This window comes from Haliotis cracherodii, unplaced genomic scaffold, assembly GCF_022045235.1.
Source record: "Haliotis cracherodii isolate W230 unplaced genomic scaffold, xgHalCrac1.p SCAF_13, whole genome shotgun sequence".
In the NCBI taxonomy this organism is placed as follows: domain Eukaryota; kingdom Metazoa; phylum Mollusca; class Gastropoda; order Lepetellida; family Haliotidae; genus Haliotis; species Haliotis cracherodii.
The window spans coordinates 8,590,595-8,734,773 of NW_027266268.1; the positions used below are offsets into that span (position 1 = coordinate 8,590,595).

Here is a 144,179-nt window from a genome sequence, read left to right on the forward strand (position 1 = left end):
TTTGTAAACTGTCGGGTGTGTACTCCGAAACCAAATGTTGCCACTTTGGTAGCATAATTTTCAAGTATTTTTTTCTTGTTATTTCAATATCTTTTTCGAAATTCGCGTTTTTCCCTCGTAACTCCGATTATTTTTTGTCATTTCAATTATTTTCTCGTAATTACTATTTATTTTACAATTCGAAATTTCGATTTTTAAAAATAAATTTAAAATAAGAAAAAACTTGAAATTTCGAGGAAATAATTAAAATCACAAGAAAACATCAAAATAGCGAGGAAAAAACACACGAAATTTCGAACTGTAATGCAGGTCACAGACGTTTACCACTTTGTTTACTACATTTACCCACGGGCACGGGTATGACGCTGACAAACCTAGAAACATAATCCGGGGGAACCGAGATTCGAACTCACAATCATAGATTTATGGCGTGCCCAAGGGACGAATTGTGGCGCCTCAGGCGGCTGGGCCACCCAACTTATAGTAGCAGACAGGTACCAATGTTAAACAAACCTTTTTAAGGTTGGTGTTGATGTGAGTTACATGTATAACACATCACAAATATGTGTCAGCAAACATTTCTATATTTTCATGTAATAGGACATACTTACCGTCTTCGCAAACACGTAGTGTCATCAGTGATTCTCAGTTATCAATTCAGATAATATTTCACCATTATTGTGACATTTACTCGCAATGGAATGTGTTTCGGCGGATAATGAAGATTGATTATTCGTTGGCGTTAACGTTTTATTTTCAGTGGTTTGAATAGGATCATGTCAATAAGACTAAATCTGGGAAATGCCAATTATGTTCAGCGGTTTTCATGTGCACTGGGTGTTTTCAGAGTGATACATCTATACTGACAGTTCATCAGCTCAAGCTTCAGCTTGAAGTTGTAATACGTAAGTGAGAGGGGCTAGCTTCTCGCCACTTTACACAGTATTTCAGTTGTATCATGTCAGCTTACTGTTGGGGGAATGCCAAACGTGATGGCGGTTGTTGATGTATCTCTTTGGTACCGACGAGATTAACTAGCTTGGAGAACCTGGGATCCCAGCGTATTCTTGATCGGCTACGTGTCAGAAAACAGTGCAGCATAAAACATAACTTACTTCGATACCAATGCCTTGAAAATGTCTCCTTATTACAATCACCCAAAACGTGTTCCTGTTTATTTTCTTAGCGATTGTTATATATGTATAGATTGTTTAACGTACCATTTGACGTAAGACTGAAACGGTGGTGGTGACGTTACAGAGGAGAAGAACATTGATGCTGGGCTGGAGCACTTTCTCCACATCTCCCATGATTGTCAGCAAGTCTTCCTCTGTAGAGGAGCTAATGTCATAATCCAAATAGGAAATGCCTGCTGCCTCCAACGAACAACTAAAGTTGGCATCTGAAATGGGTTGAATACATATGCAATAATATACCATGTCTAATATTTATGGAATATTTTATGTAAAATAATAAAACATTTGTGATTTTTTAACAAAGGACCAAACTATCAACCGATGACAAAAGTTGAAGGAACTTGTAGGAAGTATCGTAAAGCAACGTTAAAGTAAAGTACAAACGGTCGTCGTATTTTGAGTTTGTCATTGCTGTTCTTGACAATCAAAAATCGTCATATACAAATATTTTACCCATCCCCCTTAACCTGATATTTACAACCTTGTTGAGACTTCACTTTGGGTTTAACCAAGGTTGTAAAATATTCTGGAAGAAATGCGAAAAAAATAAAACTTACCCAGACCATGTTCATATTCACGGAACACAAGAACGGACTTCCAGGCAAGCGATAGCAGAAGTTGCGCTGTCATCGCGTTATGCTGGTATTGACGGCTGTGTCTTATATACATGTCCATTACACAATTCACAGGGTGGATATGAAATGTGTTTGTCATGCTGTTTTGATCGCAAAAAGCAAACAGGCAGCTAATGGTGATAATTGCATGTACCAAAGGACATAGGCAATGAACACCCGAGCCAAAGAGTGCATAGGCAGTAGATGTATGACCGCTTTACATTTAAGCCAGAGCGAACAAATGTAGGAGGGACATAGCCATTCAATTCTTGAAACTAAGTGGACACAGGGATGGGGTGGGGTGGTGTGGGGTGCCGGGTTGGGTGGGGTGGGGGGTATGGCGGTGTGTGTGTGTGTGTGTGTGTGTGTGTGTGTGTGTGTGTGTGTGTGTGTATGACTACTTAACACGTAAGCCTGAGAGAACGTACGTTGGAGGGTCATAATCACTTAATACGTAAGCCTGAGAGAACGTACGTGGGAGGGACATAATCACTTAAATCGTAAGCCTGAGAGAACGTACGTTGGAGGGGCAAAATCACTAAATACGTAAGCCTGAGAGAACGTACGTGGGAGGGGCATAATCACTTAAAACGTAAGCCTGAGAGAACGTACGTTGGAGGGTCATAATCACTTAATACGTAAGCCTGAGAGAACGTAGGTGGGAGGGGCATAATCACTTAAATCGTAAGCCTGAGAGAACGTACGTTGGGGGGGCATAATCACTGCAAACGTAAGCCTGAGAGAACGTACGTGGGAGGGTCATAATCACTTAATACGTAAGCCTGAGAGAACGTACGTGGGAGGGGCATAATCACTGCAAACGTAAGCCTGAGAGAACGTACGTTGGAGGGTCATAATCACTTAATACGTAAGCCTGAGAGAACGTACGTGGGAGGGACATAATCACTTAAATCGTAAGCCTGAGAGAACGTACGTTGGAGGGGCATAATCACTAAATACGTAAGCCTGAGAGAACGTACGTGGGAGGGGCATAATCACTTAAAACGTAAGCCTGAGAGAACGTACGTTGGAGGGTCATAATCACTTAATACGTAAGCCTGAGAGAACGTACGTTGGAGGGTCATAATCACTTAATACGTAAGCCTGAGAGAACGTAGGTGGGAGGGGCATAATCACTTAAATCGTAAGCCTGAGAGAACGTACGTTGGGGGGGCATAATCACTGCAAACGTAAGCCTGAGAGAACGTACGTTGGAGGGTCATAATCACTTAATACGTAAGCCTGAGAGAGCGTACGTGGGAGGGGCATAATCACTTAATACGTAAGCCTGAGAGAACGTAGGTGGGAGGGGCATAATCACTTAAATCGTAAGCCTGAGAGAACGTACGTTGGGGGGGCATAATCACTGCAAACGTAAGCCTGAGAGAACGTACGTGGGAGGGTCATAATCACTTAATACGTAAGCCTGAGAGAACGTACGTGGGCGGGTCATAATCACTTAAAACGTAAGCCTGAGAGAACGTACGTGGGAGGGTCATAATCACTTAATACGTAAGCCTGAGAGAGCGTACGTGGGCGGGTCATAATCACTTAAAACGTAAGCCTGAGAGAACGTACGTGGGAGGGTCATTATCACTTAATACGTAAGCCTGAGAGAACGTACGTTGGAGGGTCATAATCACTTAAAACGTAAGCCTGAGAGAACATACGTGGACGGGTCATAATTACTTAAAACGTAAGCCTGAGAGAACGTACGTTGGAGGGTCATAATCACTAAATACGTAAGCCTGAGAGAGCGTACGTGGGAGGGTCATAATCACTTAATACGTAAGCCTGAGAGAACGTACGTGGGAGGGGCATAACCATTGGATTCAGTATTACCTGATCTGTTTGATTCAGTATCACCTGGGCCATCTGATTCAGTATTACCTGGGCCGTTTGATTCAGTATTACCTGGGCCATCTTATTCAGTATTACCTGGGCCGTTTGATTCAGTATTACCTGGGCCATCTTATTCAGTATTACCTGGGCCGTTTGATTCAGTATTACCTGGGCCATCTTATTCAGTATTACCTGGGCCGTTTGATTAAGTATTACCTGGGCCATCTTATTCAGTATTACCTGGGCCGTTTGATTCAGTATTACCTGTGCCGTCTGATTCATAATTATCTAGGCCGTCTGATTAAGTATTACCTGGGACATCTGATTAAGTATTACCTTGTTCATAATGACGGTAAAATAAAAACATTGCTCAGTTATAAATAACAGAAGATTTCAAGTCACTTTGTCATCTATTTTCCCCTTCTCTTCTGATTCGTTACTACATGTGTAATCTGATTCGGTATTACCTGGGACATCGGATTCAGTTTTACCTGAGACATCGGATTCAATATTACCTGGGACATCGGATTCAATATTACCTGGGACATCTGATTCAGTATTACCTGGGACATCTGATTCAATATTACCTGGGACATCTGATTCAGTATTACCTGGGGCATCTGATTCAATATTACCTGGGACATCTGATTCAGTATTACCTGGGCCTTCTGATTCATTATTACCTGGGCCGTTTGATTCAGTTTTACCTGCGACATCTGATTGAGTATGACCTGGTCTGTTTGATTCAGTATTACCTCGGGCGTCTTACCTCGGGCGTCTGAATCAGTATCATTATTTCACCATGCTCTCGAAGTCTCACAAAATGCAAATCTGACTATTTCCATGGCATGTTTCATGTTCAAATATCTGAATCAAATTTGGTTGATACCTTTCATATGTCTAGTATGTTCACTATTTCTGTCCTCGCTTTGTTATATTATTCAACATTATGGCCATTATCGCAGTTTACACGCAGTTGCTTGGTGCCCACAAAACACAAAGAGTGTGTTAAACATATCTGTTGTTTAGAATAAATGTAGATTTTAATTGGTAATGTTTGAGAGTGTTTACATTTATATCATACAGACTGTTAAAATGGAATCCTGCTGACCGACTGCTAAAACTTTTTAATCATTCGGAATGAGTCAACATTTTGTTTTGACGATGAGAACATATATATTTAAACAAATATATAAATAATATATGTTTTAATCCTATTCTATGTGTTCATTTCTGCTGACTGACCATACTAAACATGACAGGGCGGTTAGCCACGATGACCTGGCTGATTGCGTGTCATCATGACCTAGTGGATTGATCGTTGCTCGCTGGTTTGTTTGGCCAACACTCGAGTACTTACAGGCCACAGTGGCACAGATGAAATGTATCTGACATCAAATGTTAAATAACATTCACTCACACACTCATTCGTGAAGATAGCGTTCAAGTTGATGGTCCTACAAACGTAGCTCCTTTGGTTTAGGTATTTTGACTGAAATGTTAATTCCATGTAATTGTACTTGTAAATAAACGACAAAACCCATTCCATATCCAACAGAAATCTCTGATCAAGCAGAGTCGATTGTACGTTTCCGCCTATATCACTAGCATGTGTTTATTTGTATTTGTATTTCCCATAAGATATATTTGTTGTGTTTGCTTTCACAATTTGTCGCATCTATCGTCTATCGCAAAATAATGATCTTCATTTCAAGTTATTGATGTGTGTTTGTGAGTTGGGTTAAACGCCGCTTTTAACATTATTCCAGTTATATCACGGCGTGTCAGCTTAATATGTGAGGAAAGCCCGAAGTGATGCAGGTCTAAGACGTTTACCACTTCGGCGAAACCCACGAGCACGGGTATGGTGCTGACAAACCTAGAAACATAATTGGGGCGAACTGGGATTCGAACCCACAATCATAGGTTTCTGGCGTGCCCAAGCGACGCAACTCTGCACAGCGAATCGCGGCGCCTAAGACGACTGGGCCACTCGTGCCCCCTCAAGTTATTGATATTTTGTAACCAGGGCACCCGTTTCTCTATGTAATGCTGTGCTACTGGAGAGCAGGACATGCTTTTCTCAAGTTTGGTAACCGAGTCAAACCTGTCTTATGTCATGGTTGGCCATGACTCATCCTACTACTAGAAACCTGTTGGGTCATATAATCTCAGGTTTTAGAGATAATTCAGTTTCATTGTCTTTTTATTCACATAACCCCTTTCATCCTTTCGTCATGTCAAAGTGTTTTGATATCATTATTTATGTGTTTATATTTTTTTCTGTTTGGTTAAAATTGGCGCCATTGTTATATTTCTTTATGTACATATTAGTGACTAAAGACGTGACGAGATGTTACGCTGAAAGGTGACAATGTATGTCTTAGAATGACAAGCCAAATGGTTACATCGCTGTCCTGGTTTAATGAGTTGGTTGGAGCTTTATGTATTTGGTGTATTAGTTAAGGGCGGTTTTGTTTTATGTTTGTGCTTTTTATAGCCTGTAGCCTACTTAAGGAGTCAGTTAAAATTAGGGTTATTTTTGTTTTTTAACTTGGGGGTTGCGTAAGGCTGGAGAGTAGCCATGCCCATTAGTTCGGCCGTGAAGATTGATTAGTTGCTTGGGCGCCTGCAGGACTATTATTTTGGTAGGATGTGTTGGAATTGGGTGTTTGACTGGTTGAGGTCCAAATTAATAGTTAATTGTTCAGGGCGTAAATCCAGGAGGATTTCGCCTGTTAGGGCCTGAAGTGCCGTAAGTGGTGTAACATGTTGTGTGCGTGTGATTATTTTCAAGGCTTGCTATTGGATTGTATTTAGCTTATCATGGGTGTTTTGTTTAAAGTATTGTATATTGCGCATCCGTAGTCCATTTGATCTAATGAGAGATGTATATAATTTGAAATAGAGAATAGCGTGGTGCCAGGTCCACCTGTTAATTGCATCCATTATGAACCCTTCTTCTGGGTGGACTGTCACTCAGTGACACGGCTGCTGACCTCCCTTCTGCTTGTTTCACTCTCACCCAGTGACACGGCTGCTGTCCTCCCTTCTGCTGGGTTCACTCTCATTCAGTGACACGGCTGCTGTCCTCCCTTCTGTTGGGTACACACTCAGACAGTGACACGGCTGCTGACCTCCCTTCTGCTGGGTTCACTCTCACTCAGTGACACGGCTGATGACCTCCCTTCTGCTGGATGGACTCTCACTCAGTGACACGGCTGCCGACCTCCCTTCTGCTGGGAGGACTCTCACTCAGTGACACGGCTGCTGACCTCCCTTCTGCTGGGAAGACTGTCCCTCAGTGACACGGCTGCCGACCTCCCTTCTGCTGGATGGACTCTCACCCAGTGACACGGCTGCCGACCTCCCTTCTGCTGGATGGACTCTCAGTGACACGGCTGCTGACCTCCCTTCTGCTGGGTGTACTCTCACTCAGTGACACGGCTGCTGACCTCCCTTCTACTGGGTTCACTCTCACTCAGTGACACGGCTGCTGTCCTCCCTTCTGCTGGGTACACACTCACACAGTTTCCTTCCTCAAGTGATCACATCACACCTAACCTCATCTTCCTTATCTTATAACAATAATATACAGGCGACAAAGCCCTTTGCCTTAATCACAAGAAATCTCTTCTAGAAGAAAGATACATTGTACGCTTCCGTCTATATGATGAGCATGTGTTTCTGAATTATTTTCAAATGGTGATGATGCCAGGACCCACATGCGGCGCTTGTCATAAACACACGCAAAGGGAAGTCAATTATTCACCTGACCAAACACAGGCATATATGATGGTACAAGTCAAGACAATTAAGGAGTCTGCAGTACCCCGCAGGTGTTACAAATGATGAACGTCGCTTCAAACTTTGCAAAGAAGTTTAATTAAAGATGGAAATAAGCTAATTCTAAGAAAATAAAACATTTAAGAAACATGTATGGTTCTAGCAAATTAAAATGGGAATGACAATCAATGACAACAATCAGAAATCTTCAAACGAAACATAACATTACAAAGCTTCATGAAAATAAATACATGTGAACTATTAAGACATCAGATCTTAAACCAAATCATCTCTCAAAAGCATCAAGGTGATTTAATGTTTTTTAAGGGGTGGTCTTTAAATTTAGAAATAACCTCTCGCAAATTAAAGAGATACCAATATATAATATTATAAGGATAACGCTCTTTTTCAGGGCATTATCATTTGCAGAAGCCCGAGGTTTTCCATTAGTTGAAAAGACCGAGGGCTTCTGCAAATGATAATGCCCTGAAAAATAGCGTTACTGTTATTATAGCTGAAATGGATGGAATTTGTTATCAAATAAAAAGAAACAACAACATCGCTTTTGAAACATTTACTGCAATCAACACGAATGTCACTGACCACATTTTACAAATATGGAAACGTCATAGAACAAACAAAATGACGTCACTCTAATACGTGACGTCATTTTCTCACCCTATGACGTCACCGAACAACGGGCTTGATAATGGCCCGTCGTCAAGCAATATGAGGGCCTTATCATGTTACAGTGGCCCGCTTATTTCTGATAACGATAATTCTATCCATTTTAGCTATAAATAAAGATATGCACATATGAATAAATGACAAAACTATAAATATAACAAGAGTTAATCATTAGAATGTATTTTAAATGTTGAATCGTGTCAGTAATCAATAAACAATGAAATCATAAGAAACATGGTCAAATACAATAAAAGGTTGCTACACAAAAAGAGTCAAGAATTAAACCTCTTCAACCGTCAGTTAAAGCTATCCTCCCACATCACCGTATGTGATATAATTGAATCACTGTCAAACAAATCTCAATGAGTAACTCAATAAACAAATTTAAGAAAACTGAAAAATAAAAACTAGCTTGAGGCTGCTATAGTGTTACTCTGTCCTGCTTATATCAATATAGTCACACAGCTTGGGTATAGAACTCTGCAAACTCTGGAATTAAACCTAACTTTATAATAACATCAATGTTACCCCAATGCGGTGCTTTTCCTTGAAATGGATGTCAGGGATACTCACCACAACAAACTGAAATGTGTTTTTAAAGAGAGACGCTTTATGCATGCCCCTTAACAACAGCCTTATCTTGAACGATCCGCGCAACAATGCAATATCTACAAACAAAAAAACAAATGCAGATTGGACCAGTTCACAAAGACTTCCTCGAGTGCCGCCATATGTAACTGTGTTGTAATCAAGTCGGTTTGAGCACGCTGAAAAGTCTTATGTTGCGCATTTTACATAACCTCTTAATATATGTTTACAAATACCAGGGGCGGTCGGGTAGCCTAGTGGTTAAAGCGTTGGCTCGTCACGCCGAAGACCCGGGTTCGATTCCCGACATGGGTACAATGTGTGAAGCCCATTTCTGGTGTCCCACACCGTGATATTGCTGGAATATTGCTAAAAGCGGCGTAAAACCATACTCACTCACTCACTTACAAATACTAGCTGAAAATGTATTAACGTAAAAAACATATGTAATAAATATAAATATTAAGTCATTGTATAGCAGTGAATATATGCTCAGCACATTAAACATTCATTTGAAACAACTTGGATGAATGCTTACACTTGCGAACGAACCTTAAACCAAACCATCCGTGAAAAGCATCCAGTTTACTACTTCCACAATGACGAAACAATTAACAGTGTGTTCTTAAACTGCATCTACATGTATGTTATCAAGAAAATGTACAAAAATGTACCTCCCTCTCCCCCGGAAAAAATCCCCACAACACAACAACAATAAAATGATTAAAAAAACAACACAACCAATATAATACAAAGTTGCTACACCCAAAATAAAAAGTATTAAAATCTCTACTGCTGTCAAATCGATACCCTGATTCACAATTGTAGCCCAGTGAGTGAAATGGTACACTAAAAATTAAAATGAGGCTTCACAATGTTGTTTCCAGAATTCATTCTTCCTTTTCTAATGAGTAGAGGAATAGAAACGAAGAAACCATTTCCACAATCAACATGTAGCGGTACTGTGAATGATTCTACTTTACATGATAATATAAATAAAACCAATTTGGTTCTGGAACCTGTTCAATAAATACTCCCTCATCTGACAGTTCTAAAAACATATTAGTTAAATGGCACGGTCAGAGATTGTTTCTGAAAACAAAGAACACATTGAAATGTTTCATTTTGTGTTTTATAAATTTCAGTTGTTGGGGGCAGCTATGTCCGTGAATCATGTCCTGGTTGATGCCTTGTACTTTACTCAAACTGTAGCAGATGTAATTTCATGACCTTAATACGACAGTACTTACCTTTTGAAATTAAATGTAATACAATCAAAGCTCTTTGTGCCTTCTGATACATGTCCTAATTGTTAAATAAACTCTGAAAAGTCACATGAATACGACTTAAGATATATTCTTATGAAAATTAAACATATGTACACAAATCATTAAATGTTTATAACATGAATGTTTACTCAGTGTGTTTGAGAGAATGTATTTACAGTAAAGTACGTCTATAACGAACACGCTTATAACGAACTGACGGATGGAACGAAATTATTTTTTGGTCCTGACTATTTGCTATAGTGATGCTGTATATATGCTTATGACGAACTACAGTTATAACAAACTAAAGTTAGTGGTTCCTTCGAGTTCGTTATAACCGTAGTTTACTGTATTTACAATAAGACAGCTAAATGTCTCGGAATCGGTTTCTATAACAGTTCTAATTCATGTTTGCATTGTTTCGGGTTATTTTCCACCTTCGAAATTGACATATATGGCAGAACTGTCAGTTTGTTGTTATCTCCGTGTAGGTGGCCTCATCTGCTGCACCTTCAGCGACACTGTCAGGCACTGTGTAGATGTTGGAGGTCGAGGGAGCATCGGCGCCTTGTTCTTCAACTCTCTTAAGTGGCATCGTGTTTTTGCGGCTTAAAAAGAGAAACAGTCACAAAAATTACTGTAGTTTTTATTTTTTTATATTTTTTTAATTTTTTTATTATTCCATTCCATATATATTGTTACAAGTGTAGGTATTAACATGTACATATAAGACAGAATTAACACAAGCTATAGTTTTCATAGGTGAGGACAGGCAGGTTGTGTTGGATGTATCGTTTTCTCAAACTGAGAGGGAGTTTATAAATATTTGTTTACAAGAAATAAATGATTACTAATTAACAGGAAGTATGATTCAACTGCTTCGTTAGATTATGAATTGTAAGTTTTGCCATTTCTGAGCATACTGGTTAAATTGATTATTTTTTTTAGCGATAAAACTTTCCAAACAAATTGTGTCTTTTAGTAGTGAAAGAAATTGCTCGAAAGATAAATCTTGTTGTTTTATGTTTGATATGTAGATGAATCTTTTTGCTAATATAATAATATGATTTGTTACATGGTTTTGAGTGGAAACACCAAAAAAGATATTAACTTTCGAAAGGATAAAATTTGTTTGCAGGTTGTTATTTAGGAAGTTTTCAACTTTAAGCCAAAATTGTTGAACAGATTGGCAATCAAAATATACATGAGACATATCTTCAGAAGCAGTTTTACAGAAAGTACAAATATCTTCATCGACAAGTTTCATCTTGAATAATTCTTTCTTAGTGTAAATTATTCTGTTTATAAATCGATATTGAAAATCTAAAAGTTTACAGTCGCGCGTGCATTTTCTATAACATAGAAGTATATTTTTCCAATCCAAACCTTGAGGAAAAACCATATTCCAGTATTCTAATGATTTCGGTATGGTATCCTTCCTAATCAGTTCATCATAAAAAGTCCTTGATTTTTTAACGTTATTAAAGAAGTGTTTACATACATTGTTCAGCTGAACTACATTAACATCAAGGGTTTTGTCTCTGATTTGAAATCTCGAACTCTTTGGAATATTGTTCAGTAATTTTTGAAAGTCTAGAAAAGTTCCCTGGATCTTATATTTTTGTTTGAAATTTTCAAAACTAAGAAAACTGTTGTTGTCGAAAAGGTCTCTAACACTCTGAACACCTCGATTAAACCAGTTTTTTTATAATATAAGATGAATTAAAAAAATGGTTCAGCCAGAGTGGTTGATTCAGAATGTGGTCTAAATCATATTCATACAAACTCATTTTTGGGTAAAATATCTTCCAAGCAGACAATACATCTCTCCAAAAAGGGTTGTCATGTTTAGATAAACATTCTACAGCATTAGACCCAAGTTTGAAAAGATGTTTTAGAGGGAAGATTGTTATAGAATCTTCATACTTTTTATATACTTTTGTAATGAAGATAGTTTGAGAGAATTGATAAAACATTCAATATCTATCATCCTTAGACCTCCATCTTCATAATTTCTGCTAATAGTTGATCTCTTAATTTTGTCGTTTTTGTTATTCCAAAGGAATCTAAAAATTAATGTGTTTATGTCGGTAATAAAAGCTTTGGGTGGATTGGGTAGAGCAGAGAAGATGTGTACCAGAGTTGATATAGCAAGAGTTTTGATAACCGTAATTTTTCCAATAAGAGTTAAGGTTCTTCTGCGCCAATTAGCTAGTAGTCTATTAATATGTTCTATTCTTTTTCTAGTATTGTTTACCCAAAGGTCGTTCAATGAAGCATTTAAAGTTATCCCTAAAATTTCAAAATCTCCCTTATATCAATCAAGTTTAAAGTCATGTGCTAAAACTAGATTACTTTCAGACAATGATCCTATCCAAATTGCTTTTGTTTTTTCTACATTTATTTTAAGTCCTGACATTTGATAGAATTTGTTGAGGGTATCCATTGAAGTATTAAGGGTCTTTTCAGATCCATCTAGAAATAATTGAGCATCGTCCGCATACTGGCCTAGTTTACTTTCCTTATCGTTAATTGTTATACCTTTTATATCTGGATTTGTTCTTATCATAATACCTAGAATTTCTACAGCGATAATAAATAAATAGGGTGAAATTGGATCTCCTTGTCTACATCCCCTCTCAAGCCCAAAGAATGATGATAGATGTCCATTTTGAATAACAGATGCAGTGGTATTAGAAGTCAAAATACCTACCCATTTAATGATGTTCGGTCCAAAACCAAATTTTGTCATTACTTGTATTATAAAAGATTTAGAAATTGTATCAAAAGCCTTTTCAAAATCTATTAGTAGGAGTAGGCCAGGTTTGTTAAGTCTTTTGGTTTCAAAGATGATATAATGATATAATAGAGCTTCCTAGTGTTTTCGCTTATACATCTACCTGGAATAAATCCTGTTTGATTATGGTGTATGATTGTATTTAAGTTTTTTTTAATTCTATTAGCAATACATGAGCTGATAATTTTATATAAAGCGTTTAGTAGTGAGATTGGACGCCAGTTTTTTAACAATTTTCTGTCTTTGTTTGGTTTAGGAAGACAGGTGATGACTCCCCTGTTCATTGTACATGATAATGAGTTGTCATCATAGGTTTCCTGTATGAATCTAAATATCCATTCTCCTAAATCATTCCAGAAAAATTTGAAAAACTCTATAGGGTAACCGTCTATTCCTGGACTTTTATTATTTTTCATAGGTCTTGATATTCTTTTGCACTAATTATAGGTGTGCTGATTTCTTCTAACAGGTTATTATTAACATTATTATTATTGTAGGTCTGTTTATATAGTTTAGAATAAAAGTCCTTTAATTCATCTAAGATTGTTTTACCATCTGTAATAATTTCACCCTTTTCTGTTTTAATGCTATTAATTAGTTTAGTGGTATAATGTCTATTTTCAAGGTGGCAGAAATAGCTTGTAGGTTTCTCTCCTTCTTCGTACCAGGTTATTCTTTTCCTAATTAGGGATCCTTTTACCTCCTCTTCATGGTATTTTTCTAACTGTTTTTTCATTGTTGATAGATCGGAAAATATTTTTTTCATCTGTATTTTGGAAATCATTTCTTATTTTATCTTCCAGAACCCTAATATTTTCTTCCAAGTCTTTTAGTTTCTTGTTCTTATCTTTCTTTATAAAGGAAGAGAAAGAGATAGTTTTACCTCTGAGCTTCATTAAGAAAGTTTCCAGAAAAAGACAATTAGAAATTTTTAGTTGCAATGTTGAATTTTTAATATGAGAATCGATTTCCTCTTCAGTATATTTGCTATCAGCATACTCATGTAATGTTTCTTTTAGAGTCTCCTTGACTATCTTACTATACTCTTCTTTTTGCAATAGTGAGGTGTTAAATTTCCAATATCCCCTCCCCCTCTCTTTACTTAAAGCGTTCGAAAATGAAAATGTTATTGGGGAGTGGTCAGATTTATACCCTGTCATGATAGCCGTATCGCATGAGAGGATATACAAATCCTGTGAAATAAGAAAATAATCTAATCTAGCCTGTTGTTTTGGGTTCTTTTTCCACCATGTAAATTTTCTGCTGTCAGGGTTTTGTTCTCGCCAAATATCTACTAAATCAAGTTGCTCTATTTTCTCTGTAATAATCTTTCTTGCACTAGGGTTATTGATATGTTTATAATTTTCTAGATCTACAGATGGACTTAATACCAGGTTCCAATCACCACATAAAATCGTTGATTCGTTTCCCAATTCTTCAATTAAATCAAATATTTTGATATAAAATGAAGGATCATCTTTATTTGGGCCATAAAGGTTAGTCAATGTCATTTTAATCCCATCAATAGTTAGATCTGATATAATATAGTTCCCCTTATTGTCAGTATAACTTTTATGTATTTTAATTTCAGTGTTGTTATTAAATAAAATAGCTACTCCTCTAGAGTTGGTTGTAAAAGGAGCTATAATGCAATTAAGTCCCCATTCGTTTCTAAATATGTCTCTATCTTTATCAGAAATGTGAATATCTTGGAGACATATTACAGAATACTTCTTTTTGCGCCAAATTTTCATAATTTCAAGTCTTTTACTTTTTTCTGCAAGCCCTCTACAATTAGCTGAGACTATTTTAATCTTACTATCCATCTGTGAAGTTTGATGAAAAATGTGTTATACCTACACATGAATTAATAAAGACAGATGATGGAATGGAAAAAAAAATTTTTTTTGTAAAAAAAACAAACTCCATAAGTGTAAAACTAAGATATGCCCTGCTATCTGCCTTTGTTTACAATAAATAAGTAAACTAATGTCAACAACAGAAATGTACAAACATAATTCAACACTGCCGGTTTTCTTTTACTAAATCTTAACATGGTATATGCAGACTGGTCATGTCTAGAGAATCGGATCCATACAAACAAAAAAAACTATATTGTTTTCGAATTTATCCTCCAATTCTGGGTTAGAAACTAACTGCTTTTGTCCACCGGTCCCTACGATGTTTACACACAGCAAAACCCCTAAAATGGGCCACTCTCCACTAGCCCCTAGGATACCTTGACCATTGGGCAGCATGGCATGGACCACAGGACCGGTGCCAAATTTCTAGCGCTGCAATGTAACCCCTTTCCTTACAGAAAAAACAACAACATTCCTCAGCACTTGTATGGCAAACATAATAACGAATGTTCGGTCTCTGGCTTCGAACCTAGTGCAGTAGCATGAAATACATAATAAGTGAAACTGTAAGAAGACAAGACAATGTCATAACTTGTAGTAAGCAGGTTAAAGACCCAAAGTGGGTTTAGAAAATACCTTTTTCATGCCTTCATTTGTTGTAACACAACACAACATCGCTTCGCGTTTTCATTAAAAAATCTACACTTCCGGAAAGTATTCGTCACGTGGTAGTCATGTGGGTTTTGTTGTAAATATTGGCACCCGATTGAATAGACTGATTGTTACAAGCTATTAGGATCATATATAAATAACTTACTGTTTGATATTCTCGATCTTAACGACCATTTGAACCTCCTTCCAAACATTTCGTGCCTTCAATACTCACCACAACGCAAAGTCACTACACGTTTTCACAAAGCAATCGATACTTCCGTGACGTATTCGTTACGTGATGGACATGTGGGTTTGTTTGTAAACATTGGCACGCGTTTGGATTGGTGGATTGTTACAAGCATTCCCGGGAGCATATACGTAACTTACAGTTGACACTTCAATCCCTTTTTCGAGGATCCGAGTTTGTGCGTGTAGTTTCTGGCGAAGTTCATATCCCCGGGCTGCCAAGTGAGATCGTCGTTTCTTGAGCGACACCGGGAGATCCGTCCTGATTGAAATCTTCTTTTCCTTGAGAACTTTCCATTCTTTGAAGGATGCTTGGTGCACGTCGTTCCTGTCTTGCATATGCACGAATTTCACGACGATTGGATTAGGGGCGTCCTTCGTCCTTTCCCAGTTTCCTAGGCGGGGGAGTCGATGAATGTTCGCGAATGGCATCTCTTTACAACGATGTAAACCGAGATTGTTGAACAATTCACCTATTGCTTTTTCAGGTTCCAAATTGTTTGGAATTCCGTAGATGAGGAGGTTAGACTTCCTCTGGTAAAGCTCCTGTTGAAGGATGCGTTTTTCAGCCTCATCTTTGTACTCGATAGATTCTTTCCGAAGGATAGTAATGGCGTCCTTGTTTACCTCAATTTCGCTGGCGTTGAATTCCACAGCTTTTGTGGTTTCTTCAAATGAACGTCGCATTTCATTTATTTCGTTACTCAACATGTCTATCTTTGATGAAATGTCCTCAGTAAATGTTTTCATACACTTTTCCATGTTTTAAACTCTTTTTTCCACTTTTAAAAATTACTGTAGTTAATCCAACGTAAGATACATCCAAACAGCGAGTATTAAAGTATTAAATCATTTTCTTCAGATTCACAATGATAAACAGAATAAGATACGCTTGTATCCTTCAAAGAATATATGTGTAGTGACCCCAGAACTTCTGAGGTGTCCAGTGTACAGATTAGCTGAGTACCTTATCTGACCCAAGAAAGACAAAGGGGCTTGAAAGAGGAAGGGATTGGACTACAGTGTTAGGCAGTGGAAAGGGTGTATTAGAGAGAGAAATAATCTATCATAAAACTCATCACGCAGAAGCTTGCTCAGTTAAATGGTTGTTTGTTATGGTTTATGTATGAGGGGGATTGAACAAATAATAAAATAAGGTAGCTGTAACTGTAACTGAGAAAGGATTTCTATATTTACATGACTTATGGTAGCTAAGACACTCATATCAAGAAAACTGAAATAATCATATGCTTGTGATACCAGAAATATTTAAAATCTGTTACTGCCAGATATATGATATTTAAAAGGGCATGAAATAGTTTCTATATCCATTTCCTTGTTCACGAAAATATTATTGGGTTTCATCACGCACATACCCTACGACTGATACTGCTATAGTATCACACATATCTCATCCTGTCTGTGTGTACTCCACAATTAACTATATATGTTACCGGTGGGACAGGACAAAACCGCTTATATCGCGAGCTGTTTCTATACATGTGATCTTGAATTTGCGGTTCATCCTTGTGTTAATTCAGGCACAGAATACGTCCAAATGACACCCTGTTTGTCATTACAGCCGACATAAATTCGGTTCAGATGGTCACAATGCGTGATGTGGCTGATTCCTCATGCTCTCAGCCGCTAGTTCTCATTTATGTAGTTGCAGCAGTCATATATGCTGCTACTGGCAAACATCTTATGCAAGTGTGACAATCGTCCTCTTTCAGGGCGTTCCAGGAGGTCAACGACAAGAGTACATGATCGACTGATCCGAAACCAGGCTCTACAAAATCGAGCTCAAACGGCGAATCAAGCTGCTGCAAACTTCAGGCAACTGGAGTACGGGTCAAACGATTAGAAATCGCCTACAAGCAGTTCATCATCTATGCTCAACAGCCACGTGTTGTGCCGCCACTTACAAATCGTCATCTAGCAAACAGAGGTCAATGGGGGTAGACAACGTCAAAACTGGGGTAATCGTCGCTGGTCACGTGTCAGGTTTTCAGATGAGTCCCGATTCACCTTGCACGTCCTTGATAGGTGTGATCGTGTCTGGCGACGTCGAAATGAACGTTAAGCCAACATCATGACAGACTTGGCGGTGGATCGGTTTTTGTGGGGGGTGGCATCACTATGACTGAACGAACTCCACTCCATGTTGTGCAAGGAAGGGTCACTGGAGAGCACAATCAGGACAACATACTGAGCCAAGACCTTACCCCCACTGAACACGTCTGAGACGTGATAGGGAGACGTGTGCGTCAACGTCATAGGCCGCCGACCATTTTTGCAGAACTTGGCCAGGCGCTGCAAGAGGAGTGACACACACTCCCTCAAATCGCCAGTGGGAGTCTCATACGCGGTATGCCTCGTCGATTGAATGAATGTTTGACAAACGTGGCGGTAGTACACACTACTGATCCAAAAGCATCAACTCTCATACTACACTGCCGGTTGTAATGAGTTCCCAATTCGTTATTATTATCATGCAATTATTACTCGAAACTTATATCTCATACAAGTTTGGAAATTCTAAGTTATTTACAAGTGTATCCCGTACTTTTTAAGAGGGTATTGCTAAGTAACATCTTTAAGAGATAACGTCTTTAAGTGGCTTTTCGAAGTTTGCATAATGAACAAGGGATATATTTCTAAGGATATACAACTTCTTTATTACAATAAAAACGACGTTCCGGTGTAAGTAGCAACACCAAAACGCCGCTTTCTTTATTGTAATAAAGAAGTTGTATATCCATGGCACTATATCCCTTGTTCAAGAGATTGTAATACGTTTCGACGATTTGAATGTTGTGGTTATCAACTTATTTAAGAGTTAAGAACGATCACGTTTGAGAAACAAATCTCAGTTAACTACAATTTTTAAACATATAAACGCTTATAAATATATAAACACTTACATGTAGAATACATATGATATAAAGGCGACCAGGAGAGCCACAATAACAGTCCCACAGATTATTCCCACGATCAGTGCTGCGTTGTTCGGATTGTCAGCTGAAATGAATATAATTTTTAGAATAATTAAATGTTTTTACAAATCAAAAGGACTGTAATATTTCATAAAAGGCCACATGTCCAGATATACAGACTTGGCGTTTTGCACTCATCACGTGACTGAATGATGATGTCGTTGGCATGGCAACTATCGTTTTCTTCACTGACATTAACGTTGTTGTTTTTGACACAGAAATAATGTCGTTCATGACATGATAACAAATCAACAGTATAAATGCCGCTGAACATGGGGGAAGAAGATAGAGAAAGGACATCACTTACAACTTTGTTATTATGACCTGTCTGCTTAATAAAAGTCTGGTAGTCAAGCGTGTCTATGACAGCTACAATCAATCCTTGGATTGTTTTACAAAACAATCGCAAATCTGTGTTTAAGTGGTACGATATAATTGTGGTGACTTTTATTATCAGCTCGGAAGCAGGTCCGCGTAACGAATACATCAATATATGTTGATGAATATAAGTTTTGAAGGCAAAGTAGAATGTAGATAAACATGGCAGATGATGGACGACGGACGAGAAAAAGAATCATATTAAACATTCACCTTGTAAGGAACCTCCTGTATTTAACTTGTTTCCAATTCCCTCAGGCGTAGAGGTCGCTGGAATGAATCAGTGAAGGTATTCAACGTATGTATTGTCTAGATAACTGACACAAGCATGGAAGCAAACCAGGCAGTGCACAGGTTCAAACATACAGAAGAATGAGCTTGTTTGGTTTGAGGCCACTTTGAACATTACTTAAGCATTCAGTACATATAAACAGTAGACACAATGACTGTTGCGCAGGAGACCTACTTTTTTTTTCTTAACGCCTTTGACACACTTCTGCAGTAACACCGTATTGAGAGAGTAAGATATGTTTAACGCTGCAATAAGCTGTGCCACGATATATCTATCTATCTACATATATATATATATATATATATATATATATATATATATATATATATATATATATATATATATTGGCAAAGAAGAATGTTGATAAACATGCCAGACGATGGACGACGGACGGGAAAAGGAATAACATTACACATTTATCTTGAAAAGAATCACTTGTATTTAACGTGTTTTCATCAATTCCTTCTGGCGTGGAGGTTTCTGGAACGAATCAGCGAAGCAATTCAATGTATGAGGTGTCTGGACAGCTGACACAAGCATGGCAGTATACCGAGCAGTATATATAACAGAGGGGTGAGTTGGCTTCATTTATACGAAGAATAGGCACAGTGATTGTTACATGTTATTGACAACGTTGCGTTTGTGGGACCTACATCTATTTTTTATCTAAACTCAGTTCCGCAGTTACACGGTAATAAGAGAGTGAGTATAAGTTGATTAACGCTGCAATAAGCAATATGTTAGCCTGTAAATAATCATGCGTAAAACAGGCAAACCAGTGACTGAAGAAACGAGCAACGATTTCCGTAGTCGTGACACAATAACAATCAGCTAAGTCACAGATCTCGCCTCCCGACCCCAGTTTAGTCCGCATATACTGTGTTTATTGTTCAACGCACACAACAATATTCCAGGTGTATACGGTAGCCTAGACATAATCTAGTCTGAACCAAACAAGCCAGTGATTAATATTATGACCATCCTCACATAAAGTACTTGAAAGCCATTCCGGTTCGAAATCAGCACATGGCATTGGACCTATAATGACAGGCTTTGTTCTCAAAAGGCCTTGCGAATTCTGTTGATTCTTGCTTCAAAGAATTGCCCTTATATGTTTATAGTACATGGACATGTGTCTTGAGGAGAAGGTTGACTCCAAGTGGAGAACTGAAGGACCTACCTAAAATCAAATTAATGCATCACAGGAATGTAGGCTTTTAATTCTTACATATAATTGTACATGAAAAGACCAACCTGCATCAAGATGTGTCCTAAAATTGTATCCTCCGTTGTATATGGCCAATAAACCGTATCCAAGGACAGCAAAGGAAGAATTAGAACGAATTGATGTTATGTGTTCACCACTTTGTAATGTTCCCACTTTGTATCTTGTACCTGGAATGTTCTTCCACTTTATCGGGGGAGTGAAAACTGTAGAGAGAGTGTTTGGGGTTTCTTGAATGTGTACATTGTTGTTGTCTTTATCTGTCATTATTTTCCTGATGCCTTGGACTTGTAGGGTTGTTTGTTTAGAGTAGAGGGATACTGGTGGTACTACAATTAACCCATCAGGGGCAAAATTATAATACGTCCCAACAGTACACAAAGTGACCATGGTTGGCCTTGTGGTGTTGAAGTAAAATGTTTCAAAACTTCCACATTGTTCACGGTACAGTCCATCTTTACCCACAAAGACGGAAGAACCGTTATTAAACATGATGCTTGTGTCAATGTGGTCAGTAACAACTTGAAGTTGGTATGGTAGGGTACCCATGAAAGTTCGATAGTAAGAAGAATCTTGGATAGCAATAATATACTCACTGCCATAATGTTTCACAGGCAGTAATTGCTCGTAGGTAGAGAAGGCATTGCGGATCATCTCGTATGTTCCACTATAGACGGCTATTGTTTCCGAGGCATTAACAATGGTTCTGGTCATATCAGATGAACTGTTTATGGAGAAAGTCTTATATTTATCTAATCTGACACTGAGGGTGTCCCCGTCGCTGTACGTCCTGCCGTCATAGGTGACGTTGCCCTCCAATCTGAAGATAATGTCAACATCCGCCTTCTTGCTGTGTGTGGCTATCGCTAAGACTACTCTGTATCTTGTGTATCTGTACATGTTGTCAGTGGGAAGACAGGATGTAATGATGTACTTGGTGCCTAGTGCGGACACAGGAAGGGGAGAGAATTGTGAGTAAGAGGTCATTCCGCCGATGATCTGAATAGCAGCATCTCTCACATGCACAAGCACTACCTTGGTTGTTGTGGTATTAGGATAAAAGCAGTCTGTGTTGTAAGGATTGAAGCGTCGAGACCAGATCCGCCCAGAGAGTGGATCCTGTACCTGCCACTGGCCTCCTGTCTCCCCAGCAGTGGCGAGTATCCGCGGGCGAAGTTGGTAGGAGGGATTGTTTCCCGCTACTGCCACCAAGTAACTTTCACCTGTAGGCATATTAATGTTTATTTATTTGATAACCTTATGATTAGTGAATTAAAGACGAAGAAATACCAGTATCGACTCTGGCAAAGGTATATATATTAGAATAAACGATTTAATTTGATTATTACAACGTTAAGTTGTTAAAGATTATCAAAAGGCAACAGTCAAAGAGATCCCATCATTTGACAAGTTTCCTACATGCATAGGTCAAAAAAGAATTTTTGTCACAAGTTCAGAATTGTGTTTGGCTTGCGACCATTAGTAATGAAATGAGTCTTTAAAGGGGCACTAATCTAAAGCGATTCCCCAGGACTGGTTGTTGCCTTTGTTATTGTTTTTTCCCCATGAGTGCCCGGATGATACGCAACGCAACTGAGCGTGATAAGAAACTGGGCTACCGTCTGCAAACTTGGAGGCAATATTTGTTTTACGCATTTTTGAACACTGATTGATCTATAAAGATTTCGACAAAGGGCGCATATTAATTTATTCCTTCAGTCTAAACAAACGGACAAAAAGAACGGCGGAGCTCATCTGATGTCGTCATTTGGAAATACCCCAGATGGTTATTGTTTAATAATAAAAAAAAGTATCCATGCAGCGAAAGTATTTTCGGATTTGGGATTGCGTCGATAATACGATTACTACTCCCCTGTTGTGATCCACGTTTTCTGGTATAACCCTGCACTTGTGTATTTGTCGTCATTCACTTGATGCTCAGTTAATGCATTTATTACAGGTATAATTAGTGGTAGCACCACTCAGATTACCCGACAAAGGTTCCCATTTGGCATTTATTGTGTCTGGGGTAATTATTCAATCTAAATCCAGGTTTGAAGTGAGGTGAAATGTGTATAATATAATATGCATGTGGCAGCCCAGCAAGGATACATTCCTTGAACAAGGAAGCTGCCTAAAATTATACACATAAATTTGGTAGGTTGTAATTATGAAATTTGCATTTTCCTTTCCTTCATTTGCTGTAGCATTGTACAGATTCATTCTTGTTCCCCTACGTCTTGGTTGGGAAATTCTTCGATGAGCGATAGACGTTATTTTCACAAGTCTTTTCCTTTGTAAGCGTGAATATATTACAGTCAATTTGTAAAATGTGACTCTTTCAGGGAATTTATAAAATGTGAAAATATTTCAGTAATTTTGACTGAAAAATCTGTCCATTTCTTTAACAGATTGACTAAAATTGATTAAGACGATCACAAGGGCCTAAAACATCACAATAAACTATTGTGTAGGATTAGAAGCCAAACAATATAGAAATGTACTTTTCATCGTAACATTTTCAGTCTCTTTGTGATGATATTAAACATAAAAATGCTTGGAATTCGTTCAACTTGTCAAAATAATACAGATGGACTTATTTTTAAGTCAATTTGTAAAATAACTGAATATTTAGGCGTTTAATAAATTTCCTAAGTGAAAATTTTGCACATTTTGTCTGTAAAATTATAAACACGATAGAATAAGCAATGCTCAGGAGAAATATTCATTTGTGTTGCAAGTCAAAATAGTGTAAACGAGAATCGGACAATTACCAAGCAAGTGACTTATCAAAACGTCGTCACCATTACCGATGCTACCCACAAAGATACCTACATTTCCTTATTATTTCCAAACCAATATTTCATTTTGTTGATCATTGTGACTATACGCCCTTTTACTATCAATAAAAGTGACAAATGCGCTTACGACTTGCGCAGCACAGGTCGCGAACTAGTCTTGATGTCTGCTACATCACCCGGGTACTCACGGGAAAAAACAACAACAAAGGCAACAACCAGTCCGGGGAATTTCTTTAGATCAGTGCCCCTTTACTTCGCTTTTAAAAATAGTTTAGTAATATAATGGCATGTGAGCTAAATGACACGGCGCCGTAGACAACTGGATACCCCATGAAAACATTACACACATGTCCTAACTACACAGGCCATAAACCATTATCAATGTATTCAAAACGTTGTTCGTTGATAACTATAATGCCATTATCATAACGGAAACTGTGACACATACCTGTATACTGCACTGCTTCCTCTGCAGACAAATTGTAGCCGATGTTATGGACCGATCCATTATAAAAGGACAGAACTGTGAAGGGGAGGTCGCTGGAAATGAACGTATAAGATGTAGACCGTCTGGTTGACTTCACTGTGCCAACTTTGTACCTGCTGCCCGGTACATCCATCCATGTCAGAAGATCGTTGAGTTGTTTCTTTTTAATCAACACATTCGCTGTCCTCTCAGTTAATATCTTGAATGTTGTATTGTCACCTCGAAGCCAGACACCGCTCTGTGTGACGTAAGAGTGGACAGGTGGTACAGTTGTGAAGACACTGTTGTAACCATCTGCTCTACTGAGTGTCACCAGTACCGGGCGTGTGGTGGTGAAGTGAAGACTCTCTCCTAGTTCAAGTGAGCGGTTATAGAGACGACGCTCACCAGTGGAGACTGTGACCCTGGTACTGAACGTGATGTGCACGTGGCTGTGTTCACTGATGATCTGCAGCTCCAGCTTGGTGTCATCTACAGCAACAACAAACTCCTGTCCGTGGTGCTTGACAGGCAGTAGTTGGTCATACACAGTGTACTTCGAGGCATAGTCTATACCACTGTAGACGGCCACATTGTGTTCACTGTTAATTACTGTTCCATTCAGATCATGTGGGGTGTTTATCATCAACGTTTGATATGGATCAAGTTTGATGGACAGAGTATCGCTGTCACCATATTCGTAGTTGACAAAGTAAACACTTCCTTTTTTCATTTGAAAATATATATCAACATTAGTGCTCATGTTGTGTGTAGTTATCAGCAGCAAGGATTGATAATTACTGTTAGGTGCAAGACTGGAAGGTACAATGTACTTGGTCCCAAGGACAGATATGGGAAGAGGAGAGAATAAACCATCAGCTTCTACCAGCATATTTACATCTTCGTCACTTCCGCTTACAACGACAGCTGTATTTTCTACAACACTAGTGATTTTCATCTTATCGGTTACACTGCGTGAACCACCACTGAAAGGATGCACTTCACTGGATGTTCTATAAGCGAAGTGTGGATACTGTATCTCCATCAGGCCCCCGGTTTCTCCAGCTGTGTACCTGATGTACGAGTATTTGCCTCTATATGCCAGTGCCACCACGTAGTCTTCACCTGTAAAGTCAATTCAACACGATATTACATTCATATATAATGTACTGAATTCTGGTATTGTTGGCGGCGAGATCAAAAGATGACAGATGTGCTGTACCCTTGAACCACACCCTTCGGCAGGACAATGTGCAGAACTCAAATAACTGTGTCCTGGCTATGACATGGTCAATATCGCAACAGTTTGAGGAATGTCCTTCATAGGCCAAAGAAATCCTCCAAGTGTAATAACATTCTACAAGGACAGTGCCAATGAAATAGTCCCATTATGTGAGTCGCTCTGTTCAACAACGGCCGTCGATCTGCCGGATACGGTGGAACCGTCGGTCACAACGACAGACCAACTCAATGTACCTGATAATTTTAGAGGGGTGCTCTGCTCACATTATGGTGCTGCATGTACTACAAAAAGCTACTCATGAAGCCACAAACACCTTCACTTCAATCTCTATATTGTCAGCAGTAAGCGAGAGGAACTGTTAGAGTTACTGTGAAAATGCTTCAAAATTCATCAGGGCCATGGCCACGCAGTGACAAGATCTGAAAATCACCACTTAATACTTTTGCATTTTGGCGTGTATCCTGGCCCCTTTACGCTTCCGTCATGTCAACAATACTTTCTTAGAAATATTTCATGGATTTATGTGTTAAGTTAAATAATAAAATGACCCTTTTATTAAAAAAATCCTGTATTACCGTCAGTAAGTTAACTAAATGTAAGAGCCAATAGTTGTTATATTCGTGGATGTGTAATAGTAAGGCCCCGCAGTCACAATGAAAAAGTCACCAATCAGGGATCAATCAGTATTTAAAACTTACTATATTATCATGATCATCAATAGTATTTGTTATTTTTTTGTCGGGATTCCGGTTAAGAATGTGTAGGTTCCCAGCAACCTATGATGGTCGTAAGAGGAGACTGTATGGGTTGGGTAGACAGGTACAGTGACTTGGTTAATTGCATGTCGTCGTGTCCCAATTACGTTATATAACAAACAAACAAACACGAATTCTGCAGCTAAATTAGCTATATCAATAATCGAATCTGGATCAGGCAAGCAACTATTGAAAGCATGATCGATGTCCCAAGGCGTCGGGGCAAGTCACACACCCTGACCACTGTTCCTTGCTTTACATGCATGTAGACCAATGCATGTGGTACTGTGAACCTATTCGTACCCGTATTGACCATAGGGAACATGAATAGAACACGTCCCATTTTAATTCTGGAAACCCAAAAGTCCAGAAACTCATGGGTAGGCCCATTGGCAGGCCCATGGGCGAGAATATGTTCCTTTACTTAAAACTCATGTTTTATGTTTCGCAAATACATAAGTGTATTTCTTTCAAGTATCACGACATAAAATTTAACCCATTTTAACTTAATTCAACGATTGTATAGCGATATTGAAATATTTCGCCCATGGGCGAGAAAAAGGTTTGGCCCATGGGCGAGAATATGTTCCTTCACTTAAAACTCATGTTTTTGTTTCGCAAATACATAAGTGTATTTCTTTCAAGTATCATGACACAAAATTTAACTCATATTAACTTTTTATTGCTCCTATTTCATGTTACATTTTTTTGCATAAACGGCCGAGTAATTAAAAATAGATACGAACATTCATGTATCATAACTGATTGGAACACATGATGTTAAAGCCTTATTTTTCCAGTGGTTTCTGAGTCAAATTTTAACGTATCAGACAACACGGAGCATATGTTGAGTCCCACTACCAAGGAAATACATTGTGAAACAGTGTCGACCAAACATTACACAAGTTGCGTAAATCATAATCTTGCGTCAGTTTTGATACCTAAAACCTGTAATACCGACAGTAAGTTAACTAAAAGTAATTGCTAACAGTTGTAACATTCCTTATATCAGAGAGGTGGCTCTCTGGGTGATGTGTAATTGTCATATCATGTAAAATGTAAAAAAATCAATTATAGGACAAGACAATAATAGAATCGAAAAACATATGTCTCAGCATCTCCCTCGTAATCTTACTGTAATAGTTCCTGGCCTAAGAAGAACATTGTCTAATAGACAACAAATAATGCCCAGACATATTATATTTCTTGGATCGCCAAGGCGAATCTGGGATCATAAACGATCATATGCGTCTTGTTCGCCTGAGGGACTCAACTGTGACAACGAATGGACGATTTTACAATCAACCAGATAAACCCCAGAGGACGATCTGGGCAAGGCCGCCACTGTGCTACACCCGCACACCCACCTGAAAGGAATGACCTGATTGTTCTACAGATTGGTATATCTTTTGTGAACACAATTATTGTTGTGGTTTGCACCAGGTTTTACCATGTGGTCTTCCCGTGAAAATCAGCCACTTTATCGTAACAACTTTACTATATTATCATATATAGTATTTTAACATTTTCTTTGAGATTCCGGTATAGAATATATAGGTCCCCTGCAACCTATGGTGGTCGTAAGAGGCGACTGGTCAAGGTCAAGGTCATCAAGGTGTGTTGTGTTTACTTCAGGCTGACAAGAAATTAGTAACGTTCTAAGTATTCACAAAAGGTAAGCTGACAGTTTTATGTATCAACACCGTCTGAAAGCTTCGGGAACGTAAGTGTGCCAATAAGACGCCATGATCGACATAGAAACATAGAGAAAACGTATTGGAAGTCACCCCACCCCACCTGGGACAAGACAGATTGGCAAGATGGCTACCCGCTACGACGATCGCTCACAATGGTCATTTTGCATAGATCTGAACTTCAGAATGGTAAGCTTAGTAATTGTAGCCTGCATTCTCGGTGCTATAACATAGTGTTTTCGGATTCTGTTTGTACATTCACCGATGGCCTTTGTGGACGATATAACATAGTCACAGCAAGTTCCATGTTCCAATATAGGTCATGCACGGACTGCAGTAGCAACGCGTCCAGTGATTTCCTCGTGTCGGGTGAACAGTTTCAACTACCTGTGTCAGTAAATTTACTGTTACTGTGTTCCGGCGATGTTGAACTAAACCCTAGACCAATCAGTCAACAAGATCTTGATAAAACTAAGGCTGACATCATTGAGGAACTTAAAAACATGAAAACACTCATAAAACAGGACATCACTCAATTGAAAGATGAACTTAAACACGTGCAAGGAGACATAAAGAAACTAACTGACAGTATTGTTGAACTAAAAAAGTGATATTTCACAAATGAAAGAACAACATATTACGCAACTGGATGTGGATGTGTACACGAGCAACTACAACAACAGGATTTAACACATAGAGAAGACATTAGTGCCATCGAGAACAGGTTGAGAGACTAGAAATTTTTAGTCGGCGCGATGTCATCTTGCATAGTGTGCCTGAGGATTGCGATGAATCGTTCGGATAATACAGAAAAAAGTATTAATAGTGCTGAACTCTGTATGTGAGGAAGGAAAAAGTGCAATTCAACCTAACGATATTCGCCGATCGCATAGACTTTGAGGAGCTACAGCAAAGAAATCGAGACCTATCATATGTGCGTTCTGGGAAACTGAGGTAAAGATTTGGGCCTTAAAGAAGAGAGCACAATTAAAAGCTAAACAAATGGGAATATCAAACGACCCTAACTGCATCACAGCGAAATAAACTGAAATCTCTAGCTGAAAATGGGAAGAGGGGTTTCTACAAAAATGGGAAACTTGTAGTTGTGGATATGCCCCCTAAATAAGACTCTCCGTTTGCCAATAACGGAACACAACTCTTCAGAACAACACGACAGAGATCTGCTCATCCATATGGATACGGCCGGGCCCGACTTATGTCACCATCGATGGACATTAAACCTGTCAACAATGTGTCGACTTTGGCATTGAATATTTCAGGTCTGCACAATAAAATGAAATATGAGGAGTTTATTAACTTCATCAACGATTTCAACATCATCCACTTATCAGAAACTTGGTCACACAAAAAAGATAATACTGATTTTTCCCTTCCAGGATATAAATGCTTTCATTTACCCGGTATTAAGCTGTCACAGTTTGGACGCGCCTCGGGGTATAATAGTGTTTATAATAGATTTGATACATTTCAAAATATACCAAATGTGTCAGGTACTTTGAAAATGCTATTTTTACGCTGTTTGACAATAATTTGATTTCATGCGAAAAACATGCATTGTGTATCTATGCATATGTTCAGCCAGAAGGATCAAGATGGTATGACAATAAGCCTTCGAAAAATGGAATTGACCTCCTCTCAGACTCTTATATTGATTTTACAGCTAACTTGTCACCTGTTGAAACTATACTTTGTGGCGACTTAAATGCTAGAACTGGACGACTTGATGAGTATACTGATGATGATTTCAGACATTTAACAATGATGATTTCAGATGATTTAATAACGGAACTAGTATCATATGTTTCTTTCAGACCTAGGTTCTCCTCTGACCTGCAAACTAACAATTTCGAAAATCTGTGATTGATGTGTGTCAATTATTGAATTTGCACATTCTAAATGGTCGATGTGATACTGACAAAGAAAAAGGTGATTATACATTTGTTGGACATAATGGATGCAGTGTAACTGATTATGTCATTGGATCATGCTGGTTATTTGAGAAAGTTCTGTCTTTAAAATTATTTCAGGAAGTGAATCAGAACATCTCCCTATAGCATTTAATCTATCTACGAATATTGATTTATCACAGACAACAACAAAGGTACGTTCAGATGACCAAATGATCAGTGGTACTACGTATTCATGGAATGAGGATAAGAGGTATATATTCATTGAAATGTTAGCATCTCTCAATGAAGAATTGGAGGATGCGGTACACATAGCCTTAACAGACATTGATTACGGGATGAAATTATTCACAGATATCTTATTGCGATCAGCTGATTGTATGAGACGTTGTGTACGACCATTTTCAGGTTTTGAAGATTGGTATGCTGCTAAATGTGAATGTTTTAAAAAACAGAGATGTCATATAAAGACAAAGTGTCTCTTCAGCACTTGGTCAGATGCAATAGGAAACATTTATGAAGAACAGGTAGGATTTAGAGCTGGATATTTCACAATGGACAATGTTTTCATTTTACAAGCTTTAATTACAAAATATCTCTCAAAAAGGGCAGGTAAATTATATGCATGTTTTGTTGATTTCACTAAGACATTTGATTCCGTTCAAAGAAAAACACTCTGGCACTTATTTGGTAAACATAGGTGGGCATCAAAGATGGAAGAATCATTAAAAGCCATTTACGAATCAGTTAAAGCTTGTGTACGAACCAATGGCAATAACCTTACAAGTATGTTTGATTGCCCTTTGGGAGTGCGTCAGGGTTGTGTATTAAGCCCAATCTGTTTCTCTTTCTGTATAATGAACTTGTTCTTGAAATTAACTCAAAATCTAAAAATGGCATTCAGTTATATCCAGATCTAATAGAAATATTCCTTTTACTTTTTGCTGACCATGTTGTTGTTTTTTTTATTCGGTAATTGGTATTCAACGTCAAATCAATATTTTGGAAAATTATTGTGATTAGTGGTCACTGTCCGTAAACCTAAATAAAACTAAAGTTCTTGTTTTTAAAAGCGGTGGGAAACTATCAAAATTAGAGAAATGGATATACAAAGACGCACATATAGAGGTAGTCTCATCTTATACTTACCTTGGAATATTGTTTACTAGGACTTTGAGTTGGAATAAATATCTAGAATCTATATCTGTTAAAGCGAAGAAAGTGTTGATGTCAATCCTATAAAGTTTGTTAAAATATGATAATCTGCCTTGTAATTTATTCTTTCAAATTTTTGTTAAAAGATAATGCCAATTTTACTTTATGGATCAGACATATGGCGTTATAGAAAATATAAGTGTGTAGAAAAAGTTCATTTTTATGCGTGTAAACGTGTAATTGGGGTTCGATCCTCCACCCCAAATGGTATTGTACTTCGGGAATGTGCCAGATATCCATTGTATATATTTTCGCTCAAGCGATGTATATATTGCTGGTTAAAACTAACATGCTGTTCTATCTGGATCATAATGCCAGTCACTCACGCAATAAACATTATTTAAAAAATCTAACAATATCTGTACATCTTGTAACCTTAATGTGTAGAAAATGAGTATCATTTTATGCTTGGGTGTAAACTCTATCATCAATTCAGAAACAAGTATATTCCAAAGACGTTTATAACTTACCCAAATATTAATTTGTTTTGCATACTCATGTCAACCTCAAATATTACATTATTACAAAATATTGCACTGCGCATACAACATGCATTGTTAGTTAGAAGAAACACCCATACCTTGTAAATACGTTGAACTATGGGCCTATTGCCTTTCAGTTTGCAGTGAATAAGACCATTTGAAGAGGCGACAGGTTCGGCGACTTGGTTAATTGTATGTCGTCGAGTACCAATTGCGTTTCACTCAAACAAACAAATAAACAAACAATAATTTTTCAGCTATGTCACGTCAACCTGTCAATAATCGAATCTGACTAAGGAAAGCTGGTTGACGCCAAAATCAACGTACCAAGTCTTCGGGAATACGACGATTCTGAGCAAATTACCAGTCAGATACTGACCACACGGTCCCCGCTTTACAAGCAAGTGGTACTGTGGGCCTATTCCAACCCTAATCCCCATAGGGAACATTATTAAATTATTGTTAGTTACCTTTTGTCTAATACCCAAATATATTAGCAATTGTGGCTGGAGAAGCAAAAGATATGAAGTCACTTCAGCAGACTGCCAATAATTTCGAATAATATCCAAAAAATATCAACAAGTCTTTACTTAACTGAAGGTCCCATTTTTTCACTTATATTTGTAATTCAAACCGTCAACGCCAGAGAAAATGTAAAAAGCAAAGCAGCAAAGAAAAATATATGAATGGATCCCTGAAAAACAGTGATAGCGCGTCTGTTTAATATGATGTTCAGACGATCCATTATTTTTCACGAATGGGTCGCCCAACAATTATCTGGTTCTACATTATCTCAATTAATGTAAACATAGAGTTAACAGAAGTATTTTGTTTATATTTTGACAGGCAAATAAATGATTTAAAAAAAGTTGGAAAAAATGTGTCGTAAGGAGGACCTGTGCCCACACAATATGACTTTGATAGTAGACTTCGATCACGGCGACACATATCAGAACGCTGTGAACTGATAAATATTTTCAAAAGTGTGATTTCATCGACGCACTGCATTGAATTGCTGTCAGCTTTTTAAGTTACCAATGGCTTTAAGGAGTATAATGAAAAGAATGTGAATATGACGTGAAACTATAAACATTCTTAAGCATGTGGGTTAACTCCCTCACACGTTTATATGCATGCTGGTTATGTGTTGAAGCTTTATATAATCTCATGACTATACTCTTGTGTTATGAACAGATATGTTTGTTTTAGGGAAATAATTCACATAATTACGTTTCCATAAACATATAAATAATCCTCGCCCCGACAAACGCTACCCTCAGAATATTTAAAAGTCAATTCCTGAGTAAATTCGAGGTTATGAATTTTCATTTTCGGTGGACAAATAGTTAAACCAAGGTTCCATCCGTCCGTCTGTCCGAAACTTTGTCCGCTCAATTTCTCTTAACTATTCAGTGGATTCATCTGAAACTTAGTACATATAATCTGTGTCATATGGAGGGGTGCACTCAAAAGAAAAAAATGTTTCTTATAAATTTTCCATTTTTTTAATGAATTTTTCAAACCCTAACTTCTGTCCGAAAACTTTGTCCGCGCGATATCTCTTAAACTATTCAGTGGATTCATCTGAAACTTAGTACATATAATCCAAGTCATATGGAGGGAAGCAGTCAAAAGAAAAAAAAATGTTTTGATAAATTTTGCATTGTTTTAATGAATTTTTCAAACCCTAACGTCCGTCCGAAAAGTTTGTTCGCGCGATTTCTCTTAAACTATTCAGTGGATTCATCTGAAACTTAGTACATTTAATCTGTGTCATATGTAGGGGTGCAGTCAAAAGAAAAAAATGTTTTAATAATTTTCCATTTTTTAAATGAATTTTTCAATACCTAACCCTATCCTAGCTATTTAATTTCAAACTACTGACACACTAGGCGGATCGGGGGTATTAGTGAGCCACGCTCACGTTTTTCTTGTTAGTTTTAGATCTAGTCTGTGTTTACAAAGGAAATTCATAGTCTTTCACTATCTGCTGTAATTGCCGCCGTGAAAAATTCAATAATATGCTAGCTTTTTAAAGGATTGTAGATATTCAGAATAAATTCAGTTGAATATTCTATTACTTTTCTGGAGTTTGTACAGCTTACAGGGAGGGTGTGTGTGTGTGTGTGTGGGGGGGGGGATGTCATCTTTCTGATGACTCCTGTTTCCAACATTTGAAATATTGGGTTGACATTTCTTTGTTCTCACATATGTTGATACCTTGGCCACCAAGGCTCATATGACCCCATCCCCCGTCCTTTGTAGTGAATTCAATATGAAATTGGCGATAAACTCAAGATGTCAAAGTCTTTCATATTTTATTTCTTGAAAGATGAGGATAAATTTTCCTGCTTTTTATTTAATAGAAGTTAGATCAACAGTTGAAGTCAAGTTTTTGAAGATAGCAAATGGTAGTTGTCGATCGAACTGCCACAAAAACTATATCATAGAACTCAATAAGTCGACAGTCTTGGTGTTTTCGTTTGCCGGTTAGCTTTTACAGATCAAAAGCAAAGTTAATCGCATTACTTTCGTGACGCATTTTAGGCCTGCCATACAGTTCCTGAAACAAATATATCCAATACAGCCGATGCAAGTCAATCATATTTGGCAAGACTAGATTACTGCAGTTATATATTTTATTAATATAATTAAACAATTGTTTTTATTTTTGTAAAATATGTTCATTTCAGAAACTAAATGTTAGTCTAGCCAGCGGTCTACACTCGCATTAATTTGGTTACACGTTTCATGATTTACAGTATTAGTGAAGATTATTCAACAATTAGCCACAATTAGAGCCTTTGGTAGGAGTAGAGGGAATGATAAGCATAGATTTGATAAGTATTTTAAGATATTCATGCTAGCTCAAAAGAAACTTTGGTTTATGTTTGTAGTACACCCCCAAAATAGGGATTACACAAGTGATATATTAAGATGACATACAACTTATACTTACGTGTATAAACTACTATCAAACAGTGAGGATAACAGGTGTTTGCAAAAAGGTGAGCGTATCCTGTACAACCGGTGGAACAAACACATGCAAAGGCAAGTTAGTTGTTAAACACGAAAAACACGGAAACGTATGGCACAAGTCAAAACAGAATTTCATCGGACATAACTCCATTTGCTACGTGTTGCTGATTAAGCGCAAAGATATAAACTCTCTGACTGCTCAGCAACATTCATGTATATGTGTGACGTATATATATATATATATAAGCAACCGATGTATTATGATCAGGGTCCATTGGTATCCCTTCAGCAAGTGCGAATCAGGTCCTAACACATCTGTTTTGTCATGTATCACACGCTGTTCAGTCGAACATCGCTTATCCGGACAATTGCTTTTTCTAAAATGTTGTCCGGATAAACGAGTTTCTGGATATCTGAATACCTTGTTAACTGACCAGAAGTCTACCGCGGCATATGTGAAATGAATGGCTTTGTGCTGTACAGACCTACACAGCATGCTTGTGACAGCAAAGTGCATTATTGAAACGACTGAAGAAATGCATATGTAGCCTAGTTTAGACTATGCACTTGTTTTGTGTACAGATGTGGCGGCGAGGTTAGGGCAACCTGACACACATGAGCATTAATAGCCATGTTTAGCTGTACCAGTAGACTGCTAAGGTTGAACTCATTCATGTGTGAAAAATGTTGTCGAGGCATCCGTACATCTTCTTTGTCGACTTGCATTATTAAAGTACATCAAGATGAGACATCATGTACATTCATATATATTTGTTGAGCACGACACCATGAAGTGTAGCCAGGACATTTCCTCGAAACTATGGGCGGCCATGTAGCTTCAATATCTTAACAAGTTATATCATTGAACATTGGTCAAGGTGTATTCAGTAAACAAAGATCTGAGGGGCTGTATTTCCTCCATCGAACACACGCTGCGTTCATCACAGTTTGTGACTTTCTAATCTAATTGGGAATCATGCAGTTGTTAGGCTTACGGATACTAACGAACTAGCACCTGTTTCGCAGGTAGGTTTTGTTAAGATTTGTTATCTTGTTGTCTCTCTACCCTCTACTTCCTTAACCACAATTTAAATCCAAAATAGACTTTCGGGCTATTGGATTACTAATGAGATGGTGATAAGGCTCAGGTTATGAAACAATCTGAACTCACAGTCTTTGAATTACTACACAATACACTGCCTGGGACCCCAGCTTCAATGGCTACATGTACAGAGTGCAAAGATTGTTTGTGAATGAGATAAGCTATATTGTTAGATTTAGTTCTCAGGATATTAGTTCTTGAAATGCATGACGTAGCAGTCCCCTCATGTACCCAACATATGCTTTTTCAGTATCCAAGTATCTTCAGGCGACATTTCCCAGACACTGGGAAATATTCATCCTTATTCCAACACAATATTTACAAGCAAATGAGGGAAAGAGAAAATACGATTTCTGAGATGAGTGAAGCACTGCATGTGTGTGTGTGCGTGCGTGCGTGCGTGCGTGCGTGTGTGTGTGCGTGCGTGTCTATGTATGTATGTATGTATGTATGTATGTATGTATGTATGTATGTATGTATGTATGTATGTTGTGAACTATGTTTCCACAATGACTTCAAGTGTTCATTTCCGATGCGAGATATTGTGTTTAATTGTATATAGCGTGGAAGTGGCAATAAGTATGGTACTTGTGCCCAATCCCTTTGTTTTCATGAACAATAAAATATATTTGGAACAAATAAGAAAACCCCACATACATCATACCATATTACATTTCTCTTATTCCTGTGTGTAGTATATTAGATACACTGTAAAAAAACAGAACAAGTAATTATGACATGGTTTATATTTGTATTGTTTAGGATGTTACAAAATTAAACATATCTCTTTCTTTTGAGTGATTGTTGTTTAACGCCGCATCAACAATCGTCTAGCTATTCGCGTCTATTGTTTCCAAGAATTGTGGCTCACATTTAACCGTCCCGTTATTTTGCAGATTGTTCTCTTCATTGGTGAAATGGCACACACCTAAATCCTATTCGCTTCCCCCAACATTGTTAAATATGTATGCAAACTGATCAACTACCATAGCGCTTTACTAAGACGCGTGTGCAAGCATGTGCACGTGCATGTATATTTGTATATGCGAAGTGCTCGTGTGATATATTCTACTTTAATCCGTTGGGGTATGGGAGGGGACGGGGGAAGGAGGGGGGGGGGGGGGTATGTACAAGACAAGCGAGTGGGGCCAAAAACAGGCGAGCGAGGCATCACGTTTGCTGTTTCATTCCTTCTCGGCCTTTGGTTTCAAAGGTTAGTTTGGATAATGAATATGCATGAATGTCGCTAAATGCCCTGTGCATGACGATACACGTAAGCAGAAAGGGAATTCCCTCGACGGTAACATTGGGATTCCCCGACATTCCGCAGTAATAAAAGTAGTGCGCCTCGTTGGGCGTGGCTTAAGTTTTTACATTCATTGGGAAAGGAATGCAATAACAAGTGACCAATTTAGCTAATCAGAATGTAGGAATTTCAATGAACACAGCAAAAATGTAATAATTATCCTATAGACGGGACGAGAGTAATAATACACTGAATACCGCAACAAACTATCAATACCCAATGTGAATTATAACATGTGAGTGAACGCCCAATGGCTCAGTCATTTATCTGAAGCCCTGATCTCCCACTCTCCCACTCAATTGTCAAAAGAACTGGCAACCTGGTGAAGGGAAGCGATTATATTGATAAACTAATGGGAACGTCTCAGCTTGCATAATAGTGTTTTATTTAACCAGAACCTTAACAAAAAAGGTTAATGGGGGCATATGAACCTTGTTGGCAAACGTTTCGTGAAATTATAGTTAACCCAATATTTAAAATGTTGGAAACGTATCATCATCTTATTTTAGTGCAGATAATATTAACATAAACTATTCAAATACATACCCTCGATATCCGGAATGATACATAACTTTCTAAGGCTTGAAAACATTTGAAAATTATATATTTACAAATGTTTTCCCACCTAAGGAAACGTTCATATTTCAAACCCTAGTACACTTAGAAAGGACTAGGAAAGCTCAGTACCTATTACAATTAAAAGGTATGCATTCGAATACTTTATGATCAAGTATTTACTGGGGTATTATTTCGTGCCTTGGAAATGTCAGAAAATCCGGTCAGAGCATTCAGGACAATGGTGATTGTGCATACAACAATACACAGTGATAATATGTCTCAAAGTTGAAGCTCCATATCAAATAAATAAACTCACAAAGTTAATTCATATCGGAAAACACCACATAAAACCGGTCACAGCATACATTTCCTATTGTATTTGCGTTTGTTTCAATGGTGTATAATCCGGCTTTTAGAAACTTGTAATGTGTTACAAGATAGAGAGCAATCTTGTTACGATTCAAGATATGTATATTAAATACTAATCACAAATTATCAGTCATTGTGATCCTCACGACTTATGCAGATTCACGTATCATTCAGTTATGTGTTAGAAATACTACATTGACAATTATCTGGTCATCTCCATTTTATTGAATAACAGTAACTCCAACGTATGTTTCGTGACATCCCCTGAGGCGGTCGGGTAGCCTGGTGGTTAAAGCGCTCGCTCGCTCGTCACGCCGAAGACCCGGGTTCGATTCCTGATATGGGTATAATGTATGGAGCCCATTCCTGGTGTCCCCCGTCGTGATATTGCTGGAATATTGCTAAAAGCAGCGTAAAACCATACTTACTCACTTGACATCCCCTACTATGTGAAATTCGATGCAGAGTGAAAAGCTGATTTAAAGGGCATGTCATTCTTTGTAATAATACAGTTAATGTATAAATTCCAAAAAGATATTTACTCTGGTAAAGGATCCGTAACAAATGGATGATACATTTTTCTTATTGCAGATATTGGGGTAATAAAAGCACAACAGAGATACTTACCCATGCCACTCTGCAGTACCGTCAAAAGAATCACCAAACCGAAGCGCTTGTAAATCATCCTCTCCATAGTCTGTTCCTGGTTCCTATCACAACAAAGGATGAAGATCCTTAATGTCTACAGAGATGGCTGGTGAAAAAAAAATATTCCGCATCTGAGGGAGAGAACATCCCGTCACTGATAAGGCCTACATATACATGTACACCAAGATCCTTGTTTTACAGGATCCTTGTTTTGTTAGTGAGAATATATCAGAAAGAATGTTTCAAAGTCCATGTTTGTGTCAGATGGCTACAAAGAGGGTTCTATTTCATCCCTGCGAGTGAGTGTTTTGACGCAGTCAACAACGTTCAAGCCAGATCAGGAATCGAATCGTAGAAGTGTGACAGAAATATTCCTGTTCTCTTGCACTCCTGCATTTTGTTCAACATGTTGTAAGAATATAGTCACTGAGAGGTCCTCGCCATATCGCTCCGAGAAATCCACACAATACCTCGCGACAAAGCGATTATACGAAACACAATGACAAAACAATAGAATTAGACAATGCAGCGATAGAATGACAGGAAGTTGATAGCGTGACAGGACATAGGGATAGAACGACATGTTTTGGTGATAACATGACAAGTTATCACGATGAAGCCAAAAAAGCCATAAAGCGATATGGTCACGCGATACGATGATAAGGCAAAAGAACAACATGGTAATAGAGTAATATTTTGATATGACAATATGATGGTATGACAACAGACCGATATTATGTAATTGCGTTGTGACAATGTGCGGACATGACAACACTTTTAACTGAAACTGAGGCTGATTGGCCAATTGCAAATGCAAGGAGCATAATATGATGGAAATGACCCAAAGTAGTGGCAGAGCGACGTCATTACCCGAACCATAAAAACATACATGATATATTTCATACCTTGTTGTCTTCATATATATACTTAATGATTAAATTGTCACTGTTTGAATCGTTCAAAGGGCAGCAACGACTACATGCATATTTCAAAAGTAAGAATGGTAACTCCACAAGTGCATTCAGATGTATACACAGCGCCAAAACGAAACAAGGGAACAATTCATACATATTTTGCCTAAATCCAACTGTTTTTATATGTGGAAAAGGTTACAAGCCGCCGAGGTCTACAAGCATTAATATGGCTACTGATCTCGCTGGGCTAGGCCTATAGTGCCCTCGCAAAATTGTTTCGAAATTTATATCTCCAAAGTTGCCAAAACTTATTAAATGCCTTAGTTACGTCGCAGTACGACACTGATGTTCAGTATATTAGACTGTTCTTTTGATAATTGTAGCAGTTATCCCTGTAGTTTATCCAAATTCACGATAGTAATTCTGACTCGATGTGCGACGCCATGTTTGTTTATAAACACTGAAAGTAGTCCCTACTTGACCTTTGATATTTGCATTTCCTCCAGCATATGACCCCAGCAGATATCGTTTTAATCCGTTGGCTTTATCCTGCCGAAAAACCTACCCATTATATGATAAATCAAGTTCTCCTTCAGCAAGACAATGCTAGACTGCAACCAGCAGCATGTGTAACTGTTAATCAAACTTTGAAATCAAAAGGCAGGAGAAGTATTCTCATCTCAATCTAATATACACGTACACTCGCTGCACATGATTTGGTGATTATAAGTTAGACCGATACCTTACATAACAAATAAGGTAACTTTAACTGTAGCCCTATCAAGTTAGTGAGCACTTGTTGGTGGCCCAAAAATCACATACACGACAACAATCACATTGTAGAGTAGTAGAAGTTAGTGAGCTAAAGTTTCATTTCATTCCTTTTATATTAATGTGTATTCATAGCAAATAGATAGGCACTAATTCATGTACAATTCAAACTTACGATTAATTAATAAACCATCTAAGAACAAAAGAAATGTTTTCTTCTTAAATCCATTAAAATATAAATGGGGTGTGTCAATGACGTTGTCTTATTTACCATTACTTAAAATGAGACCGTGATATGACAAGACCTATCTGCTTAATGGGATAGTTATAAGTTACAGTCTCTGGTGCAACGAACCATGGCCTTTAGTTCTTTGTTCTTACATGTATGTTATGAAAGAACACTATTTATCAACAATACTTTTTTTGGTGCTAGATATGGATCTATGCCACCATTTTAATTATTCAAATACTTTTTGTTTCTTTATTTCGGTAAACAAATACATAGTTTATGTCATTTTATAATCAGGTAAAAATGAAATATCATTTGATTCAATAATGAATCGGCTGGTTCGTTGAATAAGCCAAACATGACTTCTGTTGTAGTTGCCCCATTGGGTTGACTTTATATCACCATACGATAAGTGCACATTGTCTGTCAGGATAATTAAGATACGACAACTATATGTTGCTTATGATACTAAGTTATGGAAGACATGAGGGCACATCAACAAATGTTAAGTACATATAATTGTATAAAGGCTATATCATAAACGTTCTTTTATCTGAATCACTTTGAACTCTAACGAAAATATTCAATGCGTGAATGTGAATGTGTCAAAACGTAGATTCTTACTTGTAGCTGTACACCTTGAGAGAGATTAAGGGCGGTGCTGATTACGCAAGCAGAAGCGGCATGCCAAACAAACGACACACGAGGGACTTGGCTTTCCAAGCGGAAATACCTACTTTACTTTGTAACTGATACTCCTGCTTTGCCAACTTTGTAAGATCGTATTACAGCCCAGTGATGACACAACAATGTCTTGAGTCAAGGTTATTTATTCAGTTAAATATTCGATAACATACATTTAGGTGTGCACACAACAGCACTCTCAACCAGACTAGCGTTTAACCGCCCCTCACCCCCACGCCACGCTACCCCACCCAACACAGCAACTTACCTACCCTACATCATATAACGTATCACTTTGAACATTACTTACCACTTACAAGTTATTCTGGCGACATCTAACGCGATCACTCGCTGGGCGCCGCTCTCTTGAATAGAGTATCGATCTCGCGAGATCTCGTGATAGTTTTATAAACTAACGTTTAACATTTAAGATTACTCCCCCTTTCAAACATTGCTCATACCCGCGTGTTATATCAAAATAGTGTTTATGTACAACGGCTCTAGTGACAAGGATTAGTTTGTCTTGAGTAACCAACATGAAGATAGTACAAAATGAGCTTACAAAAGAATAACTATGTGTATAAACATACACACGGTAGGTGCTTTGCTTGTCTAACATACAAATAGTGAACAAGATTAATGTAACAATAAAGAATTCATGTTCACTAATATCACATTACATATAACATTTAATAAAAGATGCAAAGAAATAATCACAAAAGCTACAAGACACAAATATCGTAGTATCATAGTGGTTCACTGTTGATTGGACATGGTCCTTCAGCCACAGTATGGACAATGCGGGATACATGTGATGTATGCATGTTACAGACATAACATATTTACAGTTCATAGTTCATGGTTCACTGTTCACTGAACATAGTCCTTCAGTCAAGGCGGGCTACGTCTCATTCTTACCCCTTCCTCTAAAATAACACTGCTGTGTATTACAGGCCAATAGAAGTCAACTTCTTTCTAGGGACGTTACTCATTTCATCGTTGAGAAACATTTACCCGGTACTGTTTTTCACTTGAATGAACAATGCCAGTCTTTAATTTGTTGGGGATTGTCTGAGGCACAGGGTTGACATTCAATAAAGATGTGGATGAGGTCTTATTACGAATATTATAACACAATTTGAGTCTATTCCTATGGACTACCATCTTCTTATGGTGAAGATACAATTTAGGGCAGTTTGTCCTTTTGGTACAGTAGAACAAAATGGTTTAGCATCAGCTTTGCCATCATAATACTTATGATACTGGGATGATCTTCCTTGAATATTTCATCAGCCTTGATAATCCGTGACTCCATTTCGTCCCCAAATTTCCCCTTTTCTTCAATATTTCCCCTGTTGGTCCATACATGATATCTATTGATAGATTGATTACTCTACCATTAACAAGGTAGTTTGGAGTATACTTGATCAGAATACAGACTTTTTGGAACTCCTTATCTACTAACAAACCCGTACACAAGATGCGTCCTGACGGTGTGTGCTCGCTGATCTGGCAATAGGATAGCATTCCACATGCTTTATAAAATAGTCCATAACCACCAAAGTAAAACAGTTGGCTCTTTCTGTATCTGGAAGCGGGCCTGTAATGTCTACTGCAATCCTTTCTGGTGGATGTACAACTGGACCGGTTGTTTTCATTAACGCTGCTTTTTGAGATTTGAAAGCTTTTCTTTTCACACACTTCACGCAACTACCACGCCATTCTTTCATGGTCATCCAACAGAATCTGGTTATTTTTCTCTCAAGTGTGCGTTTATGACCTAAATACCTTGATGTTGGGTTGTCGCTACTAAGTATCATCATTTCTTTCGTCACTGTGTTTCAGGCTGTGTTAAATTCAAAAATATAATTCTGCTAAAGATTCTCTCCATCTTAAACTTGACCCTCCTGATGCCTGTAATGTTTTAACCATTATAAATAGCCATGATCTGTTCTTATCAGACATCGACGTCCAATCAAATAATGTTTAAAATAAGTAAGGATAAGATTTTATGGACGAACAACGTCTTCATTACAATTCAGAGCGACGTTTCGGTGTAGTTTCTAACGCCGTTATCAAGCAACTGGTACACATAGTATAGTTGACAAGTATATATACAGGTAGGAGGCGATGTTTATACAGTAGAGTAGATATCAGATGTAGTTATACTGGTTTACAGAAGCCTGTCATATACGCAAAAGGGTAGGAAAGGCATGCCCGGTGAAGTCAGTTACATAAACAAAAGAATGAACCTAGGGATATACACAACAGGCTGCTGACCTCCCTTCTGCTGGGTGTACTCTCACTCAGTGACACGGCTGCTGACCTCCCTTCTTCTGGATGGACTCACACTCAGTGACACGGCTGCTGACCTCCCTTCTTCTGGATGGACTCACACTCAGTGACACGGCTGCTGACCTCCCTTCTGCGGTGTGTACTCTCACTCAGTGACACGGCTGCTGACCTCCCTTCTGCTGTGTGTACTCTCACTCAGTGACACGGCTGCTGACCTCCCTTCTGCTGGGTGTACTCTCACTCAGTGACACGGCTGCTGACCTCCCTTCTGCTGGGTGCACTCTCACTCAGTGACACGGCTGCTGACCTCCCTTCTGCGGTGTGTACTCTCGCTCAGTGACACGGCTGCTGACCTCCCATCTGTTTGGTGTACTCTCACTCAGTGACACGGCTGCTGACCTCCCATCTGTTTGGTGCACTCTCACCCAGTGACACGGCTGCTGACCTCCCTTCTGCGGTGTGTACTTTCGCTCAGTGACACGGCTGCTGACCTCCCATCTGTTTGGTGTACTCTCACTCAGTGACACGGCTGCTGACCTCCCTTCTCCTGGGTGTACTCTCAATTAGTGACACGGCTGCTGACCTCCTATCTGTTTGGTGTACTCTCACTCAGTGACACGGCTGCTGACCTCCCTTCTCCTGGGTGTACTCTCAATCAGTGACACGGCTGCTGACCTCCCATCTGTTTGGTGCACTCTCACCCAGTGACACGGCTGCTGACCTCCCTTCTGCGGTGTGTACTTTCGCTCAGTGACACGGCTGCTGACCTCCCATCTGTTTGGTGTACTCTCACTCAGTGACACGGCTGCTGACCTCCCTTCTCCTGGGTGTACTCTCAATTAGTGACACGGCTGCTGACCTCCTATCTGTTTGGTGTACTCTCACTCAGTGACACGGCTGCTGACCTCCCTTCTCCTGGGTGTACTCTCAATCAGTGACACGGCTGCTGACCTCCCTTCTACTGTGTACATTCTCACTCAGTGACGCGGCTGCCGACCTCCCTTCTGCTGGATGGACTCTCACTCAGTGACACGGCTGCTGACCTCCTTTCTTCTGGGTGTACTCTCAATCAGTGACACGGCTCCTGACCTCCCTTCTTCTGGGTGTACTCTCACTCAGTGACACGGCTGCTGTCCTCCCTTCTTCTGGGTGTACTCTCAGCAAGTGACACGGCTGCCGACCACTCTTCTTCTGGGTGTACTCTTCACTCAGTGACACGGCTGCTGACCTCCCTTCTGCGATATGTACTCCCACTCAGTGACACGGCTGCTGTCCTCCCTTCTTCTGGGTGTACTCTCAGCAAGTGACACGGCTGCTGACCACTCTTCTTCTGGGTGTACTCTTCACTCAGTGACACGGCTGCTGACCTCCCTTCTGCTGGGTGTACTCTCACTCAGTGACACGGCTGCTGAACTCCCTTCTGCTGGGTGTACTCTCACTCAGTGACACGGCTGCTGACCTCCCTTCTGCTGGGTGTACTCTCACTCAGTGACACGGCTGCTGAACTCCCTTCTGCTGGGTGCACTCTCATTCAGTGACACGGCTGCTGACCTCCCTTCTGCTGGGTGCACTCTCACTCAGTGACACGGCTGCTGACCTCCTTCTGTTGGGTGTACTCTCACTCAGTGACACGGCTGCTGAACTCCCTTCTGCTGGGTGCACTCTCATTCAGTGACACGGCTGCTGACCTCCCTTCTGCTGGGTGCACTCTCACTCAGTGACACGGCTGCTGACCTCCCTTCTGTTGGGTGTACTCTCACTCAGTGACACGGCTGCTGACCTCCCTTCTGCTGGGTGTACTCTCACTCAGTGACACGGCTGCTGACCTCCCTTCTGCTGGGTGTTCTGTCACCCAGTGACACGGCTGCTGAACTCCTTCTGCTGGGTGTACTCTCACTCAGTGACACGGCTGCTGACCTCCCTTCTGCTGGGTGTTCTGTCACCCAGTGACACGGCTGCTGAACTCCTTCTGCTGGGTGTACTCTTCACTCAGTGACACGGCTGCTGACCTCCCTTCTGCGATATGTACTCCCACTCAGTGACACGGCTGCTGTCCTCCCTTCTTCTGGGTGTACTCTCAGCAAGTGACACGGCTGCTGACCACTCTTCTTCTGGGTGTACTCTTCACTCAGTGACACGGCTGCTGACCTCCCTTCTGCTGGGTGTACTCTCACTCAGTGACACGGCTGCTGAACTCCCTTCTGCTGGGTGTACTCTCACTCAGTGACACGGCTGCTGACCTCCCTTCTGCTGGGTGTACTCTCACTCAGTGACACGGCTGCTGAACTCCCTTCTGCTGGGTGCACTCTCATTCAGTGACACGGCTGCTGACCTCCCTTCTGCTGGGTGCACTCTCACTCAGTGACACGGCTGCTGACCTCCTTCTGTTGGGTGTACTCTCACTCAGTGACACGGCTGCTGAACTCCCTTCTGCTGGGTGCACTCTCATTCAGTGACACGGCTGCTGACCTCCCTTCTGCTGGGTGCACTCTCACTCAGTGACACGGCTGCTGACCTCCCTTCTGTTGGGTGTACTCTCACTCAGTGACACGGCTGCTGACCTCCCTTCTGCTGGGTGTACTCTCACTCAGTGACACGGCTGCTGACCTCCCTTCTGCTGGGTGTTCTGTCACCCAGTGACACGGCTGCTGAACTCCTTCTGCTGGGTGTACTCTCACTCAGTGTCACGGTTGCTGACCTCCCTTCTGCTGGGTGTTCTGTCACTCAGTGACACGCCTGCTGACCTCCCTTCTGCTGGGTGTACTCTCACTCAGTGACACGGCTGCTGACCTCCCTTCTGCTGGGTGTTCTGTCACTCAGTGACACGGCTGCTGAACTCCTTCTGCTGGGTGCACTCTCACTCAGTGACACGGCTGCTGACCTCCCTTCTGCTGGGTGTACTCTCACTCAGTGACACGGCTGCTGACCTCCCTTCTGCTGGGTGTTCTGTCACTCAGTGACACGCCTGCTGACCTCTTTTCTGCTGGGTGCACTCTCACTCAGTGACACGGCTGCTGACCTCTTTTCTGCTGGATGGACTCTCACTCAGTGACACGGCTGCTGACCTCCCTTCTGCTGGGTGCACTCTCACTCAGTGACACGGCTGCTGACCTCCCTTCTGCTGGGTGCACTCTCACTCAGTGACACTGCTACTGAACTCCTTTCTTCTGGGTGTACTCTCAATCAGTGACACGGCTCCTGACCTCCCTTCTTCTGGGTGTACTCTCACTCAGTGACACGGCTGCTGTCCTCCCTTCTTCTGGGTGTACTCTCAGCAAGTGACACGGCTGCCGACCACTCTTCTTCTGGGTGTACTCTTCACTCAGTGACACGGCTGCTGTCCTCCCTTCTGCGATATGTACTCCCACTCAGTGACACGGCTGCTGTCCTCCCTTCTTCTGGGTGTACTCTCAGCAAGTGACACGGCTGCTGACCACTCTTCTTCTGGGTGTACTCTTCACTCAGTGACACGGCTGCTGACCTCCCTTCTGCTGGGTGTACTCTCACTCAGTGACACGGCTGCTGAACTCCCTTCTGCTGGGTGTACTCTCACTCAGTGACACGGCTGCTGACCTCCCTTCTGCTGGGTGTACTCTCACTCAGTGACACGGCTGCTGACCTCCCTTCTGCTGGGTGCACTCTCATTCAGTGACACGGCTGCTGACCTCCCTTCTGCTGGGTGCACTCTCACTCAGTGACACGGCTGCTGACCTCCCTTCTGTTGGGTGTACTCTCACTCAGTGACACGGCTGCTGAACTCCCTTCTGCTGGGTGCACTCTCATTCAGTGACACGGCTGCTGACCTCCCTTCTGCTGGGTGCACTCTCACTCAGTGACACGGCTGCTGACCTCCCTTCTGTTGGGTGTACTCTCACTCAGTGACACGGCTGCTGACCTCCCTTCTGCTGGGTGCACTCTCATTCAGTGACACGGCTGCTGGCCTCCCTTCTGCTGGGTTCACTCTCACTCAGTGACACGGCTGCTGACCTCCCTTCTGCTGGGTGTACTCTCACTCAGTGACACGGCTGCTGACCTCCCTTCTGCTGGGTGTTCTGTCACTCAGTGACACGGCTGCTGAACTCCTTCTGCTGGGTGTACTCTCACTCAGTGACACGGCTGCTGACCTCCCTTCTGCTGGGTGCACTCTCACTCAGTGACACGGCTGCTGACCTCCCTTCTGCTGGGTGTACTCTCACTCAGTGACACGGCTGCTGACCTCCCTTCTGCTGGGTGTTCTGTCACTCAGTGACACGGCTGCTGAACTCCTTCTGCTGGGTGTACTCTCACTCAGTGTCACGGTTGCTGACCTCCCTTCTGCTGGGTGTTCTGTCACTCAGTGACACGCCTGCTGACCTCCCTTCTGCTGGGTGTACTCTCACTCAGTGACACGGCTGCTGACCTCCCTTCTGCTGGGTGTTCTGTCACTCAGTGACACGGCTGCTGAACTCCTTCTGCTGGGTGCACTCTCACTCAGTGACACGGCTGCTGACCTCCCTTCTGCTGGGTGTACTCTCACTCAGTGACACGGCTGCTGACCTCCCTTCTGCTGGGTGTTCTGTCACTCAGTGACACGCCTGCTGACCTCCCTTCTGCTGGGTGCACTCTCACTCAGTGACACGGCTGCTGACCTCTTTTCTGCTGGATGGACTCTCACTCAGTGACACGGCTGCTGACCTCCCTTCTGCTGGGTGCACTCTCACTCAGTGACACGGCTGCTGACCTCCCTTCTGCTGGGTGCACTCTCACTCAGTGACACTGCTACTGAACTCCCTTCTGCTAGGGGTACTCTCACTCATAGACACGGCTGCTGACCTCCTTCTGCTGGGTGTACTCTCACTCAGTGACACGCCTGCTGACCTCCCTTCTGCTGTGTGCACTCTCACTTAGTGACATGGCTGCTGACCTCCCTTCTGCTGGGTGCACTCACACTCAGTGACACGGCTGCTGACCACACTTCTGCTGGGTATACTCTCAATCAGTGACACGGCTGCTGACCTCCCTTCTGCTGGGTGTACTCTCACTTAGTGACACGGCTGCTGTCCTCCCTTCTGCTGGGTTCACTCTCACTCAGTGACACGACTGCTGTCCTCCCTTCTGCTGTGTGCACTCTCACTTAGTGACACGGCTTCTGACCTCTCTTCTGCTGGGTGCACTCTCATTCAGTGACACGGCTGCTGGCCACACTTCTGCTGGGTTCACTCTCACTCAGTGACACTAATCCCGTCAGCCACACTATCAAACAAGCTTTTATATGTATTCCAATATCTTTCCCGAGTGGAATAACCTTTACGTTTTACCTGTCCTGAATGTTCCCTTGTTAAGTTCGGGGGAACAATTGATCATGACCAGCCTTTGAATGTGACTTTTCGCTGGCACCTGATTATGACTATGGAAATAGTTGTGTTCCTTTTATCTGTAACGTGTATGGTTCGGTTTTGGTCCTGTTATTGCATGCATTGATCCACTTTGATTTCAACCAGATTAAGTTTCCTTCCTCAAGTAATCACAACACACCTAACCTCATCTTCCTCATCTTATAACAATAATATACAGGCGACAAAGCCCTTTGCCTTAATCACAAGAAACTTCTGCTGAAAGAAAGATACATTGTACGCTTTCGTCTTTATGATGAGCATGTGTTTCTGAATCATTATCAAATAGTGATGATGCATGGCCCCATCTGCGGCACTTGTCACAAACACACGCAGAGGAAGTCAATTATTCACCTCAACAAACACAGGCATATATGATGGTACAAGTCAAGACAAGTAAGGAGTCTGCAGTACCCCGCAGCTGTTACAAATGATGAACGCCGCTTCATGATTTGCAAAGAAGTTTATTGAAAGATGTAAATAAGCTAATTCTAAGAAAATAAGCATTTAAGAAACATTTATGGTTCTAGCATATTAAAATGGGAATGACAATCAATGACAACTATGTGAAGACATCAGATCTTAAACCAAATCATCTCTCAAAAGCATCAAGGTGATTTAATGCTTTTAAGGGGTGGTCTTTAAATTTAGAAATAACCTCTCGCAATTAAAGAGATACCAATATATCATATATAAAGATATGCATATATGAATAAATGACAAAACTATAAATATAACAAGAGTTAATCATTAGAATGTATTTTAAATGTTGAATCGTGTCAGTAAAAAATAAACAATATAATCATAAGAAACATGGTCAAATACAATGAAAGGTTGCTAGACGTGTTAGTCAATGAGAGTACACCCAGCAGAAGGGGAGACATCAGCCGTATTAGTCAGTGAGAGTACACTCAGCAGAAGGGGAGACATCAGCCGTGTTAGTCAGTGAGAGTACACCCAGCAGAAGGGGAGACATCAGCCGTGTTAGTCAGTGAGAGTACACCCAGCAGAAGGGGAGACATCAGCCGTGTTAGTCAGTGAGAGTACACCCAGCAGAAGGGGAGACATCAGCCGTGTTAGTCAGTGAGAGTACACTCAGCAGAAGGGGAGACATCAGCCGTGTTAGTCAGTGAGAGTACATCCAGCAGAAGGGGAGACATCAACCGTGTTAGTCAGTGAGAGTACACCCAGCAGAAGGGGAGACATCAGCCGTGTTAGTCAGTGAGAGTACACCCAGCAGAAGGGGAGACATCAGCCGTGTTAGTCAGTGAGAGTACACTCAGCAGAAGGGGAGACATCAGCCGTGTTAGTCAGTGAGAGTACACCCAGCAGAAGGGGAGACATCAGCCGTGTTAGTCAGTGAGAGTACACCCAGCAGAAGGGGAGACATCAGCCGTGTTAGTCAGTGAGAGTACACTCAGCAGAAGGGGAGACATCAGCCGTGTTAGTCAGTGAGAGTACACCCAGCAGAAGGGGAGACATCAGCCGTGTTAGTCAGTGAGAGTACACTCAGCAGAAGGGGAGACATCAGCCGTGTTAGTCAGTGAGAGTACACTCAGCAGAAGGGGAGACATCAGCCGCGTTAGTCAGTGAGAGTACACTAAGCGGAAGGGGAGACATCAGCCGCGTTAGTCAGTGAGAGTACACTCAGCGGAAGGGGAGACATCAGCCGTGTTAGTCAGTGAGAGTACACTCAGCAGAAGGGGAGACATCAGCCGTGTTAGTCAGTAAGAGTACACTCAGCAGAAGGGGAGACATCAGCCGTGTTAGTCAGTGAGAGTACACCCAGCAGAAGGGGAGACATCAGCCGTGTTAGTCAGTGAGAGTACACCCAGCAGAAGGGGAGACATCAGCCGTGTTAGTCAGTGAGAGTACACTCAGCAGAAGGGGAGACATCAGCCGTGTTAGTCAGTGAGAGTACACTAAGCAGAAGGGGAGACATCAGCCGTGTTAGTCAGTGAGAGTACACTCAGCAGAAGGGGAGACATCAGCCGTGTTAGTCAGTGAGAGTACACCCAGCAGAAGGGGAGACATCAGCCGTGTTAGTCAGTGAGAGTACACTAAGCAGAAGGGGAGACATCAGCCGTGTTAGTCAGTGAGAGTACACTCAGCAGAAGGGGAGACATCAGCCGTGTTAGTCAGTGAGAGTACACCCAGCAGAAGGGGAGACATCAGCCGTGTTAGTCAGTGAGAGTACACCCAGCAGAAGGGGAGACATCAGCCGTTTGTGACATAATGTAATCACTGTCAAACTGTCACTGGTAACTCAAGTAACCAATTGAAGAAAACTGAAAAATAATATCTAGCTTGAGACTGCTATAGTGTTGCCGTGTCCTGCTTATATCAATATAGTCACACAGCTTGAGTATAGAACTCTGCAAACTCTGGAATTAAACATAACTAAATAATAACATCGATTTAACCCCAGTGCGGTGCTTTTCCTTGAAATGGATGTCAGGAATACTCACTACAACAACTTGAAATGTGTTTTTAAAGAGAGATGCTTTATGCACGCCCCTTAACACCAAATAGCCTTATCGTGAACGATCCGCGCAACAATGCAATATCTACAAAAACAACCAATGCAGATGGGACCAGTTCATAAAGACTTCCTCGAGTACCGCCATATGCAACTGTTTTGTAATCAAGTCGGTTTGAGCATGCTGAAAAGTCTTATGTTGAGCATTTTACATAACCTCTTAATATATGTTTACAAATACTAGCTGAAAATGTATTATCTTAAGAAAACATATGTAATAAATATAATATTACGTCATTGTATAGCAGTGAAAATATGCTCAGCACATTAAACATTCATTTGAAACTTATTTGGATGAATGCTTACACTTGTTAACAAACCCTAAACCAAACCATCTGTGAAAAGCATCCAGTTTACTACTTCCACAATGATGAAACAATTAACAGTGTGTTCTTAAACTGCATCTACATGTATGTTATCAAGAAAATGTACAAAAATGTACCCCCTCTCCCCCGGAAAGAAATCCCCCCAAAACAAACCCAAAACAACAACAATAAAAAGTATAAAAAAACAACACAACGAATATAATACAAAGTTGCTACACCAAAATTAAAAAGTATTAAAATCGCTACTGCTGTCAAATCGATACCCTAATTTCACAATTGTAGCCCAGTGCGTGAAATGGTACACTAAAACCTAAAATGAGGCTTCACAATGTTGTTTCCAAAATTCATTCTTCCTTTTCCAATGAGTAGAGGTCGGGGGTACACAAAACAATTTTAGTTAATTATGGTGAGTGAAAGCAGCCTTTCATAGATTCCGATTTAATCAACTCGTAAATAGAAACGAAGAAACCATTTCCATCTTGAACATGTTGTAGCGGTTTTGTGAATAGTCCTACTTTACATGATGATATAAATAAAACCACATTGGGTCTGGAACCCGTTCAATAAATACTCCCTCGTCTGACAGTTCTCAAAACATATTAGTTAAATGGGATTGTTTTTGAAGACAAAGAACACATTGAAATGTTTCATTCTGTGTTTTATAAATTTCAGTTATTTGGGGCAGCTATGTACGTGAATCTTGTCCTGGTTGATGCTATGTACTTTACACAAACTGTAGCAGATGCAATTTCACCACCTAAATACAACAGTAATTACCTTTTGAAATTTAATGTAATGCAATCAAAGCTCTTTGCGTCTTCTGATACATGTCCTAATTGTTAAATAAACTCTGAATATCCACATGAATAAGACTTAAGATATATTCTTATGAAAATAAAACATATGTACACAGATCATTAAATGTTTATGACATGAATGTTTAGTCAGTGTGTTTGAAAGAACGTATATTTTACAAGAAGACAGCTAAATGTCTCAGAATGTGTTTCGATAACAGTAAATCAGACTGTTCTAATTCATGTTTGCATTGTTTCGAGTTATTTTCCACCTTCGAAATTGACATATGTGGCAGAACTGTCAGCGATGCTGACGTCGACAGGTGTGCAGTTAGTTGTCAGCTCCGTGTAGGTGGCCTCATCTGCTGCACCTTCAGCGACACTGTCAGGCACCGTGTAGATGTTGGAGGTCGAGGGAGCATCGGCGCCTTGTGCTTCAACACTCTTAATTGTGTTCTTGCGGCTTAAAAAGAGAAACAGTCACAAAAATTACTGTAGTTAATCCAACTTAAGACATATGAAGAATATATCTGTAGTGACCCCAACACTTCTTAGGTGTCCAGTGTAGAGATTAGCCGAGTACCTTATCTGGCCAGAAAGACAAAGGGACGTGAAGGGGGGAGGGGTTGGGCTAAAGTGTCAGGCAGTGCAGCGTGTGTGAGTATTACAAAGAAGTTTGCTCAGTTAAATGGCTGTTTGTAATGGTTTATGTTTGAGGTGGGTTGAACAAAATGATCGAATCAGGTAGCTGAAACTGTAACTGAGAAGCGATTTGTTTATTTACATGACTTACAGTAACTAAGACACTTATATCAATAAAACATAAATAAGCATATTCTTATGATGCCAGAAATATTTAAAATCTGTTACTGACAGATATATGATACTTAAACGGGCTTGAAATAGTTTCTATATCCTATCCATTTCCGTGTTCAAGAAAATAGTTAATGGGTTTCATCACGCATATATCCTACGACTGATACTGCTACAGCATTACACATATCTCGTTCTGTGTACTCCACTATTAAATATGAATGTTACCGGATGGACAGGATAACGTAGCTGTTTCTGAGATACTGAATTTACGGTTCATCCTCGAGTTGATTCAGGCACAGTCCCTGCTTGCAGCAATCATATATGCTGCTACTGGCTGCATGTACAGCAACACTAACTTGATTTTATTTACTTTTTCAATCGCTGAATAGTAATTATGGGCGATCACTTTCATAAATTATACTCTTAAGAAAAGTAAGGGATCATTGATATAAATGTTAATACCAGTATTAGAGCACATCTTGACGACAAACATCCTTTGTTGAAGCGTTTATGTCTGATACACAATAGCGTCGCACACGTACACGGGGTATCGTTTCCGATTCTGTCACTTTCATGGAAGGTCGATTAATCTCTATGGATCATTATTTCTGTCAATCTATGTCTGTCTATTCATTGACTCTGCTTATCAAACAGTTGCGATGTACTTGATTTCATTCATTGTTTGTGTATGCACTAGCGGTACGGTGTCTGCAAGGTGCGGAGTGTCTACGGGCTGTTAGCATGATGGAAACCTTCAGAAGTCAGCACACAGTGACCAACGTTCGACGTTTCTCAGTCTATGATCAGCAGACTATAGAACAGGTACCAACATATCCCAAAATGTGACAATCGTCCCCATTCAGGGGGAGATACCAGGATCTAGGAAATCGAGCTCAAACGGCGAATCAAATTTCTGCAAACTTCGGGCTACTGGAGTACGAGTTACGTGTCAGACCATTAGAAATCGCCTTCATTCAGCTCATCTCTATGCTCAATGACCACGTGTTGTTCTGTCCCTTAAAAATCGCCATATACCCAAAAGAGGTCAATGGTTTACATAAAGTCGAAATTGGGGTGATCGTCGCTGGTAACGTTTTGATATGCTCAGTGCTAGCCTCGAGCAGCACAACATCCGCAGAACGTCACTTCCAGCAATAAGCCCAGACCTTACTCCCGTTGAACACACCTGGGACATGGTCAGGGAAACGCGTGAGGACGTCATAGGCCGCCGACCACGTTGGCTGAACTTGGCTAGGCACTGCAAGAGGAGTGGGACAGACTTCCTCAAATCACCAGTGGGAGACTGGGTATTCCTCGTCGAGTGAATGATTGAGTGGAGGCAGTACGCACTACAGATCCCAAAAACATTAACCTTGAAATTTCCCATCTCACCCTTATCGTCCTTCAAGATCGTTGGCGGTCAAATCATTGACTGTCATACTTCACTATCTGTTGTACTGTGTTCCCAATTCGTTCATTATTATCGTGCAGTTATTACTCGAAACTAATATTTCTTACAAGGAAATTTTAAGCCATTTCCGAGTATCTCCTACTTTTTTAAATGGTATATAACCAAGTTACCTGTTCGAAGTTCCTGTGATGAACAAGGGATATGGTTCTATGGATAGTATCTACACCGAAGCGTCGCGTTCATTGAAATAAAGAAGTTGTATATCAATAGAACTTTTTCCCTTGTTAAAAGATGGTAATAAATGTACGTTGTTATAGATCTAAGAACAAATACGCTTGAGAAACAAATCTCAGTCAACTACAATCATTTAAACACTTACATGTAGAATACATATGACATAAAGGCGACCAGGAGAGCCACAATAACGATCCCTAAGATTATCCCCACGATCAGTGCTGCGTTGTTCGAACCATCTGCTGAAATGAATATATTTTTCTCTTAAAATTGTGAAATCTTGAAAAAAAGAAAGGACTCTTATATTTCTGAAGATGCCACATATCAAGACATACAGAGTGAATAAGTTGGGTTTAACGCCGCTTTTAACAGTATTCCAGTTTTATCACGGCGTGTCAGCTTTATGTGGGTGGAAAGCCCGAAGTGATGCAGGTTTCAGACGTTTACCACTTCGATGAAACCAACGTGCACGGGTATGGTGCTGATGGTGTGGCCAAGGGACGCAACTCTGCACAGCGAATCGCGGCGCCTTAGACAACTGGGCCACCCGTACCCCATATAACATACGGAAGAAAGAGATAGTTAGGTTTCAGACAAAATTGAAATGTAGTATTCAGTATTTCACTACTATTTTGACCTTAACTCTATCTATCTATACTTACACATTCCTGGGTGGAACCCCCGTGAATTCCCTAGTACGAATACATACATACATAGATACATACAGAAGTGTTGTTTCTGATAACTTGATTCTTCAATTTTGAACTCAGCATTTTTTCAAACATTGAGAAACGTCAGAGAGTTTGGCTGCACGATCGTGCACGAATATCCTCACCAGTAACCCATCCTATTTAACAAAACGAAGAAACGTACATCAACACTAGGCCTATCGTAGTATCGACTCTATCCGTGTCTGGAGTGACGGTGACGGTCCACAGCAATCTATGCATTTACATGCGTATCTATTTGACACATCCTCATAATCACCAACGTGATAGGTCAAACATACAGTTTGGCCCTCACTCTATGAGGGTTCATACTCCAAAGAAAAAGAATAATATTAAACATTCACCTTGAAAAGCAACACTTGTATTTAAATTGTTTCCACTTCCATCTGGTGTAGAGGTCTCTGTAACGAATAAGTGAAGCTGTTCAATGTATCAATATATGTTTGGGAAATCTCATGGCAAAGTAGAATGTGGATAAACATGGTCGGTGGTGGACGACCGACGAGAAAAGGAATAACATTTAACATTCACCTTGGAAGGAACCTCCTGTATTTAACGTGTTTCCAATTCCATCAGGCGTAGAGGTCGCTGGAATGAATCAGGGAAGGTATTCAACGTATGTATTGTCTAGATAACTGACACAAGCATGGAAGTATATGGATCAGTACATATGTTAAACCATACAGAATGAGCTGATTTGAATCCAATTAGCCAATTATTCCACGACTTGAGGTACATATAACCAATCCGTACAATGATTGTTACACATTAATGACAAAGTTGTTTGTTGGGGACCTACAACTATTATAATCTCAATTCCCTTAACACACTTAAAATGTAATATGGTAGTAAGAGAGTGAGAATACGTTGCTTAACGCTGCAATAAGCGAAATGCTTGCTATACCACGGCAGTCTATAAATAAACAGCCAAGTCACACATCTCGACTACCCTACACCACTGTAGTCGGCACATACTTTGTTTGTTGTTTAACGACGCACACAGCAATATTCCAGCTATACTACGGCGTCATGGACATACTCTAGTCTGAACCAAACAAGCCAGTCATTGATACTACGAGCAACAGTACATAAGGTACATCTGAAACCATTCAGACCCGGAATCCCAACATCGCACTGAACACATCCCGACAGGCTTTATTCTCAAATCGCACTGAGAATTCTGTTGATTCTTGATTCAAAGAATATCCCTTAAGTCTTACATATAAATATACATTAAAAGACTTACCTGCATCAAGATATGTCTTAAAATTGTACCCTCCGTTGTATATAACGAAGTGATCATATCCAAGGACAGCAAAAGAATAATTAGAACGGATACTTGTTGTGTATGAACCACCTAATAATGTTCCCACTTTGAATCTTGTGCCTGCCACTTTCTTCCATGTTATTGGAGGACTGGAAACTGTAGAGTGAACATTGTGGGTTTCTTGAAAATTATTGTTTTCTTGATATGTCAATATTTGCATGACGCCTGGGACTTGTTGTGTTGTTTGTTTAGAGTAGAGGGTTACTGGTGGTACTACAATTAACCCATCAGTATAGTAATGCGTTCCAGCAGCACACAATGTGGCCATAGTTGGTCTTGTGGTGTTGAAGTAGAAAGTTTCAAAACTTCCACATTGTTTACGGTACAGTCCGTCTTCACCCATAGAGACAGCAGAACCGTTATTAAACATGATGCTTGCGTCACTGTTGTCTGTAACAACTTGAAGTTGGTATGACAACCCTTGTCGCTTGTCGTCAGAATCATTGATCGCAAGAACATACTCACTGCCATAATATTTCACAGGCAATAATTGCGCGTAGGTTTCAAAGACTCTTCGGCGCATAACGTATGTTCCACTATAGACGGCTATTGTTTCCGAGGCATTAACAATGGTTCTGGTCATATCAGATGAACTGTTTATGGAGAAAGTCTGATACTTATCTAATCTGACTTTGAGAGTGCCCCCGTCCCTGTACGTCCTGCCGTTGTAGGTGACGTTGCCCTTCAGTCTTAAGATGATGTCAACATCCGCCTTCCTGCTGTGTGTGGCTATCACTAAAACAGATAGGTAGGTGTACTCGAATGCGTTGCCAGTAGGAGGAAGACAGGAAGACATGATGTACTTGGTGCCTAGTGCGGACACAGGAAGGGCAGAGAATGGTGTGTAAAAGTTCATTCCCCCTCTGATATGAATTTCACCATCTCTCACAAGCACAAGGAAAAGCTTTACACTGAAATCTCTATTAAATATTGGGTAAAAGTAGTCTGTGTTATAAGGTTTGAAGCTTCGAGACCAGACACGCCCGGATAGTGTATCCTGTACCTGCCACTGGCCTCCTGTCTCCCCAGCACTGGCGAGTATCCGGGGTACATGGTGGGTGTCGCGACTGTATCCTGGAAGTGCCATCAAGTAACTTCGATCTGTAAGGAATACTTGTAGTACTGTTTCTGAATTTGATAACCTAATGATTAGTGACTTAAACAATAATTCTAGTGTCTTCTCTAGCACCGATGTCTACATTGGTGATCAATACAACTTTAAGTAGAGCATTTCAATGGACAATAGCCAATGAGAGAAAGTATCAAAAACATGTTCCTCACATGCAAAGATCAATGACGTAATTTATCTTAAGTAAAAATATAGTGGTTGGCTTATAACCATTTGCAATAATGAGTGCTTTACTCCGTTTTGAATAATAGTTCAGTACTATCAGAAATTCCGAAGGTTTCTTGTGTCTACATTTTACAACTTTTGGGGTAAAATCTAGCATGCGCTTTCTACAAAGAATTTTAAAGACTTCATTCGACTCTTGCTCAAAAGTTGTTTGATCAAGGTCACAACATTCAAGGATTAAGTAAAGCTTTCAAAAGGTTTTATTGCAGACATGTGGAGGACATTTCAAAATCTGACGCATCAGACCGATGCAGTTCCTTACTTTGATTTGCACAACATGTCCCCGTGTGGTTTTTTTAGGTAAACAGATGACTTGCCTTTGCATGTGTTTGTGACGGATGCCACTGGTTGGGCGGGATGCGCTCACCTTTTGTGAACACATGGTATCATCACTATTTGAATTGTACAATCGACTCTGCTTTTAACAGAGATTTCTTGTTGGTATAGAAAGGAATTTTATTTAGGAGTATACAAGTTGTATGAAATCTATAAGCAGTGATATGGTACTGAAGAGATTTATCCTAAGCAGGCACAGCGGTGCCCCAGACAACTGGACAGACCATGAAAACATTACACACATGTACTAACTACACAGGCCATACGGTATAAACCTACGTCAGTGTATTCAAAACATTGTAAGTTGATAACCATGATGAAACGGTGCCACATACCTGTATCACGTACAGCAGACACACGGTAGCCGATATTATAGACCGATCCGTTATAGAAGGACAGAGCTGTGAAGGGGAGGTCGCTAGAAATGATCGTAGGACGAAATGTATATCGTTCTGGCTGCACCAGTGTGCCAACTTTGTATCTGCTGCCGGGAATATCCACCCATGTCAGACGATTGTACGGTCGTTCGTTTTTAAACAGCACAGTCGCGGATCTCTCAGTTATTATCTTTAATGTTGTATTTAGATTGTTTTCTTGAGACCAGTAACCCCTCAGTGAAGCGTAAGAGTGAGGCCAGTAACCCCTCTGTGTGACGTAAGAGGGTACAGGTGGTACAGTTGTGAAGACACTGTTGTAACCATCTGCTCTACTGAGTGTCACCAGTACCGGGTGTGTGGTGGTGAAGTGAAGACTCTCTCCCTGTTCAATTAAGCGGGTGTAAAGACGACGCTCACCAGTAGAGACTGTCGCCCAGGTACTGAACGTGATCTGCACGTGGTTGTGTTCACTAATGATCTGCAGGTCCAGCTTGGTGTCATCTACAGTAACAACATACTCCTGTCCGTGGTGCTTGACAGGCAGTAGTTGGTCATACACAGCGTACTTCGAGGCATAGTCTATACCACTATAGACGGCAACACTGTGTTCACTGTTAATGACCGTTCCATTCAGATCATGTGGGGAGTACATCATCAACGTTTGATATGGGTCAAGTTTATGAGACAGAGTATCGCCGTCACTGTATTCGTAGTTGACAAAGTAAACACTTCCTTTTTTTATTTGAAAATATATATCAACATTAGTGCTCATGTTGTGTGCAGCTATCAGCAGCAAGGATTGATAACTACTGTTTGGTGCAAGACTGGAAGGTACAATGTACTTGGTCCCAAGGTCAGATATAGGAAGAGGAGAGAATACACGGTCAGCTTCTACCACAATGTTTACATCTTCGTCACTTGCGCTAACAACGACAGCTTTATTTTCTAGAGCTCTCGTTATTTGCATCCTCCCGCTAACACTGTCTGAATCTCCTTCGAAGGGACCCAATACACGGGATGTTCTGTAGGCGAAGTGTGGATTCTGTATCTCCACCAGGCCCCCTGTTTCTCCGGCTATGTACGTGATATAAGAGTATTCACCTTTATATGCCACAGCCACCAAGTAGTCTTCACCTGTAAAGTCAATTCAACACGATATTAGATTTTTGCATTATGTGCTGAATATTTAATGTCATGGATGGAGGCGAGATCAAAATATCACAGATGTGTCCTACCCGTTTACCACTAGCCCTCAGTGAGACCATGCCCTCAACTCAAATAGGTCCTTCCTGACTTTTGCGGGGGTCAATCTAGATACAGTTTGAATAATGTCCGTCTCTGGCCAACGGTAACCTCCAAGTGTCGTAACATTCAACAAGGTCAGTGCCATTCAAATAACCCTGTCATGTACGTCTTCTCTACAACGGTCGTCGATCTGCCGGCTGCATTCGAACCGCCCGTCGCAGATGCAGACAAACTCAATGTTCCTGGTAATTTCCAAGGGGGACTACGTTCACACTTCGGGTCAGCATGTATTACATTAAGTTACCCAGGACGTCACAAACACTTTAATTTTAATCTCTATATTTTCAGCAGTAATCGAGGGGAAGTCTCGAAATTTGTCAGTGACTAGGTGTAACTGATCACTTATAAATTTTGCATTTTGGCATGTATCTTGTTTACGTTTACGTTTTGTTCATGTGAAAAATATTAGTTGATAAATCTTTGACGGATTAGGGTGTTGCGTAAATTATTATCTTGCATCGGTTTTGATAAATAAAATATGTAATAGTAAGTCAACTTAACGTAATAGCTAACAGTTGTTACATTCATTATTTTCAGCTAGACGACCTTGTCTGTGGATGTATAATGTTAAAAACATGTAAAGTTTAATATAATCAATTATAAGACAAGACAATTATAACATCGAAAAACGTATGTTTGAGCATCGCCCTCTTAATCTTACTATTTTAATTCGTGGCCTTAAACAACAGACAACAGATAATGCCTGGACATAATATATTTCTTAGACAGCTTGGGTGACTCTGGGATCATTAACAATCATAAGCATCTGGCGCGCCCAATGGACGCAACTCTGCACAACGAAATATGGAGCTTCAGACGACTGGACCATCATACATCCGTGTAATGTCAGTTCCGGGTACCCGTTGTTTGAAATAAACATGCTCCAGACAAACCCCAAAGAAAAAAATGTCTAGGTCAGGCCGACACTGTGTCACACCAGCAGACGCATACGTACACTTTTGAAGGGAATAATGACATTGCCCTGTATATAGGTATATCTTTTGTGAACACAATTATTGTTGTGGTTTGCACCATATTTTACCACGTGGGCTTCCCGTGAATTCAGCCATTGTATGGTAACAACTATACCATATTATCATCTATAGTATTTTAAAATTTTTGGGATACCGATCAAGAGTATGTAGGTCCAATGCAACCTATGGACTGTATCGATCGGGTGGTCAGGTTCGGTGACTTGGTTAAGTGCATGTCGTCGTGACCCAATAGGGTAGCGAGTAGCCGTTCTTTGAATTAATCATGCCCAACACAAACCCCAGAGGAATATCTAGGCCAGTCTTTATGTCACACCACAGACGCACAAGTACACTTTTGAAAGGAGTGAGTGAGTGAGTATGGTTTTACGCCGCTTTTAGCAATATTCCAGGAATATTACGGATGGGGGACACCAGAAATGGGCCTCACATTGTTCCCATGTCGGGAATCGAACCCGGGTCTTCGGCGTGACGAGCGAACGCTTTAACAACTAGGCTGCCCGACCGCCCCTCCTTTGAAAGGAATAATGATGATATTGCACTAAAGATAGGTATATCTTTTGTGAACACAGTTATTGTTGTGGTTTGCGTCATGTTTTACCACGTGGGTGTCCCGTGGAAATCAGTCACTTCATGGTGAGAACTATATTATATTACCATCTATAGTATTTTAAAATTTCCTTTGGGATACCGGTCAAGAGTATGTAGGTCCATTGCAACCTATGGAGGCGACTGTATGGATCGGGTGGTCAGGTTCGGTGACTTGGTTTAGTGCATGTTGTCGTGACCAAATTGGGTTTCACAACAAACAAACAACATTTCTGCAGCTATATTAGCTATATAGATAATTGAATCGGGGTCAGGCAAGCAATTGTTGATAGCTTTGTCAGCGTCTCAAGTCGTCGGGGCAAAGTCACCGAGACTGACCACACGGTCCCAACTTTACTAGCATGTGGTACTGTGGACCAGTGCCGAACCCAAATGTCCATAGGGAACATGTTAACTGAGCGGTTGTAAGTTAAGCCTTGTCCAACTCCTAAATATAATGAGCAGTTATGAGTCGAGTAACAAAATATATGAAGTCACTTTACCAATGTTTTCGAAAAACACCAACAACTGTCAACAAGTCTTTTCATGACTATATGTCCTCGCCCATGATTTGCCATACATTATATAATGTAAAACGTCAATGCCAGAGAATAATCAGTCTCACATATTGTACCCATTTCGGGAATCGAACCCGGGTCTTCGACGTGACGAACGAACGAACGCTTAAACCACTAGGCTACCCGACCGCCCCGAATAGATCATTGAAAATCAGTAAAGACATATATGGGATGACACATCTGTGACGTCAATGTAATGTTTAGGAAATCTCAACAATCATTCGGTTCTATACTATCTCCATTACTGTAAACCTAGGTTTAAGTGGATTCTTGGCTGGTATAATATTTACAATTTGACACTCAATTCAATGATTTCAATATTTGTAGGAAAACATGTGTCGCCAGTAGGACTCAAACCAGGATAGTATGATTTGAGGACCTTTTGATAGTAGACTTCGCTTACGGCGACACGTGTCACGTGCGCTCTGAAGTGATATTTTTATTTTAAAGTTTGTATAGAACATGAACGTTTTGAAAATAAAATATTCATTTTATGTTTTTAGAAACTGGTGATGTGTGTTTTTAGATAGAGAACATGCTCGTTACTCGTATGTTTTCCTTAACGTTATATTTGTTTTTCGATTTTTACCACAAAATGTTTTTGTCTCCTAAATAAAATTCCGAAACATATGCAAAAAAGTCCAAAAGTGCATAGATCTTAAACATATCTAGTCTGTGCTAAATACCTGATCACCTTTTGTACCGCGTAAGATATATTATTTATGGCTGTTTGAAAGTTGTTTTGTTTTCACGAACATAAATGGATGTACTGCAGGTTTGCGTGTTTCATTTCACCTATGGTTCATGCAGTCTTGACCTCATACGAGGTCATACAATATCTAATCTTAACAAGACTTGGTTCATGTTATCAGATATAAATCACAAATAATGAGGTAAATGTGATCCCAACAAATTATACGGATTCAATTATGTGTTCGAAATTCTGCATGGACAATTCTCCATTCTATTGAAAAACAATCCCCAACATATGTTTTTTGACATCCCCGACCGTGTGACATTTATAGTTTTCCTTTCTCTTGAAATTCGATCTTGATTGAAAAGCCGATTAAACCATACATCTTTATTCTTTGTAATAATACCAGTTAATAGATCATTTCCAAACAGAGATATACTTTGGTGACAACAGTTTTTAATCGCATATACTGAGGCAATAAAATCACAACAGAGTTACTTACCCCTGCCACTCTGCAGCACCGTCAAAAGAACCACCAAACTGAAACACTTGTAAATCATCCTCTCACTCGGCTGTTTCTGATTCCCATGAAACTAAGGGATGAAGATCCCAGATGTCTCCCGAGATGGCTGGATAGAAAATCAAATCCACATGTGACAGGTCGATCCAAGTGGGTGTGAGTATCAACACCAGTGACACGGTCTATATATACAACAATATTTTACATCCTTGTTTTATATACGTCTCGTTTGTGTTGTCAGAATAGACTAGATAAGAATATTTACAAATCCACGAATGCGTAGATAACTACGAGGAAGTGCTATTGAATCGCTGTGAGTGAGTGAATGTTTTGATGACGCAGTCAGCCATGTTCGAGTTAGATCATGTTGGTGTATAATCAACCCCAGACTTTGAAAGGCAGGTTTGGTGCACATAAAACATATGTTGTCAATGGTACGATGTGTCACAGGGGTATTCCTGTTGTAGTTCTCTGCATTTTATACAGGTTATAAAAAAATACAATGTTTTCTGAGGGAGACCATCGCCATATCGCCCCGACATATAAACACGACATAGAGCAACAAAGCGATAGTCGAACTGATACGTTGTTCCGATACGATACAGTGACATTGCGATACAGACACAAACGACACAGAGTAAACACACAATGAAAAAGCGCTAGAATGAGACGATGCGGTGAATGAACGACACGACATAATGACAAGACGACACGATATGGCGACAGTACAACTCGTCATAACGATAGAACGACAAGCCATGACGATAACGTGTCGCAAAAGGTGTAATGCGATATGGTCACACAATACGACGATATAACAATATATTGCGAAAATGCGATATCACGGTATGGCAATCTGCAGATGCCTTGAGAATAATACAATGAAAATGATTCACAGTTGTGACAAAGTGACACTACTACCTGCACCATAAACATGTCTGAGTCGTTCAAAGCGCAACAGCAGTTACATGCATATGAGACAAGTAACACCACATGACAACGTGATCAGTGCACATGCAGGGTTATGCAGTGGGGTGGTTATGGGTTATCTGAACTGAACTGAACTTTATTTACACTCAGGCCGCTATCAGCGGAATCAGAGGTACAAAAGTATTTCAACAACATAATACATATACATATGAATATAGAATAGACACAAAAACATCTTTGCCGAGCATACATGTATATTTAACCAGATGTATTATGGTAGCAATATATGTTCAATTCAGAAAGAGGGAGAGTTACATGATAGATTTAAACAATGACATGATGATTTTACAGAATTTGGACAGTTTTCTCAATGTTCCTAGTCGTGAGTTATTGAAAAGTAAATTCATTTTATGCATATTGGGTTTAATGTAGAATTTGTGTAAAAAATGTTTTATTTCGTGTTCTAACGATGTCAAAATGTTGACTGTAAGCGTCGGTTTAACTATGACGTCATTAGATCATGTTGGTGTATAATCAACACTAACCTATGAAAGGCAGGGTTGGTGCACATAAAACATATGTTGTCGATGGTAAGATGTGTCACAGAGGTATTCCTGTTGTAGTTCTCTGCGCTTTCTACAACAGGTTATAAAAAGATACAATGTTTTCTGAGGGAGACCATCGCCATATCGCCCCGACATATCAACACGAGCGATAGTAACAAACTGATGCGATGTTCCGATACAGTGATATTGAGTTACAGACACAATATTGACTAAAAGTTGACTGTTAGCATCCGTTTAACTATGACGTCATTTCACGTCTGACTGAAGCACAGCGGAACAACCTCGTCCGACGATTGGAAGCAGGAGGATTGCAGTCAATTGTAGAAAGGATATTGAAAAGTGACGTTTGGTTAATCGATTTATGAGGTACTGAGAATGTTGGAAAGCAATGGGTGTACCGGCCGACAGATCTACAGAATATGCTTTTGCAGCGTAATGATACGGGCGGATTTCTTTCACACCGGAAGAACAAACCCAGTGCCAGGCCACTGAACAGGACAACGCTATTGTGATGAAATTGTGTAGCCGCACGTTTTCATCGCGTTAATTATGTTTCAGCGTGACAATGCTGGACTGCATACAACATGTGCAACAGCAATATTCGTATGAAATAACAATGTACAGATCCTTCTCTTTTGTGATTGTATATCTAAAATTGTTTTTAAATATAATTAATTACTCGTTGATCTTGTGTGGTCATTATTTATTTCACAATTTAGTTCTGTGTGAATAGATTTCTTGTTTAACCTCGTAACAACAATACAGGGTGGGTGAGCTATCAATCTCCAACGTGTACTTCGTACTCCGTGGACAGGCGGTGCGGCTTGCCCTCATCTGGCCTACACCTTATATCGCCTACACCTCATATTGGCCTTCACTAAATACAAATGGTTACTTCCACACCCCTGTTGTGTAGATTGGTACTGTCCATTAACCCATTAATGATTTCATTCATTAATATCAATGAGACTACACCGACAACCCAGCAGTGCAGACCCACATCAGAAGAACTGCAGCGTTGCCGCTTCTACCCCTAGCTGAAGTCCATGATGCCTGGATTGAAGTGATGGAGCAAGGACCATATGGGCAGCAGATGGGTTCAACGACTACGTCACCAGCACATACGTGGACTTCAATGCCACGTTCCCTCGAGACCTTTGGAATCAACACGAGAACACCGGTCCACGCTCCAACAACCATCTTGAAGGTTTCCAAAACCGCCTGAAGAAGAGAATGCCGAGAACCCATCCCAACATCTTCCAGTTTGTCAAAGAACTCAAGAAGATCGAGACAGCAGATAGACGGTCAAGAAGGCAGATTGGACTGGTTTGTGCCATGAGACCTCGTGCTCGTGTTCACAGAGACCGAGATGCAAGGATCGAGAGACTGAAGCAGCAGCTTGCTGCTGACAGAAGTTCAGTGTTTCCAGTTTCTGGATGCAATTGGACATTTCATTAAATTACAGTAATTTTGCTAGTAATGATGTAGTGCTAATGTAATAAAACATGAAGATGATGGATATAAATGTACAGTGCTATGATAATACATGTGTATTTATGATATTTGATGTTGTGAAAACATTTGAGTTGTGTATCAAAAGTCATTTACATTCTTTGTTATCTTTTTGCAAGAGTTCATTTTACTTAAGGGATAAGGGTACAAGTGTGATGTGCACTCATCCATGAATTTGTTTTGATAGTAGTGTAGGCGATATGAGGTGTAGGCCAGATGAGGACAGGCCGGCGGTGCCAGGCTGCTAATGGTAGAGACATGAGACATTGAGTTCTCATTAACTTGACATTTTGCGTGTCATGTCTTCATATTGGACACGTGTTCACTTTTGTCTTGTTTTATGGCATTTTATTGCTATTATGAGGACTGTAAAAAAGAATGCTTATCGAGAACATTGGGTTTGAATTTAATGTTATCATTATCTATTATCGTCTTTATTTACTTTTTTACAAATATATAAGGGTATATAATGGTATACAAAACAGAAACATCAGTATAAACTGGCGATGATTTTGCAATTAGAATGCAATTATTTTGTTGTAGACTTACACTTGTGCCTCTACTAGCAAAATGGTGCTTTCGGGCTTGCTAATTCAATATATAAGTTTATTACTCGACCGTTGAATATGCAACTGTTTAATAACAAAAAGCGCGTGATTATGTTCTGTCAAATTTATCAGAACTATTCACACGTTTCATAAGATTGGTATTACACGGGAACTCGTTGAGTATTCTATATTTATGCTTGCGTTCATCACACTTAAGTGCTGCTATTATAAGTCGTGTCATCACAAAATCGCTATATCGTTTCGCAATAACGCCATACCGCGATATCGTATTGTATGATGGCACAGATAAATGTGATGGAATTTTGGAATTAAACATACAAGAAAATCTTAGTTACTCAAACTATAAGAAGGAGAAATATGAAATAAAATAATTTCACATTATAGGTTTTAGACCAAATACATCAGTAGTAATCTTGCTGCTGAACATTGGTGTCAGCGAATTATGCATTTCCACTCATTCCACCATACATGTAGTTATCTATTCCAATTTCCTCATATGCATTCATTGATCAGTATTCGATGACGGATAACTGACGAGATTTATAAATAAATGGGAACATATTTTACCTGTAACATATATAGTTCTCAAACAAATAGAAATGTATAGAAACTGGATCTGGATAGCACTGACGCATTATTGACTACGACAACAAGTTTCCTTGTTTCAGTGATAGTAATATCTTATACAACATAATATTCCTCGTTCCTTATGTGGTTTTCCTCGTCTATAACAGTTATTATCAACATGTTGCGTGTGTCGACGTATGGTCTGATACCAGTTAGCTTTGTCGTGGGGTTTCCAGTGCAGAATAGGTACCAGTTCGCTTGCCCCTGCAGTCAATTAGGATCGAGTGTATTTTGTTCTGTTAAATACAATTTTCAACACTTTAGACGTCTTGTACAATCCTTGAATATTCTCATGCATGTGTCAATGAGCTGACTGTGCGTGGTAACTGGTAACCAAGCATGTGCGTGTAACTGATAGATAATTGGCAAACACTAATTCGTTAAGGCCTGGATCGCAGCATTTGTGTTATGGGCAATCAGTGATAATCCGAGCGATATGTCATGCTCCTGCTCAAATTCAGTGAACGTGGCTGCAACTGTGAAACAAGGGGATCCAACAGCCGTCGATACGATCTGTTCCCTCTTAGCACTGGCCAATGTGTGAAGCCCATTTCTGGTGTCCCCCAACGTGATATTGCTGGAATATTGCTAGAAGTGGCGTAAAACCATACTCACTCACTCACTTAACACTGGCAGCCCGACCCACTGTCAATTTGCAGTAGCCTAGTTAAGAAATGCAGTCAGCCAGGCCGTGACGGGTTCGCCGTGATCCGACTGATCATGACTATCTGTCACCTACAAAGTCACACATAGACACTAACGAATCTCAAGACTTTGTGTATGACAACATTCCAAGATTGTACAATACAATCCTGATTTCGTTTAGATGAAGGTTCTTGTATATATCTACTTGTACTTTTGTGATAAAAAATGCACTAACTTCAAACTCCCGTTTCATCTTGTCACTTCAGACAAAGAATCGTAAAATAACTCCTGTACGTCAACGAATAAGCAAATTATTTATAACAACGCACGCATTTAACTTTTATGCTTCAGAATTAAGCTTGAATAGAATTCCATAGAGCACCCAAACCTGGAACGTTTCTTTACAAATGAATTGTAGATTCGTAATTGTAATTTTTCGATGTAAAAATGTTCAGCCGGTGCTCTGTTCCGGTTGTGTGCATGTATGTCCCGTGGCTGTCGTTACCTAAGAACACGATTAGCCTTCAGTGTACTGCATGCTTTGCTATACACGAGAGCTTCTAACTTAGCTTAACATAGCATAAGTGGTCTGCCATAGTGTCAGACAGTTCAAGACTTACGAAACAATTGTATCTTTCTAGGCATCTTAGTGATTGAAATAAATATTCATTTGTGCTATTTTGTCAGATTAAAATTCAAAATGTTATTTCGTACTCAGAACAACTCTACAATTCTAAGAAGCAATAACAGCCCTTTTCAACTTCCGTGGTCTAGTGGATAGAGCGCCTGTCTGGAGAGCCGAAGGTCGGTGACCAGGTCCACGGCCGTGTCATACCAAAGGACCCTAAAATATGGTATTCATTGTAAACCTGCCTGGTCTTCGGCATCAGGGTATACAGCAAGTAGTTCCACGGCACTGTTTAAAGATGAACAAAGACAGACACACAACAAAAGCTGTCAGTTTTGATATTCAAATATTTTCTTCATTAATAATAATCAAATGAAGAAACATACATGCGAAAGTCCAACTCCCTCCTTCTGTCAGGGGATGGAGTTAACAGAACCAAATATGAATTTTGAAAAAATTAAAAAGTCTTGTAAAATCAAAGTTAAGATATGTACAAAAATGAACAAATAAACTAGAAAATATCTATTGCTCCCATTTCATATTACATTTTCTGCATAAACGACCGAGTAATCTAAAACAGGTACGAATGTTCGTGTATAATAATTGATTGGAACGCGTGATGTTTAAGCCTTATTATTCCTGTGGTTTCTGAGTGAACGTTCAACGTATCGGACAACAAGGAGCTTATGTTGACTCCAACTACTATGAACATAAGTTTCGAAACAGTGTCTGAGGCGCACGTAAACTCTCATACTTCGACCACACATTACAGTCTCACTCATGGACACGGCTGATGTCTCCCCTTCTGCTGGATGGACTTTCACTCAGTGACACGGCTGCTGACCTCCCTTCTGCTTGGTGCACTCTCACTGACTAACACGGCTGCTGACCTCCCTTCTGCTGGGTGCACTTTCACTCAGTGACATGGCTGCTGACCTCCCTTCTGCTTGGTGCACTTTCACTCAGTGACACGGCTCCTGACCTCCCTTCTGCTTGGTTCACTTTCACTCAGTGACATGGCTGCTGACCTCCCTTCTGCTGGATGGACTCTCACTGACTAACACGGCTGCTGACCTCCCTTCTGCTTGGTGCACTCTCACTGACTAACACGGCTGCTGACCCCCCTTCTGCTTGGTGCACTCTCACTGACTAACACGGCTGCGGACCCCCCTTCTGCTTGGTGCACTCTCACTGACTAACGCGGCTGCTGAACTCCCTTCTGCTTGGTGTACTCTCACTCAGTGACACGGCTGCTGACCTCCCTTCTGCTTGGTGTACTCTCACTCAGTGACACGGCTGCTGACCTCCCTTCTGCTGGGTGTACTCTCACAGACTAACACGGCTGCTGACCTCCCTTCTGCTTGGTGTACTCTCACTCAATGACATGGTTGTTGACCTCCCTTCTGCTGGGTGTACTCTCACTCAATGACACGGCTGCTGACCTCCCTTCTGCTGGATGGACTCTCACTGACTAACACGGCTGCTGACCTCCCTTCTGCTTGGTGTACTCTCATTGACTAACACGGCTGCTGACCTCCCTTCTGCTGGGTGTACTCTCACTGACTAACACGGCTGCTGACCTCCCTTCTGCTTGGTGCACTCTCACTGACTAACACGGCTGCTGACCTCCCTTCTGCTTGGTGCACTCTCACTGACTAACACGGCTGCTGACCTCCCTTCTGCTGGATGGAATCTCACTCAGTGACACGGCTGCTGACCTCCCTTTTGCTGGGTGCAATCTCACTCAGCTGACCTCCCTTCTGCTTGGTGTACTGTCACTCAGTGACATGGCTGCTGACCTCCCTTCTGCTGGGTGTACTGTCACTCAGTGACGTGGCTGCTGACCTCCCTTCTGCTGGGTACACACTCACTCAGTGACACGGCTGCTGACCTCCCTTCTGCTGGAGGGGCGGTCGGGTAGCCTAGTGGTTAAAGCGTTAGCTCGTCACGCCGAAGACCCGGGTTCGATTCCCGCCATGGGTACAATGTGTGAAGCCCATTTCTGGTGTCCCCCGCCGTGATATTGCTGGAATATTGCTAAAAGCGGCGTAAAACCTCACTCACTCACTCACTCCCTTCTGCTGGGTACACACTCACTCAGTGACATGGCTGCTGACCCCCCCTTCTGCTGGGTGTTCTGTCACTCAGTGACACGGCTGCTGACCTCCCTTCTGCTGGGTGTTCTGTCACTCAGTGACATGGCTGCTGACCTCCCTTCTGCTGGGTGTTCTGTCACTCAGTGACATGGCTGCTGACCTCCCTTCTGCTGGGTGTTCTGTCACTCAGTGACACGGCTGCTGACCTCCCTTCTGCTGGGTGTTCTGTCACTCAGTGACATGGCTGCTGACCTCCCTTCTGCTGGGTGTACTGTCACTCAGTGACACGGCTGCTGACCTCCCTTCTGCTGGGTGTGCTGTCACTCAGTGACGTGGCTGCTGACCTCCCTTCTGCTGGGTGTACTGTCACTCAGTGACACGGCTGCTGACCTCCCTTCTGCTGGGTTCACTCTCACTCAGTGACACGGCTGCTGACCCCCCTTCTGCTGGGTGTAGTCTCACTGACTGACACGGCTGCTGACCTCCCTTCTGCTGGGTTCACTCTCACTCAGTGACACGGCTGCCGATCTCTCTTCTGCTGGGTGTACTGTCATTTAGTGACATGGCTGCTGACCTCCCTTCTGCTTGGTTCACTCTCACTCAGTGACACTAAGCCCGTCAGCCACACCATCAAACAAGCTTTTATATGTATTCCAATATCTGTCCCGAGTGGAATAACCTTTTACGTTTTACCTGTCCTGAATGTTCCCTTGTTAAGTTCGGGGGAACAATTGATCATGACCAGCCTTTGCATATGACTTTTCGCTGGCACATGATTATGACTATGGAAATGGTTGTGTTGCTTTTATCTGTAACGTGTATGGTTCGGTTTTGGTCCTGTTATTGCATGCATTGATCCAATTTGATTTCAACCAGATTAAGTTTCCTTCCTCAAGTAATAACATCACACCTAACCTCATCTTCCTTATCTTATAACAATAATATACAGGCGACAAAGCCCTTTGCCTTAATCACAAGAAATCTCTTCTGAAAGAAAGATACATTGTACGCTTCCGTCTATATGATGAGCATGTGTTTCTGAATTATTTTCAAATGGTGATGATGCCAGGACCCACCTGCGGCGCTTGTCATAAACACACGCAAAGGGAAGTCAATTATTCACCTGACCAAACACAGGCATATATGATGGTACAAGTCAAGACAATTAAGGAGTCTGCAGTACCCCGCAGGTGTTACAAATGATGAACGTCGCTTCAAACTTTGCAAAGAAGTTTAATTAAAGATGGAAATAAGCTAATTCTAAGAAAATAAAACATTTAAGAAACACGTATGGTTCTAGCAAATCAAAATGGGAATGACAATCAATGACAACAATCAGAAATCTTCAAACGAAACATAACATTACAAAGCTTCATGAAAATAAATACATGTGAACTATTAAGACATCAGATCTTAAACCAAATCATCTCTCAAAAGCATCAAGGTGATTTAATGTTTTTTAAGGGGTGGTCTTTAAATTTAGAAATAACCTCTCGCAAATTAAAGAGATACCAATATATAATATTATAAGGATAACGCTCTTTTTCAGGGCATTATCATTTGCAGAAGCCCGATTCCCGACATGGGTACAATGTGTGAAGCTCATTTCTGGTGTCCCACACCGTGATATTGCTGGAATATTGCTAAAAGCGGCGCAAAACCATACTCACTCACTCACTTACAAATACTAGCTGAAAATGTATTAACGTAAAAAAAATATGTAATAAATATAAATATTAAGTCATTGTATAGCAGTGAATATATGCTCAGCACATTAAACATTCATTTGAAACTAACTTGGATGAATGCTTACACTTGCGAACGAACCTTAAACCAAACCGTCTGTGAAAAGCATCCAGTTTACTACTTCCAACAATGACGAAACAATTAACAGTGTGTTCTTAAACTGCATCTACATGTATGTTATCAAGAAAATGTACAAAAATGTACCTCCATCTCCCCCGGAAAAAATCCCCCCAAAACAACAACAATAAAATGATTAAAAAAACAACACAACCAATATAATACAAAGTTGCTACACCCAAAATAAAAAGTATTAAAATCTCTACTGCTGTCAAATCGATACCCTGATTCACAATTGTAGCCCAGTGAGTGAAATGGTACACTAAAAACTAAAATGAGGCTTCACAATGTTGTTTCCAAAATTCATTCTTCCTTTTCCAATGAGTAGAGGAATAGAAACGAAGAAACCATTTCCACAATCAACATGTAGCGGTACTGTGAATGATTCTACTTTACATGATAATATAAATAAAACCAAGTTGGTTCTGGAACCTGTTCAATAAATACTCCCTCATCTGACAGTTCTAAAAACATATTAGTTAAATGGCACGGTCAGAGATTGTTTCTGAAAACAAAGAACACATTGAAATGTTTCATTCTGTGTTTTATAAATTTCAGTTGTTGGGGGCAGCTATGTCCGTGAATCATGTCCTGGTTGATGCCTTGTACATTACTCAAACTGTAGCAGATGCAATTTCATGACCTTAATACGACAGTACTTACCTTTTAAAATTAAATGTAATACAGTCAAAGATCTTTGTGCCTTCTGATACAAGTCCTAATTGTTAAATAAACTCTGAAAAGTCACATGAATACGACTTAAGATATATTCTTATGAAAATAAAACATATGTACACAAATCATTAAATGTTTATAACATGAATGTTTACTCAGTGTGTTTGGGAGAATGTATTTACAGTAAAGTACGTCTATAACGAACACGCTTATAACGAACTGACGGATGGAACGAAATGATTTTTTGGTCCTGACTATTTGCTATAGTAATGCTGTATATATGCTTATGACGAACTACAGTTATAACAAACTAAAGTTAGTGGTTCCTTCGAGTTCGTTATAACCGTAGTTTACGGTATTTACAATAAGACAGCTAAATGTCTCGGAATCGGTTTCTATAACAGTTCTAATTCATGTTTGCATTGTTTCGGGTTATTTTCCACCTTCGAAATTGACATATATGGCAGAACTGTCAGCGAAGCTAACGTCGACAGGTGTGCAGTTAGTTGTCAGCTCCGTGTAGGTAGCCTCATCTGCTGCACCTTCAGCGACACTGTCAGGCACCGTGTAGATGTTGGAAGTCGAGGGAGCATCGGCGCCTTGTTCTTCAACTCTCTTAAGTGGCATCGTGTTCTTGCGGCTTAAAAAGAGAAACAGTCACAAAAATTACTGTAGTTAATCCAACGTAAGATACATCCAAACAGCGAGTATTAAAGTATTAAATCATTTTCTTTAGATTCACAAGGATAAACAGAATAAGATACGCTTGTATCCTTCAAAGAATATATGTGTAGTGACCCCAGAACTTCTGAGGTGTCCAGTGTACAGATTAGCTGTGTACCTTATCTGACCCAAGAAAGACAAAGAGACTTGAAAGAGGAAGGGATTGGACTACAGTGTTAGGCAGTGGAAAGGGTGTATTAGAGAGAGAAATAATCCATCATAAAACTCATCACGCAGAAGCTTGCTCAGTTAAATGGCTGTTTGTTATGGTTTATGTATGAGGGGGGTTGAACAATTAATAAAATAAGGTAGCTGGAACTGTAACTGAGAAAGGATTTCTATATTTACATGACTTATGGTAGCGAAGGCACTCATATCAAGAAAACTGAAATAATCATATGCTTGTGATACCAGAAATATTTAAAATCTGTTACTGCCAGATATATGATATTTAAAAGGGCATGAAATAGTTTCTATATCCATTTCCTTGTTCACGAAAATATTATTGGGTTTCATCACGCACATACCCTACGACTGATACTGCTATAGTATCTCACATATCTCATCCTGTCTGTGTGTACTCCACAATTAACTATATATGTTACCGGTGGGACAGGACAAAACCGCTTTTATCGCGAGCTGTTTCTATACATGTGATCTTGAATTTGCGGTTCATCCTTGAGTTAATTCAGGCACAGAATACGTCCAAATGACACCCTGTTTATCATTACAGCCGACATAAATTCGGTTCAAATGGTTACAATGCGTGATGCGGCTGATTCCTCATGCTCTCAGCCGCTAGTTCTCATTTACTTACTTGCAGAAGTCATATATGCTGCTACTGGCTGCATGTATAGCAACACTAACTTGATTTGGTTTGGAGTCTTAGTCTTCCAATTGCTGAATGTACAATTATACTCTTAAAAAATGGAGGGGATCATGACATATAAATGTTAATACCAGTAAAAGAACAAGTATGTAAAGCGTGACACCAAGACATACCCTGCAGTTAGTACGTGACCCACGCAGTAGCGCCACCCAAAATGTGACAATCGCCCCATTTCAGGGCGTTCCAGGAGGTCAACGACAAGAGTACAGGATCGACTGATCCGAAACCAGGCTCTACAAAATCGAGCTCAAACGGCGAATCAAGCTGCTGCAAACTTCAGGCAACTGGAGTACGGGTCAAACGATTAGAAATCGCCTACAAGCAGCTCATCATCTATGCTTAACAGCCACGTGTTGTGCCGCCACTTACAAATCGTCATCTAGCCAACATAGGTCAATGGTGTAGACAACGTCAACAATGGGGTAATCGTCGCTGGTCACGTGTCATGTTTTCAGATTAGTCCCGATTCACGTCCTTGATAGGTGTGATCGTGTCTGGCGACGTCGAAATGAACGTTAAGCCAATGTCAACCTGAGACATCATGACAGACTTGGCGGTGGATCGGTTTTTGTGAGGGGTGGCATCACTATGACTGAACGAACTCCACTCCATGTTGTGCAAGGAAGGGTCACTGGAGAGCACAATCAGGACAACATACTGAGCCAAGACCTTACCCCCACTGAACACGTCTGAGACGTGATATGAAGACGTGTGCGTCAACGTCATAGGCCGCCGACCATTTTTGCAGAACTTGGCCAGGCGCTGCAAGAGGAGTCTCATACGCGGTATGCCTCGTCGATTGAATGAATGTTTGACAAACGTGGCGGTAGTACGCACTACTGATCCAAAAACATCAACTCTCATACTTCACTGTTCCAAATTCGTTATTATTTTCATGCAATTATTACTCGAAACTTATATCTCATACAAGTTTGGAAATTCTAAGTTATTTCCAAGTATCCCGTACTTTTTAAGAGGGTATTGCTAAGTAACATCTTTAAGAGATAACGTCTTTAAGTGGCTTTTCGAAGTTTGCATAATGAACAAGGGATACAGTTCTATGGATATACAACTTCTTTATTACAATGAAAGCGACGTTCCGGTGTAAGTAGCAACACCAAAACGCCGCTTTCATTGTAATAAAGAAGTTGTATATCCATGGAACTATATCCTTTGTTCAAGAGATTGTAATACGTTTCGACGATTTGAATGTTGTGGTTATCGACTTATTTAAGAATTAAGAACGATCACGTTTGAGAAACAAATCTCAGTTAACTACAATTTTTAAACATATAAACACTTATAAATATAAACACTTACATGTAGAATACATATGATATAAAGGCGACCAGGAGAGCCACAATAACAGTCCCACAGATTATTCCCACGATCAGTGCTGCGTTGTTCGGATTGTCTGCTGAAATGAATATATTTTTAGAATAGTTAAATGTTTTCACAAATCAAAAGGACTGTAATATTTCATAAAAGGCCACGTGTCAAGATATACAGACATGGCGTTTTGCACTCATCACGTGACTGAATGATGATGTCGTTGGCATGGCAACTTTCGTTTTCTTCACTGACATTAACGTTGTTGTTTTTGACACAGAAATAATGTCGTTCATGTTTCAGACATGATAACAAATCAACAGTATAAATACCGCTGAGCATGGGGGAAGAAGATAGAGAAAGGACATCACTTACAACTTTGTTATTATGACCCTTCCGCTTAATAAAAGTCTGGTAGTCAAGCGTATCTGTGACAGCTACAATCAATCCTTGGCTTTGTTTTACAAAACAATCGCAAATCTGTGTTTAAGTGGTACGATATAATGGTGGTGACTTTTATGATCAGCTCGGAAACAGGTCCGCGTAATGAATACATCAATATATGTTGATAAATATAAGTTTCAAGGCAAAGTAGAATGTAGATACACATGGCAGATGATGGACGACGGACGAGAAAAAGAATCATATTAAACATTCACCTTGTAAGGAACCTTCTGTATTTAACTTGTTTCCAATTCCATCTGGCGTAGAGGTCGCTGGAATAAATCAGTGAAGGTATTCAACGTATGTATTGTCTAGATAACTGACACAAGAATGGAAGCAAACCAGGCAGTGCACAGGTTCAAACATACAGAAGAATGAGCGTGTTTGGTTTTAGGCCACTTTGAACATTACTTAAGCATTCAGTACATATAAATAGTAGACCGAATGACTGTTGCGCAGGAGACCTACTATTTTTTTCTTAACTCCTTTGACACACTTCCGCACTAACACCGTATTGAGAGAGTAAGATATGTTTAACGTTGCAATAAGCTGGCAAAGAAGAATGTTGATAAACATGGGAGACGATGGACGACGGACGGGAAAAGGAATAACATTACACATTTACCTTGAAAAGAATCACTTGTATTTAACGTGTTTTCATCAATTCCATCTGGCGTGGAGGTTTCTGGAACGAATCAGCAAAGCAATTCAATGTATGAAGTGTCTGGACAGCTGACACAAGCATGGCAGTATACCGAGCAGTATATATAACAGAGGGGTGAGTTGGCTTCGTTTATACGCATAATAGGCACAGTGATTGTTACATGTTATTGACAACGTTGCGTTTGTGGGACCAACTACTATTTTCATCTAAACTCCTTTAACACAATTCCGCAGTCACACGGCAATAAGAGAGTGAGTATAAGTAGGTTTAACGCTGCAATAAGCAATATGTGAGCCTGTAAATAATTATGCTTAGAATAGGCAAACCAGTGACTGAAAGAACGACCAACGATCTCCGTATACAGGATACAATAACAATCAGCAAAGTCACAGATATCGACTACCCGACCCCAGTTTAGTCGGCACATACTGTGTTTATTGTTCAATGCACACAACAATATTCCCGGTGTATTACGGTAGCCTAGACATAATCTAGTCTGAATCAAACAAGCCAGTGATTAATATTATGAGCATCGGCATATTAAGTACTTGAAAAACATTCCGATTCGAAATCACCACATGGCATTGGACCTACAACGTCAGGCTTTGTTCTCAAATGGCCATGCGAATTGTGTTGATTCTTGCTTCAATAATTGCCCTTATACATCTGTAGGTACATGGACATGTGTCTTGAGGAGAAGGTAGACTCCAAGTGAAGAACTGAAGGACCTACCTACATAAAAAAAATAATGCATCGAAGGAATGTAGGCTTTTAAGTTTTACGTATAAATGTACATCAAAAGACCTACCTGCATCAAGATGTGTCCTAAGATTGTATCCTCCGTTGTATATATTATCATAATCGTATCCAAGGACAGCAAAGGAAGAATTTGAACGAATTGTTGTTATGTGTTGACCACTTGGTAATGTTCCCACTTTGTATCTTGTACCTGGAACTTTCGTCCACTTTATTGGAGGACTGAAAACTGTAGAGAGAGCGCTTGAGGTTTCGTGAACGTGAACATTGTTGTTGTCTTTATCTGTCAATATTGTCCTGGTACCTTGGGCTATTAGGGTTGCTTGTTTAGAGTAGAGGGATACTGGTGGTACTACAATTAACCCATCAGGAAGAAAATGATAATACGTCCCAATAGTACACAATGTGACCATGGTTGGCTTTGTGGTGTTGAAGTAAAATGTTTCAAAACTTCCACATTGTTCACGGTACAGTCCATCTTTACCCACAGAGACCAAAGAGCCGTTATTAAACATGATGCTCGTGTCACTATGGTCAGTGACAACTTGAAGTTGGTATGGCAGGGTAATCATAGACATTCGATAGTAAGAAGATTCTTGAATGGCGATAATATACTCACTTCCATAATGTTTCACAGGCAGTAACTGCTCGTAGGTAGAGAAGGTATTGTAGGTCATATCGTATGTTCCACTGTAGACAGCTATTGTTTCCGTGGCATTAACGATGGTTCTGGTTATATCAGAAGAACTGTTTATGGAGAAAGTGTGATACTTATCTAATCTGACACTGAGAGTGTCCCCGTTGCTGTACGTCCTGCCGTCATAGGTGACGTTGCCCTCCAATCTGAAGAAAATGTCAACATCCGTCTTCTTGCTGTGTGTGGCTATCACTAAGACTGCTTTGTACTCTGTGCTTCTATACATGTTGTCAGTAGGAAGACAGGAAGAAAAGATGTACTTGGTGCCTAGCGCAGACACAGGAAGAGGAGAGAATGGTGAGTAAAAGCTCATTCCGCCGATGATCTGAATAGCATCATCTCTCACATGCACAAGCACTACCTTGGTTGTTGTGGCATTAGGATAAAAGTAGTCTGTGTTGTAAGGATTGAAGCGTCGAGACCAGATCCGCCCAGAGAGTGGATCCTGAACCTGCCACCCGCCTTCTGTCTCCCCAGCAGTGGCGAGTATCCGCGGGCGAAATTGGTAGGAGGGATTGTTTCCCGCTACTGCCATCAAGTAACTTTCACCTGTAAGGCATATTAATGTTTATTTATTTGATAACCTTATGATTAGTGAATTAAAGACGAAGAAATACCAGTATCGTCTCTGGCACAGATGTATATATTAGAATAAACGATTTAATTTGATTATTACAACGTTAAGTTGTTAAAGATTATCAAAAGGCAACAGTCAAAGAGATCCCATCCTTTGACAGGTTTCCTACATGCATAGGTCAAAAAAGAAACTTGTCACAAGTTCAGAATTGTGTTTGGCTTGCGACCATTTGTAATGAAATGAGTCTTTAAAGGGGCACTAATCTAAAGCGATTCCACGGGACTGGTTGTTGACTTTGTTATTGTTTTTCCGCCATGAGTGCCCGGATGATACGCAACGCAACTGAGCGTGATAGAAAACTGGGCTACCGTCTGCAAACAATATTTGTTTTACGCATTTTTGAACACTGATTGATCTATAAAGATTTCGACAAAGGGCGCATATTAATTTATTCCTTCAGTCTAAACAAACGGACAAAAAGAACGGCGGAGCTCATCTGATGTAGTCATTTGGAAATGAGATGGTTATTGTTTAATAATAAAAACGTATCCATGCAGCGAAAGTATTTTCGGATTTGGGATTGCGTCGATAATACGATTACTACTCCCCTGTTGTGATCCACGTTTTCTGGTATAACCCTGCACTTGTGTATTTGTCGTCATTCACTTGATGCTCAGTTAATGCCTTTATTATTATATGCAGGTATAATTAGTGGTAGCACCACTCAGATTACCTGACAAAGGTTCCCATTTGGCATTTATTGTGTCTTGGGTAATTATTCAATCTAAATCCAGGTTTGAAGTGAGGTGAAATGTGTATAATATAATATGCACGTGGCAGCCGAGCAAGGATACATTCCTTGAACAAGGAAGCTGCCTAAAATTATACACATAAATTTGGTAGGTTGTAATTATGATATTTGCATTTTCCTTTCCTTCATTTGCTGTAGCATTGTACAGATTCATTCTTGTTCCCCTACGTCTTGGTTGGGAAATTCTTCGATGCGCGATAGACGTTATTTTCACAAGTCTTTTCCTTTGTAAGCGTGAATATATTACAGTCAATTTGTAAAATGTGATTCTTTCAGGGAATTTATAAAATGTGAAAATATTTCAGTAATTTTGACTGAAAAATCTGTCCATTTCTTTAACAGATTGACTAAAATTGATAAAGACGATCACAAGGGCCTAAAACATCACAATAAATTATTGTGTAGGACTAGAAGCCAAACAATATAGAAATGTACTTTTCATCGTAACATTTTCAGTCTCTTTGTGATGATATTAAACATAAAAATGTTTGGAATTCGTTCAACTTGTCAAAATAATACAGCTGGACTTATTTTTCAGTCAGTCTGTAAAATAACTGAATATTTAGGCGTTTAATAAATTACCTAAGTGAAAATTTTGCACATTTTGTCTGTAAAATTATAAACACGATAGAATAAGCAATGCTCAGGAGAAATATTCATTTGTGTTGCAAGTCAAAATAGTGTAAACGAGAATCGCACAATTACCAAGCAAGTGATTTATCAAAACGTCGTCACCATTACCGATGCTACCCACAAAGATAACTACATTTCCTTATTATTTCCAAACCAATATTTCATTTTGTTGATTTTTGTGACTATACGCCCTTATACTATCAATAAAAGTGACAAATGCGCTTACGACTTGCGCAGCACAGGTCGCGAACTAGTCTTGATTTCTGCTACATCACCCGGGTACTCACGGGAAAAAACAATAACAAAGGCAACAACCAGTCCGGGGAATTGCTTTAGATCAGTGCCCCTTTACTTCGCTTTTAAAAATAGTTTAGTAATACACGGCGCCGTAGACAACTGGATACACCATGAAAACATTACACACATGTCCTAACTACACAGGCCATAAACCTTTATCAATGTATTCAAAACGTTGTTCGTTGATAACTATAATGCCATTATCATAACGGAAACTGTGACACATACCTGTATACTGCACTGCTTCCTCTGCAGACAAATTGTAGCCGATGTTATGGACCGATCCATTATAAAAGGACAGAACTGTGAAGGGGAGGTCGCTGGAAATGAACGTATAAGATGTAGACCGTCTGGTTGACTTCACTGTGCCGACTTTGTACCTGCTGCCCGGTACATCCATCCATGTCAGAAGATCGTTGAGTTGTTTCTTTTTAATCAACACATTCGCTGTCCTCTCAGTTAATATCTTGAGTGTTGTATTGGCACCTCGAAGCCAGACACCCCTCTGTGTGACGTAAGAGTGTACAGGTGGTACAGTTGTGAAGACACTGCTGTAACCATCTGCTCTACTGAGTGTCACCAGAACCGGGCGTGTGGTGGTGAAGTGAAGACTCTCTCCCTGTTCAAGTGAGCGGTTATACAGACGACGCTCACCAGTGGAGACTGTGGCCCCGGTACTGAACGTGATCTGCACGTGGTTGTTTTCACTGATGATCTGCAGCTCCAGCTTGGTGTCATCTACAGTAACAACATACTCCTGTCCGTGGTGCTTGACAGGCAGTAGTTGGTCATACACAGTGTACTTAGAGGCATAGTCTATACCACTGTAGACAGCCACACTGTCTTCACTGTTAATTACTGTTCCATTCAGATCATGTGGGGTGTTTATCATCAACGTTTGATATGGGTCAAGTTTGATGGACAGAGTATCGCCGTCACCGTATTTGTAGTTGACAAAGTAAACACTTCCTTTTCCCATTTGAAAGAATATTTTAACATCAGTGCTCATGTTGTGTGTAGCTATCAGCAGCAAGGATTTATAACTACTGTTAGGTGCAAGACTGGAAGGTACAAAGTACTTGGTCCCAAGGACAGATATAGGAAGAGGAGAGAATAAACCATCAGCTTCTAACAGAATATTTACATCTTCGTCACTTCCGCTTACAACGACAGCTTTATTTTCTACAACACTAGTGATTTTCATCTTATCGGTTACACTGCGTGAACTACCACTGAAGGGACGCACTTCACTGGATGTTCTTTTGGCGAAGTGTGGATACTGTATCTCCATCAGGCCCCCGGTTTCTCCAGCTGTGTACCTGATGTACGAGTCTTTGCTACTATATGCCAGAGCCACCAAGTAGTCTTCACCTGTAAATTCAATTCAACACGATATTACATCCATATATTATGTAGGCGGCGAGTTCAAAGGACGACAGATGTGCTGTATCCGTGAACCACACCCTTCGCAGAACCACGTGCAGAACTCGAATACATGTTACTGTGTCCTGGCTATTGTAGAGTCAAAATTGATACAGTGTGAATAATGTCCGTCTCTGGCCAAGGGTAACCTCCAAGTGTCGTAACATTCAACAAGGTCAGTGACATTCAAATAACCCTGTCATGTACGTAACTCTTCTCTACAACGGTCGTCGATCTGCCGGCTGCAGACAGATCATCCGTCGCAACTGCAGACAAACTCAATGTTCCTGGTAATTTCCAAGGGGTACTACGTTCACACTTCGGGGCTGTATGTATTACATTAAGTTACCCAGGACGTCACAAACACTTTAATTTTAATCTCTATATTTTCAGCAGTAATCGAGAGGAAATTTGTCAGTGACTTGGTGTAATTGATCACTTATAAATTTTGCGTTTTGGCGTGTATCTTGGTCCCTTTACGTTTTTTTCATGTGAAAAATATTTGTTGATAAATCTTTGACGTATTGAAGTGTTGCGTAAATTATAATCTTGCATCGGTTTTGATCAAATATGTAATAGTAAGTTAACTAAACGTAATAGCTAACAGTTGTTACATTCATTATTATCAGCTAGACGACCCCGTCTAAGGATGTATAATGTTAAAAACGTGTAAGGTTTAACATAATCAATTATAGGACAAGACAATAATAAAAACGAAAAACATATGTTTGAGCATTGCCCTTTTAATCTTACTATTTTAATTCGTGGCCTTAAAAGCATCGTCTTATAGACAACAGATAATGCCTCGACATTTGATATTTCTTAGATAGCTTGGGTGACTCTGGGATCATTAACAATCATAAGCATCTGGCGCGCCTAAGGGGCACAACGAAATATGGAGCTTCAGACGACTGGACCATCATACATCCGTGTAATGTCAGTTCCGGGTACCCATTGTTTGAAACAAACATGCTCCAGACAAACCCCAGAGGAATATCTAGGTCAGGCCTACACTGTGTCACACCAGCAGTCGCACACATACACTATTGAAAGGAATAATGATATTGCCCTGTAGATAGGTATATCTTTTGTGAACACAATTATTGTTGTGGTTCACACCATGTTTTACCTCGTGGGTTTCCCTTGAATTCAGCCATTGTGTGGTAACAACTATACTATATTATCATCAATAGTATCTTAAAATTTCCTTGGGGATACTGGTTAAGAGTATGTAGTCCACTGCAACCTATGGAGGCGACTGTATGGATCGGGTGGTCAGGTTCGGTGACTTGGTTAAGTGCATGTCGTCGTGACCCAATAGGGTAGCGAGTAGCCGTTCTTTGAATTAAGAATGCCCAACACAAACCCCAGAGGAATATCTAGGCCAGACCGTCATTATGTCCCACCATAGACGCACACGCACACTTTTGAAAGGAGTAAGTGAGTGAGTGTGGTTTTACGCCGCTTTTAGCAATATTCCAGGAATATTACGGATGGGGAACACCAGAAATGGCTTCACACATTGTACCCATGTCGGGAATCGAACCCGGGTCTTCGGCGTGGCGAGCGAACGCTTTAACAACTAGGCTACATGACCGCCCCTTCTTTGAAAGGAATAATGATGATATTGCACTATAGATAGGTATATATTTTGTGAACACAGTTATTGTTGTGGTTTGCGTCATGTTTTACCACGTGGGTGTCCCGTGGAAATCAGTCACTTCATGGTGAGAACTATATTATATTACCATCTATAGTATTTTAAAATTTCTTTTGGGATTCCGGTCAAGAGTATGTAGGTCCATTGCAACCTATGAAGGCGACTGTATGGATCGGGTGGTCAGGTTCGGTGACTTGGTTTAGTGCATGTCGACGTGACCAAATTGGGTTTCACAAAAACAAACAAAAATAAACAACATTTCTTCAGCTATATTAGCTATATAGATAATCGAATCGGGATCAGGCAAGCAATTGTTGATAGCTTTGTCAGCGTCTCAAGCCGTCGGGGCAAAGTCACCGAGACTGACCACACGGTCCCAACTTTACTAGCATGTGGTACTGTGGACCAGTTCCGAACCCAAATGTCCATAGGGAGCGTGTAAAGTGAGTTGTTGTAAGTTAAGTGTTGTCCAATTCCCAAATATAATGAGCAATTATGAGTCGAGTAACAAAATATATGAAGTCACTTTACCAATGTTTTCGAAAAACACCAACAACTATTAACAAGTCTTTTTATGACTATATGTCCTCGCCCATGATTTGCCATACATTATATAATGTAAAACGTCAATGCCAGAGATTAATCAGTCTCCATAATCTGCCGAAACAGATTCCATTGGACGTTAAAGGAAAACTCGTGACTGAAATCATATGAAAGGATCATTGAAAATCAGTGATGACACATATGGGGTGACACATCTGTGCCGTCAATGTAATGTTTAGGAGATCCATTATCTTCCATGAATGGATAGACCAACAATCATTGGGTTCTATACTATCTCCATTAATGTAAACATAGATTTAAGTGAGTTCTTTGCTGGTTTTCAATTTGACACTCAATTCAATGATTTCAATATTTGTAGGAAAACATGTGGTGTCAGTAGGACTCGAACCAGGAAAGTATGATTTGAGGACCTTTTGATAGTAGACTTATCTTACGGCGACACGTGTCACATGCGCTCTGAAGTGATATTTTTATTTAAAAGTTTGTATAGCGCATGAACGTATTCATTTTATGTTTTAGAAACTGGTGATGTGTGTTTTTAGACAGAGAACATGCTCGTTACTCGTATGTTTTCCTTAACGTTATATTTGTTTTTCGATTTTTAACACCTAATGTTTTTGTCCCCTAAATAAAATTCCGAAACATGCAAAAAAGTTCAAAAGTGCATAGATCTTAAACATATCTAGTCTGTGCTAAATACCTGATCAGCTTTTGTACCGCGTACGATATAATTATTTATGGCTGTTTGAAAGTTGTTTTGTTTTCACGAACATAAATGGATGTACAGCAGGTTTGCGTGTTTCATTTCACCTATGGTAGTCTTGACCTCATACGAGGTAATACAATATCTAATCTAACAAGACTTGGATCATGTTATCAGATATAAATCACAAATAATTAAGTAATTGTGATCCCAACAAATTATGCGGATTCAATTATGTGTTCGAAATTCTGCATGGACAATTATCTCCATTCTATTGAAAAACAATCCCCAAAATATGTTTTTTGACATCCCCGACACTGTGACATTTATGGATTTCCTTATGCGTGAAATTCTATCTTGATTGAAAAGCCGATTAAACCATACGTCTTTATTCCTTGTAATAATAACATTTAATAGATAATTTCCAAACAGATATTCACTTTGGTGACAACAGTGTTTTGTAGAAGATACTTGGGAAATAAAACCACAACAGAGTTACTTACCCATGCCACTCTGCAGCACTGTCAAAAGAACCACCAAACTGAAGTACTTGTAAATCATCCTCTCCTTCGGCTGTTTCTGGTTCCTATCAAAATAAGGGATGATGATCCCAGATGTCTCCCGAGATAGCCATCAAAACCACATGTGACAGGGCGACCAAAGCGGGTGTGAGTATGACATCAGTTACACGGCCTCTTATATACAACATTATTTTACATCCTTGTTTTACATACGTCTCGTTTGTGTTGTCAGAATAGACTAGATAAAAATATTTACAAATCCACGAATGCGTAGATAACTACGAGGAAGTGCTATTGAATCACTATGAGTGGGTGAATGTTTTGATGAATGTTCGAGCTAGATCATGTTGGTGTATAATCAACACTAGCCTTTGAAAGGCAGGGTTGGTGCACATGAAACATATTTTGTCGATGGTAAGATGTGTCACAGAGATATTCCTGTTGTAGTTCTCCCCATTTTCTACAACAGGTTATAATAAGATACAATGTTTTCTGAGGGAAACCGGGGCGGTCGGGTAGCTTAGTGGTTTAAGCGTTCGCTCGTCACGCCGAAGATCCGGGTTCGATTCCCGACATGGGTACAATGTGTAAAGCCCATTTCTTGTATTCCCCGCTGGATATTGCTGGAATATTGCTAAAAGCGGCGTAAAACCATACTCTTTCATTCAGTCACTGAGGGACATATCAACATGACATCGCGCAACAAAGCAATACTCGAACTGATACGATGTTCCGATACGATACAGTGATATTGCGATACAGACAGAAACGACACAGAGTTAACACACACTGAAAAAGCGCTAGAATGAGACGATGCTGTGAATGAACGACACGACATAATGACAAGACGACACGATATGGCGACAGGACAACACGTCATAACGATAGAACGACAAGCCATGACGATAACGCAACATGACATGGCGATGAAGCAAAAAAGGTGTAATGCGATATGGTCACGCAATACGACGATATAACAATATATTGCGAAAATGCGATATCACGGTATGGCAATGGAGCGATATTGCATAATTGCGTTGTGACGATACTTTCAAATCTCCAACTCAAACCAGGGCTGAATTGCCATCTGCAGATGCCTTGAGAATAATACAATGAAAATGATCCAAAGTTGTGACAAAGTGACACTACTACCTGCACCATAAACATGTCTGAGTCGTTCAAAGCGCAACAGCAGTTACATGCATATGAGACAAGTAACACCACATGACAACGTGATCAGTGCACGTGCAGGGTTATGCAGTGGGGTGGTTATGAGTTATCTGAACTGAACTGAACTTTATTTACACTCAGGCTGCTATCAGCGGAATCAGAGGTACAAATGTAATACATAATACATATACATATAAATATAGAATACATACAAACACATCTTTGCCGAGCATACATGTATATTTAACCAGATTTACTATGGTAGCAATATATGTTCAATTAAGAAAGAGGGAGCGTTACTTGATAGATTTAAACAATGACATGGTGATTTTACAGAATTTGGACAGTTTTCTCAATGTTCCTAGTCGTGAGTTATTGAAAAGTAAATTCATTTCATGCATATTGGGTTAAATGTAGAATTTGTGTAAAAAATGTTTTATTTCGTGTTCTAACGATGTCAAAATGTTGACTTTTAGCGTCGGTTTAACTATGACGTCTTTAGATCATGTTGGTGTATAATCAACACTAGCCTATGAAAGGCAGGGTTGGTGCACATAAAACATATGTTGTCGATGGTAAGATGTGTCACAGAGGTATTCCTGTTGTAGTTCTCTGCATTTTCTACAACAGGTGATAAAAAGATACGTTTTCTGGGGTAGGTCATCGCCATATCGCTCCGACATATCAACACGATATCGCGCAACAGAACGATAGTAACAAACTGATGCGATGTTCCGATACAGTGATATTGAGTTACACGATATCGCGCAACAGAACGAGAGTAACAAACTGATGCGATGTTGATGTTCCGATACAGTGATACTGAGTTACACGATATCGCGCAACAGAACAAGAGTAACAAACTGATGCGATGTTGATGTTCCGATACAGTGATATTGAGTTACACGATATCGCGCAACAGAACAAGAGTAACAAACTGATGCGATGTTGATGTTCCGATACAGTGATATTGAGTTACAGACACAAAATTGACTAAAAGTTGACTGTTAGCATCCGTTTCACTTTGACCTCATTTCACGTCTGACTGAAGAGCAGCGGAACAACCTCGTCCGACGATTGGAAGCAGGAGGATTGCAGTAACGATATTGAAAAGTGACGTTTGGTTTATCTATTTATGAGGAACTGAGAATGTTTGAAAGCAAAGGGGTGTACCGGCCGACGAAGGCTGATCAACAGAATATGCTTTTGTGGCGTAATGATACGGGCGGATTTCTTTCACACCGGAAGAACAAACCCAGCGCCAGGCAACTGAACGGCACAACGCTATTGTGATGAAATTGTGTAGCTGCACGTTTTCATCACGTTAATTATGTTTCAGCGTGACAATGCTGGACTGCATACAACATGTGTAACAGAAATATTCGTATGAATTAACAATGTACAATGTCCTTCTATGGCTCTTTTGTGATTGTATATCTAAAGCTGTTTTTAAATATAATTATTACTCGTTGATCTTGTGTGGTCATTTATTTATTTCACAACTTAGTTCTGTATGAATAGATTTCTTGTTGAACCTCTGCGTTTAAATTTGGAAATCATCTCGTAACAACAACCTCGTGAGTGCGTTATCAGGCGGTGCCAGGCCACTAATGGTAGACACATGATAAATTGAGATCTCATTACCTTGACATTTTCTGTGTCATGTGTTCATATTGGACACGTGTTCACTTATGTCGTTTGCAATATGTTGTCACACATCAAGCTTTTTGATGTGCAATAAATATGTGTTACTTCCCACATGTGTTACACGTTTCATATTTTGAGGAGTATGTATAGATTTTACCATTCGTGACTATTATGAGGACTGTAAAATAGAATGCTTATCGAGAACATTGGGTTTGAATTGAATTCATTATCTATTATCGTCTTTATTTTACGTTTTTTTCAAATATATAATAGTATATAATGGTATACATGAAAACTGAAACATAAGTATAAATTGGCGATGGTTTTGCAATTGGAAAACATGTTGTATTATGTTGCTGTAGCCTTACACTTGGGCCTCTTCTAGCAAAATGTGGGGACACGGGTGGCCCAGTCGTCTAAGGCGCCGCGATTCGCTGTGAAGAGTTGCGTCCCTTGGGCACACCAGAAACCTATGATTGTGGGTTCGAATCCCGGTTCGCCCCGATTATGTTTCTAGGTTTGTCAGCACCATACCCGTGCTCGTTGGTTTCACCGAAGAGTTAACCTCTTAGACCTGCATCACTTCGGGCTTTCCTCCCACATTAAGCTGACACGCCGCGATATAACTGGAATATTGTTAAAAGCGGCGTTAAATCCAACTCACTGACTCACTCACTCTAGCAAAATGGTGCTTTCGGGCTTCCTAATTCAATATATAAGTTTATTACTCGACCGTTAAATATGCCATTGTTTAATAACAAAAAGCGCGTGATTATGTACTGCCAATTTTATCAGAACTATTCACTCGTTTGATAAGCTTGGTATTACACGGGAACTCGTTGAGTATTCTATATTTATGCTAGCGTTTATCAAACTTATGCACTGCTAAATCCTGAACATGAAAAGATGCGGAAATCTTATTATAACATGTTCAGTTATGTCACAGACCTGTCGTGTCGTGTCATCACAATATCGCTCTATCGTTTAGCAATATCGCCACACCGCAATATCGTATTGTACTATGGTACAGGTAAATATTATTGTAGATGCAAGTTTTCCTAATGTTTCAAAGTATGAACTGTTAGTGAAATGACATGAAATCAAATTAAGATATTACAATTGATTTAACTTATTATCCATGGTGGTCCGATGGTATTACACTAATGTTCTAAAGTTCAATTTCCACGTAATATTTATCAATTCTAAGAAACGTGTTGACCATGTTTTCATGTTCTCAGTTACTTTCCACTACCCCGTGACCTTAACCTTCACGTGCAATGTCAAAGCTCACATGTCACGTCACGACCTCTTCAAAGCTCATGCATTTCGAAGCACATGCTCACCAGTGTGTATTGGACCTCCATGCTGCCAGGTTCTCACCTTACTGCCTGCTATATTTTAACTATGTAAAGACACATGTGAGTACCTTTCCCTTTCATTGTCAGTTTTTTATGTTTATTTCTGAACACCCTGAAATTGTACATATACCAAAATATTAAATTAGTGCAAAATTGTTTAGATATTTCACACAACCTTTACATCATATTTGCAAATGTGTGCTTGTTAATTATGCCTAATTTCAATGTAGTCAATATATTTATTGCTTCATTTGGATGTAATTTTGAATGTGTTTAATACTAGGAAAATTGGTAAATATTTTCGGAATTTACAGAAAGCTATTGTTTATTGTAGTTTTCTGAACCTCATCAACTGTTCAACTCGTTACCGACTCGTCACCATTCGTTCTAAAGCCATGACTCCAAGTATAAACTGTAAACTGTCAAACGTCACGCAATAAACCCTGTTGATGTGAGTATTAGTTTGGTGTTCTTGCATCCACAATTATGGAATTTTGGATTTGTTCATAAAAGAAAATCTTAGTTCCTTAAACTATCAGAACTAGAAAGGTCAAATAAAATATTTCACATTATGAGGTTTAGACCAAATACATTAATTTAGTTATCTTGCTGCTGAACATTGGTGTCAGCGTATTATGCATTTCCTCTGCTTCCTCCATATATGTAGTTATGAGTTAAATTTCCTCATACGCATTCATTGATCAGTATTTGATAACGGATAACTGACGAGATTTATAAACAAAATGGGAACATATTTTACCTGTAACATATAGAGTTCTCAAACAAATAGAAGTGTATAGAAACTGGATCTGGATAGCACTGACGCATATAGTTCTCAAGCAAATAGAAGTATATAGAAACTGGATCTTGAGAGCACTGACGCATTATTGACTACGACAACAAGTTTCCTTGTTACAGTTGGTAGTTATATCCTATACAACATAATATTCCTCGTTCCTTATGTGGTTTTCCTCGTCTGTGACAATTATTATGAACATGTTGGGTGTGTCGACGTATGGTCTAAAACCAGTTAGCTTTTTCCTGGGGCTTCCAGTGCAGACTAGGTACCAGTTTGCTTGCCTCTGTAGTCAATTAGGATCGAGTGTATTTTGTTCTGTTAAATACAATTTTAAACACTTGACACTTCTTAAGACTATTCCTGTATAATACTTGAATATTCCCATGTATGTGTCAATTAGCTGACTAGTAAACATGCATGTGCGTGGCATGTCCTGTATATCAACGAATATGCAAATTATTTATAACAACGCACGCGTTGTAATATGAAGACGAAATCAATATTTAAAGCTCGTATCACCTGATCTTTTATATCTTTTTTGATCTTATCGATTATAACTAAGCAATAATGTTTTTAATAACATGTACATTTAACTTTGATGTTCAAAATTAAGCTTGAATAGAATTCCATAGACCACCCAAAACTGGAACGTTTCTTTACAAATGAGTTGTAAACTCGTAATCGTAATTTTTCGATGTAAAAATGTTAACCCGGTGCTCTGTTTCGGTTGTGTGCATGTATGTCCCGTGGCTGTCGTTACCTAAGAAACATGTCTAGCCTTCAGTGTACTGCATGCTTTGCTATACACGAGAGCTCCTAACTTAGCTTAACACAACGTGGGGCGGTCGGGTAACCCAGTGGTTAAATCGTTCGCTCGTCACGCCGAGGACCCGGGTTCGATTCCCGACATGGGTACAATGTGTGAAGCCAATTTCTGGTGTCCCCCGCCGTGATATTGCTGGAATATTGCTAAAAGCGTCGTAAAACCATATTCACTCACTCACTTAACACAACGCAAGTGGTCTGTCAAAGTGTCAAATAGTTAAAGACTCACGAAACAATTGTATCTGTCTAGGCATCTTCGCGATTGAAATAAATATTCATTTGTGCCATTTTGTTAGATTAAAATTCAAAATGTTATTTCATACTCAGAACAACTCTAAGAAGCAGAAACACCCTTTTTTAATTTCCGTGGTCTAGTGGATACAGCGCCTGTCTGGAGAGCTGAAGGTCGGTGACCAGGTCCACGGCCGTGTCATACCAATCGACCTTCAAAGAAGGTATTTGTTGTAAACCTGCCTGGTCCTCGGCATCAGGGTATACAGCAAGTAGTGCCACGGCACTGTTTAAGCATAAACAAAGACAGACACACAACAAAAGCTTTGATATTCAAATATTTTCTACATTATTAATAATCAAATGGAGAAACATACATGCGAAAGTCCAAGTCTGCTGCTGACCTCCCTTCTGCTGGGTGTACTCTCACTCAGTGACACGGCTGCTAACCTCCCCTTTGCTTGGTGCACTCTCACACAGTGACACGGCTGCTCACCTCCCTTCTGCTGGGTTCACTCTCACTCAGTGACACGGCTGCTGTCCTCCCTTCTTCTGGGCGGACTGTCACTCAGTGACACGGCTGCTGACCTCCCTTCTGCTGGGGGTACTCTCACTCAGTGACACGGCCGCTGACCTCCCTTCTGCTGGGTGTACTCTCTCTGTCACACGGCTGCTGACCTCCCTTCTGCTCGGTTCACTCTCACTCAGTGACACGGCTGCTGACCTCCCTTCTGCTGGGTGTACTCTCACTCAGTGACACGGCTGCTGACCTCCCTTCTGCTGGGTGTACTCTCACTTAGTGACACGGCTGCTGACCTTCCTTCTGCTGGGTGTACTCTCTCTGTGACCCGGCTGCTGACCTTCCTTCTGCTTGGTGTACTCTCACTCAGTGACATGGCTGCTGACTTTCCTTCTGCTTGGTGTACTCTCACTCTGTCCTTCGGCTGCTGACCTACATTCTGCTGGGTGTACTCTCACTTAGTGACACAATATGTATGAACGTTCATGTATCATAATTGATTGGAACACGTGATGTTTAAGCCTTATTCTTCCAGTGGTTTCTGAGTCAAATTTTAACGTATCGGACAACAAGGAGCATACATTGAGTCCCACCACCAAGAAAATACATTGTGAAACAGTGCCTGAGGCGCACGTAAACTCTCTAACTTCGACCACACATTACACAAGTAAGCCTCTAAACAAATGCTGACCACCATTCTGTTGGGTACAACTCATTCAGTGACACGGCTGCTGACCTCCCTTCTGCTGGGTGCACTCTCATTCAGTGACACGGCTGCTGACCTCCCTTCTGCTGGGAGGACTCTCACTCAGTGACACGGCTGCTCACCTCCCTTCTGCTGGGTGTACTCTCACTCAGTGACACGGCTGCTCACCTCCCTTCTGCTGGGTTCACTCTCACTCAGTGACACGGCTGCTGACCTCCCCTTTGCTTGGTGCACTCTCACTCAGTGACACGGCTGCTGACCTCCCTTCTGCTGGGTGTACTCTCACTCAGTGACACGGCTGCTGACCCCCCTTCTGCTGGGTGTACTCTCACTCAGTGACACGGCTGCTGACCCCCCTTCTGCTGGGTGTACTCTCACTCAGTGACACGGCTGCTCACCTCCCTTCTGCTGGGTTCACTCTCACTCAGTGACACGGCTGCTGTCCTCCCTTCTGCTGGGAGGACTCTCACTCAGTGACACGGCTGCTCACCTCCCTTCTGCTGGGTGTACTCTCACTCAGTGACACGGCTGCTCACCTCCCTTCTGCTGGGTTCACTCTCACTCAGTGACACGGCTGCTGACCTCCCCTTTGCTTGGTGCACTCTCACTCAGTGACACGGCTGCTGACCTCCCTTCTGCTGGGTGTACTCTCACTCAGTGACACGGCTGCTGACCCCCCTTCTGCTGGGTGTACTCTCACTCAGTGACACGGCTGCTGACCTCCCTTCTGCTGGGTGTACTCTCACTCAGTGACACGGCTGCTGACCTCCCTTCTGCTGGGTGTACTCTCACTCAGTGACACGGCTGCTGTCCTCCCTTCTGCTGGGAGGACTCTCACTCAGTGACACGGCTGCTCACCTCCCTTCTGCTGGGTGTACTCTCACTCAGTGACACGGCTGCTCACCTCCCTTCTGCTGGGTTCACTCTCACTCAGTGACACGGCTGCTGACCTCCCCTTTGCTTGGTGCACTCTCACTCAGTGACACGGCTGCTGACCTCCCTTCTGCTGGGTGTACTCTCACTCAGTGACACGGCTGCTGACCTCCCTTCTGCTCGGTGTACTCTCATTCAATGACACGGCTGCTGCCCACACTTCTGCTGGGTGTACTCTCACTAAGTGACACTAAACCCGTCAGCAACACTATCAAACAAGCTTTTGTATGTATTCCTATATCTGTCCCGAGTGGAATAACCTTTTACGTTTTACCTGTCCTGACTGTTCCCTTGTTAAGTTCGGGGGAACAATTAGAAGATAAATACTATGTGTGGGTCTATTTCCGGGATTTTATCGAGTATTTGCATCTTGGAAATTCATCTCGAGACCAGAAAGCGTTAGCTTATTGGGCTCGAATGAAAATTTCCAAGATGCAAATACTCGATAATATCCCGGAAATAGACCCACACATAGTATTTATCGATATTGTAAACCTATTGTTTTATTTAGAAAAAAAACATGCGCAATCTTTAACACCTCGTAATTACTCGGTTGTGAGGCGTCAACATCGAACGTTCTGTTGTTGCTATGGTGATTGTGATTTTGGTAATGATGACGGACTACTTTCCTGAGTGTAAATCATTCATTAGTTGCTGGTGCTTCAGTCGAACGTTCACCTTATAATTAATAATAAAAATAAACAAACTCGAAATCGTCTTCGAGTTTGCTTGTTATTATTATCAGTTACATTATATGTTGTTATGTCAACATAATCGTTTTTTCAGAGTTTAAACCCTGGATGCCACAGCGACACATATATCCCTCCTCTTCAACTCTCACTTCGAAATCGAATAAAATTCATCACACAGATTAATACACTTCACAGTTTTGAATTCCCCTTTCTGTTGATCATTTACTGTCATTTTAGGCAATTCAAGATTACTGAAAGTGACTTCTGAAAATTAGGTTAATTGTAAATCTCGCCAAATCACAATTCATGGCGTTATATAAAGTTTTACCGTGTGTTTAGAAATCTACATAGATTTATCGGATATTTACTCCAATAATCAAAGTAGAAAAAAAGCATATTAGCGATCACGGGTATCAAATATCACTACTGATAATTCTGAAACGTCGCCGAGAAGCCTAGAATCGTTTAGAATGTTTTGGAAAATACGCATATACGAACGCCGAAGTGTACGTTCCGCCATATTGGATTGTGTTTACAAAATGCCGGTTATGAGGCGCCTATTCGATCAGGTATATTTCAATATTTAATGCTATATATACATTCATGAATTCCTCATACATTTTCGAAACAATGGATAAATGGTCTTTGTCGCCAATGCAAATTATCTAGATGAAATCATGCGAAAAAAGTTACGTATGGAAACGAAAACTGCTCGGAAAACTGTATTTGCTGAAATGTAAACAAAGCAAAATTCAGATTAACACTGTGTAGATCTAGCATTTTTAGAGGTACTTTCGTCTAATTGTTGCATACATTGGCTCGATCACGCGTTTGAGAATATTCATGGAAAGAGTATAGTTGCACTAATTATGGAAATACACATATATACATTACAATGATGTGGTAAATTCAACAGAAGCCGTTTACAAAAGTTTCCGTCCTGTGTGGTGCCATGACTGCCGCTAAATCACGCACAACGATGACGGTAGTTATCTGCATTTCTGACTAATTCTCTTTTTGTTACATTGGAAAACATGGTAAACAAATAACAGTACGCAGATTGTCAGAATGCTTCTGATTACTTACGTGACCCATTTATGTGTATACGACCCCTCAATCAACGGAATCCTTCTCTGGAAATCCCATGTACTGTTGTCAGTGAACACGCCATTTTGTATAAGTCGGTCACCGGTAGTGATGTCATACGGAAGTAAACATTGTTGTACATATTTGGTAATTTCTTTGTATTGCAAACTTTCAACTTAGCACCCAGCGTGTTCTTTGTTTTTGTCTAGTTGGCATTTTCATCATCGCCTTGATAATCCAGATATGATGGAAACCTTTTTGTGTCGGGTCACATTATTTATGAGTAGTAAGCAGCACATAGGATGACGTCACTTATGACAGAGGTGTCATGTATAATGCGCTACTGCAATCATGACAAATTCATCGGTTCGATGCTAAAAGGTGCTATTTTGGGTTGTGATCTTACAACTCGTTGTTACAAAGCGTATCTAACTCGCTTCGCTCGTTAGATACGTTTTGAAACAACTCATAAGATCAATGGTATCTGACAGACACTCGTGTAGTAATCTCTATTTCCTACACAGTGATTCGGTCGCTTGCTTCAGGGAATTCAAATAATATTTTCACCCTTTGACATTTGGTCATGTGACCCAAATTAGCCAATCACAACACAGAACACACTTTCTATAGGTTTACAATTGATGATGACCAGGTTTTGCATTTTACTTTTCGATGACACCTGGTTATTACTATGAAAATGGTTGTGTTGCTTTTATCTGTAACGTGTACGCTTCGGTTTTTGGTCCTGTTATTGCATGCATTGATCCACTTTGATTTCAACCAGATTAAGTTTCTTTCCTCAAGTAATCACATCACACCTAACCTCTTCTTCCTCTTCTTATAACAATAATATACAGGCGACAAAACCCTTTGCTTTTATCACAATAAATCTCTGCTGAAAACAATCCATTGTACTATTCTGACTTTATCATAAACATATGATTATAAATCATTATCAAATAGTGATGATGCCAGGCCCCACCTGCGGCGCTTGTCATAAACACACGCAAAGGGAAGTCAATTATTCACCTGAACAAACACAGGAATATGTGATGGTACAAGTCAAGACAAGTAAGGAGTCTGCAGTACCCCGCAGCTGTTATAAATGATGAACATCGCTTCATACTTTGCGAAGAAGTTTATTGAAAGATAGAAATAAGCTAATTCTAAGAAAATAAGACATTTCAGAAACACTTATGGTTCACGCAGGTTCAAATAGTAATCACAATTTAATATTCAGATATCTCCAAACGAATCATTACCTTTTAAAAGGTTCATGAAAAACATGAAATTTGATTAAAGTGAAGACATCAGATCTTTAACCAAATAATTTTTACAAAAGCATCAAGGTTATTTCAACAATGTTCAAAGTGCAGTCTAAAACTTCGCGCAAATGAAAGATACCAATATGTCAGATAAAAAGATATGTATATATGAATAAATGGCAAAGGTATAAACATAACAAGAGTTAATGATTAGAAAGTATTTTAAATGTTATATCATGTCAGTAAACAACAAACAATAAAATCATAAGAAACAATGACAAATACAAGAAAAGGTTGCTACAAAAATAGTCAAGAACTAAACCTCTTCTACCATCAGTTGAAGCTATCCTCCCACATTACCGCATGAACAAACTTGAGGCTGCTGTAGTGTTGCTCTGTCATGTTTACGTCAATATAGTTACACGGTTGGGGTTAGATTGTTGAACATCTAAAATCCAAAATCTTCAATTAAACTTTACCCCAATGCGGTGCTTTTACTTGAAATGGATGTCAGGGATACTCACCACAACAAATTGAAATGTGTTTTGCGCATGCTGGAAAGCCTTATGTTGAACCTTTAACATAACCTCTTTACAAGTATACTTACAAGTACTAGCTGAAAATATATTCTCGGAAAAAATCATATGTAATAATTGTAAATGTTAAGTCATTGTGTTGCAGTGACTATATGTTTAGTACAATGAAGATTCATTTGAAATTAACTTGAATGATATCGTCATGGGAACAATTACTCTACTGAATGTTTACACTCTTTAGCGAACCTTAAACCAACCCATCTGTGAAAAGCATCCAGTTTACAAGTTCCAAAATGAAGAAACATTGAAAAGAAGTATGTTCTTAAACTGAAAAACACCCCCTAAAACAACAATTATAACATAACAAAACCAACACGACGAATAAAATAAAAAGTTGCTACACCAAAAATGAAAAGTATTAAAATCTCTACTGATGTCCGTTTGCCCTTAATCTCCCACATTAAGACATTTCACACTAGCAAATCGATCCCCTGATTCACAGTTGTAGCCCAGTGAGAGAAATGGAACACTAAAAACTAAAATGAGGCTTGAAACATATTGTCTCAACAATTCATTCTTTCTTTAGCAATGACCAGAGGTCAGCCATACTCGTTTACACCCAAACAAACTCGGTTAATTATTGTCAGTGAAAACAGCCTTTGATAGATGCCAATTTAATCAACTGGTAAATAAAAGCGATGAGACAATTTCCATCATCAACATGTTGTAGCGGTATTGTGAATTGTCCTACTTAACAAGATAATGAAATATAAATAAAAGCAAATGGGGTATGGAACCCGTTCAATACATACTCCCTCATCTGACCGTTCTCAAAGAATATTAGTTAAATGGCACGGTCAGAGATTTTTTCAGAAGACAAAGAACATGTTGACATGTATCATTCTGTGTTTTATCAATTTCAGTTGTTGGGGACAACGATGTACGGGAAGCATAACCAGGTTGATGCCTTATTCTTTGCTCAACTTGTAGCAGATGCAATGTCACAAACCTAAGTGAGACAGTACTTACCTTTGAAATGAAACGTAATACAATAAATTCTCTTTGTGTCTTCTGATAATGTTTCGAGTTATTTTCCACCTTCGAAATTGACATAGGTGGCAGAACTGTCAGCGATGCTGACGTCGACAGGTGTGCAGTTAGTTGTCAGCTCCGTGTAGGTGGCCTCATCTGCTGCACCTTCAGCGACACTGTCAGGCACCGTGTAGATGTTGGAAGTCGAGGGAGCATCGGCGCCTTGTGCTTCAACACTCTTAATTGTGTTATTGCGGCTTAAAAAGAGAAACAGTCACAAAAATTACTGTAGTTAATCCAACTTAAGACATATGAAGAATATATGTGTAGTGACCCCAACACTTCTTAGGTGTCCAGTGTAGAGATTAGCTGAGTACCTTATCTGGCCAGAAAGTCAAAGGGACGTGAAAGGGGAAGAGGTTGGGCTAAAGTGTTAGGCAGTGCAGGGTGTGTGAGTATTACCGAGAGAAAAAATCTATCATAAAACTAATCACGCAGAAGTTTGCTCAGTTAAATGGCTGTTGTAATGGTTTATGTGAGTTGAACAAAATAATAAAATCAGCTAGCTGAAACTGTAACTGAGAAACGATTTGTTTATTTACATGCCTTACAGTAACTAAGACACTTATATCAATAAAACTTAAATAATCATATGCTTATGATGCCAGGAATATTTAAAACCTGTTACTGACGGATACATGATATTCTATATCCTATCCATTTCCGTGTTCAAGAAAATAATTAATGGGTTTCATCACGCATATACCCTACGACTGATTCTTCTATAGTATTACACATATCTCGTTCTGCGTACTCCACTATTAAATATGTATGTTACCGGATGAGCAGGATAACGCAAGATGTTTCTGAGATCTTGAATTTACGGTTCATCCTCGAGTTGATTCAGGCACAGTACCTACTTGCAGCAATCATATATGCTGCTACTGGCTGCATGTACAGCAACACTAACTTGATTTTGTTTGGAGTATGTTTATTCTTTCAATCGCTGAATGGTGATTATGGGCGATCACTTTCAAAAATTATACTCTTAAAGTAGGGGATCGTTGATATAAATGTTAATACCAGTATTAGAACAAATCTTGACGAGAAACATCCTTTGTTAGAGCGTTATGTCTGAAACGTGACACCATGACATATCCTACAGGTAGTACGTGCCCCTCGCAGTAGCGCCACTCACATACATGGGGTATCTTTCACGATTTTGTCAATTTCAAGGAAGGTCGATTTATCTCTATGGACTATTTTGTCAATCTATGTCTATCTATGCATTGATTCTGCTTATCATACAGTTGCGATTTACTTGATTTCATTCATTCATTGATTGTGTATGCACTAGCGGTACGGTGTCTGCAAGGCGCGGAGCGTCTACGCACTGCTAGCATGATGGAAACTTTCAGAAGTCAGCACACAGTGACCAACGTTCGACGTTTCACAGTCTATGATTAGCAGACTATAGCAGAATATAGAACAGGTACCAACATACCCCAAATGTGACAATCGTCCCCATTCATGGGGAGATACCAGGCTCTACGAAAACGAGCTCAAACGGCAAATCAAATTGCTGCAACTGGAGTACGAGTTACGTGTCAGATCATTAGAAATTTCTATGCTCAACGACCACGTGTGGTTCCGTCCTTTAAAAACGCCATATACCCAAAAGAGGTTAATGGTTTACATAACGTCTCAACTGGGGTGATCGTCGCTGGTAACGTTTTGAGATGAGTCCAAATTGACTTTGCACTTCCTTGAAAGGCGTGGTCGTGTCTGGCGATGTCGAACGTAACGTCAAGTGCTCAGTGCTAACCTCGAGCAGCACAACATTCACATCATGTCACTGCTAGCAATAAGCCCAGACCCTACCCCCGTTGAACACACCTGGGACATGGTCAGGGAGACGTGTGAGGCCTTCATAGGCCGCCGACCACGTTGGCTGAACTTGGCTAGGCTCTGCAAGAGGAGTGGGACAGACTCCCTCAAATCACCAGTGGGAGACTCTGTATGCCTCGTCAAGTGAATGATTGAGTGGCGGCAGTACGCACAACAGATCCAAAAACATTAACTTTGAAATTTCCAATCTCACCCTTATCCTCCTTCAAGATTGCTGGCGGTCAAATCATTGACTGTCATACTTCACTATCTGTTGTACTGTGTTCCCAATTCGTTCAGTATTATCGTGCAGTTATTACTAGAAACAAATATCTCTTACAAGGAAATTTAATATCTCCTACTCTTTTAAATGGTATATAACCAAGTTACCAGTTCGAAGTTCCTGTGATGAACAAGGGATATGGTTCTATGGATAGTATCTACACCGAAACGTCGCATTCATTGAAATAAAGAAGTTGTATATCCTTAGCCTTTTTCCCTTGTACAAGAGATTGTAATACATGTACGTTGTTATAGATCTGAGAACAAAAACGTTTGAGAGACAGTTCTCAGTCAATTACATGCATGTAAATACTTACACGTAGAATACATATGACATAAAGGCGACCAGGAGAGCCACAATAACAACCCCACAGATTATCCCCACGATCAGTGCTGCGTTGTTCGAACTGTCAGCTGAAATGAATATATTTGTCTTTTAAAATAATGACATGTTGTAAAAAACGAAGGACTGTTATATTTCTGAAGAGGCCACATGTCAAGATATACAGAGTGAATGAGTTGGGTTTAACGCCGCTTTTAACAGTATTCCAGTTATATCACGGCGTGTCAGCTTTATGTGGGTGGAAAGCCCGAAGTGATGCAGGTCTCAGACGTTTACCACTTCGGTGAGATTCACAAGCACGAGTATGCTGCTGACAAACCTAGAAACATAATCAGGGCGAACCGGGAGTCGAATCCATAATCATAGGTTTCTGGCAAAGCTGCATAGCGAATCACGGCACCTTAGACGACTGGGCCACCCGTTCCCCCGAAAATATACAGACACGACGCTGTGACGTGTGCTCGCTTCAAACGTTTTGCACTCATCACGTGACTGAATGATGACGTCGTTGGCATGGCAACTATCGTTTTCTTCACTGACATTAACGTTGGTGTTTCGGACACAGAAATAATGTCCTTCATGTTTTAGATATGATAACAGTATAAATGCCACTGAGTAAGGGAGAAGAAGATAGCAAAAGAATATCACTTACAACTTTGCTATTATGACCTGTCTGCTTAATAAAAGTCAATAAGCTATAAATCAATCCTTGGACTTGTTTCACAAAACAACGCAAATCAGTGTTTAAGTGGTATGATGTGATGCTGGTGACGTTTATGATCAGCTCGGAAACAGGTCTGCGTAATGAATGCATCAAAGTTCCATGTTGATAAACATCGCAGATAGTGGGCGACGGACGACAAAAGGAATAACATTTAACATTCACCTTGTAAGGATCCTCCTGTATTTAACTTGTTTCCAATTCCATCTGGCGTAGAGGTCGCTGGAATGAATCAGTGCAGGTATTCAACGTATGTATTGTCTAGATAACTGACACAAGCATGGAATAATACCAAGCAGTACAAATGTTAAAACTTACAGAAGAATGACCTAGTTAGGTGAAGGCCAATTTGAACATAATTTCAGTATTCAATATTTCATGGCGTGAGTTAAATATATATATGTCATTGACCCTAAAATTGACGTTCATAAGTGTATGACGACACAATTTGACGTTCATTCGTTTGTTACGAGACCACAGTCTTAAAACGACTTAAACATTGATCATTTAGACTCTTCCGTTTCGATCTCAGCATTATAGCAAACATTGAGAAACGTCAGAGAGTGTGGCTGCATGATCGTTCACGAATACCCCCACCAGTAACCCATCCTGTGTAACAAATCGAAGAAGCGCACATCCAAACAAGGTCAATCATAGTATCGACTCGACCCGTGTCTAGACTGACGGTGACAGTCTACATAAATCTATGAATTTACCTGAGTATCTACTTTAAACATCTTTATAATCACCTTTTATTGATAGGCCAAATGACCAAAGATGAGTGAGAACCATATATACAGTTTGGCTCTCACTCCATGAAGGTTTATACTCCAATGAAATCACACAATGTGGAAGTCAATTCTTAAATATATATCTCATGGCAAAGATGTATGTTGAGAATTATGGCAGTTGGTTGACGACAGACGAGAAAAGGATTAGCATTAAACATTCACCTTGAAAAGCAACACTTGTATTTAAATTGTTTCCACTTCCATCTGGCGTAGAGGTCTCTGGAACGAATCAGTGAAGCTGTTCAATGTATGAATTGTGTGAATAGCTAAGACAAGCATGGCAGTGTGCCAAGCAGTTCACTTGTTAAAACATGTATGAATGAGCTAGTTAGGTGAAGGCCAATTTGAAATAACCAAAACGCAAGCTGTACCATGGTAGCCTGTCAATAATCATGCTTAGACCAAGCATTCCAGTGACTGACTGAAAGATATCTATTGATAATGGCAAAGATCAAGGTTGATAAACATGGAAGATGGTGGACGAGTGACGGTAAAAGAATAACATTAAACTTTAACCAAGAAATGAACTACAGTCCGTTTGATTCCATTTGAGACCGATGAATTGCTCACTGACACAAAATCTAATAATTGCAACAAAAACAAAATGTGCACAGCGACATGAATTGGATAGACCAACTCTGATGGTTCGTCTCATAATTTTGGACACCCGAATAAAAAAATTGTTTAACAAACGATCATCATATTGTTGACATTTTTCGCCATCCCATACCAGGGAGGACCAGTGGCCCATGGAACAGCCAGGTAATGAACTAGCATGTGCACCGTATATGGGGGTCATCTCAAAAGCCGTTTTGGGTGTTCAATCGGAGTCACTATTGCAGGTTTCTGAAGCCGTGACAGTGCATTCGGAATCGGTGTCGCTGTTGTCCGAATCGCTCTCGCCGCTGTCCGAGTCTACCCTGATTATCACTGGTTTGATCCCATTAATATCTCTCTATTTAATTCTCAACTTTCTCAACACACTTTTGCCACGTTACCAGCGTGATGGTGTCTATTAATTGCTAAACCAGTTTCTGTACATCCCGCAGTTTGAATGTTGTATTTTGCCTGGCAACATCCAATTTAATGATACCCCAAATAAGTTCTATTGCGTTTAAATCGCAATGATAGGGCGGCAATCGCAAAACTGAATGGCCATGTTCTTTAAGATACTCGTCAACTTTAAAGACAGGTGTGGTTTTATTAGACTTTATAATATCATACAGAACAGGTTACGTTGCTTTTTGTGGATACGGTATTGCTTTGTGTCAACCATTCTATCATATCGCCCTTCCTACTGTTAGACGTTTGGACTTTTGTGTTAGGTACCTGAACGCCATGATATGGAGCATTGTCCATGACAACCAGACTCTTGGGGGGCAATACCGGTACCAGTTGAGTTTTAACCCATTCTAGAAATACCACTCCGTTCATTTCGGTATGATAGTCTCGGTTGTCCTTGGATTTTGCCTTGAAATCTGGCGACCAGCCTGGTAGGAATCCCCGACTCTTGCAGCCAGCATGGAACACAATAAGCCGTTCACCCTTGCCAAGTGGCAATTTCCTGGCACAGAAATCAGAAGAGGAGCTGGGGAACCATTGTGTTCCTGTGGTATGGGAAGCGTTTAACCACGTTTCGTCCAAGTATACGGGCTCATAACCCTCGTAACGTTTTTCGCGTAAGAAATGGTTCCTTAGTCGAACAATATCAGACCGATCGCATAATTCATGTCTATTTTCGGAGGCTACTCTTTTGTAAGGAAACCAAATTGGTGTAGCAATTTCCATAACTGATATTTTGAAATGGTCAAAGAATGATTTGTATCTTTTTAGAGTACGGAGAGAGACATAAATATTTTGTTTAGTCTTAATGGCGTTTCTAACCATCTTTTGTTGAAATGAATCGACTTTAATACATCGCTTGGGTTTTGAGATGGTCCCCTCAGGTGTGTCACTGCAGGTTGAATCAGTACATTTTTTAAACATAGTTTTTAACTTCCCTTCTGTTATCCCAACTACACGTGCAGTTCGTAAACGATACTTTTTCAAAGCATATTGTGGTCTACCTCTTTCACATTCTTTTTAAAAAAATCGAAGACGTTGCAAATAATTGACTTCGCGTCGAGTGATGTTCTCATTGTTTCAGGTATAGCAATCACGCATCTATGGTTTGCTCAACAAGCCTTACATCACTTTCGCGCATGAAACTCGCCCACCTGGCTGTTGTATGAGCGACTGGTCCTCCCTGGTATGGCGAAAAATGTCAACAATATGATGGTCGTTTGTTAAACAATTTTTTGATTCGGGTGTCCAATTTTTTTTGAGTTAGTCAGCAATTCATCGGTCTCAAATGGAATCAAATGGACTGTACCTGTATTGAACTTGTTTCCACTTCCATCTGGTGTTGAGGTCTCTGGAATGAATCAGTGAAGCTATTCAAAGCATGGCAGTACACCGAGCAGTTCATATATTCAAATACTACAGAGGGGTTAGTTTTCTTGGTTTAACAACAATTTGAACCACATTTCAGTATTCAGTATTTCATGGCGTCAGATACATACGAACAACAGGCACGATGATTGTTACATATTATTGACACAGTTGCGTTTGTGGGGACCTGGTACTATTTTGATCTTAACTCCTGTAACACATTTGGGAAAAAGTAACACGGTAATAAGAGAGTGAATGTAAGTTGCTTAAATTAACGCTGCAATAAGCAATATGTTAGCTTTACCACGGCAGCCTGTACATCGTCGTCGGGATGCAATAACAATCAGCAAAGTCACAGATCTCGACTATCCGACCCCAGTTTAGTCGGGACATACTTTGTTTGTTGTTTAACGATGCACACAGCACTATTCCAGATATAACGTTGGCCTGGACATAATCTGGTGTGAACCAAACAAGCCAATGATTAATATTATGAGCATCGGCACATTAGGTACTTGAAAACCATCCCGACACGGAATCCCCACATGTCATTGTAAACTCTGTTGATTCTTGCTTCAAAGAATTGCCCTTATGTATCTACATGGTCATGTGTCTTGAGGAGAAGGTAGACTCCAAATGAAAAATTGAGAACCTACCTAATAACAAATTCATGTATCACAGGAATGTAGGCTTTTAATTTTTACATAAACATGTACATCAAAAGACCTACCTGTATTGAGATATATCCTAAAATTGTATCCTCCGTTGTAGATAGTTAATTCATCGTATCCAAGGACAGCAAAGGAAGAATTTGAACTGATGGTTATTATGCAACGAAAACAGTAATTGGTTGATAAGGTTCCCACCTTGTATCTTGTACCTGACACTTCCTTCCACGTTATTATTGGAGGAGTGGAAAATATGGAGAGAATGTTATGGGTTTCTTGAACATTATTGTTTTCTTGCTCTGTCAGTATTTGTATGGTACCTTCAACCTGTAGAGTTGTTTGCTTAGAGTAGAGGGTAACTGGTGGTACTACAATTAACCCATCAAGCAAATAATAAAACGTGCCAACAGTACACAATGTGGCCATGGCCGGCCTTGTAGTGTTGAAGTAAAACGTTTCAAAACTTCCACATTCTTCACGGTACAGTCCATCTTTACCCATAGAGACAGAAGAACCGTTATTAAACATGATGCTCGTGTCATTGTAGTCAGTAACAACTTGAAGTTGGTATGTCAGGTTACTGTACTTTCGTCGATCGGGAAACTTATCATGGATAGCGAGAATATACTCACTTCCATAATGTTTCACAGGCAGTAATTGCTCGTAAGTTGTCATGGCAATATATTCCATATTGTATGTTCCACTATATACGGCTATTGTTTCCGTGGCATTAACAATGGTTCTGGTCATATCAGATGAACTGTTTATGGAAAATGTCTGATATTCATCTAATCTGACAGTGAGAGTGTCCCCGGTGCTGTACGTCCTGCCGTCATAGGTGACGTTGGCCTTCAGTCTTAAGATGATATCAACCTCCGCCTTCTTGCTGTGTGTGGCTATCACTAAAACTGACATGTACGGTGTGTATCTATGCATCTTATCAACATCACGAAGACAGGAAGAGATGATGTACCTGGTGCCTAGTGCTGACACAGGAAGTGGAGTATATGGTGTGCAAAAGATTATTCCGCCACTGATCTGCATAGCATCATTACTTACATGCACAAGGAATACACTGTATGCTGTGGCATTAAGTATTGGGTACAATTTGTCTGATTGGTAAGCATTGCAGCGTCGAGACCAGACGCGCCCGGAGAGTGGATCCTGTACCTGCCACTGGCCTCCTGTCTCCCCAGCAGTGGCGAGTATCCAGGGGTCATGGTTGGCGGGGGGATTGTATTCCGCAATTGCCATCACGTAACTTTCACCTGTAGGCATATTAATTTTTATGGATTTGATAACCTTTTGATTAGTGAATTAAAGACGAAGTTATACCAGTATATTCTCTGACACAGATGTCTCTATTAGAATAAATTGATTAATACAACGTTAAGTGAAGCATATCAATTGGCAACGCTAAGAGAGAGAATCTTCTTTGACATATCAATCAAATGTTCCCCTCATGCAGAGGTAAAAAAAGTAAAAGTATACTGTTTCGCTTGTCACCATTTATAATGAATTGAATTTTTAACTTCCCTTTTGTAAAAAAAAGTTTAGTAATATCATTGCATATGAGCCAAATCCTGGAAGAAATTCCAAAGTGATACATGGGTTGTTATGAGTATACAAATTTGATGAAATCTTTAAACAGGGATATGGTCCTGACAAAGAGGAATCCTAATCAGGCGGAATCTAATCCACACAGCGGCGCCTCAGACAACTGGACAGACCATGAACATATTACACATATGTACACATTACACAGCCCACATGGTATAAACCTACATCAGCTTATTGTAAGTTGTCGACCATAATGCCATTATCATGAAGGAAACTGTGCCTTATACCTGTATAATGTACTGCCTCCTCTGCAGACACATTATAGCCGATGTTGTGGACCGATCCGTTATAAAAAGACAGTGCTGTGAAGGGGAGGTCGCTGGAAATGGACGTAAAACTTGTATATTGTTGTGGTGGATGTGTCACTGTGCCAACTTTGTATCTGCTGCCCGGTACATCCATCCATGTCAGAAGATCGTTGAGTTGTTTGTTTTTAATCAACACTCTCGCTGTCTTCACAGTTATTATCTTTAATGTTGTATTTAGATTGTTACCCAGAAGCCAGACACCCCTGTGTGTGACGTAAGAGTGTACAGGTGGTACAGTTGTGAAGACACTGCTGTAACCATCTGCTCTACTGAGTGTCACCAGTACCGGGCGTGTGGTGGTGAAGTGAAAACTCTCTGCCTCTTCAAGTGAGCGGTTATAGAGACGACGCTCACCAGTGGAGACTGTGGCCCCGGTACTGAACGTGATGTACACGTGGCTGTGTTCACTGATGATCTGCAGCTCCAGCTTGGTGTCATCTACAGCAACAACATACTCCTGTCCGTGGTGCTTGACAGGCAGTAGTTGGTCATACACAGTGTACTTCGAGGCATAGTCTATACCACAGTAGACGGCAACACTGTGATCACTGTTAATGACCGTTCCATTCAGATCATGTGGGGTTGACATCATTACCGTTTGATATGGATCAAGTTTGAGGGGCAGAGTATCGCCGTCACCGTATTCGTAGTTGACAAAGTAAACACTTCCTTTTTCTATTCGAAAGGATATATCAACATTAGTGCTCATGTTGTGTGTAGCTATCAGAAGCAAGGATTGATAACTACTGTTTGGTGCAAGACTGGAAGGTACAATGTACTTGGTCCCAAGGGCAGATATAGGAAGAGGAGAGAATACACCATCAGCTTCTACCACAATGTTTACATTTTCGTCACTTCCGCTAACAACGACAACCGTATTGTCTACATAACTTGTGATTTTCATCTTATCGCTTACATGTTGTGAACTACCACTGAAGGGACTCAACACACTCGATGTTCTATAGGCGAAGTGTGGATACTCTATCTCTACTAGGCCCTCGATTTCTCCAGCTGTGAACCTGATGTACGAGTCTTTGTCTTTATATGCCAGAGCCACCAAGTAGTCTTCACCTGCAAATTCAATTCAACACGATATTACATCCATAAATTATGTAGGCGGTGAGTTCAAAAGACGACAGATGTGCTGTATCCGTGAACCACACCCTTCGCGGAACCATGTACAGAACTCGAATACATGTAACTGTGTCCTGGCTATTGTAGAGTCAAAATTGATACAGTGTGAATAATGTCTGTCTCTGGCCCAAAGGAATCCTAATAGTGTCGTAAAATTCAACAAGACCAGTGCCTTTTAAATACCCCTGTTATATACGTAGCTCTTATCGACAACGGCCGTCGATCTGCCAGCTACGTCCGTCACAACAGCAGACAAACTCAATGTTCCTGGTAATTTCAAAGGGGTACTACGCTCACACTTCGGGGCTGTATGCACTACATCAAGCATCCCTGGACGCCAAAATCTTTACACTTTAATCTCTATATCAATGAATGAATGAATGCCTTTATTCCGTAAAGGTGCCACCCATTATACAAGGTACATTGGATTAGTCAGTTCACATGTACAGAGAGCGCTGATTATTACATCAGGGAACCGATTCACAAACGTGCCCGCGAGCCACGAACAAGTGGTCAACACTCATCTGAGTGCTGAGAAGGATGCACAAAAAGTTACTGAGGCCGGTCATAACCCACAAACGCCCCGTCGATCGGGTCCCAACACATGTTACACACACTGGCAACAACCAGTCTCACGTTGTTACATGGCATAGTACTACATAACTGGCACATCTTTAAGAAGAGTGTTCCTTTTCTTGAGGGCGAGAAATAATACTTTATATTCTTTACATCTTTGCTTAAAACACAACAGAAATGCATTTTTATTTCCAACACCTTGCTGTAACCAAACTTCCCCCAAGCCATATGTATATTGCAAAGATTTAACATTAGTAGCCCAACAAGCTTTACCATTGTCTGCCCTTCTATACTGAAAATCATAAGAACCTTTCATGATAACGTTAACCTGTTGTGACAATAACCTTAACCAGAATTATATAATGTTTATGTAATGCAAAAGCTTGATTGATGGTCTATTCACAATACCTCTTGCAGTTATGTTATGGGTGTTTCTATTCAAGCTCAGAACAAGTTTACAGAAACGATCGTGTACATTTTCAATATCGGGTGAAGGATGAAATCCCCAAACCTCTGCTCCATAATTTAAAATTGGCAATACTTTTATATCAAAAATATGAAAACAGACACTAGCTCGGATTGTGGAGAATTTTCCCAGTGTTGATTTAGCATTCGAACTACTTTCCAGGTCTGTTGTGTCAAAGTCTTTTGAGTAAGATACCAAGAACCAGAGGACGATAACTGCACACCTAGAAATGTATTACTAGGGACTATGTCAAATTTTTCATAAAATCTAATACAATCACTTTGCCTTTTGAGTATTAATAGTCAATTTCCACTTATCACAATATAAAGAAAGTTGGTCAAGACGTTTCTGTACGCCATTAGCTGTTACTTCTAACAAGATTATGTCATCTGCAAACAATAGAATAAATAGGACTCAAAAGGACTTAAAGTTACACCATGAGCTCCCTCACAATTGAAAAATTCCACAATATCACTGATGAAGCATGAAAACAAAAAAGGCGACAGATGGCATCCCTTTCTAACACCAGAGTAGCACTCGAAGAACTGAGTATATCCACCTTCTAGAGAAATGCAGGACTTTACAGATCTATATATACTCAAAAACAAAAGTTCCTGTGACACCAATATTTTAGTGTATTTTTCAACAAGTAAAGTTTGGTTTTCAAAATTGTAGTACATGTATGGAATCAAGTCACAAAAACGCAACTGCTACAAAAAAGAATGCATTCCATGCAAAAGTTGACTTTTATGCAAGCCCCATGCATTTCACTACCCAAGAATTGGTATAAAAACATGTGAGTTAACGGGATTCCATATGCATGCATTGTTTAGCATCGTGCTGACAACTACCACTCAACATTACGAAATGCCACGCCTGTCCGAAAATGAGCGTATGCGAGCCATTGGAATGATTGAAGCAGGAACGAGTCAACGTGATGCTGCAAGACAATTTAGCGTCCACAGAAACACTATTTGGTGTTTATGGCAACGTTAGCAACAGACGAAAGCAGTCAGAAACCATCTCCGGAGTGGCAGGCCACGCGTAACCAATAATCGACAAGACAACTTGATTCGAACAACACACCTACGAAATCGATTCCAGCCAGCAACAGTGACAGCAAGAAGCATCCCTGGCCTTCGACGAATATCTTCACAAACCGTACATCGCCGATTCAGATGTGCAGGGATTGTCGCCAGAAGACCCGCCAGACGTCCCATTTTGACAGGAAACCACCGTCAAGCACGTCTACAGTCTACAGTGGTGCAGACAGCGTCTACGCTGGACGGCAATGCAGTGGGGACAAGTTCTATTCACTGACGAGTCTCGTTTTCACCTCAGCCACAGCGATGGACTGATTGTACCGACGTTGAGGTGAACCTTACGTCAATCATTGTGTCATGGAAGAAGATCGGTTCGGGGGCGACAGCGTTATGGTATGGGATGGGATTACAGCAAGACAGATGACCCGTTTGATAGATGTAGAGGGAATCTCTGGATCTGTAATACTGTGATTTAGTTACACAAATTTATTGATAGTATTTCCATGCCGATGAATAAAGCTGTCTATCAACTTTACTGTTGGAGGCATGAAATGCACATTACCACCTGCGTGCATCGGCTCGTGCTTCAACACATTCCTTGTACCAGTTAACTCCCCTTCTATCATCACTTCTACGTAAGCTTGACTGAGGAACTCTACAGCCTTCAGCACAGGCTGCCATAATGTTTACAAATGAAGTTACAGCTCTTGTTGTACAATTGGCAAGATTATCTGAGAATTCACTAATTTTACAAACCGGTATAGTATTCAAGTTATGATTAAAGTTTGTCTTCACCTTTTCTTTCCAATATAGTCGACCTTTTAGTGTTAAAGTTTTTTCTTTACATTTCTCATTTATCATTGTAAATTCTAATGCGAATGTTACCGGTAAATGGCTGGATTCTACTTGGTTCGCAACCGAAAAAGATGGAAAAACTGGGAAGGAATCTTCGGTCGCTAGAACATAGTCTACGACACTTTGGCCGTTGTTAGCATAACATGTAAAAGTACCAATCCCTACATCTTCACCAATTCGCCCATTACAAATGCTAAGGCCTGTGAGTTTGCAGAAGTCTAATGGGGCATGGGCTCTTTTATTGATAATGCTATCCTCTGAAGACCTCTGTAAAAAGTTCCAAATCTTCCACATAATTAACGTTATCATCGGTAGATGTGTGGAATCATCATCTACACTATAATCAGGGCGACAACTGGTTCTAACATTCAGGTCACCCGTGACTACAACATGACAATATGGGTTATCTGACATGAATATAACAATATCATTCTCTAGGATATCAAAAATAGGTTTCAGCTGAGTAGGCACTTGAGTTGGGTAGCGTGAAATATACAAGACCAAGAAAACATATTTCGACGAGATAACGCCTGTTACCACTACTCCTTCAGGAGGTGAGTCTGTGCAAATTGGTTTTTATCCTAACAATGCATATACCCCATCAGTTAACTCACAAATGTATCCTCCCGGAATTTCAAATCATGCCCCTAAATCCCAGTATCGTAACAATGCTCCTAGCATGGTAAGTAACCCAATTGCTCCTAATAATTCACAAGGCATTCCCATGTTTCAAAATGATGACATGTTAAATATGCCACCACCTACAACAACACAAAGTCTTTGGTTAGGCACCTTGTCTTGTGTTGTTTGGAGTCAACATCACAGTTAGAGGCGAGTACATTGAGGGGGAAAAGAATGTTCCTGCTGATGCACTTTCACGTTTTCAGTTAGAGAAATTCCGGCAGCTGGCTCCAGATGTAGATTTGGCGGCTACTCTTATACCAGACACAGTTTGGAAGATTGTGGAAGAGAAGTAAACCGATTACTAGTGGCGGTTATTTCACACAATACGAGGTAGGCTTACCACGGAGCAGTAACCAGTTTTTTTCACGCTTTCGACAACAGTTCAACTTTCCTAATCTTTGGCCGGCACCGTCAGGACAACTTACAACATATATGGCATTTTTGTCCCTAAAGGTTTGGCCCTCTCCATACAGTGTCAGCACCTATCAGCGATAAGCTACCAACATAACCTCACAGGATTGCAAGATACCACTAGCAATTTTTATCGTCTGAAAGATGTTGGAAGGCTCCAAACGACCCAAGGGTCATAGGGACGGCAGGGCTCCAATCATGTATTCCATATTGATTAAGATGCCTCAAGCTCTTGATGCTCTTTTCAGTTCTCTATATGAAGCTATTTGTGTTTACAACTGCATTTTTCTGGCCTTTTTCGGTTTCATGAGAGTTGGCGAGTTGGTTTACACTGACCATTTTCATTTTTGAACGACCTCTTAGGATTTCAGATGTCACAGTCCAGAGGACAATTTTAGAGGTAACCGTGAGATCGTCAAAGACAGATCAGTTAGCAAGTGAAATATGCTCACTAAAAGCAATGAAGCAATACCTTGCACTTCGTCCAGCGGGTTCAGTTTTTCTGTTTTGTCATTGGAACTGTCAACCTTTAACAAGATACCAGTTTGCAGCTATGGTTTCCAAATGCATCAGACATATGGGACTCGACCCATGTAAGTTCAAATCACACTCGTTCCGCATTGGAGCAGCCACTACTGCCGCAGACATGGGCGTGTCATCGGAGACAATACAGTTGCGGGGTCGATGGAAGTCTAAGGTGTACTCAACTTACATTAGACTCTAAACTTTGAATGCACAATCAATAACTTCAGGTAATTTGATGTTTATAAATAATAACATCTTTCCGAAGTGGGAAATGCATTGTTTGTAAAAACCAAACAAGAGTCTTTTCAGCACTTCATGGCAGATACTGAAGTAAAAAGTAAGATATGTTTGGCTAATTAATCTCTTACACCATAACAGTCATCACAGAACAAGTATTGGAAGAGATGTGTATAGACACATCTCGTGGCGGAACACTTTTGAGCTGGGAGTAGTGATTTTGGTGTTTTTGAGGTCTTTGAGGCATACCCTCCAGGCCCTATTGTATAATGGTGGTTGTAGAGCCTACAGCAGACCCCCTATGCGCTTTTCCCTGGGGGGTCCCAGCATTTGGCTCCGTATGGATTCGCTGTTTTGTCCGGGCACCTTAGGGTTGATGTTTAGCATTTCCCAGCCCAGGAATGTTCTCCAGTCCTTGTACTTTTCTGTATATAAACCTGTGGCCTTACATCCAACTCAAGTCTTTGTGTTTTTTCTTGCAATGGTGCAGCATCTACATCTGCATATCCTAAAATATTATGGAACAAGAGGTGTTTTACTAGATGTTGTTTCCAAGATAATTAATATGATACATCACACATATTGTCATAAGGACGAAAAACACATTTTAGCCAAATATAGGAAGAGTATTCCATGTCAGCATCTGTGCTATCGGTGTTTATGTAAGTTGTTACAGAGGCTTTGTATCACAGATGAACTCAACAGATCATTATTATATCCCAGTGTTTTTTTTAGAGTTATTCAATCTCGTATTCCTTTTATAAACCTACAAGGTTCTTGTAAACTCACACGCACAAACACACATACACGCGCGCACATACACACCAAAATTTGAACATAGAACGGCACCATTGGCAGATCCCGATTGCAATTTTAACTATATCCATATATTAAGTGAGCACAGGTCGTTCACCCGAAATTCCCATAGACGACAATCACATTGCAGAGAAGTGTTAGTTTGCTAAAGTTTGATATAATTCCTTTTATACTGATGCATATTCATATCAGCCAGACATGTATTTTATCCGTAGAAAGGCTGTCAAGCCTACCGTACAATTCACAGTTACAATTAATTTATAAACTATCTCAGAACAAAATGAAATGTTTCTTCCTTTATCCTTTCAAAATTGAGAAGCCCACATGACGTAAATATTTTTAAAATAGTTCTCTTGTCTCTGTCCAATAATTAGATTGTCTTATTTATCATTACTTAAATTGAGACAATGTTATCGGATACAGCCTCGGATGAAACACGAAACGACGACCACCGGACTTTGCCAGACAATTCAGCGAGAGGGAAACGGTACGGTGACTAGACCGTGACTGTTTTTCGCCTTTTTATCCCCCCGGCATATATTGCGAGGGGATATAGCGATCAGCCAGTCTACCAGGCACATACTGAACTGGTGCCTTTTGCTATTTAGGAATTTTATAATTATTTATTTTTTACGTTTCCATGGCAACAAGTTGGATTTAGGTTTTAATATAGGGCGGGTTCACTTATGGAGTTTAACAAATATACTGTTACATATTTCCTTGCCAAACATTGCACGTCTATATTTAAAGCACATACTGAAGTGGTGCCATTTGATATTAAGGAGTTTTAGAAATGTTTATTTTAGAATTTCAATTGCAGCTATTTTGACAAGGGCTAAGATGAATGTTGTGTCAGTTACCTGGTTTCGGACCAAAACGAGTTAAAATGGGCGAGGGATATAGATGACATCGTTGACTATACGCTATTTATTGTTTCTTGTAATTTGTCAATTGATTGCATTAAAAAAAACACAGAAACACACTTGTTTTACTTTCCATTGTATATGGATACGACCATGGTGGATCTTTTGTGGGTAAACAGTGTATGTTTCTTCAAGAACATTCAACTCTTGACTCATTACATACAGAATTGCACATTTATTTGTGGTTACATTACAGACAGCTTCCGAGGGGATATGTCATCTTTCTGATGACTCCTGTTTCCAACATTTGAAATATTGAGTTGACATTTCTTTGTTCTCACAGATGTTGATACCTTTGCCACCAAGGCTCATATGACCCCATCCCCCGTCATTAAGCTGTCCTTTGTAGTGAATTCAATATGAAATCGGCTATAAACTCAAGATGTCAAAGTCTTTCTTATTTTATTTCTTGAAAGATGAGGATAAATTTTCCTGCTTTTGATTTAATAGAAGTTAGATCAACAGTTGAAGTCAAGTTTTTGAAGATAGCAAATGGTAGTTGTCGATCGAACTGCCACAAAAACTATATCATAGAACTCTAAGTCGACAGTCTTGGTGTTTTCGTTTGCCGGTTAGCTTTTACAGATCAAAAGCAAAATTAATCGCATTACTTTCGTGACGCATTTTAGGCCTGTCATACAGTTCCTGAAACAAATATATCCAATACAGCCGATGCAAGTCAATCATATTTGGCAAGACTAGATTACTACAGTTATATATTTTATTAATATAATTAAACAATTGTTTTTATTTTTTGTAAAATATGTTCATTTCAGAAACTAAATGTTAGTCTAGCCAGCGGTCTACACTTGCATTAATTTGGTTACACGTTTCATGATTTACAGTATTCGTGAAGATTATTCAACAATTAGCCACAATTAGAGCCTTTGGTAGGAGTAGAGGGAATGATAAGCATAGATTTGCTAAGTATTTTAAGATATTCATGCTAGCTCAAAAGAAACTTTGGTTTATGTTTGTGGTACACCCCCAAAATAGGGATTACACAAGTGATATATTAAGATGACATACAACTTATACTTACGTGTATAAACTACTATCAAACAGTGAGGATAACAGGTGTTTGCAAAAAGGTGAGCGTATCCTGTACAACCGGTGGAACAAACACATGCAAAGGCAAGTTAGTTGTTAAACACGAAAAACACGGAAACGTATGGCAAGAGTCAAAACAGAGAATTTCATCGGACATAACTCCATTTGCTACGTGTTGCTGATTAAGCGCAAAGATATAAACTCTATGACTGCTCAGCAACATTCATGTAATATTAGTAATATTCAAATAAGTGTACTTGTTCTTGGTGTGTGTGACGTATATATATGTATAAGCAACCGATGTATTATGATCAGGGTCCATTGTTATCCCTTCAGCAAGTGCGAATCAGGTCCTAACACATCTGTTTTGTCATGTATCACACGCTGTACAGTCGAACATCGCTTATCCGGACAATTGCTTTTTCTAAAATGTTGTCCGGATAAACGAGTTTCTGGATATCTGAATACCTTGTTAACTGACCAGAAGTCCTTCCCCTACCTCAATTCTACCGAGGCATATGTGAAATGGATGGCAAAAATATGATTTATGAAGATTCGACCGATTACTAATAAAATACATTGTGCTGTACAGACCTACACAGCATGCTTGTGACAGCAGAGTGCATTATTGAAAGAAATGCATATGTAGCCTAGTTTAGACTATGCACTTGTTTTGTGTACAGATCTGGCGGCGAGGTTAGGGCAACCTGACACACCTGAGCATTAATAGCCGTGTTTACCTGTACCAGTAGACTGCTAAGGTTGAACTCATTCATGTGTGAAAAATGTTGTCGAGGCATCTGTACATCTTCTTTGTCGAATTGCATTATTAAAGTACATCAAGATGAGACATCATGTACATTCATATATATTTGTTGAGCACGACACCATGAAGTGTAGCCAGGACATTTCCTCGAAACTATGGGCGGCCATGTAGCTTCAATATCTTAACAAGTTATATCATTGAACATTGGTCAAGGTGTATTCAGTAAACAAAGATCTGAGGGGCTGTATTTCCCCCATCGAACACACGCTGCGTTCATCACAGTTTGTGACTTTCTAATATAATTGGGAATCATGCAGTTGTTAGGCTTACGGATACTAACGAACTAGCACCTGTTTCGCAGGTAGGTTTTGTTAAGATTTGTTATCTCGTTCTCTCTCTACCCTCTACTTGGTTAATCACAATTTATATCCTAAATAGACTTTCGGGCTTAACACTGTGGCAATGTTAGACCCTCTGCTTCTGTATTTACTTGAGCTCGTTTCACCTAATGTTTACATCATCTCATAAGACTAAGTCATCAATGATGTCAGAACTGTCTGACATGTTTCTTATGAACAGTTTATGAAGCTAAACAATGTCCAAGTGATTTAAGCACAAAAATACCGACATTTGTATGTGATTTTGGGTGAGAGGAGGTGCTAACTACTACTTAAAAACAGAGATCATATTGGATTACTAATGAGATGGTGATATGGCTCAGGTTATGAAACAATGTGAACTCACAGTCTTGAATTACTACACAATACACTGCTTGGGACCCCAGCTTCAATGGCTACATGTACAGAGTGCAAAGATTGTTTGTGAATGAGATAAGCTTTTTTGTTAGATTTAGTTCTCAGGATATTAGTTCTTGAAATGCATGACGTAGCAGTCCCCTCATGTACCCAACATATGCTTTTTCAGTATCCAAGTATCTTCAGGCGACATTTCCCAGTCACTGGAAAATATTCATCCTTATTCCAACACAATATTTACAAGCAAATGAGGAAAAGAGAAAATACGATTTCTGAGATGAGTGAAGCACTGCATGTGTGTGTGTGCGTGCGTGCGTGCGTGCGTGCGTGCGTGCGTGCGTGCGTGCGTGCGTGCGTGCGTGCGTGCGTGCGTATGTATGTATGTATGTATGTATGTATGTATGTAATGTATGTATGTATGGAACTATGTTTCCACAATGACTTCAAGTGTTCATTTCCGATGCCAGATATTGTGTTTAATTGTATATAGCGTGGAAGTGGCAATACGTATGGCACTTGTGCCCCATCCCTTTGTTTTCTTGGACAATAACATATATTTGGAACAAATAAGAAACCCCCACATACATCATACCATATTACATGTCTCTTATTCCTGTGTGTAGTATATTAGATGCACTGCAAAAAACAGAACAAGTAATTATGACATGGTTTATATTTGTATTGTTTAGGATGTTACAAAATTAAACATATCTCTTTCTTTTGAGTGATTGTTGTTTAACGCCGCATCAACAATCGTCTAGCTATTCACGTCGATTGTTCCCAAAAATAATGGCTCACATTTAACCGTCCCGTTATTTTGCAGATTGTTCTCTTCATTGGTGATATGGCACACACCTAAATCCTATTCGCTTCCCCCAACATTGTTAAATATGTATGCAAACTGATCAACATGTCTTTATGATATTTGATAAGAACGTGATTTTATGGAATGTGTCAAGGCTACCATAGTGCTTTACTAAGACGCGTGTGCGAGCATGTGCACGTGCATGTATATTTGTATACGCGAGGTGCTCATGTATATTTGTATATGCGACGTGCTCGTGTGATATATTCTACTATAATCTGTACAAGACAAGCGAGTTGGGACAAAAACAGGCGAGCGAGGCTGCACGTTTGCTGTTTCATTCCTTCTCGGCCTTCGGTTTCAAAAGGTAGTTTGGATAATGAATATGCATGAATGTCACTAAATGTCCTGTGTATGACGGTAAACGTAAACAGAAAGGGAATTCCCCGGACGGTTATATTGGGATTCCCCGACATTCCGCAGTCATAAAAGTATTGCGCCTCGTTGGGCGTGGCTTAAGTCTTTACATTCATTGGGAAAGGAATGCAATAACAAGTGACCAATTTAGCTAATCAGAATGCAGGTGTTTCAATGAACACAGCGAAAATGTAATAATTATCCTGTAGACGGGACGAGAGTAATAATACACTGAATACCGCAACAAACTATCAATACCCAAATGTGAATTATAACATGTTAGTGAACGCTCAAAGGCTCAGTCATTTTTCTGAAGCCCTGATCTCCCACACTCCCACTCAATTGTCAAAAGAACTGGCAACCAGGTGAAAGGAAGCGATTAAATTGATGACCTAATGGGAACGTTTCAGCTTGCATAATAGTGTTTTATTTAACCAGAACCTTAACAGAAAAGTTAATGGGGGCTTATGAACCTTGATGGCAAAGGTTTCAGCATAAGTGAAATTATAGTTAACCCAATATTTAAAATGTTGGAAACGTATCATCATCTTATTTTAGTGCAGATAATATGAGCATAAACTATTCAAATACATACCCTTGATATCCGGAATGATACATAACTTTCTAAGGCTTGAAAACATTTAAAAATTATTTATTTACAAATGTTTTCCCACCTAAGGAAACGTTCATATTTCAAACCCTTGTACACTTAGAAAGGACTAGGAAAGCTCAGCACCTATTACAATTAAAAGGTATGCATTCGAATACTTTATGATCAAGTATTTACTGGGGTATTATTTCGTGCCTTGGAAATGTCAGAAAATCCGGTCAGAGCATTCAGGACAATGGTGATTGTGCATACAACAATACACGGTGATCATATGTCTCAAAGTTGAAGATCCATATCAAATAAACGCCCAAAGTTAATTCATATCGGAAAACACCACATAAAACCGGTCACAGGATACATTTCCTATTGTATTTGCGTTTGTTTCAATGGTATAAAATCCGGCTTTTTGTAATGTGTTACAAGATAGAGAGCAAACTTGTTACGATTCAAGATATTTATATTAAATTCTAATCACAAATAATCAGTCATTGTGATCCTCACGAGTTATGCAGATTCACGTATCATTCAGTTATGTGTTAGAAATACTACATTGACAATTATCTGGTTATCTCCATTTTATTGAATAACAGTAACTCCAACGTATGTTTCTTGACATCCCCCGAGGCCGTCGGGTAGCCTGGTGGCTCGTCACGCCGAAGACCCGGGTTCGATTCCCGATATGGGTATAATGTATGGAGCCCATTTCTGGTGTCCCCCGTCGTGATATTGCTGGAATATTGCTAAAAGCAGCGTAAAACCATACTAACTCACTTGACATCCACTACTGTGTGAAATTTTATGCTGAGTGAAAAGCTGATTTAAAGGGCATGTCATTCTTTGTAATAATACAGTTAATGTGTAAATTCCAAAAAGATATTCACTCTGGTAAAGAATCCGTATCAAATAGATGATACATTTTTTATTGCAGATACTGGGGTAATAAAAGCACAACAGAGATACTTACCTATGCCACTCTGCAGTACCGTCAAAAGAACCACCAAACTGAAGCGCTTGTAAATCATCCTCTCCATAGTCTGTTCCTGGTTCCTATCAAAACAAAGGATGAAGATCCTAAATGTCTACAGAGAAGGCTGGTGGAAAAATCATTCCGCATCTGAGGGAGAGAACATCTCGTCACTGATAAGGCCTACATATACATGTACACCAAGATCCTCGTTTTACAGGATCCTTGTTTTGTTAGTGAGAATATATCAGAAAGAATGTTTCAAAGTCCATGTTTGTGTCAGATGGCTACAAGGAAGTTCTATTTCATCCCTGTGAGTGAGTGTTTTGACGACTCAGTCAACAACGTTCAAGCCAGATTAGGAATCGAATCGTAGAAGTATTCCTGTTGTGGTACTTCTCTTGCACTCCTGCATTTTGTTCAACATGTTATAAGAAGATAGTCACTGAGAGGTCCTCGCCATATCGCTCCGAGAAATCCACACAAAACCTCGCGACAAAACGATTATACGAAACACAATGACAAAACAATAGAATTAGACAATGCAGCGATAGAATGACAGGAAAAGTTGATAGCGTGACACGACATAGGGATAGAACGACATGTTATGGTGATAACATGACATGTTATCACGATGAAGCCAAAAAAGCCATAAATCGATATGGTCATGCGATATCATGATATGGCAAAAGAACAACATGTGAATAGAGTATTACTAATATTTTGATATGACAATATGATGGTATGACAACAGACCGTTATTGTGTAATTGCGTTATGACAATGTGAGGACATAACAACACTTTTAACTGAAACTGAGGCTGATTGAGGCCAATTGCAAATGCAAGGAGCATAATATTATGGAAATGACCCAAAGTACTGGCAGAGCGACATCATTACCCGAACCCTAAAAATATACATGATATATTTCATAACTTGTTGTCTTCATATATATAGTTAATAAGTAAATTGTCACTGTTTGAATCGTTCAAAGCGCACCGACGACCACATGCATATTGCAAAAGTAAGAATGGTAACCCCACATTACAATACATTCAATGCACGTTCATGGTGGGGTGGTTTTGACTGGTAGCAACTGTTTTACCTGTGACGTCGTGCCACGTCTCACTGAAGCTCAATGTTTCGATTGGAAACAGGTGACTTGCAGTCAGTTGAAGCCAGGATATTGAAATGTGTGCCAAGACACAATCAATTCCTCTAGTATCGATACGAAATATAAAAAGCATGGCACGTCAATTGACTGACCCAGGTTGAGCAGTCCCCGTGTTACAATGGCTTCCAAGGTCCGCTTCATATGGCTACGTTTTTTGCAATTCTCAAATTGCGAAAGATATCTGACCAGACAGCGTCATAACGCCTTCGTAACGCAGGCCTTAGAGCTCGACGGCCTGTCGGACAAAAGTGTTGTTTTGACGTCAACTGAGCCGCAAGCAGTATCTGCCCCAAACAGCGATGGAACAATGTTCAGCGACGTTTAGTTAAGTGATTTATGCCGTACTAAGAATATGGGTAAGCCAAGATGCACCAACATCCGTAGATCGACAGATTTGGTTTTGGCAGCAAAATAATGTAGGCGAATTTCTCTCTCACTGGTAGAATATACCTAGTGCCAGGCAACTGAACGACCAAACGCTATTGTGATGAAACTCTTCAGCCGCATGTTGTTCCCATCAAGTTATCCTTCAACACGACAATGCTAGACAGCATACAGCTTCATGTGTCACTGTTGATCTAACTTATTTGAAATCAAAAGGCAGGAGAAGTATTCTCATCTTTCGGGAAATAAAACATGCAAGAGAAAGAGTTTGAAAGAAAAACAGCCCGCTCACTTTTGATAATTTATTTTACGCTGTTCACCATAGTACATAGTGCTTTTTGAAGATGTCTACTTTAACCAAAACAAATGTACTTACTGCAAGCTCCCACTTTGATCTTGTCACTTCCGACAACGAATCGTAAAAGAGAACTCCTGTATATAGACGAATATACATATTATTTTAACAGACGTGTTCTACATGAATACAAAAGAGGGCGTCAAAATCATTATATTTACAACCTCGATCAACTTCTATTTCCTCTTATCAAAATAGGTTCCATACATATATCTTACATAAGACACAAAACGTGGATTGATAATGTATTGTAAACAATAAATTATAACCAAGCAATGATTATTTTCGACGTTTTTCCGTGGGGCTTCGGGGCAGAATAGGTACCAGATTTGGGCACAGCATCATTGTTGCCCTAATAACTAGTTTATATCAATTAGCTGTAGCATTTAATGCTATTTGGTTGAAAATATAATATACACTTTCACTAGCTGCACATGATGTGGTGATTTTAAGTGAGACTGATACCTTACCTAACAAATACATGTAATTTTAACTATAGCCCTATCAAGTTAGTGAGCACATGTTGGTGGCCCAAAATTCACATACACGACTACACTCACATTGTAGAGTATTAGAAGTTAGTGAGCTAAAGGTTCATTTCATTCCTTTTAGATTAATCAGACAGGCACTATATTCGTACGAATGTCATGAAGCCCACAGTACAATTCACACTTACGATTAATTAATAAACTATCTAAAAACGAATGTTTTTTCTTCTTTTATCCATTTAAATATAAGTAGTACCCACTAAAATGGGTGTGTTGTCTCTAATAACGTTATCTTATTTTACCATTACTTGGAATGAGACCGTGATATGACAAGACCTATCTCCTAACTGGGATAAGTTACAGTCTCTGGTACAAAGAACCATGACCAGCGTATTTAAAACTTTAGTTCTTTGTTCTTAGATGTATGTTATGAAAGAACACTATTTATCAACAATAGTTGTTTTTGTGTCAGACATGGATCTACGCCCCCATTTTAATTATTCGAATACTTTTTTTTCTTTATTTCGGTAAAAAATACATAGTTTATGCCATATTATAACAAGGAAAAGATGAAATATCATTTGCTTCAAAACAAATTGTTCCATGAATCGCCAAACATGACTTCTGTTGTTGTCGCCCCATTGGGTTGACTTTATATCACCATACCATAAGTGCACATTGTCTGTCAGGATAATTAAAATATGACAACTATATGCTGCTAATGATACTAAATTATGGAGGACATGAGTGCACAACAACGAATGTTAAGTACATATAATTGTATGAAGGCTATATCATGAACGTTCTTTTATCTGAAGTACTTGTTTGAACTCAAATGTTGAATATGTTAATGTGAATGTGTCAAAACGCAGATTCTTACATGTAGCTGTACACCTTGAAGAAGATTAAGGGTAGTCCTGATTTCTCAAGCAGAAAGAGCATGTCAAACAAACAACAAACCCGGGACCGGCCATCCAAGCGGAATGACATACTTTATTTTTTAACTGATACTTCCGCTTTGCCCACTTTGTTAGATCGTAATACGGCCCAGTGGTTACACAACAATGTCTTTAGTCAAGGTTGTATATTCAGTTATATATTCGATAACATGTGTGCACACATCAGCACTGTCAACCAGGCTAACGTTTAACCGCCCCTCAATCACCACACCCCACCCCACCAAACACAGCAACTTTCCATACCTTACGTCATATATACTATTACATTGAACATTACTTACCAGTTACAAGTTATACTGGCGACATCTAACACGATCACTCGCTGGACACCGCTATTTTGATTTGAGTCTCGCTCTCGCGAGATCTCATTATATATTTATGAACTAACGTTTAACATTTAACATTACTGGGGCGGTCGGGTAGCCTAGTGGTTAAAGCGTCCGCTCGTCACGCCGAAAACCCGGGTTCGATTCCCGACATGGGTACAATGTGTGAAGATCATTTCTGGTGTCCCCCGCCCTGATATTGCTGGAATACTGCTAAAAGCATCGTAAAACCATACTCACTCACTCACTTTAACATCACTCCCCCTTTGAAATATTACTCACGCCCGCGTGTTATATCAAAATAGTGTGTATGTACAACAGCTCTAGTGACAAATACTAGTATTAATTTGTCTTTAGTAACCTACATGAAGATAATCAAAATAAGCTCACAAAAGAATAAGTACATAAGTATGTATATATACATACACACGCTGGGTCCTTTACTTGTCTAACAACAATAATGAACAAGATTAATGTAACAGTAAAGAGTTCGCATTCAGAAACATCACTGTACATATAACATTTAATAAAAGGTGCATAGAAATTATCACAAAAGCTACAAGAGACTGATATGTTAGTATCATAATGGTTCACTGTTCATTGGTTATATTCCTTCAGGGGTGGCCCAGTCGTCCAAGGCGCCGCGATTCGCTGTGCAGAGTTGCGTCCCTTGGATACGCCAGAAACCTATGATTGTGGGTTCGAATCCCGGTTCGCCCCGATTATGTTTCTAGATTTTTCAGCACCATACTCGTGCTCGTGGGTTTCACCAAAGTGGAAAACGTCTGAGACCTGCATCACTTCGGGCTTTCCTCCCACATTAAGCTGACACGCCGCGATATAACTGGAATACTGTTAAAAGCGGCGTTTAACCCAACTCACTCACTCATATTCCTTCAGCCACAGAATGGACAATGCGGGATGCCTGTGACGTATGCATGTTACAGACATAACATATTTACAGTTCATAGTTTATGGTTCACTGTTCACTGATCATAGTCCTTCAGTCACGGCGGGAGACGTCTCATTCTTCTCCCTTCCTCTAATAGAAGACTGCTGGGTAACACAGGCACAGAGATGTCAATTTCTGTAAAGGGACGTTACTCATTTCACCGTTAAGAAGGACAAAAAACATTACTACCCGGTACTGTTTTTCACTTGAATGAACAATGCCAGTCTATAATTTGTTGGGGATTGTCTGAGGCACAGGGTTGACATTCAATAAAGATGTGGATGGGGTCTTATTACGAATATTATACCACAATTTGAGTCTATTCTTATGGACTACCATCTTCTTATGGTTAGAATTCTGTAGATCACACCAGAAAGGTTTGAAAGTATTTGATAGGGTCCATCCCAATGCAGATACAATTAAGGGCATTTTGTCCTTTTGGTACAGTAGAACAAAATGGTTTAGCATCAGCTTTGCCATCATAATACTTATGATACTGGGATGATCTTCCTTGAATATTTCATCAGCCTTGGTAATCCGTGACTCCATTTCGTCCCCAAATTTCCCCTTTTCTTCAATATTTCCCCTGTTGGTCCATACATGATATCTATTGATAGATTAATTACTCTACCATAAACAAGGTTGTTTGGAGTATACTTGGATGAACTTGTGTACACTGGAGTTACAAGCCAACATCACCAGAGGCAGATGTTCATCCCAGTCACAGTGATTTTTGGCAACATGCTTGCTCAACATATCTCCCACAGTCCTCATAGCGCCACCGTTCCATGAGATATGGACTGGTTCGTCTTTTGTGATACCAAGTTCTCTACATATAGATTTGAATACTAGTAATTCAAAGTTTCTCTCTTGATCAGAATACAGACTTTTGGAACTCCTTATCTACTAACAAACACGTACACAAGATGCGTTCTGACAGTGTGTGCTCGCTGATCTGGCATAGGACAGCATTCCACATGCTTTATAAAATAGTCAATAACCACCAAAGTCAAACAGTTGGCTCTTTCTGTATCTGACAGCGGGCCTGTAATGTCTACTGCAATCCTTTCTGGTGGATGTACAACTGGACCGGTTGTTTTCATTAACGCTGCTTTTTGAGATTTGAAAGCTTTTCTTTTCACACACTTCACGCAACTACCTCGCCATTCTTTCATGGTCATCCAACAGAATCTGGTTATTATTCTCTCAAGTGTGCGTTTATGACCTAAATACCTTGATGTTGGGTTGTCGCTACTAAGTATCATTATTTCTTTCGTCACTGTGTTTCAGGCTGTGTTAAATTCAAAAATATAATTTTGCTAAAGATTCTCTCCATCTTAAACTTGACCCTCCTGATGCCTGTAATGTTTTAACCATTATAAATAGCCATGATCTGTTCTTATCAGACATCGACGTCCAATCAAATAATGTTTAAAATAGGTAAGGATAAGATTTTATGGACGAACAACGTCTTCGTTACAATTCAGAGCGACGTTTCGGTGTAGGTTCTAACGCCGTTATCAAGCAACTGGTAGACATAGTATAGTTGACAAGTATATATACAGGTAGGAGGCGATGTTTATACAGTAGAGTAGATATCAGATGTAGTTATACTGGTTTACAGAAGCCTGTCATATACACAAAAAGGTAGGAAAGGCATTACCGGTGATGTCAGTTACATAAACAAAAGAATGAAGCTAGGGATATACACAACAGGCTGCTGACCTCCCTTCTGCGGTGTGTTCTCTCACTCAGTGACACGGCTGCTGACCTCCCTTCTGCGGTGTGTACTCTCACTCAGTGACACGGCTGCTGACCTCCCACCTGTTTGGTGCACTCTCACCCAGTGACACGGCTGCTGACCTCCCTTCTGCTGGATGGACTCTCACTCAGTGACACGGCTGCTGACCTCCCTTCTTCTGGATGGACTCACACTCAGTGACACGGCTGCTGACCTCCCATCTGTTTGGTGTACTCTCACTCAGTGACACGGCTGCTGACATCCTATCTGTCTGGATCGACTCACACTCAGTGACACGGCTGCTGACCTCCCTTCTGCGGTGTGTACTCTCACTCAGTGACACGGCTGCTGACGTCCTATCTGTCTGGTGTACTCTCACTCAGTGACACGGCTGCTGACATCCTATCTGTTTGGTGTACTCTCATTCAGTGACACGGCTGCTGACCTCCCTTCTCCTGGGTGAACTCTCAATCAGTGACACGGCTGCTGACCTCCCTTCTACTGTGTACATTCTCACCCGGTGACGCGGCTGCCGACCTCCCTTCTGCTGGATGGACTCTCACTCAGTGACACAGCTGCTGACCTCCTTTCTTCTGTGTGTACTCTCAATCAGTGACACGGCTCCTGACCTCCCTTCTGTTGTGTGTACTCTCACTCAGTGACACGGCTGCTGACCTCCCTTTTGCTAGATGGACTCTCACTTAGCGACACGTCTGCTGACCCCCTTCTGCGGTGTGTACTCTCACTCAGTGACACGGCTGCTGACCACTCTTCTTCTGGGTGTACTCTCACTCAGTGATACGGCTGTTGACCTCCCTTCTGCGATATGTACTCCCACTCAGTGACACGGCTGCTGACCTCTAATCTGTTTGGTGCACTCTCACTCAGTGACACGGCTGCTGACCTCCCTTCTGCTGTGTGTACTCTCACTCATTTATGCGGCTGCTGACCTCCCATCTGTTGGGTTCACTCTCACTCAATGACACGGCTGCTGAACTCCTGCTGCTGGGTGTACTCTCACTCAGTGACACGGCTGCTGACCTCCCTTCTGCTGGGTTCACTCTCACTCAGTGACACGGCTGCTGACCTCCCTTCTGCTGGGTTCACTCTCACTCAGTGACACGGCTGCTGAACTCCTTCTGCTGGGTTCACTCTCACTCAGTGACACGGCTGCTGACCTCCCTTCTGCTGGGTCCACTCTCACTCAGTGACACGGCTGCTGACCTCCCTTCTTCTGGACGCACTCTCACTCAGTGACAAGCTGCTGACCTCCCTTCTGCTGGGTGCACTCTCTCGATCAGTGACACGGCTGCCGACCTCCCTTCTGCTAGGTGCAGTCTCACTCAGTGACACGGCTGCTGACCTCCCTTCTGCTGGGTGCAGTCTCACTCAGTGACACGGCTACTGACCTCCCTTCTGCTGGGGGTACTCTCACTCATAGACACGGCTGCTGACCTCCCCTGTGCTGGGTGTACTCTCACTCAGTGACACGGCTGCTGGCCACACTTCTGCTGGGTTCACTCTCACTCAGTGACACTAATCCCGTCAGCCACACTATCAAACAAGCTTTTATATGTATTCCAATATCTGTCCTGAGTGGAATAACCTTTTACGTTTTACCTGTCCTGAATGTTCCCTTGTTAAGTTCGGGGGAACAGTTGATCATGACCAGCCTTTGAATGTGACTTTTCGCTGGCACCTGATTATGACTATGGAAAAGGGGGTAAGCCCTTTGCCTTAATCACAAGAAACTTCTGCTGAAAGAAAGATACATTGTACGCTTTCGTCTTTATGATGAGCATGTGTTTCTGAATCATTATCAAATAGTGATGGTGCATGGCCCCATCTGCGGCACTTGTCACAAACACACGCAGAGGAAGTCAATTATTCACCTCAACAAACACAGGCATATATGATAGTACAAGTCAAGACAAGTAAGGAGTCTGCAGTACCCCGCAGCTGTTACAAATGATGAACGCCGCTTCATGATTTGCAAAGAAGTTTATTGAAAGATGTAAATAAGCTAATTCTAAGAAAATAAGCATTTAAGAAACATTTGAGGTTCTAGCATATTAAAATGGTAATGACAATCAATGACAACTATGTGAAGACATCAGATCTTAAACCAAATCATCTCTCAAAAGCATCAAGGTGATTTAATGTTTTTAAGGGGTGATCTTTAAATTTAGAAATAACCTCTCGCAAATTAAAGAGATACCAATATATCATATATAAAGATATGCATATATGAATAAATGACAAAACTATAAATATAACAAGAGTTAATCATTAGAATGTATTTTAAACGTTGAATCGTGTCAGTAAACAATAAACAATATAATCATAAGAAACATGGTCAAATACAATGAAAGGTTGCTAGTCGTGTTAGTCAGTGAGAGTACACCCAGCAGAAGGGGAGACATCAGCCGTGTTAGTCAGTGAGAGTACACCCAGCAGAAGGGGAGACATCAGCCGTGTTAGTCAGTGAGAGTACACCCAGCAGAAGGGGAGACATCAGCCGTGTTAGTCAGTGAGAGTACACCCAGCAGAAGGGGAGACATCAGCCGTGTTAGTCAGTGAGAGTACACCCAGCAGAAGGGGAGACATCAGCCGTGTTAGTCAGTGAGAGTACACCCAGCAGAAGGGGAGACATCAGCCGTGTTAGTCAGTGAGACTACACCCAGCAGAAGGGGAGACATCAGCCGTGTTAGTCAGTGAAAGTACACCCAGCAGAAGGGGAGACATCAGCCGTGTTAGTCAGTGAGAGTACACCCAGCAGAAGGGGAGACATCAGCCGTGTTAGTCAGTGAGAGTACACCCAGCAGAAGGGGAGACATCAGCCGTGTTAGTCAGTGAGAGTACACTCAGCAGAAGGGGAGACATCATCCGTGTTAGTCAGCGAGAGTACACCCAGCAGAAGGGGAGACATCAGCCGTGTTAGTCAGTGAGAGTACACCCAGCAGAAGGGGAGACATCAGCCGTGTTAGTCAGTGAGAGTACACCCAGCAGAAGGGGAGACATCATCCGTGTTAGTCAGTGAGAGTACACCCAGCAGAAGGGGAGACATCAGCCGTGTTAGTCAGTGAGAGTACACCCAGCAGAAGGGGAGACATCAGCCGTGTTAGTCAGTGAGAGTACACCCAGCAGAAGGGGAGACATCAGCCGTGTTAGTCAGTGAGAGTACACTCAGCAGAAGGGGAGACATCATCCGTGTTAGTCAGCGAGAGTACACCCAGCAGAAGGGGAGACATCAGCCGTGTTAGTCAGTGAGAGTACACCCAGCAGAAGGGGAGACATCAGCCGTGTTAGTCAGTGAGAGTACACTCAGCAGAAGGGGAGACATCATCCGTGTTAGTCAGTGAGAGTACACCCAGCAGAAGGGGAGACATCAGCCGTGTTAGTCAGTGAGAGTACACCCAGCAGAAGGGGAGACATCAGCCGTGTTAGTCAGTGAGAGTACACCCAGCAGAAGGGGAGACATCAGCCGTGTTAGTCAGTGAGACTACACCCAGCAGAAGGGGAGACATCAGCCGTGTTAGTCAGTGAAAGTACACCCAGCAGAAGGGGAGACATCAGCCGTGTTAGTCAGTGAGAGTACACCCAGCAGAAGGGGAGACATCAGCCGTGTTAGTCAGTGAGAGTACACCCAGCAGAAGGGGAGACATCAGCCGTGTTAGTCAGTGAGAGTACACCCAGCAGAAGGGGAGACATCAGCCGTGTTAGTCAGCGAGAGTACACCCAGCAGAAGGGGAGACATCAGCCGTGTTAGTCAGTGAGAGTACACCCAGCAGAAGGGGAGACATCAGCCGTGTTAGTCAGTGAGAGTACACCCAGCAGAAGGGGAGACATCAGCCGTGTTAGTCAGTGAGAGTACACCCAGCAGAAGGGGAGACATCAGCCGTGTTAGTCAGTGAGAGTACACCCAGCAGAAGGGGAGACATCAGCCGTGTTAGTCAGTGAGAGTACACCCAGCAGAAGGGGAGACATCAGCCGTGTTAGTCAGTGAGAGTACACCCAGCAGAAGGGGAGACATCAGCCGTGTTAGTCAGTGAGAGTACACCCAGCAGAAGGGGAGACATCAGCCGTGTTAGTCAGCGAGAGTACACCCAGCAGAAGGGGAGACATCAGCCGTGTTAGTCAGTGAGAGTACACCCAGCAGAAGGGGAGACATCAGCCGTGTTAGTCAGTGAGAGTACACCCAGCAGAAGGGAGGTCAGCAGCCGTATTAGTCAAGAATTAAACATCTTCAACCGTCAGTTAAAGCTATTCTCCCACATCACCGTATGTGACATAATGTAATCACTGTCAAACTGTCACTGGTAACTCAAGTAACCAATTGAAGAAAACTGAAAAATAATATCTAGCTTGAGACTGCTATAGTGTTGCCCTGTCCTGCTTATATCAATATAGTCACACAGCTTGAGTATAGAACTCTGCAAACTCTGGAATTAAACATAACTAAATAATAACATCGATTTAACCCCAGTGCGGTGCTTTTCCTTGAAATGGGTGTCAGGAATACTCACTACAACAACTTGAAATGTGTTTTTAAAGAGAGATGCTTTATGCACGCCCCTTAACACCAAATAGCCTTATCGTGAACGATCTGCGCAACAATGCAATATCTACAAAAACAACCAATGCAGATGGGACCAGTTCATAAAGACTTCCTCGAGTACCGCCATATGCAACTGTTTTGTAATCAAGTCGGTTTGAGCATGCTGAAAAGTCTTATGTTGAGCATTTTACATAACCTCTTAATATATGTTTACAAATACTAGCTAAAAATGTATTATCTTAAGAAAACATGTGTAATAAATATAATATTACGTCATTGTATAGCAGTGAAATATGCTCAGCACATTAAACATTCATTTGAAACTTATTTGGATGAATGCTTACACTTGTTAACAAACCCTAAACCAAACCATCTGTGAAAAGCATCCAGTTTACTACTTCCACAATGATGAAACAATTAACAGTGTGTTCTTAAACTGCATCTACATGTATGTTATCAAGAAAATGTACAAAAATGTACCCCCTCTCCCCCGGAAAGAAATCCCCCTAAAACAAACCCAAAACAACAACAATAAAAAGTATAAAAAAACAACACAACGAATATAATACAAAGTTGCTACACCAAAATTAAAAAGTATTAAAATCGCTACTGCTGTCAAATCGATACCCTAATTTCACAATTGTAGCCCAGTGCGTGAAATGGTACACTAAAACCTAAAATGAGGCTTCACAATGTTGTTTCCAAAATTCATTCTTCCTTTTCCAATGAGTAGAGGTCGGGGGTACACAAAACAATTTTGGTTAATTATGGTGAGTGAAAGCAGCCTTTCATAGATTCCGATTTAATCAACTCGTAAATAGAAACGAAGAAACCATTTCCATCTTGAACATGTTGTAGCGGTTTTGTGAATAGTCCTACTTTACATGATGATATAAATAAAACCACATTGGGTCTGGAACCCGTTCAATAAATACTCCCTCGTCTGACAGTTCTCAAAACATATTAGTTAAATGGGATTGTTTTTGAACACAAAGAACACATTGAAATGTTTCATTCTGTGTTTTATAAATTTCAGTTATTTGGGGCAGCTATGTACGTAAATCTTGTCCTGGTTGATGCTATGTACTTTACACAAACTGTAGCAGATGCAATTTCACCACCTAAATACAACAGTAATTACCTTTTGAAATTTAATGCAATGCAATCAAAGCTCTTTGCGTCTTCTGATACATGTCCTAATTGTTAAATAAACTCTGAATATCCACATGAATAAGACTTAAGATATATTCTTATGAAAATAAAACATATGTATACAGATCATTAAATGTTTATGACATGAATGTTTAGTCAGTGTGTTTGAAAGAATGTATATTTTACAAGAAGACAGCTAAATGTCTCAGAATGTGTTTCGATAACAGTAAATCAGACTGTTCTAATTCATGTTTGCATTGTTTCGAGTTATTTTCCACCTTCGAAATTGACATATGTGGCAGAACTGTCAGCGATGCTGACGTCGACAGGTGTGCAGTTAGTTGTCAGCTCCGTGTAGGTGGCCTCATCTGCTGCACCTTCAGCGACACTGTCAGGCACCGTGTAGATGTTGGAGGTCGAGGGAGCATCGGCGCCTTGTGCTTCAACACTCTTAATTGTGTTCTTGCAGCTTAAAAAGAGAAACAGTCACAAAAATTACTGTAGTTAATCCAACTTAAGACATATGAAGAATATATCTGTAGTGACCCCAACACTTCTTAGGTGTCCAGTGTAGAGATTAGCCGAGTACCTTATCTGGCCAGAAAGACAAAGGGACGTGAAGGGGGGAGGGGTTGGGCTAAAGTGTCAGGCAGTGCAGCGTGTGTGAGTATTACAAAGAAGTTTGCTCAGTTAAATGGCTGTTTGTAATGGTTTATGTTTGAGGTGGGTTGAACAAAATAAACGAATCAGGTAGCTGAAACTGTAACTGAGAAGCGATTTGTTTATTTACATGACTTACAGTAACTAAGACACTTATATCAATAAAACATAAATAAGCATATTCTTATGATGCCAGAAATATTTAAAATCTGTTACTGACAGATATATGATACTTAAACGGGCTTGAAATAGTTTCTATATCCTATCCATTTCCGTGTTCAAGAAAATAGTTAATGGGTTTCATCACGCATATATCCTACGACTGATACTGCTACAGCATTACACATATCTCGTTCTGTGTACTCCACTATTAAATATGAATGTTACCGGATGGACAGGATAACGTAGCTGTTTCTGAGATACTGAATTTACGGTTCATCCTCGAGTTGATTCAGGCACAGTCCCTGCTTGCAGCAATCATATATGCTGCTACTGGCTGCATGTACAGCAACACTAACTTGATTTTATTTACTTTTTCAATCGCTGAATAGTAATTATGGGCGATCACTTTCATAAATTATACTCTTAAGAAAAGTAAGGGATCATGGATATAAATGTTAATACCAGTATTAGAGCACATCTTGACGACAAACATCCTTTGTTGAAGCGTTTATGTCTGATACACAATAGCGTCGCACACGTACACGGGGTATCGTTTCCGATTCTGTCACTTTCATGGAAGGTCGATTAATCTCTATGGATCATTATTTCTGTCAATCTATGTCTGTCTATTCATTGACTCTGCTTATCAAACAGTTGCGATGTACTTGATTTCATTCATTGTTTGTGTATGCACTAGCGGTACGGTGTCTGCAAGGTGCGGAGCGTCTACGGGCTGTCAGCATGATGGAAACCTTCAGAAGTCAGCACACAGTGACCAACGTTCGACGTTTCTCAGTCTATGATCAGCAGACTATAGAACAGGTACCAACATATCCCAAAATGTAACAATCGTCCCCATTCAGGGGGAGATACCAGGATCTAGGAAATCGAGCTCAAACGGCGAATCAAATTTCTGCAAACTTCGGGCTACTGGAGTACGAGTTACGTGTCAGACCATTAGAAATCGCCTTCATTCAGCTCATCTCTATGCTCAATGACCACGTGTTGTTCTGTCCCTTAAAAATCGCCATATACCCAAAAGAGGTCAATGGTTTACATAAAGTCGAAATTGGGGTGATCGTCGCTGGTAACGTTTTGATATGCTCAGTGCTAGCCTCGAGCAGCACAACATCCGCAGAACGTCACTTCCAGCAATAAGCCCAGACCTTACTCCCGTTGAACACACCTGGGACATGGTCAGGGAAACGCGTGAGGACGTCATAGGCCGCCGACCACGTTGGCTGAACTTGGCTAGGCACTGCAAGAGGAGTGGGACAGACTTCCTCAAATCACCAGTGGGAGACTGGGTATTCCTCGTCGAGTGAATGATTGAGTGGAGGCAGTACGCACTACAGATCCCAAAAACATTAACCTTGAAATTTCCCATCTCACCCTTATCGTCCTTCAAGATCGTTGGCGGTCAAATCATTGACTGTCATACTTCACTATCTGTTGTACTGTGTTCCCAATTCGTTCATTATTATCGTGCAGTTATTACTCGAAACTAATATTTCTTACAAGGAAATGTTAAGCCATTTCCGAGTATCTCCTACTTTTTTAAATGGTATATAACCAAGTTACCTGTTCGAAGTTCCTGTGATGAACAAGGGATATGGTTCTATGGATAGTATCTACACCGAAACGTCGCGTTCATTGAAATAAAGAAGTTGTATATCAATAGAACTTTTTCGCTTGTTAAAAGATGGTAATAAATGTACGTTGTTATAGATCTAAGAACAAATACCCTTGAGAAACAAATCTCAGTCAACTACAATCATTTAAACACTTACATGTAGAATACATATGACATAAAGGCGACCAGGAGAGCCACAATAACGATCCCTAAGATTATCCCCACGATCAGTGCTGCGTTGTTCGAACCATCTGCTGAAATGAATATATTTTTCTCTTAAAATTGTGAAATCTTGAAAAAAAGAAAGGACTCTTATATTTCTGAAGATGCCACATATCAAGACATACAGAGTGAATAAGTTGGGTTTAACGCCGCTTTTAACAGTATTCCAGTTTTATCACGGCGTGTCAGCTTTATGTGGGTGGAAAGCCCGAAGTGATGCAGGTTTCAGACGTTTACCACTTCGATGAAACCAACGTGCACGGGTATGGTGCTGACAAACCTAGAAACATAATCGGGGCGAACCGGGATTCGAACCCACAATCATAGGTTTCTGGTGTGGCCAAGGGACGCAACTCTGCACAGCGAATCGCGGCGCCTTAGACAACTGGGCCACCCGTACCCCCTAACACATACGGATGAAAGAGATAGTTAGGTTTCAGACAAATTTGAAATGTAGTATTCAGTATTTCACTACTATTTTGACCTTAACTCTATCTATCTATACTTACACATTCCTGGGTGGAACCCCCGTGAATTCCCTAGTACGAATACATACATACATAGATACATACAGAAGTGTTGTTTCTGATAACTTGATTCTTCAATTTTGAACTCAGCATTTTTTCAAACATTGAGAAACGTCAGAGAGTTTGGCTGCACGATCGTGCACGAATATCCTCACCAGTAACCCATCCTATTTAACAAAACGAAGAAACGTACATCAACACTAGGCCTATCGTAGTATCGACTCTATCCGTGTCTGGAGTGACGGTGACGGTCCACAGCAATCTATGCATTTACATGCGTATCTATTTGACACATCCTCATAATCACCAACGTGATAGGTCAAACATACAGTTTGGCCCTCACTCTATGAGTGTTCATACTCCAAAGAAAAAGAATAATATTAAACATTCACCTTGAAAAGCAACACTTGTATTTAAATTGTTTCCACTTCCATCTGGTGTAGAGGTCTCTGTAACGAATAAGTGAAGCTGTTCAATGTATCAATATATGTTTGGGAAATCTCATGGCAAAGTAGAATGTGGATAAACATGGTCGGTGGTGGACGACCGACGAGAAAAGGAATAACATTTAACATTCACCTTGGAAGGAACCTCCTGTATTTAACGTGTTTCCAATTCCATCAGGCGTAGAGGTCGCTGGAATGAATCAGGGAAGGTATTCAACGTATGTATTGTCTAGATAACTGACACAAGCATGGAAGTATATGGATCAGTACATATGTTAAACCATACAGAATGAGCTGATTTGAATCCAATTAGCCAATTATTCCACGACTTGAGGTACATATGACCAATCCGTACAATGATTGTTACACATTAATGACAAAGTTGTTTGTGGGGGACCTACAACTATTATAATCTCAATTCCCTTAACACACTTAAAATGTAATATGGTAGTAAGAGAGTGAGAATACGTTGCTTAACGCTGCAATAAGCGGAATGCTTGCTATACCACGGCAGTCTATAAATAAACAGCCAAGTCACACATCTCGACTACCCTACACCACTGTAGTCGGCACATACTTTGTTTGTTGTTTAACGACGCACACAGCAATATTCCAGCTATACTACGGCGTCATGGACATACTCTAGTCTGAACCAAACAAGCCAGTCATTGATACTACGAGCAACAGTACATAAGGTACATCTGAAACCATTCAGACCCGGAATCCCAACATCGCACTGAACACATCCCGACAGGCTTTATTCTCAAATCGCACTGAGAATTCTGTTGATTCTTGATTCAAAGAATATCCCTTAAGTCTTACATATAAATATACATTAAAAGACTTACCTGCATCAAGATATGTCTTAAAATTGTACCCTCCGTTGTATATAACGAAGTGATCATATCCAAGGACAGCAAAAGAATAATTAGAACGGATACTTGTTGTGTATGAACCACCTAATAATGTTCCCACTTTGAATCTTGTGCCTGCCACTTTCTTCCATGTTATTGGAGGACTGGAAACTGTAGAGTGAACATTGTGGGTTTCTTGAAAATTATTGTTTTCTTGATATGTCAATATTTGCATGACGCCTGGGACTTGTTGTGTTGTTTGTTTAGAGTAGAGGGTTACTGGTGGTACTACAATTAACCCATCAGTATAGTAATGCGTTCCAGCAGCACACAATGTGGCCATAGTTGGTCTTGTGGTGTTGAAGTAGAAAGTTTCAAAACTTCCACATTGTTTACGGTACAGTCCGTCTTCACCCATAGAGACAGCAGAACCGTTATTAAACATGATGCTTGCGTCACTGTTGTCTGTAACAACTTGAAGTTGGTATGACAACCCTTGTCGCTTGTCGTCAGAATCATTGATCGCAAGAACATACTCACTGCCATAATATTTCACAGGCAATAATTGCGCGTAGGTTTCAAAGACTCTTCGGCGCATAACGTATGTTCCACTATAGACGGCTATTGTTTCCGAGGCATTAACAATGGTTCTGGTCATATCAGATGAACTGTTTATGGAGAAAGTCTGATACTTATCTAATCTGACTTTGAGAGTGCCCCCGTCCCTGTACGTCCTGCCGTTGTAGGTGACGTTGCCCTTCAGTCTTAAGATGATGTCAACATCCGCCTTCCTGCTGTGTGTGGCTATCACTAAAACAGATAGGTAGGTGTACTCGAATGCGTTGCCAGTAGGAGGAAGACAGGAAGACATGATGTACTTGGTGCCTAGTGCGGACACAGGAAGGGCAGAGAATGGTGTGTAAAAGTTCATTCCCCCTCTGATATGAATTTCACCATCTCTCACAAGCACAAGGAAAAGCTTTACACTGAAATCTCTATTAAATATTGGGTAAAAGTAGTCTGTGTTATAAGGTTTGAAGCTTCGAGACCAGACACGCCCGGATAGTGTATCCTGTACCTGCCACTGGCCTCCTGTCTCCCCAGCACTGGCGAGTATCCGGGGTACATGGTGGGTGTCGCGACTGTATCCTGGAAGTGCCATCAAGTAACTTCGATCTGTAAGGAATACTTGTAGTACTGTTTCTGAATTTGATAACCTAATGATTAGTGACTTAAACAATAATTCTAGTGTCTTCTCTAGCACCGATGTCTACATTGGTGATCAATACAACTTTAAGTAGAGCATTTCAATGGACAATAGCCAATGAGAGAAAGTATCAAAAACATGTTCCTCACATGCAAAGATCAATGACGTAATTTATCTTAAGTAAAAATATAGTGGTTGGCTTATAACCATTTGCAATAATGAGTGCTTTACTCCGTTTTGAATAATAGTTCAGTACTATCAGAAATTCCGAAGGTTTCTTGTGTCTACATTTTACAACTTTTGGGGTAAAATCTAGCATGCGCTTTCTACAAAGAATTTTAAAGACTTCATTCGACTCTTGCTCAAAAGTTGTTTGATCAAGGTCACAACATTCAAGGATTAAGTAAAGCTTTCAAAAGGTTTTATTGCAGACATGTGGAGGACATTTCAAAATCTGACGCATCAGACCGATGCAGTTCCTTACTTTGATTTGCACAACATGTCCCCGTGTGTTTTTTTTAGGTACACAGATGACTTGCCTTTGCATGTGTTTGTGACGGATGCCACTGGTTGGGCGGGATGCGCTCACCTTTTGTGAACACATGGTATCATCACTATTTGAATTGTACAATCGACTCTGCTTTTAACAGAGATTTCTTGTTGGTATAGAAAGGAATTTTATTTAGGAGTATACAAGTTGTATGAAATCTATAAGCAGTGATATGGTACTGAAGAGATTTATCCTAAGCAGGCACAGCGGTGCCCCAGACAACTGGACAGACCATGAAAACATTACACACATGTACTAACTACACAGGCCATACGGTATAAACCTACGTCAGTGTATTCAAAACATTGTAAGTTGATAACCATGATGAAACGGTGCCACATACCTGTATCACGTACAGCAGACACACGGTAGCCGATATTATAGACCGATCCGTTATAGAAGGACAGAGCTGTGAAGGGGAGGTCGCTAGAAATGATCGTAGGACGAAATGTATATCGTTCTGGCTGCACCAGTGTGCCAACTTTGTATCTGCTGCCGGGAATATCCACCCATGTCAGACGATTGTACGGTCGTTCGTTTTTAAACAGCACAGTCGCGGATCTCTCAGTTATTATCTTTAATGTTGTATTTAGATTGTTTTCTTGAGACCAGTAACCCCTCAGTGAAGCGTAAGAGTGAGGCCAGTAACCCCTCTGTGTGACGTAAGAGGGTACAGGTGGTACAGTTGTGAAGACACTGTTGTAACCATCTGCTCTACTGAGTGTCACCAGTACCGGGTGTGTGGTGGTGAAGTGAAGACTCTCTCCCTGTTCAATTAAGCGGGTGTAAAGACGACGCTCACCAGTAGAGACTGTCGCCCAGGTACTGAACGTGATCTGCACGTGGTTGTGTTCACTAATGATCTGCAGCTCCAGCTTGGTGTCATCTACAGTAACAACATACTCCTGTCCGTGGTGCTTGACAGGCAGTAGTTGGTCATACACAGTGTACTTCGAGGCATAGTCTATACCACTATAGACGGCAACACTGTGTTCACTGTTAATGACCGTTCCATTCAGATCATGTGGGGAGTACATCATCAACGTTTGATATGGGTCAAGTTTATGAGACAGAGTATCGCCGTCACTGTATTCGTTATTGACAAAGTAAACACTTCCTTTTTTCATTTGAAAATATATATCAACATTAGTGCTCATGTTGTGTGCAGCTATCAGCAGCAAGGATTGATAACTACTGTTTGGTGCAAGACTGGAAGGCACAATGTACTTGGTCCCAAGGTCAGATATAGGAAGAGGAGAGAATACACCATCAGCTTCTACCACAACGGTTACAGCGTCGTCACTTGCGCTAACAACAGTTTCTAGAGCTCTCGTTATTTGCATCCTCCCGCTAACACTGTATGAATCTCCTTCGAAGGGACCCAATACACGGGATGTTCTGTAGGCGAAGTGTGGATTCTGTATCTCCACCAGGCCCCCTGTTTCTCCGGCTATGTACGTGATATAAGAGTATTCACCTTTATATGCCACAGCCACCAAGTAGTCTTCACCTGTAAAGTCAATTCAACACGATATTAGATTTTTGCATTATGTGCTGAATATTTAATGTCATGGATGGAGGCGAGATCAAAATATCACAGATGTGTCCTACCCGTTTACCACTAGCCCTCAGTGAGACCATGCCCTCAACTCAAATAGGTCCTTCCTGACTTTTGCGGGGGTCAATCTAGATACAGTTTGAATAATGTCCGTCTCTGGCCAACGGTAACCTCCAAGTGTCGTAACATTCAACAAGGTCAGTGCCATTCAAATAACCCTGTCATGTACGTCTTCTCTACAACGGTCGTCGATCTGCCGGCTGCATTCGAACCGCCCGTCGCAGATGCAGACAAACTCAATGTTCCTGGTAATTTCCAAGGGAGACTACGTTCACACTTCGGAGCTGTATGTATTACATTAAGTTACCCAGGACGTCACAAACACTTTAATTTTAATCTCTATATTTTCAGCAGTAATCGAGGGGAAGTCTCGAAATTTGTCAGTGACTAGGTGTAATTGATCACATAAATTTTGCATTTTGGCGTGTATCTTGTTTACGTTTACGTTTTGTTCATGTGAAAAACATTAGTTGATAAATCTTTGACGGATTAGGGTGTTGCGTAAATTATTATCTTGCATCGGTTTTGATAAATAAAATATGTAATAGTAAGTCAACTTAACGTAATAGCTAACAGTTGTTACATTCATTATTTTCAGCTAGACGACCCTGTCTGTGGATGTATAATGTTAAAAACATGTAAAGTTTAATATAATCAATTATAAGACAAGACAATTATAACATCGAAAAACGTATGTTTGAGCATCGCCCTCTTAATCTTACTATTTTAATTCGTGGCCTTAAACAACAGACAACAGATAATGCCTGGACATAATATATTTCTTAGACAGCTTGGGTGACTCTGGGATCATTAACAATCATAAGCATCTGGCGCGCCCAATGGACGCAACTCTGCACAACGAAATATGGAGCTTCAGACGACTGGACCATCATAGAGATCCGTGTAATGTCAGTTCCGGGTACCCGTTGTTTGAAACAAACATGCTCCAGACAAACCCCAGAGGAATATCTAGGTCAGGCCTACACTGTGTCACACCAGCAGACGCATACGTACACTTTTGAAAGGAATAATGACATTGCCCTGTATATAGGTATATCTTTTGTGAACACAATTATTGTTGTGGTTTGCACCATATTTTACCACGTGGGCTTCCCGTGAATTCAGCCATTGTATGGTAACAACTATACCATATTATCATCTATAGTATTTTAAAATTTCTTTTGGGATACCGGTCAAGAGTATGTAGGTCCACTGCAACCTATGGACTGTATCGATCGGGTGGTCAGGTTCGATGACTTGGTTAAGTGCATGTCGTCGTGACCGAATGGGGTAGCGAGTAGGCGTTCCATTACTGTAATCCTAGGTTTAAGTGGATTCTTTGCTGGTATAATATTTACAATTTGACACTCAATTCAATGATTTCAATATTTGTAGGAAAACATGTGTCGCCAGTAGGACTCAAACCAGAAAAGTATGATTTGAGGACCTTTTGATAGTAGACTTCGCTTACAGCAACACGTGTCACGTGCGCTCTGAAGTGATATTTTTATTTAAAAGTTTGTATAGAACATGAACGTTTTGAAAATAAAATATTCATTTTATGTTTTAGAAAACTGGTGATGTGTGTTTTTAGATAGAGAACATGCTCGTTACTCGTATGTTTTCCTTAACGTTATATTTGTTTTTCGATTTTTAACACAAAATGTTTTTGTCTCCTAAATAAAATTCCGAAACATATGCAAAAAAGTCCAAAAGTGCCTAGATCTTAAACATATCTAGTCTGTGCTAAATACCTGATCACCCTATTGTACCGCGTACGATATAATTATTTATGGCTGTTTGAAAGTTGTTTTGTTTTCATGAACATAAATGTATGTACTGCAGGTTTGCGTGTTTCATTTCACCTATGGTAGTCTTGACCTCATACGAGGTAATACGATATCTAATCTTAACAAGACTTGGATCATATTATCAGATATAAATCACAAATAATTAAGTAATTGTGATCCCAACAAATTTTCAATTCAATTATGTGTTCGATATTCTGCATGGGCAATTCTCCATTCTATTGAAAAACAATCCCCAACATATGTTTTTTTACATCCCCGACCGTGTGACATTTATAGTTTTCCTTTCGCGTGAAATTCGATCTTTATTGAAAAGCCGATTAAACCATACATCTTTATTCTTTGTAATAATACCAGTTAATAGATCATTTCCAAACAGAGATATACTTTGTTGACAACAGTGTTTAATCGCATATACTGAGGCAATAAAATCACAACAGAGTTACTTACCCTTGCCACTCTGCAGCACCATCAAAAGAACCACCAAACTGAAACACTTGTAAATCATCCTCTCACTCGGCTGTTTCTGATTCCCATGAAACTAAGGGATGAAGATCCCAGATGTCTCCCGAGATGGCTGGATAGAAAATCAAATCCACATGTGACAGGTCGACCCAAGCGGGTGTGAGTATCACACCAGTGACACGGTCTGTATATACAACAATATTTTACATCCTTGTTTTACATACGTCTCGTTTGTGTTGTCAGAATAGACTAGATAAGAATATTTACAAATCCACGAATGTGTAGATAACTACGAGGAAGTGCTATTGAATCGCTGTGAGTGAGTGACACTAGCCTATGAAAGGCAGGTTTGGTGCACATAAAACATATGTTGTCAATGGTACGATGTGTCACAGGGGTATTCCTGTTGTAGTTTTCTGCATTTTACACAGGTTATAAAAAGATACAATGTTTTCTGAGGGAGACCATCGCCATATCGCCCCGACATATCAACACGAGCGATAGTAACAAACTGATGCGATGTTCCGATACAGTGATATTGAGTTACAGACACAATATTGACTAAAAGTTGACTGTTAGCATCCGTTTAACTATGACGTCATTTCACGTCTGACTGAAGCACAGCGGAACAACCTCGTCCGACGATTGGAAGCAGGAGGATTGCAGTCAATTGTAGAAAGGATATTGAAAAGTGACGTTTGGTTAATCGATTTATGAGGTACTGAGAATGTTGGAAAGCAATGGGTGTACCGGCCGACAGATCTACAGAATATGCTTTTGCAGCGTAATGATACGGGCGGATTTCTTTCACACCGGAAGAACAAACCCAGTGCCAGGCCACTGAACAGGACAACGCTATTGTGATGAAATTGTGTAGCCGCACGTTTTCATCGCGTTAATTATGTTTCAGCGTGACAATGCTGGACTGCATACAACATGTGCAACAGCAATATTCGTATGAAATAACAATGTACAGATCCTTCTCTTTTGTGATTGTATATCTAAAATTGTTTTTAAATATAATTAATTACTCGTTGATCTTGTGTGGTCATTATTTATTTCACAATTTAGTTCTGTGTGAATAGATTTC

General features: G+C 40.4%; 6 protein-coding genes across 6 annotated transcripts in view; all 6 read right to left on the reverse strand.

Annotated features, from left to right (window-relative positions):
* Positions 1–1,826, reverse strand: part of LOC139459441 (probable glutamate receptor) — a 10,964-nt gene extending 9,138 nt beyond the window's left edge. The window contains exons 1-2 of the mRNA XM_071240889.1: positions 1,760–1,826; positions 1,221–1,402 (exon numbers count right to left, since the gene is read on the reverse strand). Of these exons, the coding sequence (XP_071096990.1) occupies positions 1,221–1,402; positions 1,760–1,826 (249 nt within the window). The remainder of the gene's footprint in view (positions 1–1,220; positions 1,403–1,759) is intronic.
* A 5,797-nt stretch (positions 1,827–7,623) lies between these two features.
* On the reverse strand, positions 7,624–40,588 carry LOC139459580 (uncharacterized). Its single transcript, XM_071241133.1, has 8 exons — positions 40,516–40,588; positions 37,957–38,039; positions 23,681–24,823; positions 20,461–21,654; positions 19,621–19,686; positions 19,128–19,184; positions 18,465–18,561; positions 7,624–10,589 (listed from the first exon to the last, which is right to left on the reverse strand). Exons 2-8 carry the CDS (start codon positions 38,021–38,023, stop codon positions 10,448–10,450), a joined length of 2,766 nt encoding a protein of 921 aa, XP_071097234.1. The 5' UTR covers positions 38,024–38,039; positions 40,516–40,588; the 3' UTR covers positions 7,624–10,447.
* An 11,572-nt stretch (positions 40,589–52,160) lies between these two features.
* On the reverse strand, positions 52,161–63,201 carry LOC139458841 (uncharacterized). The gene is made up of 7 exons (XM_071240269.1): positions 63,144–63,201; positions 58,443–59,618; positions 56,337–57,530; positions 55,622–55,678; positions 55,435–55,491; positions 54,508–54,604; positions 52,161–52,364 (listed from the first exon to the last, which is right to left on the reverse strand). The coding sequence occupies exons 1-7, from the start codon at positions 63,199–63,201 to the stop codon at positions 52,163–52,165; spliced, it is 2,841 nt and encodes a 946-aa protein (XP_071096370.1). The 3' UTR covers positions 52,161–52,162.
* A 10,444-nt stretch (positions 63,202–73,645) lies between these two features.
* LOC139459578 (uncharacterized) lies at positions 73,646–86,002 on the reverse strand. The gene is made up of 7 exons (XM_071241132.1): positions 85,945–86,002; positions 81,321–82,463; positions 78,130–79,323; positions 77,283–77,342; positions 76,873–76,929; positions 76,205–76,301; positions 73,646–73,912 (listed from the first exon to the last, which is right to left on the reverse strand). Exons 1-7 carry the CDS (start codon positions 86,000–86,002, stop codon positions 73,705–73,707), a joined length of 2,817 nt encoding a protein of 938 aa, XP_071097233.1. The 3' UTR covers positions 73,646–73,704.
* A 12,815-nt stretch (positions 86,003–98,817) lies between these two features.
* Positions 98,818–120,916, reverse strand: LOC139458843 (uncharacterized). Its single transcript, XM_071240271.1, has 7 exons — positions 120,850–120,916; positions 107,732–108,883; positions 105,947–107,152; positions 102,949–103,005; positions 102,161–102,217; positions 101,249–101,345; positions 98,818–99,019 (listed from the first exon to the last, which is right to left on the reverse strand). Exons 1-7 carry the CDS (start codon positions 120,914–120,916, stop codon positions 98,818–98,820), a joined length of 2,838 nt encoding a protein of 945 aa, XP_071096372.1.
* Positions 120,917–133,202: 12,286 nt separating this feature from the next.
* Positions 133,203–143,224, reverse strand: LOC139458842 (uncharacterized). Its single transcript, XM_071240270.1, has 7 exons — positions 143,075–143,224; positions 139,542–140,708; positions 137,436–138,629; positions 136,721–136,777; positions 136,534–136,590; positions 135,550–135,646; positions 133,203–133,406 (listed from the first exon to the last, which is right to left on the reverse strand). Exons 1-7 carry the CDS (start codon positions 143,130–143,132, stop codon positions 133,205–133,207), a joined length of 2,832 nt encoding a protein of 943 aa, XP_071096371.1. The 5' UTR covers positions 143,133–143,224; the 3' UTR covers positions 133,203–133,204.
* Between the last annotated feature and the right edge of the window lie 955 nt (positions 143,225–144,179).

What these genes read in the sequence shown, in the direction of transcription:
- LOC139458842 (XM_071240270.1), bottom strand. Translation starts at nt 143,132, where the DNA reads ATGATTTACAAGTGTTTCAGTTTGGTGGTTCTTTTGATGGTGCTGCAG. An exon ending in GGTGCTGCAGAGTGGCAAGG is followed by an intron (nt 140,709 to 143,074) that starts GTAAGTAACTCT and finishes TTGACTTTACAG; the next exon opens with GTGAAGACTACTTGGTGGCT. An exon ending in TACAGGAGGTTCCTTCCAAG is followed by an intron (nt 136,591 to 136,720) that starts GTGAATGTTAAA and finishes TATTCGTTACAG; the next exon opens with AGACCTCTACACCAGATGGA.
- LOC139458843 (XM_071240271.1), bottom strand. Translation starts at nt 120,916, where the DNA reads ATGGAGAGGATGATTTACAAGCGCTTCAGTTTGGTGGTTCTTTTGACG. An exon ending in GGTACTGCAGAGTGGCATAG is followed by an intron (nt 108,884 to 120,849) that starts GTAAGTATCTCT and finishes TTGAATTTGCAG; the next exon opens with GTGAAGACTACTTGGTGGCT. An exon ending in TACAAGTGTTGCTTTTCAAG is followed by an intron (nt 102,218 to 102,948) that starts GTGAATGTTTAA and finishes GATTCATTCCAG; the next exon opens with CGACCTCTACGCCAGATGGA.
- LOC139459580 (XM_071241133.1), bottom strand. Translation starts at nt 38,023, where the DNA reads ATGGAGAGGATGATTTACAAGCGCTTCGGTTTGGTGATTCTTTTGACG. An exon ending in GGTACTGCAGAGTGGCATGG is followed by an intron (nt 24,824 to 37,956) that starts GTAAGTATCTCT and finishes TTGACTTTACAG; the next exon opens with GTGAAGACTACGTGGTGGCA. An exon ending in TAGGACACATCTTGATGCAG is followed by an intron (nt 19,687 to 20,460) that starts GTTGGTCTTTTC and finishes GATTCGTTCCAG; the next exon opens with AAACCTCCACGCCAGAAGGA.
- LOC139459578 (XM_071241132.1), bottom strand. Translation starts at nt 86,002, where the DNA reads ATGATTTACAAGTACTTCAGTTTGGTGGTTCTTTTGACAGTGCTGCAG. An exon ending in TAGGACACATCTTGATGCAG is followed by an intron (nt 77,343 to 78,129) that starts GTAGGTCTTTTG and finishes GATTCGTTCCAG; the next exon opens with AAACCTCCACGCCAGATGGA. An exon ending in TACAAGTGATTCTTTTCAAG is followed by an intron (nt 76,930 to 77,282) that starts GTAAATGTGTAA and finishes GATTTATTCCAG; the next exon opens with CGACCTCTACGCCAGATGGA.
- LOC139458841 (XM_071240269.1), bottom strand. Translation starts at nt 63,201, where the DNA reads ATGATTTACAAGTGTTTCAGTTTGGTGGTTCTTTTGACGGTGCTGCAG. An exon ending in TAAGACATATCTTGATGCAG is followed by an intron (nt 55,679 to 56,336) that starts GTAAGTCTTTTA and finishes GATTCATTCCAG; the next exon opens with CGACCTCTACGCCTGATGGA. An exon ending in TACAGGAGGTTCCTTCCAAG is followed by an intron (nt 55,492 to 55,621) that starts GTGAATGTTAAA and finishes TATTCGTTACAG; the next exon opens with AGACCTCTACACCAGATGGA.